Source organism: Eulemur rufifrons, chromosome 16, assembly GCF_041146395.1.
Source record: "Eulemur rufifrons isolate Redbay chromosome 16, OSU_ERuf_1, whole genome shotgun sequence".
Lineage (NCBI taxonomy): Eukaryota > Metazoa > Chordata > Mammalia > Primates > Lemuridae > Eulemur > Eulemur rufifrons.
The window spans coordinates 37,550,009-37,694,187 of NC_090998.1; the positions used below are offsets into that span (position 1 = coordinate 37,550,009).

The window sequence follows — 144,179 nt, forward strand, 5'->3', positions numbered from 1 at the left end:
CAGGGCCCCCAGGCCCAGTGCTTAAACACATGCTTATTAAATGCCCAGCATAAGGGGCTCCCTAGAAGTAAGGGACCCAGAGTCTCAAGCTGTGAGGGATGTAAAGTATCACTGGAAAGAAAAAGGATGCAGGTAACTGTATTTAATAGAAACATGTGTGGTTACATACTTTGACAAGCCCCGTGAGACAGAAACTGACATTCCCCAAAGGGCACGCTGAACTGCTGAGGAAGGTGTTTTTGTTAAGGGCAGGGTGGGGCCTTAGGTTTGGGGCCAGAGGTGAACTGTTTGGGACCACAAAGGAGATTGTAGGCTGCCACAAGCAGTCTTCCTTCCTCCTACCTCTGCATGTTGTCTTTCTAAATAAATGTTTAATAGAGTTCTCACCCCTACCTCATCCTTGGCAGGCCAGAGAGAAACAGCTTGTGCTCCTGGTTTGAAAAAAAGCACTAAATCGTTCACCTGCCTTCAGTGGCTACACGTCTCAGTCCATTCCTGATGTAAGAGGCAGATTACAATACAAATGCCATCTGGAATGGTATTATTTTCTGGCTATAAGGGCTACAGATGTCCAGATAAGAGATTTTAAGATAATGTGATCAGAGAAGGCTTCAAAGACATGGGATTTGGGTGTGCATGCTCAGTAGATATTTGTGAGAGGAACAAAATTACAGTAAACTGAATGAGGAGTACCCAGCAGATTGGACTCTGGACTCCTGGTAAGCCACTCTCCCACACTCTTTCCTTTCCTTGCTAGCACTTGTGTTCTGCGCAGGCTAGGACGATCTCCAGAAGTAACGATGGCTACTCCTCAGTTTGGAATGGAGAAAAGTCTGCAGCAAGGGTGTGTTGCATTTGGACAAGACTCTGACGTAGGCCTTAACTCGAAAACCAAGCCAGTGTTAACACTGGCCTTAAACTTTAATTGTGAATCGCTGCCTTGACTGATTCCTATTCCCAGCAGCATATGGCCTTTGATAACATCCCAGAATCTTAGAGTTTAACAAGACCCTGGACATCCAGTCCAATCATTCACACAATTGGAATTATCCCCACCAACTCCCCAACAGGACAGAGAGACAGCATGCACTAACATTTCCTCAAGGTTTATCTTTCAGCTCAAGTCTCCTAGTTTCTCTTTTCTCTCCCACAAAGGACACGTGTAAGTTCTCCCTTATTTTAATGAGTGACCAGCATGACCGTCTACCCCTATCTCCCTCTCCACCTCCAAAGCTGGGAATTGTAGTTACGTGTTCTTAATAGACAGAGCTCAGGATTCAGCACAGGTGAAATGAGGCCCTAGACTACAAGGAGGGATGCTGGGCTGACCCTCACTTGTCTCCTCCCAGATGTCAGGATGAGTGTGCAGCTGTGGATACGCTGCTCCTGGGCAGGGAAATATGGCACCTTTCTCAGGAGCTCAGCATGTAGCCTGTTTAACAACAGGGTCTAACAGCCTCTTTTTCTGACTCTCTTGGGTATGTGAACTTTCAGGATAAAAGCCTCATATTCTACCTCCTGTTGCCCATCCAGGTGGAACAAAGGAAAAGACAAACCACAAGTGTCAGTCTCTCTTACGATGGCAAGACAAATTTAAGAGCTAGGGGGATGGCACAGAAGGATCAGAGACTAAAACATTAAAAACATTGGGGCCCTTAAATGAACACTCCCCCTCTCTACTCACTAGAGCCTTTTATGGGCCATGTAAAACCTGGCAGCAATGGACAGGCTATAGGATGGGACTGGTGGAAGTGCTTTCCCAAGTTATCTCTGTTTCTACCCCAAAACCACTAACATGTGGGTTAACACTGCTGGCGGCAGTGTGCAGAAGATGCTAGTATGAGTATAGTGGAGAACTTTACACCACATAGAAGTATGAAGCATCCCAAATGGAAAGGAGTCCATTTACAGTCTCCAGGCTGGATGAGGAAAAAGTCCTCGTACATTCAACCCTGAAAAGGACTCCTGGGAACAACAGTGGATCCCAGGGGATAAATGGGATGTAATCAGCCTCTGTGCCTCAGACCACATGTTCTCAAATGGGCAGGAACAATCCATCTGACATTCTCCGTACAGGGTCCAGGAGTGATTGTTGGTACTGTGGTTTCTGTTCTAGTTTCTATATCTGGCATCTGGTGCTTATAATCCCTCAAGTATTCCTTTTTTAGGGGAGGTAGGTTATTATGAGCACTGAACAAAGGGGAAAGGGGAAGATGGGAGAAAAGGAAAGCAATAGACTTATTCAGTTTAAAGCAGGTTAAATAAGATATTGGTAACATGCTCTTGGGCCATGAAATGCAGAAACATCTTTTTTCTTTCCTGGTCATTAAAGCCTACCCCTAAATGAAGATAAAAGTTTCTAGATACTAGTCCTGCTCTTGTCGGCTAGCTCTCTGGAAATAATGGCCCACTAAGTAAGTCTATATGTGGTTCCCATCAAGCCCCACCCTGGGACACAACCTATCTCTCAGCTTGGCCCACTCCTACCAGGTCTGGGGTGGTAGGGTGGTTTCAGGATCACAACTTCTACCTTCTGCACTGGTCAGAAAGGGGGGGCCAAGTTCAGACAGGCTCAACAATTCCTTATATATTTTTCAAAGTGCTTTTGTTGCATGTTTCATTTTCTACTATACATGGCAATAAATATTTGTTGCTTTGGTCTGTACAAAAAGTCTATGAGGAAGGTAAGACAGGTGTTATCTAAATGGAAAAACAATAAATACAGAGAACTGTCTTGTTCTGAGTCCCCCAGACAATGGTGAAAGAACCTGAAAAACTCAGGTCCTCTGATTCATAGTCCAAATATACACCATATTGCCACCTCTCAGTTGTCATTTAAATACAGATAGTACCAAGAATCAGACAATACTCCAGGAGTCCTGCAATGAGTCTGCATGCTATAGCTTTCTAAGAGAGAATGTGAAAGTCCCCAGCAACCCATATATAGAAATCTATTTATTTCCTACAGAAAATATCAAAAAAAATAGAGAAAGAGAGAAAGAGAAAGAAAAAGAAAAAGAAAGAGAAAAAGAAAGAAAGAAGAAAAGAAAGAGAGAGAGAGAGAGAGAGAAAGAAAGGAAGGGAGGGAGGGAGGGAAAGGAAGAAAAAACACACAAAAGGTTGTCTTCCCCCAAAAGGCAGGCAGTTATGAAAAAGGCAGGACATCTAGTTGCTGGAGTGGAAACAGTAACATTCAGTTAACAATGGAATATTTAAAAAAAATAGTTTTCTTTTCAAATTGTAACTGTGGTAAAACATAGAAAAATGTACTAAACAAGCTTGGTATAAAACAGAGTAAAATTTTCAAATAAGCCCAAGGAAAAGCACAATGCTGGAAAGAATGGGGTACAAGGGGAGAGGAGAAAAAGATTTCATACAAAACTACCTATAACAATACAGAAAAAAGTATAAAATGTTCCTATTTTGGAACTTAAGTACAAAATGACACTGGCATTGGATCATTTCACTATCTAAGCCTGAGGAGCTCTCAGAGGGCGGGGGGAGATGCTAGAAAGAACAAAAGGAATAGCAGTTTTTAAATCTCAAGTTGATCAGTCCAAACTCCACCCGTTTTTCAGCTGAAAATCTCACCTCCCTCTGTAACCTCTATCCCTAAGCCAAAGTTCATCCAGGCCTCAAAATATTCCATTAGGAAGTCCACAAACACCCTACACATAGGGGCTGGGATCTGTGTGTGCTGGAATCTGGAAAATGGAAATAAATCTACAGGCTAAATGGTGAACACATTCAGTCTTTTTAAAAAAAAAAGCATATCCCTGTGAAATGTGTGTGTGTGTGTGTGTGTGTGTGTGCGCGCGCGCGCGTATGAAGTTTTCTGTGGTTAGAAACATATTTAAACTAGCCACAGACCAAACTAGACCTGCATTCCTCCAACGCTGGAATTCTATGCTAAAGACTGAGGTCCTTCTTCTTGGTCAGAAGTAGGTGGCAGTAAAAGTGGTGCTCTGTCGCTCGACTGGACCGCTCCACTGGACCGCTCCCTGGGTGGGTCTGCCCCATGACATGTGCTGTTAGCACATGCAAACCCCTGCTATTAAGAAAGGGCTGCTTGGGACTTTGGGGTCCATCCAGGGCTCATGTGCTGTGCCTCAGGATGAGATGAAGCTACAGATGATAAACAGCCTTGTACAGAAGCAGATGGATTTCATAGAGGGACATATAAATAGGAAAAGTCCTGGAGGCAGGACTTAGCATGTGCCCCAAAGTCCAGTTTACAGTCACATTCCTGACTACACATCTTGAAAATCGTGTGTGTATGTAAATGTACACATATATGCTGGTGGTTTTTATCCCTACCTTTTGCCCATGCCCTTTCCTACTTCTTAGTAAGGCCTAACAAGAGTTTACATGAAACCAAGATTCTTTCCAAGCTTTTCTCAGTCCCCTAATTAGGGACTGAGTGAGGCTGGAGCCCTTTGAAAACAAGATGGCAGAACTGAAGAAGTGAAAAGCAGTCTCTCTCTTCAGCTTAGGGATGTCCCTCACCCCTTTCACAGCACCAAAGTTTCTTTGCAAAAATAGTATCTGAGATACAAAAGGAAAGGCAGATGTGCTTGTGAATGCATCTCGCCAGGGCCTGGTCCAGGATCAAGGGCTTTACAACAACAGAGGGTTGGGAGCAGCTGTTTCCAAGGTCTCTGGCTGTAGACAACAAAGAGCTGGTCCCCCACAAGGTCAGGGTCTGCTAACTGAGACAGTCTTCACAAGAGCTTTCGGTGGAGGATCTCCCAGACCATCCGCTTCCGGAAGTATGGCATGTGTTGCTGTAGGGACAGAGACACCCTTAATTTTCATCTCTTTTATCTAGACCTAATACTTCTTTTCCCATATTCCTTTCCCCATACTCCCTTCCTTCTCAAGGTTTTCAACTAACATAGTCTCAGTTGCATTCCCGGTCTTTCAAATTGTTCATTCTTGATTATATGTGGTACTTTTCCTTTCATTGCTTTTTCTACTGCTATTTCTATTGCTATTTTCCATTGCTGTAGCCTTAGAATGTATATTGGCCATCTCCAGGAGTCCCAAGGCTATGCTCAAATGTCTCCAAGAATTTTGAGAATGGTGTCTATCAAGTCCTCTTATGTTGAACTTTTAGGAGGATATGAAACGGAGGCCTAAAAATAAAAACTCACTTTTCAGGGGAATAGTTAAGGGAACTTCAAGAGTCAGCTCAGTCTGGTCTAGAAAAAAGGCTATGGTGGAAAAATCTGGTAAAGTCATTGATTCAAACAGAAGTAAAGAGTTAAATGGAGGCCCAGTATAGTGGCTCATGCCTGTAATTCCAGTGCTTTGGGAGGCAGAGGCAGGAGGATCACTTGAGGCTAGGAGTTTAAGACCAGCCTCGACAACACAGCAAGACTCCATCTCCGCAAAAAATTAGCCAGGCAGGATGGCATATGCTTATGGTCCTAGCTACTCAGGAGGCTGAGATGGGAAGATCACTTGAGCTTGGGAGGTTATAGTGAGCTACAATCACACCACTGCACTCTAGCCTGGGCAACAGAGCGAGACCCTATCTCTTAAAAAAACAAAAAAAAAGGAGTTAAGTAGCAAACATATCAGAATAAGCCATCATCTAGCTATCTACTCGGTCTCAATCCACCTCAGTCCCTGAAGGACCACACTGACAGAAATGTCCAATCATACACTAAGAGAAGACTGACCAGCTGTATCAAGCGACAGGGCAGAGGAGGGGGCAGCATGACAACTACACTAGGAGATCAAGGTATGGCCTGCCCCAAAACCTGACTGCTAACTACACGCAAGGAACCGGAAGAAAACTTGCTCTGATCCCAGTTTTCTGTTTCTTCTAGGATTTGAGGTAGGTGGGGGACATGAGTAGAGAAGGTTCTGCTCTTGACCAGGATTCCTTTGCTACAGTACGTGATGTATTGTACCCCAGGATGGGGCCTATCATTATCTTTCTTTCCTTTGTGATGTGGCTCAGGCAGTAACCATCAGTGTTATAGGCTGATACATACTACAGGTCAGGCCAGAAGCCCCTAAGGAGAGTAAATGGAGAGAAAAACATCTATAGGGCAGCTTGGTGACAAGGTGATCTTAGAGCTCCCTCCTGAAAGCTCAGCTCACCTGTGTGAAGTTGATTGGTCTGTCTTTGGTTATACAGTCAGCATATTTGCAGGCAAACATCCCACAGTCACTTCCATTCATTTGTTGTGGAATTTCCTGAAAGAGCAACAACAGCAACAAAAAGGCAATATCTTTCTAAGCTTCTTTCCTTCTTAGATTAAAAATAAAAACCAAAGGATATAAATTTTCACAGGTTTCCCTGAATTTTGAACAGATGACTCTGGTCCATTCAGGACAACAGAGGCTCAAAGAAAAATAATATAGCATTTCAGTCAGGCCTGTGTACTTCATATTGATCACACAGGAGAATCTCTTAGACTTCCACGGCACCTTAGGGTGTACATACTGGTCCCTTCCCCATGGGCCAAATAATCACTGAATGTTTCCCACAGGAGTAAAAAGCTTAGCAAAATATTTGGGCATTTAGAAAACCTAGTTTTGCATAAGAAACACATTACTGTTTTCTCACAAGTAGCTTAATCTATCTTCCTTGAGGAATCAAACAACCAAGCTGAAGTCAGGCTAGATACTAAGAAGAAGGTCCTTAGGAAACAAGCAAATCCTTTCCTCCCCAAAACCCTACTCTTGGAATTTCCATCTCATCAAGATGAAATGTACCTGGCTTTTCTTGCTGAAGAGCTGCCAGCCACTGATGTCAAACTCTTTCCTTTTCTTGTCAATGCTTTCTTGCTTTAGGTATTGCCTAAAGGTATTGGGAGAGAATGAGATGAGTGGTGGGGAACACTGAAGATAGCTGCCCCCTCTAAGAATGGGGCGGCAATCCTCAGGAAGAGTTTTGTCTGCTCTTCTCTTCTGAGAAAAACACTATATAACACTGGGCGGGGAATCCTTGGACTGCTATGCTTTCTCCGGAGCTGCGCTTGCCTCTCCCAGCTCCCACAATTAATGCCCACTCTGTCAACCCAAGAGTAACATGACCTCTGCCCCTAATATTCAAGCTCCTTCTACCTACTGTTCCTCCTGAGGAACAATTTTTAATTCGTTTCCTTGGTTTACATGGTCCTTTAGAACTCAATCTAATGGATGAAAAAAGTTTCTGTAGCAATATCAAGGTATTTATTTACTATTGTTAGGCTTGGTTCTCCTGTGTGAAAATTCAATCCAAATCAATAATTTGCTATAGAGCAAATTGCTATAGAGCACTCTAAGTGCACACTGTTCACCATTCCAGAACCTACCTCACCCTGGCCATAAGAGTGGTACAGAATAGGTGTTTTGGAAAGAGAAACAGGTGGGATATAAAGAGATTTGCATTCTGGTTCCCAGCTGAGCCACTAAATAGTGGGACCTGGGCAAATCAAAGTCACCTGTGTGGGCCTTGGTTTCTTCATCTGAAAAATCAGGAGGTTGGATTAAATGATTTCTAAGTAGTTTATCTCTATATAGACACTCTATATTTTAGTGCACTAGGACAGTAATTGCCTCCATTAGGACATATTTTGATAATATTATACTAAATATTTTTAAACTTTACTTACTTAGATGTAAAATATCCACTCCTATTTAATATAAAGATTTTCTTTATTAATCACTCCATTGAAGGTATCAAACAACTGAATTCAGTTGCTGGAAAAAAACAGCATATACCCAACACCAAACTCTTCTGTCCTCAACTCCATACTTACAAGAGGATCCTGCAGGCTTCATTGTTTATCCCACCCATAGAGTCATAATAGATAATATTCTTCTTTCTAAAGTCCACAACCTGGGAATAAGAAAAAAGTCTGTGTTTATAAAGTGAAGAAAATTGGTTTCTTAGCTTTCCCCTCCCCTGGCCCTTGGAACCTTTTCCAGACTTCCTGCGAAACTGTCACAAGTTTGATTGATACTTTGCATTACATTATGCTTAATCTGTAGAGGAAAGAAGAATGAGGGGTTATTTACATAAAACTATGATGGGGGCTAATCAATTGGAGGCTCCATTATTGACCTTTTTCTAATGTTTAGGTTCTCCCTCTGCAAGGTGGGCAACGGCGAAGAGACAACATGCTCTTCAGAGAATGTAAGTTGAGTGCCTCGAGGTTATTTCCATACAGTTTCAGAGAGATGGTGAAAAGATCCTAGGTTTTGTTTCTGTACTTTCAGAATTTCCTGTTGGCTTTATGCTTTTCAAATGTAATTCAAAACAGACTGTGAAATAAATTTTAAACTTTTATTAACACATTAAGCTAATGCATCCATGCTCTCAGAGAGCCATAAAAAATATTAAATTACCAAGTATGCAAGGCAAGCCATGATTAGACTGAAAATAACAGTCACAGAATCTGTGTTGGCAGCACCATTAAGCAGTTACTTTTTCTCCCCAGGCCTTGCCTTGGGGCTGCTTAGACACCCTGTAACTCCTTTTAAAATATTTCCAGAAAAGGAAATTCCATAGCTTTCTTCAAAATCTAAGTGTCTCCCACTCTTGATAGGAAGTTCATCGATCTATCTGATTTTTAGTGAACCTATTACTCAAACACTACTCTTTCTCATTAATCAAGTGAAAGTGTAGAACTACTACTCATCACCCTCTGTGTGTTCTATAATACATAGATTTCTTTTAAATTGTGTCAAAAATAAAAGAGATACTCACAGCTAGACACCAGTGCACTCCCAGGTGAATGGGTACCAAAAGAATGTCAACAGAAAATACATCCACTTTCTTTGTCCAACGTTTCACTGCCTGATAACCAGCCGTTTTTAACTTAGTGAAGAAAAAGGTATTAAATGCGTGTACGCTTGGTAATCCCTTCTCCTTACTTCGCTCCATCAGCATATTCATGTAGAAATTGATGATCTGTGGGAAGAAATTATACATATTAGAATAGACACTGAGGCCTTTCAAAACAGTTGTGTTATATAAGGAAAAAGCAGTTGCTGTATTGAATAGCATATGCTACTGTTTCCTAATCAGTTCAATTAAGATTTTAACATCCAGCAGCCTCATATCCCTATATCAAATTCTGACTAGAAGGGTGAGGGTTGAAGTGGTTGTAAACAGTGAAAAGAGAAAGCTGGTGTATATATATCATGGGGTCAGGGATACAAATGGGCAGATGCTGGCCAGGCTCGTAGAAAACTGAGGAGAAAGTAGTGTTAGAAGGTGAGGCTTACAGAAAAGGAAAGGAAGGTGTGCAAGTGGTTTAATAAGGCGCATTAGTTATTTTAGTCTATTGGAGCTGTGTGAGCAATTTAAATAGATCCTGAGCTCAGTAAGGGCCCAATGTTAACCAAGCTAAGATCAAGAGTTCAAACCTTATGTGATGGTCACCTGGTTTTTTCACAAAGATAGAAAACTCTGCTCCATGATTAAAGATTGCCTTTTCAGTCTAATAAGCCATCTTGCAGAGGCAAACTGTTTTGGTCTCAAGTAGAACTAAATGATAGAACAAACTACCACTTGTACTAGAAAAATACCTATAAAGCAATGTCAACTTTACAGAGGCAGACATGAATGTAGTATGAACATCTATCTACTTTGTATGAGACCTAAAATTAAAGTCACAAACATGAAGAGTAAAGTTCTCCCTCACAATCTATATGGTTAGCTTTCTCATCTTTCTTGATTTCATTTATGTCTTCAATATCAAGTGTGAGCAAAAGAAATTAAAATGCCTGGGAGGGGAGATGTGTGATTATTTCTGTTAATGAAACAATGTCTTCTCTAATAGTGACTATGTCGTCTAAGGTTCCATTAGGTCCAGGACTCCTTGGTACTAAAACTTGAAAGTTATTGTGCCGGAAGTTACTGCATACTTAACTTTATGTGGCCAGCTGAGGCCAGGCCAGTGTCTGTCAACTGCAAGGAATGAATGGGCTAACTGATCCACAGCTTGGAAATATGACTAAAAAAACAGGCACATTTTTCAGAATGCTTTTTGGGGAATGGGAAAATGCCCCCATTCTTTGACAAATATTTACACATCAGCATGCCAGAGCAGTGAGCTACTGCCCAAAAGTAGGCAACTACATACTGGATAGGCAGCAGGGAGCACTGCCAGGAACACACCGGAGCATGGTCTAGACCAGAGAAAGGGCCTATAGATGAGGATGCCTAGGCAGTGGCAGGGAAACCACACTCGCCATGAGGCAGAGCTCTGAGGTAGAGGAGGCCAGGACTGAAGAAAGACACTGTTCTGCCTGCAGCTCCTATGACTGAACAGCAGGCCCAGGAGATGTAGGTTTGTGGCTAATTCTCTGCCTAGTGTGCTGCCCAACAGATAACTGGAGCTCAGAGTTCAGTTGTTTTAAATAATGATAAGACAATTAGAATCGTATATTTCTCAAATCTAGGTTTTCAGTCTAACTTTGCACCTGAGGATAATGGTGCTAGAGGATGCCTCTAGGTTTGAAGGGAGCCACAAATGCAGTAGGATCTGCCCAGCAAGCACAGATTTTTAGGCTGTAAACTATGTTCTCTAATGAGATAAAATCAGGAAGAAGGGATTGATTGATTCCTCTGGCCTTCTACCTATCCCATGTTAGCCATGTTATAAGGTTAAACCCTTCAATCCAAGGGGTAAAGTGAATAGGCAGATGACCTGCCAGTTGTTGCAAGCCAAACCTTCCACAAGGGCAGACAGCTTATATATGATAACAGGCAATAAGGACTACAGGGGGAAGCGAAAGCGATCAGGCAGAGAGATAAGGACAGTGAAGCACATGAAAACCATGGAGACATATCTCCCCTAGGGGCCTATCAGAGAGGTATTACCTCTGGAATCATTAGCCTGAAGTAAAAAAAAAAAAAAAAAAAAAAGGATGACATAAACGAGTGTAACGATACACATGACTATTCTATCATTCAGGAGGAAAGAGTTCCAGAAACCAAAGAAGTTTGGCTGGACTTAGCCCGAGTTTTCTTTTGGTTTGTTTTTGTTTTTTTCTGCCTTGAGAGGGTGCACTAGAAAGCTAAACACCAACACAGCTGAACAAGAACAGAGAATTAGATATCAGATACCATAGTATCTGTTTCCTTCGAGAATCGCTCTTCCATTACTGCCTCCAACCAAGGTTTTTCCACTGAGAGAGAAATGGCCTCCTCCAAAGTCAACTAGTTAACTAGCTCTAAGGAGTGATCTGGGTTCTTTTTCATTTCCCCTGTATCCCAGTAGGAAGGGGTCTGGTGGCCTCAATGTTCCCTCCCATTAGCTGAGAATGTGTAATCTGACATCTGAGGCAGAATCTGGACCCAAGTCTCTCCCCTCAGTCTTTTAGCTATTATTCCATCCAAATGAAGAAAATTGCCATAGTTCAGCCAAGACATAATCATATCCCCCAAAAATCTAGGAGTTAGAGAACAAAAAGAATTCTACATGTCATCTCACAGAGGAGGGCTGAAGATGAAGGAAAAAGAAATGAGAGAAGGGATCACAGTGTTCAAGATGAAAGAGAAACAGTGATGGTCACAGCATTTGCTTATATTTTGTGAAGACAAGGGTCTCCCCACCTCCTGGGGAGAGCGTTTTCTACACACAAGACTCTCTTAGCTCTAGCAGATCCTAAATTCCCTTTGAAAGAGGGGGCTAAAAGTAGATCAGCCCCATGCCTACTGTTTGTCTTGTCAGTATACCACCATCTGAGGAATACTGCCAATGTGGTCCACTTGTCACCCTTTCTGCGGCCCACACTTGCCTCTGCTTGCTCGCTGTGGCTCTTGGTGCCTAAGGAGCTGCCCTTCCTGCTGCCTTCACAGCCTTGGCCATGAGCGTCTGCTTGTCTATGCAGTCCTGTTTAGGGATGGGAGGGTTGTTTATAGTGTCTTATTCCTTTGTGATTTTATTTGAAGAGCTGCCAGGCTGAAGCTGAAAAAAGCTTCCCTTTAAAAGAAAAGCCTACAAGGTTTTCAAATTAAGGATTCAATCCTTTTCCTGTATGTTACCACAATGACATAAATGACCATTGCTATTTGTATCTTCCTTCTTACACAGCAAACAAGTCAAACTATTGTTTTCTCATACATTTAGGAATAAAACATTTCACTAACAGTAAAGTCTTGATTTTTAACCTTTCCCATGTTTACACTTTGAACCCTTCTAATTGGCTTGGGAAAAAATGTTCTAAAAGTCCTGGGCATGACAATGCTCCTGACAGAGACCAAGACAACTTTTAGAGGGACAAAAGCCATTTTTCCAATTTTACCTCTCTAGAGTTTCATCTTGGCCTTTCCATTCTGATTTTTAAATTAAATTTACCCTTGTTAACCACAAAGCCTCAAAGACTAACCAAATGGCAGCCCTGAATATTATGGTTCAGAAGGTCATTCACTCATAGCATCTGACCTAATAACATTAGGTCAGAAACCAAGAAGGCAGTCTTCCCTCACTGTGAACATGCACATGGGATTTTTCTCACATGCAAATTCAAGTAACAAGTTATTAGAATTACTGCTAAAGTTTTAGAGAAAGACAAGCAAGCAACACCTATGTTTATGGAGTTATTCACAGAGAATTACTACTACTGTCTGTGTGACCCCACAAAAATCTTTAGTTTATCAGGACTAGTTCCATTAAGAAATACTTCAAAGAGGTAAACTATAACAATGTGGAAGCCAATGAGTCATGTTAGAAACACCAAAACTTTAATTCCAATGATTTCGTTCCACACATAAGAGCATATAGCACATGATAGATCTATCATATTCACTTAACTATTTCATTTTGCCTAGTTTTTTCCCTTCCTATGCAGTCAGCTTTTACTCCCTAAGGAAAATCTACTCCCAGTGCTAGGTTTGTCTAATTGAACTTACTGTTTTGCAAACTGTTTCCTCTCTTACTGAGCATAACTCAGATTTAACTACTCCTTGCAAATAATTATCAAGCTATGACCACTACCAATTCCCCATTTCTGTCAAAAATTTGTGTTAGAAAGTTAGAATGTTAGACAAAAAAGTATGTGCTCCGGTTCTGGATCCTGATTCTGCAATAAAAATCAGGTGACCTTAGTACTTCCTTGTAAAGTCTTACTTCTTATTTTCCCACTACTAATCAAGAATACTTTCTCTATACACCAGGATACTGTGATGCTAAATAGAAAGACATCTCTTTCCTTTCAAAGACCAGGCTTACCAAATAGGTAATTAGTCTGCTTGGTTAACTATGGCTTCAGTGTAGTTACAGTCGGCTACGTAGATTCTATCTTATTCCTCCTTCACCATCCTCCTGTCCCCCATATTTACTATGAGTTTCTTCCTCGTGGCCTTTCACTAGCCGCTGAGGAACTTAGAAATACAAAATACAGTATTCCAACAGTTGTTTTCCAGTTGGAAACAACTGGTAATTAGTATGGGCTTGCAGAGTAGAACCAAAAAAACGAGACATATCTGCTTGCTATTTTTCCAATTCATCCACAGAAATTAGTAGTAAGGAATGACAGGGAGAACAGGGTCCTGCAGGGAAAATAACGAGACAGGAAATGCTACAGCCATCTCACTTCTCCATGTGGGACAGGGCATATAGGGCTGAGTAAAGGAAAAAGTGTTTCTGGCATGCAAACATTTGGGTGCATGGGATCCATCTACCTGTTCCAGTCCTCCACATCCTTACTGATTTTCTGTCTAGTTATTCAATCAATTATTGAGAGGCACTGAAATCTCCAACAGTAATTATAGATTTGTCTATTACTCCTTTCAGTTCTATCAATTTATGCTTCACATATTTTGAAGTTCTGTTATTAGGTGTGTACATATTTAGGTGGTTAAACCTTCTTGATGAACTGACCCCTTTATGAAATATCTCTATCACTGGTAATATTCTTGTTCTAAAATCTACTTTGTGTAATACTGCCAATTGATTTTCTTTTGATTAGTGTTTGCATTGTATATTTTTTCCATTCTTTTACGCTTGTAAACCTGTGTCTTTACATTTAAAATGATTGCTTGTACACATCTTTTTATCCAATCTGACAATCTCTGCCTGTTAATTGGATGTTTAACTTATATTGTCTACTACGGTAGCCACTAGCCAAATGTGACTATTGAGCACTTGAAATATGACTAATCCAAATTGAGATGTGCTGTTAAGTATAAATGGCATGCTGCATTTCAAAGAGAAAGTAAAATATCTCATTAATAAAATTTTAATATTGATTACATGCTGAAATGACATATTTTGGACATACTGGGTTATATAAAAATATTAAAATTAATTTCACCTATTTCTTTTTACTTTTTTAATGTGACTATTAGACGATTTAAAATACATGACTCACATCATATTTCTATTGGATAGTGTTGGTCTAGATCGTTTACAGTTATTATTGACATGGTTGGGTTTAAATCTATCATTTTGTTCTTTTTTTAATTTGTCCCATCTGTTCTTTGTATCTTCTTCTTCTTTTCCTGCCTCTTTGGATTTTTAAAATTCCATTTTATCTTATTGGCTTATTAAATATACCTTTTGTTTTTTTAGTAGTTGTTCTAGGATTTACATTGTGTCTTTAACTTATCAAAGTCTATCCTCATATAACATAATACCACTTCATGCACAGTGTAGGAGTCTTACAATAGTATGTACTTCCATTTTTGTCCCCTTCTTTGTGCCATGATTGTCATATATTTTATTTCTACATGTTGTAAATCCCACAGTATGTTGTTTTAGTTCTACTTTAATCAACTTTTAGAGAGATTAAAAAATGAGAGCATTTTATTGCTCTTCATTCCTTTGTATAGACTGAAATTTCCATCTGTTTTCATCTATTTGATTATTATACATTTTAGGATGGAGTTTCTTCTACTTGGGGTAGGATGAATTTCTTGAATTTGTCAGTTTAGTTTTCAAGTTTGGAAAAATCATCTACCATTATTTCTTCAAATACTTTTTCTGATACCACCTATGCCCCCCACCTTTCCTCTGGGATTCTAATTACATGCTTAGACTGCTTGATATTTTCCCATAGCTCACTGATGGTCTTGCCATCTTTCTTGGCCTCTTTTCTGGATCTCATTTTAGACAGCTTCTATTGCTATATCTTTAAGTTCACAACTTTTTTCTTCTGAAGTTTCTAATCTACTATTAAAACCACCTTATGTGTTTTTTTATTTCAGATACATTTTTTTATCTCTAGAAGTTCAATTTGGGTCTTTTAAAAAATATCTTCCATTTCTCTCCCTATAATGTCCATTTTCCTCTACCTTCCTGAATATATGGAATATATTTATAAATACTTGTTTTAATATCCTTGTCTGCTAATTTTATCATTTTAGTCATTCCTGGATGTTTTTAGTGAATGGTTTTCTACCTCATCATAAATTGCATTGCCTTCCTCTTTGTATGCCTGGTAATTTTTGACTGGATGTTGGACATTGTAAATTTTATGTTGTTGGGTTTTGTTATTGCTGAGGTTTGTTGTACTACTTTACTTTTTTATTTTTTTATTTTTTTTATTTTATTTTTTTTTTTTTGGATTTTTTTTTTTTTTTTTGCAAGTTAAAAACAATAGTTTCATATTTTTTTCCCCACCCCCCCTTTCCCAAGTCAGCACCTTCAAGTGTTACCACTCCCCAAACGGTGCGCAATGCACTCATTGTGTAGGCATACCCCCATCCCCACCCCCACCCTCCACCTCAGTCTGATGTCCAATTGGTGTCGTTTCCAGATTTGTATTTAGGTGATGATCAAGGAAACCAATTTTCTGGTGAGTACATGTGATGCTTGTTTTTCCATTCTTGGGATACTTCACTTAATATAATGGGTTCCAACTCTCTCCAGGAGAACCATAGAGATGTTGTATCTTCATCATTCCTTATAGCTGAGTAGTATTCCATGGTATACATATACCACAGTTTACTAATCCAATCATGTATTGATGGGCATTTGGGTTGTTTCCACATCTTTGCTATTGTGAATTGTGCTGCTATAAACATTTGGGTACACGTGCCTTTGTTACAGAATGACCTTTTTTCCTTTGGGTATATGCCCAGTAATGGGATTGCTGGGTCAAATGGCAGGTCTACTTGAATCTGTTTAAGATACCTCCATAATGCTTTCCACAGAGGTTGCACTAGTTTGCAGTCCCACCAGCAGTGTATTAGTGTTCCTGTCTCTCCACACCCACGCCAACATGTGTTGTTTTGGGTTTTTTTGATAAAGGCCATTCTCACTGGGGTTAAGTGATATCTCATTGTGGTTTTGATTTGCATTTCCCTGATGATTAGAGATGTTGAACACTTTTTCATATGTTTGTTAGCCATTTTTATATCTTCTTTTGAAAAATTTCTATTCATGTCCTTTGCCCACTTTTTGATAGGGTTGCTTGATTTTTTCTTGCTGATTTTCCTGAGTTCTAAATAGATTCTTGTTATCAGTCCTTTATCTGATGTGTAGTATGCAAAAATTTTTTCCCATTCTGTAGGTGGTCTGTTTATTCTCGTGACTGTTTCTTTGGCTGTGCAGAAGCTTTTTAATTTAATCATGTCCCATTCATTTATTTTTGTTGCTGCTGTGATTGCCTTGGGGGTCTTCTTCATAAATTCTTTGCCTAGGCCAATGTCTGTAAGAGTCTTTCCTACATTTTCTTCTAGAATTCTGATTGTATCACGCCTAAGGTTTAGGTCTGTTATCCACCGTGATTTGATTTTTGTGAGAGGTGAAAGCTGTGGGTCCTGTTTCAGTCTTCTACAAGTGGCTAACCAATTCTCCCAGCACCATTTGTTGAATAGGGATTCTTGTCCCCAGAGTATATTCTTTCCCGCTTTGTCGAAAATTAGGTGACTATATGAGGATGGTTCTATATTTGGATTTTCTGTTGTGTTCCACTGGTCTGTGTCCCTGCACTTGTGCCAATACCAGGCTGTTTTAAGAACCACGGCCTTGTAGTATAGTTTGAGGTCTGGCAAATTAATACCTCCCATTTTGTTTTTGTTGCTTAAAATTGCTTTTGCTATACGGGGTCTTCTTTGATTCCATACAAAGTGTATAATTATTTTCTCTATGTCTGTAAAGAATGATGTTGGTAATTTAATAGGGATTGCATTGAATCTGTAGATCACTTTGGGTAGTATAGACATTTTAACAATGTTGATTCTTCCGATCCACGAGCATGGTATATTTTTCCATCTATTTGCAAGTTCTGCTATTTCTTTTCTCAGTGTTTCATAGTTTTCCTTATAGAGGTCCTTTACCTCTTTAGTTAGATATATACCTAGATATTTTATTTTCTTTGTTGCTATTTTGAAGGGCATTGAGTCTTTAATTTGGTTTTCTGATTGACTGTTATTGGCATATATAAATGCCTCTGATTTGTGTATATTAATTTTGTAGCCTGAGACTTTGCTGTATTCGTTAATCAATTCCAGGAGTCTCTTGGTTGAATCCTGGGGGTTTTCCAGATATAACATCATATCATCAGCAAAAAGTGAGAGTTTGATCTCTTCCTTCCCTATTTGGACTCCCTTGATTCTGCTCTCTTGCCTGATAGCTCTCGCAAGGACTTCCAATACTATGTTGAAAAGTAATGGAGACAATGGGCAGCCCTGTCTGGTTCCAGTTCTAAGTGGTAGTGCTTTCAGTTTTTCCCCATTCAATATGATGTTGGCTGTGGTGTTGTACTACTTTAAATATTGTTGGGATTTTTTTCTGTGACATAATTAACTTACTTGGATGAGTTTCAAGTTTTGAGACTTGTTTTTAAGCTTTGTTACAGTGGATCTAAAGCAGCCTTTATGCTAGAGTCAGTTTGGTTCCACTCCTGAGGCAATACCATTCTGATGATTTTACTCCATGCCTTGTGACTTAGGCTTTTCCACTCTAACTGGTTGGAACACAAACTGTTGGCTCCTGTGTTGACTCTAAGATTGTGCTGATGCCTTCTTTCTGGTGGTTCTTTCCCTAGCCTCTGGTAGCTTCTTCTCATACATGCACAGATTAGTACTCAGCCAAAGACTTGAGGGGAGCCCGTCTACACAGGCTCTGCCAGCCCCTCCCCACAACATACATACACCACCCAATAAGTGGAGAAATTAGAGCTTTTATTTTCCTTCTCTGAGGGATCACTGTCCTGTACTATCTGTTATCCAATGTTTAAAAATTATTGTTTCATATGTTTTGTCTAGTTTTCTAGTTAAGTTGAAATGATAAATCTTGTTCCCTTTACTCTATCATGACCAGAAGCAAAAGTCAGTTCTATTTACTCGTATAACTAAATCATTTCCATGTACTTCTATAAAACAATCCTTAGTTCCTTAAAGAAGCAAAACCATTTAGCTATCAAGAGAAACACAAACCCCAAAGCAGTCCTCTTCTCAGGATCATTAACCTAGAATCTTAAAGTTGGAAGGGATTCCAAAAGTCATCCAATTCAATCCTCAGGAATTAATAAATAATTTCTAGCACTGACACTCATTTGAAAATATTTCCTTCTGTTTCTTAATTGTGACTGCCAACTTACTTTTGCAACTAATTTCTCCCCTCTTTAAACCCTATCCTCCTCCCCTATTTCTATTAATAACCAATCTCATCCAGTATAGAAATCCTCATCTACAATGTCTGGGATTTTATCAGTATTCCTGCCTCCTTTTGTATTCTTTACAGGTAGCCAGTTCCCATATTACATTTTTGAGAGGTTTCACTTTTTTATATTGAGGTAAAATGTGAATCCATCAATCATTATCCTTTGAAGCTATACAGAATTTAACCAAATTCACCTATATAAATCCATTCATGAAAAAACTTTTGAAAGCTTACTGCATGTACAGGCACTCTAGTCTTCTTTTAGGAAAGAGACAGGGAAAGGTAGCCTAATGGCTTTCCGTTCATATCCCAAATACAGGATTTCTGGATTTTTATTTTCCTTATAAACTGAATCTGATTCCTTTCACTTCCTGGCTCTTATATTTCTTGTCTATAAAATGGTAAGAATAATGTATCAGTCACTTTATTTTGAAGAAAAGTATTAATACATCCTATGAAACTGATAAGAAATACAAAAAGAAGAAATATGGTTATTAATGAAAATATTTGAGGGAAGGAGAACGGGATTGATGAGAGGGTAAATTACTTCCAAAAGATGACTGATAGTTTATGACTGAGAAACAATTAAGTATTCTTAGGTGAGTGTTAATACTTAAGGATATTTAGTAATACCCCCTCAGAATGTTAGCTTTTCAAGGGCAATAACTTTGAAAGCTCAAGAAGTATGGTACTTTGAAAACAGTGCTTTTAAAAATAGTTCTAATCATTATGGACATGTGAATTGGCACCTACTTTCAAGGTTAACATTACTCTGAACTCAGAAGTACTCCCTACAAAAGTTATGAGTAGGTGTGGTAGGGATCAAGTAGACAAGGAATCATTCCTTCCTTTCATCTCCCCTAAATAATATAATTTCCATTAACTTTGCTTGCTAAAAATCCAGCCTCTGATGGGCCCAGGGAACGGAAAATATGTCCTGATGAATGCTGTCTCTGTAAGGGATCTCACTGAGGTAACTACCACAGTAAACAGCAAGAACTCAGTTCATATCCTACTCACTGCTGCCCCCTAGAAGGTTTTGCATAATTTACAACAGGCTAGAATAACTGAATCCTCTCCTCCAGCAGTGGCAGGCAAAAAATGGCAAAAGACCACATATCTAAAACAACTTATCAGTGGATACTTTTGACTATCCTTGATTTTCATTTCCCTCTTTGATTTGGTGAGCTCTTTTTTTTTCTATTATTTGATCCAATGTTCTAATATCTGAGCCAAAGGCAGCAAAGGGAATTTCCCCGAAAGAAAGACAGTATAAAACCATACCTTTCTTAGTCTTCTGGGTCACAGATAATTTTCAAGGATGAAACTTTTATCTTGTAAACTGACCAGTAGCAAAAAGAATGATGCTAGTCCAGCTGACCCGAAAGAAAATCAACATCCTGGGCATGACATATGCCAGTTCTATATGCCTGATCCTAAGACAGAATCTAATTTAAGATTCTGAGGCAGGATGATATAGTAGTTAAGACCCAATGCTTGGATCTGAATCTTGGCTCTACTATTTATTATCTACACAACCTGAAAATTTCTTAATCTTTCTATGCCTTGTTTCTTAATCTATAAAATAAAGCTATAGTGTCTACCTTCAAGGACATGATGACTATTACACGAGCAGAACACACAATACACTTAGAATAGTGCCTAACATGAGGTGAATGCTCAATAGATGTTAGCCATTATTATTTGGAAAGTCCTAAGCATACAAAACAGGATATGGGTATCTAGAATATTTAGTCCTTACTATACTGAGAATCTAAAAATCCTCCACAGCTGTAAAGCTTGAGTGCACCCTGAGGATGAGGCAGGGATGTTCCTAGTGGGCTAAGAAAAGGAGGTACTTAGGAAAAGTCACCCAACCCAGTTCTCTCCTTTTGCTGTGAAAATATCCTTCTGAGATAAAAAAGGCACCTACAGGCTTAGGAATAGGACAGATCAGTTTAAAGATTGCAGTGTAATTAATATACATAAAATAATTGTAATTGGGAGGTGAAGGCCATAACTTTGTTTTTGCCCAATATATCAAATATTTAATAATAATATAACTTTTCAATGTCATTTTAAAAAATATTGCCGGGCGCGGTGGCTCACGCCTGTAATCCTAGCACTCTGGGAGGCCGAGGTGGGCGGATCGTTTGAGCTTAGGAGTTCGAGACCAGCCCGAGCAAGAGCGAGACCCCATCTCTACTAAAAATAGAAAGAAATGATATGGACAGCTAAAAATATATATAGAAAAAATTAGCTGGGCATGGTGGTGCATGCCTGTAGTCCCAGCTACTCGGGAGGCTGAGACAGGAGGATCGCTTGAGCTCAGGAGTTTGAGGTTGCTGTGAGCTAGGCTGACGCCACGGCACTCACTCTAGCCTGGGCAACAGAGTGAGACTCTGTCTCAAAAAAAAAAAAAAAAAAAAAAAAAAAAAATATCATACATAATTGGAGGCCATTTTAGAAAGCTTATCAATCATAAGTGACCTAAAACAAGTAGAGGTAGAAAGGGAAATAGAACTGGATTCCTGTATAGAAATCTCAAAGTATTCCTTCATGCTGCAACATGGTCAGCTATTAAATACTCGCTCAGAAGATGTGAACTGCAGTGTGGGGTGTGAGAATACCAGTGAGTGAATGTCCTTTTCTCCAGTGTTCAACTCTTCAATACAAAAAAAGGTAAATTCGGCAGTTCTCAGACTTTATTTTAAAATACATAAAAACCACCTGAAATGCTTGTTAAAAATGCATATCTTCACCACGCTCCCTCATACTTAGTCAGGAGAATGTGGAGGCCTGTCTGTGAAAGGTGAATTCTAATGCAGGTCATCCAAGGACCACACTTTGAGAAATAGTGAGATAATGCCTTGATTTAATTTCCATTTAACGTTCACTTACTATTTGTATATAAAAATAGGTGCAAGATTACCTCATCATTGAGCCAATTCAGATGGTTTAGAGTTTGAATATCTTTGCGTGTAATGGTCAAACGGAATGCTTCACTGAGAACTTCATCCTGGTTCCCATTACGAAATACATTCTTTATTTCTTTCTCCATTTCCTAGGGAACCAAAAGGTGTCAGAGATCAAATACACATGACTCAACAAATCAGATTTCTCACCAAGCCCCATTTAAGCTCTAGACTATATTTATCACTAATCAACTATTTATCAATTTACTATTAATCAATTCACTTCTATCTAACATTTTGGTTTCTCTTCCTTCCCGGTAATCTCCCTGATTACTTCTTTCCATTTCATCTAGTTCTCCCTTCTCTCTTTCTGCACAACATTTAGTTAGACCCTTGTTTCATATTAATTTCTAAAGTCTGGAATAACCTTGGGCTAACAAATTTTCTAAGCCCATGAGAAGACCTAACTACATTTTATATCACTGATCCAAATGATTTCCTGACAAACAGAATTTTTCATAAAAGGTAGTAAGGGAGTAAATGTGGTGTCTTTTAGATACTATTTTCCCAGAAAAAATTTTTTTAGATGTAAAATATGAAATCTAGTACAACTATAATAAATGTGTTATGCTCACCAGCAAACTGTGTGGTAGTTTTTCAAAGAGAAGTATGAATAAGGAACAGATTATTTTAAAATGTACATAAACTTCTACGTATTTTCAAAATTTTCTGTAATGGGTTTTGTTAATTAAAAAATAGTAAATCTCAGCTTACAATTTAATGTCAAATTACTGTACATGTGCATTAAATAAAAATTTATTAAATGTTTTCACTCAAGTTGCTATAAGTCACTCAAAATTCTTTTAACAATTTTCAATAATACTTAAAAAATAAAGCCAAGATTGGTATACAATGCAAATGAAAGCAGAAGTATGCAATAAAACTTAAATACCAACTGTCCTATTGCTTTTATGTTCGAAATTTGTCAAAGCATTCTTTCTAAATATAATCCTTATTAGTGCAGAAATTTATAGTATGTAATTTACCTCTGTAATTTCAGGAAATTCATCTTCACTATCAGTTAATTTATGATCTTTTTTTTCTGTTTCTTGGGCAATCGTAACAGGGATCTCCTTTTCAAGAGGTACACGAAGATGCAATTCTACTGAATCACGTACTGAATGTTCCTGTTCCTGCAATCTCTGAAAGACAGAACTTCAGAATAAGTGAATCATGTACTTTGTTCCTGTTCTCGTAATCTTTGAAAGACAGAACTTCAGAGTAAGTAGAATAAATGGAATAAATAGCGTGATTAAAAAAAAAAATCACAAAAATATTACAGATGCTCCTCAACTTATGATGGGGCTACATCCTGATGAACCTATTCTAAGTCAAGGAGTATACTGAAATGCTTATAGTTTTCACACCATTGTAAAGTAGAAAAGTAAAAGTCGAACTATTATAACGTCAGGGACCATCTGTATTTGTCTTCTGTATACTGAGTAGTACTGACTGGATAGACCAAGAGCATATACCACTTACCATAAAATGCTATTCTACTATACAATCTTGCAATTACAACAGCAATTATTCAAATCTGGATAATCTTCCAAAATAATTTCAACTCAGATGTGCTATTTATTTATAGTATTATCCCAATTTTTTTTACCTGGTTTTGAAGCTGTAATGCCAGTGCTTTTTGCTCTTCAATCTGGCGCAATCTTTCCCGTGCTCGAGAATCATAAACACTAGTTCTAAGAAATGAAAAGGAAAGTGACACAACTGTGGACCACCCTCTTAGCATCAAACACATTGTTGATGCACAGCAAGTATTAAATACAGAACCCTCACAAAGAGAGTCTAAAATCCTTACAATAACTTGTTACCACACTTACATTTTAAGACATAGAGCGAAACCACATGGTGTGACTGAAATTATTCTACATTTTTACTGAAATGATTAAAAATATTGGTGTTGTTAAATGTGAACAGATAATTTTTGTGAATTTTTGTAAATATGTAGTTCTCATAACATGCTTCTAAGATTATTGTGGAAATCCAAAAATGGGATTGAACCCCAAAGAAGTAAATCATACAAGATATAACTGAGGTTTAATTCAAATATTGTATGTTTGATGGTTTATTTTTTTAAAAAAATTATCAAGACCAGGGCATTTGGATAACTTAAAGTGAGTTCCTGAAACTGGAGACTAAATGCTTTCAGTGATTTTGCAAGCTCCAGAAATATGAATTAGTCCACAAATTAGTTTTACTAATGTCAAAATAAGGCATTTACTTTCCTTTCTATATAATAACTAACCTTGAAATATTTTTCCAATTCAATTTGGCTTCAATAATTGTTATAGAGTTAATAAACACGAGTACAGAAATGTTCCAACTCCAACAAAATTTCAAAAGCCCAACAACTTAGAAGAGTATAAATAGGTAATTCTTACTGACTAAACATAAGCAAGGTGATCAGCTAATTGTTTGATTTCTTCTAACTGAAAATAAAGTGATTGAGAAGGAAAAATGGTACCAAAAATAAATAACTTACAATTCTTTGATCCATAGCTCTGCCTGGAAGAAAGTAGGACTGTATGTAGGAAAAGAAAAATATGACAAATGAGCAAGAAGGCTTATAAGAAAATTCAAATATTTTCACCAAGAAAAGCAATCATTTAAATAGTTTATAAGAGCACTCTGTAAGTATGGAATAAGTAAAAGCTACCTAAATGACATAAAATAATTGTAACTGGGAATTAAAGGAACACAAATATGAGTCAATTGCATATCTATAACTTTAAAAGACCCAAAGTTCAGAAGAAAAATTTAGTATGGCTCCTTACTTGCATGAAACCAACATTATGTGAAAGAGTACATCATTTCTCAAGATAGTATATTAACCTGGAACATTACTCCTCCCAAATGGTTCAGACTGACAGATTTACTAGAAATCCCTACCCACAAAATAATACACATCAAATGGCTAACAAGTCAATAAGCCAAAGCAAAAAATTAGCAACACAACTCGACTCCAAAGATGAGAGGCCAATTCTAATCCATGTGGCTCTTGCTGACACAATCCCAGTGAATAATGCTTAGCAGAGTCACAGGTCATTAATTGTTCTAGGGCCTCTCATTTTTCTCAAACTTCCTCATGTCCTTGTAAACCCCTAACTAAGGGATCTATCACAGAAACAAATGGAATAAGAATCACTTTTCCAAAGAAAACTTTTAAATATACAGAACAGGTACACAGAGCATCAAATTGGAATTTAAGAGACCTGAATCTCCTGGAGGTGTCCCTGATTAGCTTTACGACTTTGAGCAAGTCACTTCATTTCTATGGGCCCTGGCTTCTGGATTTGTAAAATATAGTGGGTAGAGTCCTTTTTAGTTCTTAAATCTCTACAATATGTCCTAGTGAGGGCATGAACAAAGGCTCAGAAGGTATCCCTTGCTCCTTAGCCTAACTTTTGAGATTAGTATTCCCAATCATCCTTAGTTTGGGATTTAGCAATGAAAATGCTGTTCTATTGCCTCCTCATTGTCATTGAGGTTAATGAGGGCCTATCTCCTTGGTACAGTGAACAATGGATATAACAATCAAGATAGAAAGCCACAGAAATAGTGGTAGCACTGTGAAAGGCTATTTAGTTTGTGATACTAAAAACAAACATGAGACCATACTTATTACACAATATAAAGATGTGACAAGAATCATCCAGAATTTCATAGTAATGGATCATGCTATTCAAATCTATTTCCCTCATTAAAATATAAATTTAATGAGGACAGGAATATTTGGGGTTTTTTGTATACTACTCTATCCTCTGCAACTAGAATAATGCCTGGCACATGGTGGGCACTCAGTATTTGTTGAATAAACACATAATGTAGGGGCAAGCACTTTTCTTCAATGGACTAAGGTATCCACTGGCTCAGGAAAGCAAAACAGGGGAAGTGTGCTTTTCCAAAGAGATTATGTATTATTTCTCATATAATTGAGGCATACAGTAATAATCACTACAACTATTTTTAGAGCACCCAGTGTTCTACATGTAAAACTCTACTCAGTGTTTTACATTAGTTAAGCCTCATGATAATCCCCATATTATTTAAACCTCAATATAGTATCTAACAAGGAATTACCACTCATACTGTACAGAAAAGGAAAATGAGTTTCAGAAGGATAATTTCTCTTAGAAGAGCCAGCATTAGAAATCTTATCTGTCCAATTCCAAAGACTATATTCTTTCTGCTAGTGTTAAAATGCCTTTCAACACACAAAAGCATTAAACAAAAAGGGAAAAAATGAGTATTTGGGCTACTCAAAAGAGAATTTCTGTAGGAAATTCATTTATTTAGTACAGATTCATTTACTAAGCACTCATCGCATGCCAGGCACTTTGATCAGCACTGGGTAATAAGTGCAAAGGTATTAGTAACAAAAAAGGTAGAGGTATACAGGGAAAAGCTAATATTATCTGGAGAAGTCAGAGAAACCTTCTGAGAAAAAAATAACACCTCATTAAATTTTGAAAAGCAAAACAAAGAGTTTACCAAGTGGACAAGGAGGGAAAGGGAATTCTAGGCAGAGGGATCAGAATACATGAAGGCACAGAGGTATGAAACAGCATGGCATATTCTGGGAAATAAGGGCAGATCTTCATTACTGGAACTTAACCGAGAGGCAGTGGTGGAAAATTAAGAATAGAGAGTCAATCAGTCGAGCCTTGGCAGAGTAGGTGCCAACATCAACAAACAGCATCACTCAAACAGCCTAACCCAACACACCATTTCTCCTTCCATCTCATTCTTCAGTCATCACTTAGGAGAAATCCTCTGTAAAGGAAAGGCAGACTTAGTAAAGAACCATTAAGAGAATGAGACCCCTCTTAACCTGAAATAAACTTCTTCCCAAAAAAGAATACCCACTTTAAGTGCTTCAGGTCAAACACTTATAAAAATAAGTGCTTAATCTGCAAGTTAATCTTCACAATTCAAAAGTAACATATTAATACCGGCATTTTATTGATAAGGAAACTTGAGATTCAGAAGAGTAACTAGTCCAAAGTTACATGATTCCTGGAAAAGCCAAGATCAGAAGCCAGGTTTGACTCCAAGAAAACAGAAGAAATAAAGAATCCAAACTATGACATCTCCCTGACAGACTTAACAAATAGAGAATTTTAAGAAATATCTAAAGCTTGGAACATATAGGAGAGCTGCAAAGAAGTAGGGGAACTGAGATAAGAAAGCACATTTCATTATCCCTAATCTTCTCAAAGGAAACTGATATTATCATCATCCTAGCAACTGAATTACCAAGGCCATATAAGGCATCATAGTAACCTTTAGTAACCTATTGGATTCCAGAGGAAGAACTATTTGATGCCTCACAGAGAAGTTTCACATAGAAGATCACATTTGACCAAGTGCGGTGGCTCACACCTGTAGTCCTAGCACTCTGGGAGGCCGAGGTGGGAGGATCACTGGAAGCCAGGAGTTCAAGACCAGAAGATCATGTTTGAATTGAGACTTAAAAGATAAGAAAGAGACTAATGACAGACAAGTTGAGGTAGGGAGGACATTCTAGGCAGAAGGAACAATGAACTTGAAGGCAAGAAAATGCATACCACATTTACAAACTGAAAATAGTCCAGCATACAAAAAACACACAGAAGAGTCCCATATTTCCATATGGCTCCCTCTCTCACCTCCACCATGTCTATACTTAAATGTCACTTTATCAGAGACTTGCACTGAACACCCTAGATAAATAGTGTCCCCTCAACCCTAGTCTATATATTATCCTACTTCAGTTTTCTTCACAGTATTTATCACCACCAGGCATATGTTTATTTGCTTATTGTTCACTATCTGTCCTCCACCTTTCCCCTCAACTACAATGCAAGCTCCTTGAGAACAGGGACTTCATCCTGTTCACTGCTGTTATCCCCAATGTATATACTTAGTACCTGGCACACAGTAGCCTCTCAATAAATGATTGCTAAAGGAGAAAGAATATACAATAGAAAAGTGAGGCTTATGAAGGAACTGCTTTGTATACCATACTAAGGAGCCTGAGCTTAATTCTATGTCTGATAAGCCACCCTTGAAGGAATTTAATAAATGATCATAAAACTCCTTTAAAGAGTGATCAGATAGGAATTTTAGAAAGATCACTCTGATTGCAGCATGGAAGAGAGACTAAAGAACAAAGCAGAAGAATGGATTAGAGAACACGGTATGGTAGAAGATGGAATGAAGAACAAAATGGAGGCTGAAGGAAAGAAGAGCAACTAGAAAGTCATTGAAATAATTCAAATAATACATTAGAGATGTTTGAATTGAGGCACTTTTACTTTTATAATATGTAACTTTTAGTGAAGAAATTGTGATTAAAGAAAGGGAAAATAATATGTTAAGAATGACCTTTCTCCAAAGTTTACCTGGGAGTTGGAGTCTGGGAATCTTTCACTTTCAGTAAAATCACAGAATCTGATCCTAAATGAAGAAACACAGAGCATTTCATTATTAATAAAATGCCACACAGTTATACTTTCTAGATGTCTTAGCTTATGTTTCTATACTTTGTTATATTCTATTTCCATAAAAATAACATAGCATAAAGACAAAGGTACGAAAGAGAAAGAGAGGCAAGTCCATTTTCATCAAGACCAGAAATAGGTCTTAGGGAATTGCTTGCTTCACAGAGTTGCTCGGAAACACAAGCATATTTGCCCTTCAGCATCTACTTCTGTGCTGCTTCTTTCTGCTTCAGGGAAACAAGACATACCAGGATTTCTTAAAAGTCTTTACAGCAGTCCCCCGTTATCCGCGGGGTTTTGCTTTGTGCAGTTTCAGTTACTCATGGTCAACTATGGTCCAAAAATATTACATGGAAAATTCCAGAAAGAAACAATTAGTTTTAAACTGTGCACCATTCTGAGTAGTATGATAAAATCTCACACTGTCCAGCTTTATCCCAGGTATGAATCATCTCTTTGTACAGCGTATCCACACTGTATGTAACACCTGCCCATTAGTCACTTAGTAGCCATCTCGGTTACCAGATCAACTGTCTCAGTACAGGAATACTTGTGTTCAAGTAAACCTTATTTTACTTAATAATATCCTTGAAGTGCAAAAGTAGATGCTAGCAACTGAGATATGCCAAAGAGAAGCTGTAAAACATACTTCCTTTAAGTGCAAAGGAGAAAGTTCTCCACTTAATAAGGGAAAAAAACCTTTATTACAGTATACTGTTATAATTGTTCTATTTTCTTATTAGTTATTATTGTTGTTAATCTCTTACTGTGCCTAATTTATAAATTAAACTTTATCATAGGTATGCATGTGTAGGAAAAAACATAGTGTATATAGTGTACTATCCATGGTTTCAGGCACCCGCTGGGAGTCTCAGAACACATCCACCATGGATACGGGGGAGACTATGGTAGTTCATGATCTACAATGAGACTGAATTAAGTGAGAGAAGGAAAGGGAAGGGGCAGGAAAAAGAAGGGTAGAAAGGGGAAGAGGAGAAAGGAACAGTTAAGGTGGAGAGGAGGGGGACAGAGAGAGAAATAGAACTATAGGAGTCTAAAAATAAATTTTTTCAATTTTTCCTAAATTCTTTCATTCTATCATTTATTTTCTCTATTGAATACTCCTGAATGGCAGGAATCATGTCCTTCTGAAGTGCTATGATTAGAGTATTTATTAAATGACACAAGTAATTAAATAATGCAATGTAGCATATTTTCTTGTTTAGTTGTATCTAATATCTACCACACAATGTATTTTTTTGAGGTTAAAGGGCTCTTTTTACTTTTTTAAAAAAATGACAGTTCTCAATAAATCACCTCAAAAAATGTAATACACTAATATGTGTTCATGAATATATATAGCTATATAATGATGCCACCAAAACTTTTAATCCCCAAGTGAGAATTTTCAGAAAGTGATGAGTAGATTAAAAAAAAAAAATCAAATGACTTGAGGAAGGAGGGGAGAGCCGTAAAGGCTGATGCTCCACCTATCAAATGTTTCCTAACGTCTAACCACTGAACCTAAAACTTGCTTTAAGTTACATACCTAAGTACATAGCATAAATACATATATAATATACACCTAAAGAAGGGATAAACTAAGAAACAAAGAATTCTATCATAGCAAAATCTTAATTAACTGGAATGCTGAGACTGAATATTTTAGCTGAAAGTTAGGTGGAAAATTCCTTTTGTTTCCAAAACCTGCTGACAACCATTCTGAAGTGCATAAACCTACTATCTAGGTTTAGTAAGTATTACATGGTAATTAAGTTTATATACTTTAATACTTGTTGGATATTTCAAAACACCTATAACTTCAGAGTTCTTAATTATCACTGTAAAGTAACAAAAATGAGAAAGAGATGAAGCAATTAGGTTGAATAATAGACTCTACTCAGGAAGTTAATCATTTAAATAAAATACTATATCAAATCATTTGCATCTTGGTAGATGAAAACAGAGTACCTTATTTGTAGGTTTAGCTTACTCATGGCATGGTTAACTGATTACTTGTATTTAAAGTATCTAACAATTGGGTATGCCTCATCTGAAGTGGCTGGGACCAGAAGTGTTTAAAATTTCAAAATTTTTCAGATTTTAGAATATTCGCATTATAGCAGTTGAGCATCCCAAATGTGAAAATTCAAAATCCGAAATGCTCCAATGAGCATTTCCACAGAACATCATATTGGCACTCAAAAAGTTTCAGATTCTGGAACATTTTGGATTTTGGATTTGGATGTTCAACTCATATATGTTAACTTACATGTATATTATAATGTTACCTGTAATGGAGCCAATAAACAACTGGCTTTTAGGATTAAAAATATAGTTATACGATACCATTTTTACCTTCAGATTGTGTATTTGAAGCTGATAAGTTATCTGGCTGATGTGGAAGAGAGTGGTGATGGTGGGGTTGATGGAGAAGATCAGACTCTTTGGATCCAAATGCAACAACATCTGGGACATAAGATGATAGGGAGTATACACTGTGGGAGAGCTGTTCCTGGGTAGTTAAAATGCTGGCAGATCCAGAGGACGAAGTATCAGAGCCAATGATTTGAGATGCACAAGAATTTCCATTTTTAAACAATGAGTCGTTCAAAGTATTCTTACTGGAACTAAGACATCGAGACCTAGCAAGAGAAGAATATAATTTCAATATCAAATAACAAATTGTAGCATTAAATTCATCTGAAATACGTGTCTATGACTTACAGGTGTAAAGGAAAATGTGTGGTAGGTTTGGCTACAGAAAACTGTTTCCCTGTGACCATCTGTAGCAGTTGTCTGTAAATCTCTCTCTCCTCTTCTTGAACTGTCTATAAGAGGAAAAAAAAATTTAAACATAACCAATAAGGCATGTATTCTCAAAGTAGCATCTAGACGGGATTCCAGAAGCTCTGCCCAAAGCTCATGCAGAGTCCTGAAGATAATTAAGAATTCCAGTACATTAAGGATATTCTAGAAAATTATCAAGTGTGCGTAAGAGGAGCTGAGTAAATACCAGATAGTACATTTTGGAAAATATATGTGTATAATAGTGCAGAGAAGCTATAGGATATGAAACCAGAAGGCCAGTAAGCAATCACCTTACAGTGAAATGATAAAGAGTCCCAGAAATAAAACATCTGAGGACCTCTAAATTAGGATTCCAACAAATCCCCTGATTCTTGATACCTATTAGAAAAATCACAAGGGAGTAACCAGAACAGTCAAGATCAGTTAGAGAGAAATATCTTGCCAACAGTTTCCTATTCTGGCTAAGTGAGAGTATTTTCCAGAGATGGTTTTCATCTCCAACTTTTTCCCCTGTAAGCCCCAATACTAAATTTAGGGAAAACCACATACTTCCTAACATTAATTCCTTGCCTTCAACACCTGCTATGCTCCAATCACTAAAGATACTGCACTGAATAAAATAAAGTTCCTGTACTTGTGGAGTTTACAGTACAGTTAAAGGAACAGACAGACAAAAAATCTGGAAGTCCGAACAAAATTAAAGAGTAAGGGAATAGAAAGTGATGGAGGAGGAACAGCGGGAACAGGTAAGAGTTCTCTAAAAAGGTACTATTTCAGCAGAAACTTAAACCAAAGGAGGAAGTAAGTGATAGAAATATATAAAAGAGTATTCCAGATAGAGGAACAACAAATGCAAAGCCCTGAGACAAGAATATGCTTAATGTGTTCAAAAAATAGTAAGGTCTACATGAATGAGAATAGGAAGAAATGAGGTCACTTAGCAGAGAACCAGATAACATAAGAACTTGAAACTCTGGCAAAACATCTACCCTATATAGATCCCCTGATGCAATGGGCTGTGTTCACTAAGTAATATGCCCCAGTAATTTTTTTTAAATCTTATATATTGTTTAAACCACCAATCTTCACAAAATAATTTTAAACACTGTATCAGGGATAGCAGCATCTTGTTACATTTCAATATGTGCATAAGCATTTTATTCAACTACAAATATTTGTTAAAAGCAGAATGAATTAAGCAATTAACTATACAAAGGTAAACAGACACTAAGTTTTTTCTTCTTGAACCTTTTTTTTTTTTTTTTTTTGCTACATAGTAAACTATAATTATATTGTCAGTATAATGTTACTGATCTACTGGAATACACCTGAACTGTGAGGAATGACAATTCTCCATGAGAAAGAGCAATCCTTAAACTTAAATAAATTGAGTGATAAGACAAGGAAGAACTAGTTGAGCATTTGGTAGAAGAATGCACTCAAAAGAAAAACAAACTTGCAATGGACTGTGTGAAAAAAAAAAAATAACCCCCATTATTTTCTCCCTCAGACATTAATATTGTACTCAAGATTATGGTGGGCTCCTTTTCTAGTACTTGTGAAAGAGACTATTCACAGTATTGGAAAGGCACCTCAGTGACAGCACAAAAATAATGGTTAGAAAAACACAATTACCAAGTATAAATTACTATCAATAACCAAATCAGTATTTATTGGCTATCCTACTGGAGAGGATATGAGTACTTGAGAAATAAATTTAAAAACCAAAATTAAAATAAATGCCTCTTTATTAAAATCTAAAATTGTCATTACAAAGATTAAGTAGACAGCAGAATGAAGTATCATTACAGATTATTGGACTGTAAGAGATTTGTCAACCAACTTCATAGTGATCTACACACAAAAAAGCCATGTGTTATCTGGCACTTTACTGACCAGAATTTTTGCATACCCTCTAATGCAAATCTTGACTCCATTTTTCTACTACACCAAATAACCTAATCACAATACAATAGAATTAATAGGTGATTTTCAGGAAGGAAAGATGACAGAAGGAAAGAGAAATCAGACCGCCTGGGTCATGGAAATTAACTCTTAATTAACAAGCATTTTACTTCATTTTTATTGTCCCACCAAACTGGATTTAAAAAAAAGCTTTGACTATATTTTTACATCATAGAGAGCAAAGTAAAGCAGATAAACTGGTATGAGAGGTTACTTTGCATGGTACCTCTTTGTACTAAAGGGAATGTTGGAAAAAAAAAAAAAAAAAGCAAGCATTCCCATCACATAAAGACCTCAAGAGAACACTGAGAAAAGTGAGATAGTAAGAGTCCTTGTGCTTTACTAACGATATCTACCACAACACATTAAAAACACTTCTCTCCTCCCTCACATCACACAGCAAAATGTTTTCTTAGAATAAACTTTTGTACTTACAAATAAGACAAGAACCAAGAAGCCATAAAATGACTTCGCTAATGCAAATTATGAAAAATCTAGATTAATGCAATGCAAAGAACTGAAAAGCTAATTTAACACACAAAAGTCTCCCATGAATGATTTTCCCCAATAAATATGTTTTCAAAGAAAAGCTTCTGAGCCCAAACAACCTCCCATGGTCATTAGACAACATAAAACAAACAGGAATAAGTTATCCACATTCCAAATAATTTTCTGAGGTCTTTTTAAGCCTCATATTTTCAGTTTAAACTAATTTATGGTTTTAAAAGGTACAGTTAAGAACTTTTCACTGATATACAGGCTAAGCTGGAGATAACAAGGCTTTTTTTTTTAATAATGGAAAGTATTTTTCTTTTCTGTGTTTCATTAAAAACAAAAAAACATTGGGTATGTTATATTCCATTTAAAACCGTTTCAGACAAAAAATGGTTTAACTTTTTGAAAATTATAAATTCACAATTTATAATTATACAAATTTATGGGATATAAAGCAATGTTATAATTTATGAATACAATGTGGAATAATGAAATCAAGCTAGTTAATACATCCCTTATGTCAAATATTTAACATTTTATACGATAACATTTGAAATTTGTCTTAGCAACTTAAAACTGTACAATACACTACTAACTATATTTACCACCCTGTGAGAGAGAACTAAAAAACCACATACTCTAGCTGTTTGAGATTTTGTACTTTTTAATCATCATCTTACTATTACCGCACTCCAGACTTTGTAACCACCATTCTACTCTCTGCTTCTTGAGTTCAATTATTTTAGATTCCATATATAAGTGACAACATGCAATATTTGTCTGTGCCTGACTTATTTCACTTAGCATAATGCTCTTCAATTCCATCCATGTGTTGCAAATGACAGAATTTCCTTCTTTTTAAAGGCTGAATAGAATCCCATTGTGTAGCTATTCCACATTTCCTTTATACATTCATCTGTTGACGGACACTTAAGTTGATGTCATAACTTGGCTATTGTGAATAGTGCTTCAATGAACATGGGGGTACGGACATCTCTTTGACAAACTGATTACAAATCTTTTAGGTAAATATCCAGAAGTGGGATTGCTGAATTGTGTGGTAATTCTATTTTTAATTTTTTGAGGAACTTCCATACTGTTTTCCATAATGGCTGTACTAATTTACATTCCCACCAGCAGACTCAATAGTTCCCTTTTCTCCACATCCTCACCAACACTAGTTATCTTTCATCTTTTTGATAAAAGCCATTCTAACAGGTATGAGACGATATCTCATGGTGGTTTAATTTGCATTTCTCTAATGATTAGTAATGAGTATTTTTTCATATATGTGTTAGCCATTTGTATGTCTTCTTTTGAGAAATGTCTATTCAGGTCCCTTGCCCATTTTCAACTGGGTTTTTGTTTTCTTGCTATTGAGTTGTTTGAGCTCCTTACAATATTGGATCTTAATCCCTCATAGAATGTATGGCTTGTGAATATTTTCTCTCAAACCATAGGTTGTCTCTGTACCCTGTTTCCTTTGCTGTACAGAAGTTTTTAGTAATCCCATTTGTCTATTTTTTTTTAACAGGGTCTTGCTGTTTTTTTTTGTTTTTTTTTTTAACAGGGTCTCCAGGCCAGGCTGGAGAGCAGTGGCATCATCATAGCTCGAACTCCTGGGCTCAAGCAATCCTCTTGCTTCAGCCTCCCAAGTGGCTGGGACTATAGGTACACGCCACCACACTCTGCTTATTTTTGGGTTTTTTGCCTGTGCCTTTAGGTTCAAATCCAAAAAAATCAATGTCCAGACCAATGTTGTATAATTTTTCCTGTTTTCTTCTAGTAGTTTTAGAGTTTCTAGTCTTACATTTAAGTCTTTTTAATCCATTGAGTTGATTTTTGTATATGGTATGAGATAAGGATCCAATGTCCCCCTGCATACAGAAATCCAATTTTCCTAACACCATTTATTAAAGAGATTGTCCTTTTCCCTTTGAGTATTCATAGCACCTTTGTCAAAAATCAGTTGACTGGCCGGGCATGGTAGTCCACACCTATAATCCTAGCACTCTGGGAGGCCAAGGCAGATGGATTGTTTGAGCTCAGGAGTTCAAGACCAGCCTGAGCAAGAGCGAGACCCCGTCTCTACTAAAAATAGAAAGAAATTATGTGGACAACTAAAAATATATATATACAACTTCTGTATCCCCCATAATAAGCTGAAATAAAGAAAAAAAAATCTGGAGATAGATGATGGTGATGGTTGTACAGCAATGTATATATACTTAATGTCATGGAACTATATACTTAAAATGGTAAATTTTATGTTATATATATTTTACCACAATAAAAAAAGAATGATGAAAAAAATAATAATTTTCTGTTAAGTCCAAAAAGCTTGGTTTATCACAAAATTGTAAAGCATTTAAAAAATAAATGCTTTATTTAAAAAATAAAACCATTGCTGTCATCTATTACAAAGTGCAACACCTTTAAATGTTGCTCAGTAAACTGCAGACGAGTATATCTGGAAACAACATATAACTGAAAAGAAACTACCTGTGCTGTTACAGTTTACATTTTTATTGTCAGTATTTTCTCTTTTCCAAGCAGAAATAATAGCACTATTTAACAGAAACTCTGTAATAATGTAAATGTTCTATATCTGTGCTGTCCAATATGGTAGCCATAGCCACATGTGGCTAATGAGTACTTTAATTGTGGCTAGTGTGATTGAGAAACTAAACTTTCAATTTAATTTTATTTGAATTAATTTAAACAGTGCTTGTGGCTAATGGTTACCCTACTGGATAGCACAGCTCTTTAATACTGCCCTTTGAATCAGCCATTCAGCACAGACACCACTTGTATATTTCCAAATTCTTCTACATGCGTTGTCATCAAATGTCTATTGTAAGACTGAAACGTGCAGTGGTGGCATCATCTTGTTAATTTTGTAGATGGCTTCCTATTCCTGAAGTTGATGTATAAATTCACCATTAAGATTAATACATAATCTTCTTTCTTTAACATAATCTTGAGGATCCCAACATTTCCAGGGAAAATAACTTTTCCTCCAGTTTGTAAGTTCTCATCAATAAATTTAGTCCCAGAGTAAAAAAAGTATTATATATGGATTACCTGAAATATCCAAAATTAAATATCTAAATACTTTGTTGAAAGTTTGGTCCAATATTTTGTCTTATATTAAATGGGTATTCTGTAGTACAGGTGGCTTGCTTTTCATACCAGGAGAATACAGAACTAAAAACTGGGGCAAAATTTCCTGTATCTCTTGCTTCATAGAATAGATGCAATCCTCGACATCTTCTTTGCAATAAAGTAGGAAGGGGAACTCCCACTTCATGTTCTCCACTGACCCAGCCTGCGGCCTGAGGGGATGTTTAGAAGGGTAAAATTGCCTAAGCAACCCAAGTGGAGGTGTCAGTGGAGGTGAAAAGAAGTGGGGGTGAGTGATCCAAAGGACTTGTGGGTGAATGGCTAGCTTACAATGAACACAGATCAAAGGATCCTGGTGATCCTAGCAGTAGCCACATGGAGCAGGGAAGGGTTAGGAGCCCTGTACCCAGCTGTCAGGCTGCTGCTGTTGGTTTCACCACAAAGTCTTTCTGTACCCTTTAGGCTATCTAGACTCCAACGTAATCACAAGCCCCACAACTCCAATAATAAAAGAAAGCATTTATGTATGTAATAGCTCATATATACATCATACAAAATTTAATAGTACAAAAAGTATAACGAAAAATAAATCTCCCTTTCATCCCTGTTGTCCAGCTCTTATTACCAAGGGCAAATGTTGCCAGTTTCTTATCTACCTTTTGCCTTGCTAAATGATATACTAGTTCTGCCACCCTCCCACTGAAAATTTTAAATTCAATACAAACTTAAAACCAAAAATATGCACAGCATTTTTACTAACTACATCACAAATATTAAGTTTTGCCACCTAAGAGAACTTTATCAAATTATGAAATTATTTAGCATATAATGCCATATTCTTGACTCCATGTTCAGTAAGCTCCTTTGGGCAGGAACCACATTGCTGTGTTGTATAACTGAAAGCATACCAGACTAAACTTCCTTAGAAGATCTGGGTTCTGGGCCTGCCATTTATTAGTTGTGACCTATGACCTTTACTTATATGGATATCACCTCATCTCTACCCATTTAACTGGATTAGAAGGATTAAACACAATGCATGTAGAAAGTACACTGGAAACTCTAATGCTATATAAATGTAAAGTCATAATTATTATTAATTTGTATCTCCACAGCAACCAATCCAAAGCTGATTAGATGCATAATAAATATGTAATTTAACAGATGTAAGCACACTTCCTATTGCACAAATTATATGCTATATTATATTCACGGAATTGACTTTTTCCTTTAGGTTTACTGAATAAATATAACAACACAAGTGCCAATAGAGCTTCTTTATTTTCAGGAAAGTCTATGACCTCAAAGACGATCTTACTTATAATGCAAGGACGTAAACTGTTTAACTAGCTTCTTTATTTTTCTTTTATATTGAGCAAAAATTGTTCCTAGTGAGAAGAGCAGGTATTTTATCAAATCAAATTTTATCAAAACAAAAACTGTTTAGTAAGGCTAACAGTTTTCCCACAGGAAACAAGACTTTAAGAAAGGTCTAAAAAAGAGAAGAGACATAGTTTGATGTATGAGAATCTATTCAGGCAGTACTGAGAAGATTAAGCAAAGTCAGCCATCCAACAGGAATAGAAGACAGTAAAAAAAATATTGAAGTCCTGCTAAAGTACTTCTTTAATCCCTTTAGAACAGATGATAGCATTCGAAAAGAGTAATTCAGAAAGAAAAGGCACAGAAAGTATTAAATAGAATGGTTAATAAACATCTAAATCAGAGGGAGCAAATGGCTCAATGCAGAAAAAGATGCTAACTTTTAGTAGCTTTTTTTGCAGGTTTTCCTTACCTCTTCTGCTGTACTAACATGTCGCCTCTGAGTCTTCTTGGGGCTCAAGAGGCTTCGACGACATGAACCACTCCAAGATGGACTTGGAATAGGCTTAATAGGAAAAGATTTTTCATATGCAGATGCATGGCAGTGATGGTTTGACTTTCCCGTGAAAGTGTTTGATAATCCACTAAAAAAAAGAGTTTGTAAGAAAGAACAGTTAAGATAAATCTAATCTAGTGATTATTTTTGCTTTCCAGAAATAACAAAAACAAACAAAAATTTAACTGGTATAATGATAGATAGATGTACCATTTGAGAGAAATATACAAGAAATGATATATGGGGTTACTGCATCAGGTTCTGCCACTTAAAAGGTCTTACATTGTCAAACTACATAATTATCAAACACTTAAAATTGTATTTCTTGGATCCACAATCTAGAATTTCCTTTGGTTAGGAACCATACAGCTGTGCAGTATTATAGACAGCATATCAGACTAGACTTCTTCAGAAAACCTGGGTTCCAGGTATGCTACCAAACACATACATTTTCTATTACTCCCTGCAGCCCCTTACCCCAAGCCCACGGGAGGAAATTACCTTAAGATTAAATATGTAAAGATGAATAAAGTTGAAGCCTCTCAACTAAGCTTTTAAACTGAATTTTAAAATTTCCTGAAAGACCAATAGAGGGCCCTCAACCATTATATAAAGAAGAGCTACAAGGCTTTCTATTAGCTGAATCACTGTGAATTCTGCTTCTAGCTTATTTCCTCCCTCTGAAAAATTTTTTGTTTCTTTATATTATTTGTACCCTATCTAATGGGAAAAGTTGGCATGAAGAATATTGTGGATTCAAAACTCATTCTTCTCTCTAAGGCTTAATAATTTCAAGTTTTTTCTATGTGTTTTTCATCTGTCATTACTCCCAGCAAGTTTGAGGTACTTAATCTTAGCATAATAAATTTTCCTCTTTTTTTTTTTTTTGGTCCAGACTAGAAGTAAGCTGAATTCAATGAAATGAATGAAATCAACTCTAAATCATTACATGTGGTCTGGATCCAAATAAAATCAGAATATATCTAAAGAATATCAAAAAGCACATACTTTTCAACTCTTCAAATTCTAATGGTTTCTACACGTGTTAAAATGGGGAAAGGAGTAAGGACTCAGAATTTCAGGAATAGGCTTATTTTCTTGGGATGAGTGCATGCAGCTAGGAAAAGATGACAAGGGCAGTATAACTGTTAAAGATATAATGGATTCTCCACAATGTCTTTTGTACTTGTGCTTCCCAGAGTGTGTGTGTGCATGTTTTTAATATAAACAAATCTTCTTCTAAAGAAATAGTACAAAGGTATCTTGCAATGCCAGAAAGCAAGGGTGTTACCAAAAACTAATCGAGGTTGGGTCAGATAGACACAGAAGCAAGTATAAAGGGGCTCCCACTGGCCAAAGTTCTAAGAATCTGAGCATAAAAAGAATGAATGTAGTGGACTGAAACACACTGAATCCATAATGACACTCAAAAAAGAACAGAAAAAAAAAATTATTTGAACCACATGAAGTGAAGTAGCTATTTTTTAAAAAAGCTTTACTTTGAAAACTGGCAACAAAAAAGAAAAATCTAATAACTTATCCTGCCTTTCCTATAGGAAATGTATTTCAGGGTAATTAAATGGCCCCAGCTAATGAAAAAGGCAATCAAGTACCAATTAATAAGTGTAGGAGAAACAATAAAATTAGAAAAATATTATTTCATTAACACTAATAAAATTGTCAGGTAAATATTATCAATTGATATTAATAATGGTTAGGTGAAAGGCTGACGTGAAATTAGTCATTCATATAATGCCAAACTAACATCATCTGGATTACATTCTAGTTATAGGGGAAAAACCTAACTATACAATTAACGATCAGACTGTCACCTCCTCAATCCAGAGGTCTAGCTAGCACCACTAATAATAGGAGAACCAAACCACGATATTGTTTTCTAATGTGATATAATACAGCATCATCTTTTATTTAGTACATGTAATTTTGACAAAATAATGATACCATGAGGAAGTAACCTGTCAATTACAAAGGTGGAACTTTATGCAGAAAGAAGTCATGTCATTAAAATTAAAAACAAAAAAAAAAAATGTTAGGGGACCGGGCACAGTGGCTCACGCCTGTAATCCTAGCACTCTGAGAGGCAGAGGCGGGAGGATCCTCTGAGCTCAGAAGTTCGAAACCAGCCTCAGCAAGAGCAAGACCCCGTCTCTACTAAAAAAATAGAAAGCAATTAGCTGGACAACTAAAAACATATAGAAAAAATTAGCCGGGCATGGTGGTGCAGGCCTGCAGTCCCAGCTACAAGGGAGGCTGAGGCAGGAGGATCCCTTGAGCCCAGGAGTTTGAGGTTGCTGTGAACTAGGCTGATGCCATGGCACTCTAGCCCAGGCAACAGAGTGAGACTCTGTCTCAAAAAAAAAAAAAAAAAGGTTAAGGGAAAAAAAAAAAAGTCAGGTGTGGTAGTGTACCTGTAGTCCCAATTACTTGGGAGGCTGAGTAGGAAGATCGTTTCAGCCTAGGAGTTCAAGGCTGCAGTAAACTATGATTGCACCACTGCACTCCAGCTGAGGCAACAGAGTGAGACCCTGTCTCTAAAAAAAATTAAATTAAATTAAAAAATAAAGTGTGGCTATAATAGATTACAAGACACTTAAGGACAGTAACTCCCAATGCAATTCTAGATTGGATACTGATTTGGACAAACTAGCTATAAAAGATACTTTGGGTCAACTGAGAAAATTTAAATATACTTTAGTTTATGAGATAAAATTTACTGATTGGAAAAGAAGAAGTGATTGACTAAAACACAGATTACAAAAGAGTATGTACACTATGAACTCAGTTTGGGAAAAAATATATACGTGTAAAGGCAAGAAAAATATTTGTAAGGATATGTACTAAGATATTACAGAATTGATCTCAAGCTGGTGGGAATGGGATGTTTTTATTTTTGCTGATTTGTATTTTCTGATTTTTTTATAAAGCACATGTACTGTTCCTGTAACGAGGTTATTTTTAAAAATAACAAATGGCATTGAGTAAACACAGCAACTTGCTAAATGATGCACATAGAAAATCTTTAATGAAGACAAAATAATATCATACATTTCATTTTATACATAGCATACATATCATGCCATATATTAGTGAAAAAGGGTGAGAGAAACAATCATAGGAAAAGGTCTGGAAGGAAACACACCAAGGAGAGGGAATTGAGATTATGGGTAGTGGTCAAGGGATCTTTAGCTTTACTGATAATGTTTTGATTTTTACAATGTGAGTATATTAATGAATTCTCGTATAGTTTTTAAAACGTTAAAAATGGGGAAGATGATCACTGGGAGCACTGACATATGTACGTTCCCAGAGTCTATGTGCTAATAATGATAGTAAGGTAAAATAAAAGCCATCAACACCAGAAAGCTTAGCTAAATAGAAAAATGATCCCACATTCCTAAATTACCAGAGCAGAATTTAAGTCATAAATACTATTTTAAAAAAGAAATAAAGCACCTGAGGGAAAAGTTTCTAAGCCAAATTTCATCTGCATTTAATAACCATTATAAATTTAGTGAGGGAATTTGGTAGGGCTGATGAAGCTGGAATAACTACGATAAAGTTCTCTGTGACTCTCTATTTCCTAATAAACAGAAGTAGCTTAATAGTTTAGGTCTAGCTGACTAATGCCATGAGGTAGAGAGAGCTGCTCTGGTTTAAGTCAGGTCTCATGTGAGAATCTGCAAAATGTGCTTTGTTACCCAAATTGCAAAGATTGACTGCTTTTTCACTTTAAGATTCATAATAAACCATACTGATCCTGAAGGAGCCCAATATTCTTCATAGTCACCTAGATTCTCCTCAAAACTCTCTTCCAATAAGATTTGGCTATCACCAAAATTCAGTACAAAGTAAATTAAAAGTTGAAAACTTAAAATAGATTTGTTCATATCTCTATGAGTTAAAGTCCAAAAATGGTGTTACCCTTTTAAAATGCCAATGTAATAACTATCTTATAGCTACTTTCTCTTATATCTGAGGAAGGGCCTAAGAACTAAGCAGTCAAAATACCAACCTTGAGGTCTTTCGGGTTTCGAGGTAAAGACTTCGGCTGTTTCTTGATTTTTGTAAAGTTGAGCTTGATGCTGGAGTGGAATTTCTCCACTGGCCATTTGCACTATCGCCAAAGGTTCTTAAGTCGCCTGAGCCGAGAAAACTGTCTGAGGAAGGGTTGTCTAAAAAAATAAAAAGGTTGAATAAATTAAAAAAATAACTACAGCTGGTTCTCCTTATGACTGCAACCATGACCAACATTGTATTCCAAAGTAATGTGGCATATCACCATGTCTCTCATGGAAGAAAGATCCCAGTCTCAACTGCCAATAAAGTCTGCAGTAAGGGAACTTCTACAAACTATAATTGATTCAGCCATACTAACCTGAAAATTGATGAAGGAGCTGAATCCTGCCACAGCCATGTGCCTTATCTGCATCAATGTGACTCCGTGGTGTCCACCAAAAGTCAACATTTTACCCCAACTATATCTTGCAAGCACTCCCAGGCCTGGGCCTGAAAGAAGGTAGGCCAGACCAGTAAGAAAGCAGGTGGAGGGCCAAGGAGAATTGTAATTCAAATGAACAACAGTTATTGCTTAATAAGCAGCTGGTGTCACTTTCTTCTTTTTAGTTACCATGTCAAGACTCAGGGCCTCCCTCCAAGAGCAGAGATAACCTAATTGCTGCTTATTCTGGCCAGCTTATGGCACGAATGACCCATTATATACATCTGGTTCTGGTATGATAATCTTCGGTGACTTAATGCCATAATCATCAGACATATTAATACTCTAATGTTTGCTATTATAATCAGATTGAGAATTACTTATTAATCACATTTTCTACCTTGTAGATTTCAAGCTGGGGCGACAAAAACCTCTTGAAGTTTTAGCTAGGAGTAGGAGAATAATTTCTATACCCTTCTCTCCCTATCAGCAGGATTGGACATAAAACAGCTCCTTCAAAATAACTTCAGACATTAGGCTATAGAACTTCAAAGAGCTCCTGAAAAAAGAGTGACAATAATTCTCTATTTCCTGAATTTTTTTCTAATGTTGATGTCATTTTGAAGATCCTCTTTAAAAGCATAATACCATAGAACTTTTTACAATATTGTACATTTATGCTATTAAAAATATTTAACGTATCTTTTGATACTCTATCCAAAAGGCAAGGCAGCCTTCAAAAATATAATTTTATGTTTTCCTAAGATAATCATGGTATCAGGATTTCGGGTAAATAAGATAGGAAAAAAGAAGCAGTCAGGGTAGTGTTAGTACTAATTAATTCACCAGTGGATGAACTTAGTCTAATAATTAAAATAAGTTAAATTTATTTTCAACGTGTATAACTTTTTTCCTTTTTAATCAGTAGTTATGCTTAGCATCTACTACTATTACTTTAAGGACAGAGACATGAGGCTAATAGAAATGAGTCCCAGTAAAAAACTGAAAATTATTATCTCTAAATGCAAAGTAATATAGTAGAAATCTTTGTCACTCACACTTTTTTGCTAAAATTTGATTAGGGAATGATCTAACTGGAGATATCTATTTGAGGAATAAGTCTGTCAAAAAATGTAAATTATTGTGACAGGTGTGAAATTTGAGACCAAGGATAAGCCAGAGTAGCCTTCTCAATGGCATAGCATCTGACACAGACTACATCTTTGAAATACAAGGGAAAAGCACAAAATCAGTCTGTTTGACCAGAACAAAGTGGTTCCATCCCCACTCAATAAAATCACTGAATAGTCTTCTGTTGCTGAGAAGATTATGCAAAGCTAGAGGGATAGGGTGCTAGAGATGCTCTTTTTATAGTAAGGGTTTAACCCAATAGTCTGTCTTCACTAAGAAATCAAAGTTGCAAATGCCACAAATAAGATTACTTATTACATCCACAACCATACAAAACTAGAAGAAAATACACCTAAACTTTAATTGTGGTTATGTTCTAATGATAGAATGATGGGTATTTTTCTACTTTTCCCTACAAATTTTTTGCAGGGACAGGCAATACTTCTATGAATGTAATAAACTTTATGTTAAAAAAGAAGAATGTGTCAGGTAACCACTTACTATGAAAGTAACCATCAAGTTGCTCCTGCTGACTTTAGGATTTATTTAGTTAGTATGATAGCAGAATGCTTTAAATCATCTTACTTACTAAATGCTAGTTTGGCAACCTAATTTAACATATTTTCCAAAGACTCCAAGCATGAGCAAAATCATTTCTTTTCATCTTAATCTATTTTTCTTTGTTTAGGGTTAAAAATGTTTTGATTTTCTTTTCATTGTTCTGTTAATAAAACTGCAAGGCCTTAAAGCCTGATCATCACTAAGTTATTAAAGTGAAATAGCACTGCATTTTGTTTTCTAAAGATTTTTTTTCAAAATCTATATTTTTAATCATCTGATCTTGAGTAGACTGAGAAGCAGATTTTTTTAAAAAAAACTTGATCTAAAGAGGTAAATCCAATAAAGCAATAAATGAGAAGCTCCAGACTCTAAAGTTTGGGCTTTCCTGCTCATTGCCATCCTGGTTGGAGGAGAAGATAGCAAGCTCAGAGAGAAGACAAATACCAATACAGCCAGGATCAGAAGACTAAGGCAGGTAAACTGGGGATCCATGTCTAGCCCAATCAAGAGATAAGGCTCAAGGTGACTGACCAGAGAAATCAATGTGGGGATTATTACAAAGGAATATATCCAAAGCAGATAGCAGAGACAAAATTCTGCAGGATTTACAATGAACTAGGATGGGTACAGCAAAAGAAAGAAGTTTTAAAAAGTACATAGTTTAAAAATAGCTTTTAATTAAAGACTTTATTATAAGAAAAAAGTATATAGACCCTTGGCATTCAGAGATCTTAAAACTCTGGTTGATAGAGAGCAATCTTGAAGATCATTGTTTTTCCTTTCCTAAAAAATGGTATTCTAGTGAGAGATAAAACTTTAGAGTAAGATTTTTGATATGGGAACCAACTTGCGGTATGAGGATAAACATAGGAAAAATGTAACTCTCAACAATCACATAACTGAGTAGAAAGCTGGGAACCTGGTCAATATTACATGAGAATTTGAGATGATCTCAGATATATCCTTTGTGAATATCACGGGTCTACTGGAATTTAAAAGAAAAAAAGCTATGCATACAAACGCTTTTAAGTCATGTTATTAATAATAGCTGAAAATGGTAAGGGTGAAAGTGCACCTAAACCATAGCGAAAATAATGAAGCAAATGAAGGCACAGGCCCACTTTTCCAAATCATAAACCCTTGGGTCCAGTTATATGTCTGAATTCAAAATTTTTGGAATTTTAGAAAGATATTCTGGTATACTAGGTAATACTTTCAAGTATAAGTTGGAGCAGCACTCTGTAACCAAACATATTGATACATCTGCAGCAAAATGTGTACTTCTATTTACATGGGTAAATAAAGACAAAATATAAATAGTTTCATGTCAGTTCATGTAGGTTTTGCCAAGGAATGAATTCAGGTCAGGTTTTGATACCAAATGATTTATAAAATTTTTTTTGGTTTTTAGAGCTTTATGGATTTTGAAATTGCACATAAGGGACTGTGGATGTGGCTTGAAGCTCTGACTCGGGTGGGGCAAGGGCAATATAAGTAACCTAAACATTTGTACCCCCATAATATGCTGAAATTAAAAAATAATTTAAAAAAAAGGGACTGTGGACGTACGTATCAATTTCACAGATTACAAATTAAGAGAAAATGATAAATATGAAGAACATATAAACAGATAAAAAAGTAAAATTCAAAATATTAAGTTAAAAAAAGGTTACATGTGTCAAATCATACAATGTGTACCATGTACACACAGATAATCAGAAGAGGCCAGAAAGGTGAGTTAAATAAGAGTTGAGTTATGATCACGGGACTTTGAGTATAATCTTCTATATAATTGTTTATTATTAAGCAATTATTTTAAACTTAAAGCAAAGATCCTATCCAATGGTAAATCATCACATGAAATTACAAGCCTCAGTTCTGATGGAAATACTGATGATTTGATTTCATTAATCACTCAGCTGTTCTTCCTACAGGATTAATAATGAGCTATCAAACCAGATTTTAGGCTCTCTGTTCATCAAAAAGGCCTTTTCAATAATAATGATAGTAGAGTTACTTTCTGAGAAAATTAATTCATTTTTCTATACAAATTATGCACATACTATGTGGAAACCACTGCTAACCCCAAGACAGGAAATCCAGTGCCCAGGGTAAAGTACCACCCACCTAAATCACATTTAAATATAATATAAATCTAAAAGAGCATCATACTAACGTCTTTTTAGGGGAGGAGATCTCATCTTGCTGACAAAGAATCCTGAGGAAGCCAAATAACAATAATTATTATTTGCATTTCATATTTATCATCCCAATTTATCCTTATAAAAATCCCATTGAGGCAGGTTCAATGGTATTACAGGTTTTCCCATATTTGTGGTAGGTGAGGAGATTGAAGCATGAGGAGTGAAAAGACTTGGGAAGACCACTATAATTTTCCTGACTCCTACTGCCAAAAGGCTAACCAACAAAACTCTGAGTTTCCCAATGCAGAAGGAGAAGACGGTTGGAAGTCCAAACCTTAGGAAGGGGCCAGATGATAAGTCAGGAAGGGCATGGGACAGGAATAGCCTAGACTAGAGAATGCTGACTTCTGTCATGGATCACAAACTGAATAGGTAAGCCCTTGAATGTGCAAGCATATGGCTGTGGCAGGTGCTAAACAGAAACATGTAGTTAACATTTCCTGCCCTGAGAGAGGGACAAGCTTGGGTAGAAATAAATTTTCAGGTTTCATGGTTTCAAGCAGAATAGAAATAAACTTGCTCTGTGGTTTAAATTAATGCAAATATCCTTTACATCACATACACATATTCCCAAAAAAGTCAAAGACAAAAACAAAACAAAAAAAAGCATATTGCTATTTACAATGGCAAAGAGATAAGTAGAATTGATTCCAAATACACTTTTCTACTAAAAAACTAATATTTGCTTGAGACTAGATCAGTAAAGTATTGTAGCAACCACATACATACACACAAAAAGCTATCAAAATGATAGAAATGACAAAAATGGAGAAAATACCATTTTGTTTTTACTTTTAAAGATGATAAAAGCAAAGTATTTGCTAAGAAGAAATCTGAAAGGTTTAAGTGCCTTGACTCCATGTAATATATCATACCTGAGTAGTAATTTGGATTATAAGCTGCACTTCTTGTGGAACATGTAAAAGATCGGTCCACATTTCCTTGCCTGGAAGGTAAAATCTAAACAAAGCAAAAGATTTTTCTTAAATCACATTTTTGACAATACAATAGAGTAAAAATTTATACTAGGAAAAATGTATCATTAAACAAAACTATAGCATATTTAGAACTCATAAGTAATTAATTTATATACTATAAATATTAGTATTGCATACTAATAAGGAAAAAACACATAGACAATCTGATGAAATGATTCAGGCTTCAAGGGCAAAATATCTGTTATACAACTTAAAGAATGCTCATTAGAAAGTAAATATGTATTTAGTATATCCTGTATAACATATATTAAAAAGGCTGAGAACAGGCATGTGGCTCATGCCTGTAATCCCAGCATTTTGGGAGACCAAGGCAGGAGGATTGCTTGAGCTCAGTTCGAGACCAGCCTGAGCAAAAGCGAGACCCCATCTCTACTAAAAATAGAAAAAATTAACTGGGTGTGGTGATGCACACCTGTAGTACCAGCTACTCAGGAGGCTGAGGCACGAGGATCACTTGAGCCCAGGAGTTGAGGTTGCAGTGAGCTATGGCAACACCACTGCACTCTAGCCCAGGCAACAGAGCGAGACCCTGTCTCTGGGGTAGGGGGAAAAGGCTGAGAAAAATCAACCTGGTTTTGATTCTTCTGATAACTTTTCAGAGACAGTTCTTAGTCAGGGGTAGTGCTGTACCCCTAGTATAAATCTGGAAATGTGTGGAGATGCAGTCACTATCAAAATGATTATGAGGGGGTAGATGGTACAGGTATTTAGTCCCTAAGAGCAAAGGATGCTAAACATCCTATTATGCTTAGTATACACAGCAAAGAACTCTCTCTTTCAAATTACCAACGGCTTTCCTACTGAGAAAGACTGCTTTATTAATAGTGCTCCGCAGACTATAATTTGCATATAAATCAGCTGGGGATGTTTTTAAAATATAGATTCTTATTCCATAGTATGTGGTGAAGCCTGAGATTCCGCATTCCTAACAAGCTCACCAGTGATGCTGATGCTGCTGGTTCTGGACCAGCCCTTGAGAAACTAAGTTTTATAGCACAGTCAAATCTCAGAGCTGCTGTATATTTTCACATTCCCACTCACCATTCAATGCTGAATAATTTTAAAACGCTAGTTTAAAAGAACACTGATCTATGTATTGGTAATTATAATATTCAGAAGAACAATGAAGACTTTTCTAAAAGGTACTGTTCTCAAGGAACTAATACATAGCCTGGTTGGTCTTAACCTTCTCATCTTTAATATATCAAACAGAATTCTAAATGCTAAAATTATTGATTCTAAGAAATTTATATATATACTTGTATTTTTGAGTGTGGCATTTAAACTACATCAGATAAAAACTTATGATGATCCAAAATAATTAATTAAGGGAAGAAAATTATTCCTAACCTGCTGGTCAGAAAGTGATAGCTGGTCCTCTGGAAAACCTGTTTGTGGCAGGAGGTGAGTTTTGAATATGGAGTTGTGGTTCACTAAAGTTACTTCTCCAGCATCCATCCTCATCCTATCAGCAATATCATCTGGAAAAAGAATGTGGATTAGTTCAAGTCACATACTTCTTCAATAACTTTTTTCTTACGAACCAATCTTCTCACCTAATAAAAATGATTCCCAAAGAACAACTCTATTGTCAAATGAAATTCCTTCTTCATAGCTATCCATTGGCAAGAAATCTCAAAACATCATTGTCAGAAGAGGCCCATGTGCAGAAATTGGCTCATTTGGAATTGACTGAGATCATCTATCAAATAGTTCAAAACTTGTACATGTATAAAAACAATGTAATTTAAAGTTTTAAACATAATAAAATGTTCCCAAAAGAAATTTTTCAAACATTATAACTGTAAAAAAAAATTTAAATATTAAAAAATGGGGGAAAATTTCACCATTCAGAAACAAACACTGTTAACATTGGTTTCCTGTTTTAACTTAAAAAGGTGATTTAAAAATTAATCCACCAGAAAATTTTTTTCTTGAAAAAGCATACCTTATTCATATGGCTCGTAACAGATATCAGCTCAATTACTGTAATATTGTGACATAATCTTACTCTAGAACCATTTTTGAGACCTTTGTTACTATAAAAGAGATAGAATAGGAACAAATGAGAATAAGGGAACTCAATGACTTACTTTTGCAATGAGAGAAAATGGAAACAAATGACCAGGGGAGGGAGAAGGTAGACTAAGCAAGAGGAAAAAACAGAAAGTAGAGAGAAGGCTAATGTAAATTTAAAAGGAGCATATGGGATATTATAAGGCCTAACTGTATGGATTTTTCACCTTGTTCCTAAATTGGCTACTAGTCCTGATTTTATATTGATCCCCTTTACAGACATAAAGTACTATGAATGAAATAGTGAAAGTGTTCCAATTAATCACAATTAATTCTCAATTCACTAGCTAAATGAAATATTTACCTTAATCAAATTATTTATCATATAATATCAATATAACACAGTACTAAAGAACAAGAACCCTGTCACCATCAAATTGGTTTCACTGATCATCACCTAAGAGCACATTTAGGAATAACATTAATTGGGTGTTGGGCAGATGTGTAGGTGGGAAGGGGATAGGTGAATACAAACATAATGAGTGCGATGCACATCGTCTAGGGGATGGTTATGCTTGAAGCTCTGATTGGGGGGGTGAGGGGGCAAGGGCAATATATGTAACCTAAACTTTTGTACCCTCATAATATGCTGAAATAAAAATAAATAAATAAAAAATATATACTTACAAAAAAAAAAAAAAGAACAAGAACCCTGGAACCAGAGTGCCTAGGTTTAAATCCTGGCTCTGCCAGTTACAGTATATGACCCTAGGCAAGTTTCTTAACTTCTGTGTCTCAGAAATTATTATATTAACTGTGTTAATAGTAGGGATAATGACAGTACCTACTTTGTAGGTACTATTAGGTACCCTTGTAAGGTGACTGTAAGGATTAAATAGATTAATACATTTTAGATACTAAGAACAGGGGCTGACACATAGTAAATGTTTGCTAGTGTATACTTGGCTTTTTCAATACAATGAATGAGAAAATGTTCCTAAATGACTTTGTAAACAATGTTCTAACCAAAAGAACATTATGTTTCATATATAGTAGTACACAATTAGGATTAAAATCTCTTAAAATTATTAAGCACAAAGATACAATTATTAAAAATGTTAGGAAAATATATTCTTTTACTCTAGCTTTCACTCCAACCAGAGAGCTAAAAAAATTAAACTGGTTAGTCTTACCCATGTCAAGTCTTTTCACATCACTGACTTTAGCAAAGATACAAAGTCCTATAAAAGAAAACACAAAACAGAAACATTACATAATGAAAAAGCTACTTCATATAATTATAGAACAGGCAGCCACTCAGAAGTGACATTTGTTTGTGTTCTTAGTGGAGAAAAATCTAACGTGGTAAGGAGTTGACCTGATAGGAAGAGTAGAAACTAAAACTAGCTCGAGGTACTTCCAAACTTTTCTGCAATCTGTGCTACAGCAATTAGAGACTATCCCCAGAATCACAGAATATTAAAGCAAGAAGCAAATTGGGAGAGCCAACCCTTAGGAGACTGAATGATTTGCATAAGGTAATAAAGTTAGTGACCATACCAAAATGACAATCTGGAAATTCTTCCCAATCCATTGCTCCATTTCCTCAAGCTAAATTATTTTATAAAAAAATAACAGACCTTGTGATGGTCATATTAAGACTTCTCTTCCATATGTCTTACTCAGTGACCAAATATAAAGCTACTAATATTCTGAGGACAATCAAGGACTACTTCACAGTTGTACAAAGTACTCCCCCCATCTTCAACTAAACTGCTACAAATCAAACCAGCTTTGCCTATATAAAAATTACTTTCCTTGGCCGGGCGCGGTGGCTCACGCCTGTAATCCTAGCACTCTGGGAGGCCGAGGTGGGTGGATCGTTTGAGCTCAGGAGTTCGAGACCAGCCTGAGCAAGAGCGAGACCCCATCTCTACTAAAAATAGAAAGAAATTATATGGACAGCTAAAAATATATATAGAAAAAATTAGCCGGGCATGGTGGTGCATGCCTGTAGTCCCAGCTACTCGGGAGGCTGAGACAGGAGGATCGCTTGAGCTCAGGAGTTTGAGGTTGCTGTGAGCTAGGCTGACGCCACGGCACTCACTTTAGCCTGGGCAACAGAGTGAGACTCTGTCTCAAAAAAAAAAAAAAAAAAAAAACAAATAAAAATTACTTTCTTTAATGTATCCACTTTTCCCAGAAAAAAAGGAAGTCAAAAGCCTAACTGCTTAGAACAAGGCTAATAAACATACCCTTGTCACATACACTCTTGGCAGATTTCCAAGAGGAGACTAGAAATGGTAATAGTCAAACCTATATATATTTACAATTTTATCACCATTTTTTAAAAGATTGAGCACTTCATCAACTACACAGCAATAACTAGGGTTTAAATATATTCAGGAGACTGGATGATAATGAGCATTTTTTATGGTCACAATAACGAGGTGCACACAAATGAAGGCTGCTTGAGTTTTTCTTGGCACAGCTATAGACTAAGCAGAGTAATTATCTGATTACATAATCTTACCATTAGATTTAGGCTTCAAATATATTTCCAAATGTTCAACTTAACAAAATCTGGAAATTCTCCAGGCTTCCCTTCTCTCTTCTTTAATAGAGCAGAATTCTCTAGGCTCCAGATTAAGGGGAAAAAATCCTATCAACCAATAAATTAGAAGTGCTTTTTTCACATTTCACTCTTTCAGGTGATTTCATAACTGTCGTCCTAGCCTCTTTTTAAAAGCCTGGTGCCCAGTGGAACAATCCCATGTCAATTTCCTTTGCATTTTGCTAAGACAGATGTGAAGAGGAAAGCAAGCTAAAAATTCAAAGAATATTCCAGATTAAGTCCAGAGAGTTTAAGTGATTTGCCTGAAATCACACAGATGGGGCAAAGGGAATATAAGAATCCAGATATCCTGACTTCAGGACAAATGCTCATTTCCAACATCATACTTCAAATCTTTTAACATAACCTCATTCAAAGATTCATTCACACTGGCAATGTAAAAGTAATCTCTAGCTAACCCTGGAGAATCCACACTGACTTGTAATGTCAAAAAAAGCCCTACATTTACATTTTAATACAAATATATCTGGTTTCTTTGCTGTGTTTATGATATTTTCTTTTAGCCACTTTCCAATCATATTGGGAGAAGGGATATTTTACCCCGAGGTTCTCCATGAAACGCTGGAACTGGAAACTTTGATGCCACCAAATTCTTGCAAGTGTAAGAATTTTTTTCTTTTAAGAAAATCATTCTAATAATTCATTTCCCAGTACACACTGGTCATTTAATTTAGTGAAAAAACAAGCAGTTACAGTTATTCAAGTGAAGTCAGCTTAATAACTGAAAACAAGGTAATAGGAAATTTGAAAGAAAAAAAAGACAGTCTTGACTGTAACAGAATGTACAAAGTCTGGTAAAACATAAGCTTACATACAGGCAAAAAGGTGATGATAAAAGACAATGTTTAGGGCTATGATGAAACATATATTGAGCTGGCTTTATCCAGGACCAGTATGTGATTAGAAGAATTTATGATATGAGAAGGGTGTGGAAGTGATCATGTGAATCACCCTGCCCTGAACTCTACTCATTATGTATATGATACAGTTTGTACTGCCATCATCATGTGTTTGGGGTTTTTTCCCCTTCTATTTTTACATGTAATGTCTCTCAATTAGACGCTAACACCTTAACACTCCAATGCCTTAAACAGTTAAGTATTCAACTTCTTTCATACATCTACATTTACCGTGCAACAACTACTTGTGCAGGGTACTGGGGATACAAAAATGAGTAAGAACTGGTCCCTGCCATTGAGAAGCTCAAGGTCTAATGGGGAAAGCCAGATTCATAAACAGATACAGCAAGAGAGTAAAGCTGGTGCAAATGGAAGGAGAGGGGGAAGAAAAGGAAGGACTTCCAAAGCAGTAGTTAAGAGTTACATCACCATAGCCAGAAGTAGCAGAACCTGTTTTTGTATCCATCCACTCCTTCTAGAATTAACTCATCAGATGGGTGATATGAAAATCATCTTTGTAATTGGGATAGTATTGAAATCAGGTAAAAGTGAATGAGCCTTCTAAGACAAAAATAAATGAGGCATCCTAAAAGGGACTACAGAGGAAAAAAAAGAAGGGAATCTCTAAATTGGAAGGTGGTTAAGGGATAGGCTTAAAGAGATGCTTAACGTTTCACTGTAACTGTAATTTCAAAGTCAGTGTAATCTAAATTTCAACACAAGTCCTTAACACAAATTATCTTTAAGAAGAATAAAGATTTAGGAGATGATGTGACCTACTCCATCCAGAATAATCAATTACAACAAAGACCCTAAATCAAATAGTTGGTAGCCTATAATAGGCTTTCTGTAAATTTTATAAGAATCACCACCACCCCAAATATAAGTGTACCAAACATGAAGTGAAATGACTTTAACAAGGCTGACTTGAAAGTGATAAAGGTGCAAGTTACTGCCAACAAGATAGTGGAAATACTGCAGAGGCACCGATAAACAGAAATCACCAAGCTCAAGAAAAGAGAAACTGGCCATAGATCCAGAAAGATCGCGTTAGGGTACACCAAGAAAGAGACGGTTCAAAGGAATTACCAGGAGGTGATGAGCCAGGTAAGCAAATTGCGGCAGTTAAGGGGATTTTCATAACCTGGGCAGGAGGGTCCAGACGTTTCTTTCTGGTGGTGGCACTAGCGATATCGCATCTCAGGGAGATACCACAGAGTAAAAGAGTTGGAGAAATGTTTACGTGAGACGCAGAAGTAGTCGAGAAATGTCATTCAGGTCTCAAAGAAGACGGGAGGTGAAGCAGGTGGTGACAGAAAGCTGAGCTTCCAGGTCAAAACAGCTCTCCCTAGAGAGGACACTGCTGTGGCGGGAAAGCCCCGGAATCCCAACCGGCCTTTTCCCCACAAGTAGGGCTAGGCGCTGAGATGGGGCCTGCAGTAACGACAGAAAGGCGGCCTTGCCGCGGCCAGGATAAAAGAGGGCCTGAAAGAACGGCCTCAGGTAGCCTTACTAACGGCCACTGGCCAGACCGCGGCCGCCGGACAGCAGGGGGGAGGGGAGGTGGTCCCAGGGGGCGGGGCAGAGGAAAAGGCACCGGCCCCACAGCAGTCCCCGCTTCCGCTCAGCCCAGTCCAGGCCAGTTGGCCCAGTCCGACACAGCCTCCCGGCACAGGCTCCCTCCATCCTCACCCCTCCCCCAGCTTCCCGCCGCCACTCACCGAACCGGAACCGGCTGCCAAGCGAAGGGGTTTCCGGCCGGGCGCGGAACGCAAAACCCGGGAACCGCCGCGAACCGGAACCGCCTTTACAACACCGGAAGAGCCGCTCGGTGGCTGCGGAGGAGGAGGGGTGGGGCAGGAGGTCAAAGAGCAAAGTAAAGGACCAGTGGAACGCCTGCGCGGTGTGGCGAGGCCTGAGAAGCCAAGGGAGCAGACTGTAGTCACAATTTGCCAGTTAACCTTTCAGTCTCGGTTTTTTCTCTTTCTCGTACTTGGAATACTGTTAGTGTGCCCTTCGTCCTTTGCTTTTCTCTGTTCCCTCGCCTCCTTTACCCACCGCCTTCTGGTTCCGCACGGCGATTTTTGCTTATGCTTCGGTTTCCATGGCAGCTTTTCGCTGTGGCCCTAGATCTGCGGGAACCTGTGGCTTCCCCAACAGATGGAGACCTGAGATCTAAATCGATCTCAGGCTATATCGTGTTTTATTGAGGATCACAGAACGTTAGTGCTTGTAGAGATTATTTTAGTCGAACAAGTTCAAAAAAGCGAAGTGATTTTCTATTTTAAAGTGCATGGCAGATCTAGGACTAGGAAACAAGTTTCTTAACTTGCATTTCTATCCTTTTTGCACTACAGCATGCTTGATCATTCTGCAGCTAAAAAAAAAAAAAACGAAAACAAAAAGGAAAAAAGACAACTTGGGGACGGCTTAAGTTAGACTCTGGTAACGTAGAATCTTCCAGCACTCTGGAGAAGTTTGAAACACGGGCAGAGATGTGAGGAAAGCTATTGTGGGCCCATCAGAGATCTATTTTTGGGGGGTAGAGATAGGAAAGGACCCAGGAGTCTTGATCTCTGAAGGGCCTTGATCTTGATCCTGGGACCACATTGATTAACTTGTAATCTGTGCCATGTGTTCTAAGAGAAAATAATGGGAAGAAATATTTTGTTCATTCAGACTGTTTACCATGCCCCTCAACGTGGCAGACCTCTGGACCCAGACCCTGTCTGTAAGTCTTGGAGAAATGCTCTGAATAGACCCTCTCGATCCAGATGTCAGCCACAGTCTGAGCTCAAGACTTAAAGAAATGAAGCTTCTGAAGACACCCCCCCCCCCCGCCTTTTTGATACTCTCAGCATCTTGCTGAGTTGAGGGGATCCTGCCCTGTCAAATGTTTAAAAATAGATTATTTGTATCACCTCATATACTGATATTTTTATATTTTCAAGTGCCAAGGCCTAGTAGTATTGGATATACCTGGTCCATGTCAGTCATTGACATCTTAATCATTCCATAGACCTGTTCATTTGAATTAAATTCTGTCTCTATTTCTAGGAGACAACCATGCATAAAGAGGAATTTCGTCTGAAATTTTTCATGTGCGTGATTCAATCTCGCCAGTTAGTCAGGACTCCTCAGAGAACAGGTACCATTGTCTCCTAATCATACTCTAGTGACAGAGAATGGGTTCTCTCACAGGGAGTCTCAATATAGAATGTGAGACTTTCTAGTGTAAAATACATACTTTAGGGGTTAACTTACCTTGTTTATTCCATTCTCACTATGGTAAAATATTTGTCATTGAATAGTGTTTTTTCTTGTATAGGTAAGATTTTGGCCTAGTTTGTGGGGATAGGCCCCAGGCAGACAAGGAGAACTTGGGAGTTGAGGGGGAATAAGATCTGTAGCTCATGAGGTGATCTTTGATTTCTATGTCCTTTGTGAATTATTTCAACCTATCTGGGCTCATCTGTGGGAGTCCTTGTTGCCATTGTAATTGACACTCCAGAACCCATAAAATACATCAAGCCCCAAAGAAAAATGACCTTCTCTTCCACCCCAGCCTCAAAATATCTAGTTATATATTCTGCTTTTCCCCCATTTATGTCAAAGGAATAGAATCTTTTTGAGGTAAGATAGTTGTCGAGAAGTTACCTCTTCTGTAATTTTTCACCAGATTTTTGGAAAGAAAGCCCTGGACAGCTAAGAGTCATATGGAAAATGAAAGGGAATAAGGAGCACTCCCCTGAATCCCACCTTGAGGGTAACCTAGAGCTATTGCTTTTCAGCTGGGGAAGCTTCAACTTCTAGCATGCTCATACCAAAGCCACCAAGAAAGACAGATGACCTGAAGAGTCTAGATACTATGGATAATCCAGACACCGTGGGAGACATACCTATTATGAAAACTGGTGAGGCATGTGGGTAAACAAGGGGGAGGAATGTGGAAAGGAATGTAGCAAAATGAAAAGTGTATGCATGGTATTATAAATCAGGGTAGACTTACCAAAGCTGAAATATGAGTTTAAGACACAAGGGAAAAAGAGTGTGTGTGTGTGTGTGTGTGTGTGAGAGAGAGAGAGAGCAAGCATCTGGAAAACTAGAGAGAGGGACACTTCTCTCTATGAACAATAACATAATTTAGTCAATATTAAATCAATTGGTACCCTCATAACTGTAAGCTACTAATCTGGCTTATCCTGTTGTCAGCATCCTTGGTATATAAAAATGTGGAACTTAAAAAAATGAACTAAATTAAGGAGTTACTATATTACAAAATGATTCTAAATGTTGTCAAAAATTCACCTTAGGAATCCATTTAATAAGATTTTAATAATCCATTTAATAAGAAATTTCTCTTGTATATTTTAAATAATGTTCAATTCACAATTTATATGAAGCTTCAGAAACACATCTATGCATTTCTTCTCAACTCAATACATCTATATTGGAGTCAGTTCACTGCAAACATTTATTGAGTTCCCACTATGTGCCCAATAATATACTACAAATGATATAGATGTTGTAAAACATATGTATAGGACATAGTTTTGTCATTGTCCCTATAGTTTACAGTTTGGAAATGCCTTAGAGATTCCTTATGTTTTCAGCAGGAATTCAAGACCAAAAAGATTTACTCAAGAAGTTAACAATTTCATTTAAATAATCACTCCTACCACCTGTGAAATATATTGCAGTATTTATTCCTAATTTTTTGAGCACTTACTATTTGAAGTGAATGTGCTGGACTCAGTAGAAAATGAGAACCTAGACACCTACCTTCCCTGTTCCCCAGGAGCTGATGATCAAGGAGGGGAAATAAGAGATAATGTGTAAGTTAAGAGCTTGATAACTTTAGTTCAAAATGTTGAATTTTAAAAAATGATGCCATCGAGATGTAGGGAAGGGAGGAGCCAAACAAGTGTTTAGGCAGAGCTTCACTGAGCTCCAGCATGGAGGCAGGTACCATGGTTCTGCATAAATTCTAACTTAATGCACTCTTGTTAATATTCCCAGAGTTAAACACACTCACAAGAAAAATGGCTTATATACAAGAATACCAATTTATTCATATATTGGGGCAATATCTATCTATCTATCTATCTATATATGGCAACTATGTGTGGTCTATGTCCCTTTAATCAGACTTGTTTTATTTATGCATAGAAAGCATCTAGGAACAAGAAATAAACCCAGTTGGTGGCTTTGCCCTACTGTGTCTTGAATTTGTACAGATTATTTTTTATTTTCCCTCATCTTTCCTCCTTTTCCCATTCTCATTTTGCTCCATACCTAAACTCACCTCAGACCCCCTTTGCTTTGATGACCCATTCGGACCTGCTTCTGTGGTTTGAACTCAGCATTATCCCTGGACAAAATTCTGATGTTCAACTTCTCCCTTTAAACATTGGGACCTCAGGTAAGAGCCACTCTTAACTCTTCCAGCTTTCTAACTAGAGAAGGGGAATCAAGTATCTTCCCAGCTCCAGTGGGGCCTCCATTCCTCCTTTCCTGGCTGCTTCCTTCCTTCCTTCCCCCCTTTTTTCCTTCATCCCTCCTTCTGTCCCTCCTTCCTTTTCCACCTTCTTCTCCTTCCAAGAAAAATTGTTGAGCACATACTATGTCAGGCACTGTACTTGGCACTAGGAATAAAGTAGTAAACAAAACAGGTACATTACCTGCCCTCATGAAGTTTATAGTCTTGTGGGAGTAAGATAGTAATCACAGAATCACACACATGGTTACATAATTAGAAAATAACACCATGTAATAAGAGTCTAAAACAAGGGACCTAATCTAGCCTGAGAAGTCAGATAAATCTTTCTCAGGAAGGCCTGAGGGATAGGTATACATTAGCCAGGCCAAGGGAGAAGACCTTCCAGGAAAAGGGGACAGTAGGCTCTGAAACAGGAAGGAATTTGGCTCATTGGAAGAGAAGAGTGGGCCAGTATGACTTGAGTGATGGGAAACCTAGCTGGCAAGTGAACTATAAAGGCAGTATGAGAGCTGGGTCATGCAGTGCCTTCAAGGTTCTTGTTAATACTTTTGAGCTGTGGGAAATCACTGAAAAATGACAGGATCATATTTGTATTTTAAAAATATCTTTCTGGCTCCTGGGTGGAGGATGGATTGGAGGGGGACAGCAGTGGTTACCTGGTCTGGTAAGGTGGATGCCACTGTCTTGCTCCATTCCTTGCATCTAGGTAACATATCACTATAGGGCACCAGTGAGGAACTCATGTCGTCAAATAGCAGAGGTGGGCACAGCACTACTGATGCCAAAACATGCAAACCCCCTAGCCTGATGTTCCTCTACTGCTTCTGCCAGCCTGGAAAATTCCTCATGCTTCCCTCCTTCCCTCCAGGGTGTTCTGCTCCTTTCTCTAAGTGCAGTTCTGTAGAGAGATGCTGGGCTCTAGTCCTTCAGAAAAATGGAATACATTTGTTTCTTGTTTCACACCTGGTAGGGAAGCCGCTGAAGCTGTTGTTTTCTCCAATTCCTTGCCCATCGGTATAAACAGCTCTGTCTTTACAATGATGAGGCAGGCTGTCTATGTATGTGTGTTTCTGGCCCACAGAGGATCAACTCCTAACATAAGGAAGCCATTTGGTCTTGCACTAGGGCACAGCAAGAGAGTGAGTCACCTAGGTCTCACCCTTTACCCCTATGTTCCTGGGCCCCTAGGCTTTATAAAGAAAGGTAGCTAGCATGCCAAGATAGGTGAGAGTGTGAGACAACTACCCATAGTCTTCATTTCACCTAGGCCATCTGTTACCAGCATTGCCCATGCCCCCTTGCTGCCCTTCCGTTTCTCTGCACCTGAGTGTTCTGTACACTCAACCCCAGGTGGGCCATGAAGACCAGGATGCAAAGTTTCTCCAAATAGCATTGTGAGTGCTACTGATAGGTAGAGATTATGACTGCTGTCTGTGGCCTAAGTTCCTCCCAAGCAGTTATACTTGCTTTCTGCATCAGAGATAAGATTTTCCATATATATGCTATGTTGTAGCAATCTAAGAACCTGTACTATTGCTGAAGAAAATTCAGTGGGAGTTCTGCCTCTATCAAGATTGCTTAATCTCAACATAGTCATCATTCAACATTGACCTCCCCATCCCAGACTTCCAGGATCAGTTCCACAGAACTTGAGTCTTCATGGAGCTAAAACTCTCAGGGGGTCTTATAACATCAACTGAATTGGGAAGGTCTTTGAGTGGGAAAAATAGCCTTACAAATACTCTTCTTTCAGTCAAATATTCAAGGATACTAGTAGACCTGTGTAATACTTCTTTAACCTTCCATTGATTAACAGAGATTATAGATAGATAGACAGATAGATATTTTCTTGGGCCACCCTATTCTGGGTGTTCCCATATCAAACTACCTCTAAGTTACCCAGGGAAATGTATTTAAGAGCCTAGGAGGTATATGCCTTCAACTGTGTACTTACTAAATAGCTAAGGCTTCCACATTACATTTGATGAGAGGTTGGCAAATCTGAAGAGGAAGGCTCCCAGGATTGTCTTGTACCATAATTGTTTGTCTTGTCTGCTCTGCTATCCCGAAAAGCTTACTTCTTTAAGGAAAGAAAAAGTTTATCTGGCCCAAGGTTGAGACTACATACCTCAGCTGAAGAGTTTGTTCACCTCTGCCATGATCAAGACTTGAAAGTAGTGCCTTCAACCTACAATGGGAGTCATCTTGTCACCTGTGACCTCTTCCCTGAGCTATCTTTCTCAGGAGGTCGATCCTAGTTGGTGTAAGTGACCTCCTAGGAGTCGTCCAGGCCTTTGAGGCTTATAGATTCATTCTTGAAGTGATGATCTTCGTGGATCTCCACAGCTTAGAACTTCAGCTTGTGTGAGAATCACCTGGATAGCTTGTTACAACACATTGCCATGCTCCACCCCCACAGTTTCTGATTCATTTGGTCCCAGGCGGGACCCAAGAGTTTGCATTTCTAACCAGCTTCTAGATGATGCTTATTCCATTAGACTGGAACCCAGAACCATTGTCTTAAACCAACTAGGGTACATGGAGAAACTGAGCCTGTCTATGCCAGGTGGGGTGGAATAGCAAGACAGGTACCCTGTGTCATAAACCTTAATATTAGTGACTGCTGGAAGCTACTCTGTCTCCAGGGGTCACCCTAACCCAGCTAGAGCTAAAAATGACTCTCCAGTGCAGACAGTGGCTTCATGCCTGTGCCTAGGTCTGTCCTCATGGAGTTTACATTCTAGTGGGGGAAAGCAAAGCAGATAATGACCAGTATATTAGTCAGGTAATGACTAGATAAGATCCAGAGTTTGTGTAGAAGTGAGAGGCCAGATAGATATTTGTTTCAACCCAGAGAGAGGCCCATAGCTAATGGCTGCAAGTGTTTCACAACATCAACCCACCGAGTCACTGTAGTCCATTTACAGTTCTGATTCCAGTCCAGAGGAAGTCTTGGTGGTCCTCTGATATGACAATCCTAACTTGTCCCTGTCTCACTCAGACCTTGCCTTTTTTTCTTAAGAGACAGGGTCTCTCTCTGTCGCCCAGGCTAGAGTACAATGCTATCATAGCTTACTGCAGTCTTGAAGTCTTAGGCTCAAGCAACCCTCCTGCCTCAGCCTCCTGAGCAGCTAGGACTACAGGCATGTGCCATCATGCCTGGCTAAATTTTTAAAATTTTTTTGTAGAGACAGGGGTCTCACTATATTGCCCAGGCTGGTCTCAAACTCCTGGCCTCAAGCAATCCTCCCACCTTTGCCTCCCAAAGCACTGGGATTACAGGCGTGAGCCACCACACCTGCACAGACCTTTTCTTAAATGTCATCTCAGTCAGGTTTTTCTGGTCTATCCTACTCAAGATGGTACCCTTGTCACCCTGCTTCTCTGCCCTGCTTTATTTTTCTTCATAGCACTTATTGCTACTTGACTAATTTATTATGTGCTTTGCTCACTAGCATATAAGCTCCATGAAGACAGACACTGGTTTTTGTTTTGTTTTGTTTTACCAATCTGGAATCCCCTTGAGCCTAGAACAGTGCCTAACATGTACTAGGTGCTCAGTATTTGTTGAATGGATACATTAAACCTGTTATATGCTGTTTGCTTTTCTCCTGGCTTAGAGTCACACCTGGGTGACTGCCATACTTACTTTGCATTCTAAATGTCCTGGTACACCACTAGCATCATCATCTTCATCTTCTCATCAGAGTGGCCTTAATATCTGTACCCATTACATAGTCATGATACCATCCTAATGGTGGTAAATGGACTCATTGGTATGGCATACAACATCATCTTTATTGCCTCCTCATCTGTGTCAGCCTCCGATAATTATTGTCAAAGAGATCTTCTATCTACATGAACTACTCAGCTACTTGGCAGTAATATTTAGGTTTATCCTAGTTTGCAGGATAGTCCTCTTGTCCAAAGCTCTCCATATATTCATTTACCTATCCACAACATAGTTAATGGTCAGAGCATATGAATCAGCTGTTTTAGAATATCTCAGCTGCTCAGGGGCTTTACCTATCTAGCTGTTGGAGAATTCTCTTTAAACATCGTCTACGTCTCTCCCTCATAATGCCTTCTTTCATAATAATTATATATTTTTCCCTTACTGTTTGCCTGGACTTCACGCCAGTATCCCAATTAGCTGGCTGATCCTTGGAGAGCTCTGGGTAGCCTAAGACAATCTTCTAAGTATTTTCCTGTACACTGAGGATAGGTATAAAGAATATGCCTTTCATTGCTGGATACCAGGGTATGACATGTAAGCTGAGATTACCATTTGGCTCTCCTCTAAGCACATTAGCTTTCCCTAGTATGCTGAGAATAGGAAGACCACCACCAGGTAATTGAAGGTAGAGGGAATGTGGACTTTAATCTCACAGTATTCTGGCTCCAACTGACCTTCTCCTTATGCATTCAATCCTACTCCCCTACTCTCCCATTGCTACCATGTCCAGCTACCACAAAGATTGAATTCTAGCTGCCGGCCTCAACAACTGAAGAAAGGTGGGTATATTTTGGACAACATTCTCGATTTCCAGTAGTATCATGGCTAATTCCTATACTTCAATCATTGGAATAGACATAAGCCCTCTTGAGAGGCCTATAAGAGGGCCCCAAGTTCTTCTCTAGCACAAACCCAGGATGTTTCATCTTTCTACTCTGGAAGAAGGGTCCAGGGTGTCCTTTTCCAGCCCCTTTAAACCATAACAGCAATGAAAATCTTGGAATGAGTACAAATCCAGCTACTGGCTTAGTTTAGTTGCAAGAACTTGTTGGCATCATCTCTTGTTTGACTATGTAACTTGTTGCTTTGTTCTTGTGATCTGTGGTCCTATAACTCTGCTGAGCTCTGCATTTTACTCCTGACACTTTCCTTAGGCACCCTGGCTTCTATGACAACGTTTAGACCATTTCTTAAGCCCACTCTTCCTTAGTCACCACAGTGTATTCACCTGTAGGCTTCATGCACCAACACTCTGCCCTGAGGAATGTTTCTCAGCCTCTCCAGTAGAGGAATGGGGATTGGACAAATGCTGCATTTTCTAGAACTGCCCAGATCTCAGACATTCTCTCCCATCATCAGTCTACCATCATTAAATTATGGATCCAAATTTTGATTCATAAGTCAACATTAGCTAGCTAAAGTGCCCCTTCCAAATTGTTAAGCTTCCTGGTAAACTATATTTAAAATTTAAAAGTTGTTTGATGAACAGAAAATTCAGAAAAGGGGAAATGTATGATCCTGGAGTTTAGGATTAAAAGGAAAGAAAACCCATTTTCAAGGAGCTATCCTTGTTTCATCATATCTTCCATCACTGATGCTAGAATATTTGTGTCCACTGGTATCTTTCCCTTAAACAGTACTGAGTAAACACTGCCAAATCCTTACTATCCAGGTCCCATTTTTTTTTTACTCCATTTACGCTCAACTGATACATTAATACATTATGCTACAGATGTTAATGGGGTTATTGATTTTTTCAATTATATTTTAGGTCCAGTGAAATGTAAACTTCCTATGAACTCTTCATAGTCCCTCTAGATTATAAACTCTATGGGAGTTTATTGTATAGCTCATTAGCTGGCACAGTGGCTGGCACATAATGAGTCCTCAATAAGTATTTGTTGAATGTATGAGTATGAATGAATTAATAATGAATAGGGGCTTCTCAACATTCTTATCAGGAAGACATTTACAACCATTTCTTAATTTGAAGTAGTTCTTCTGTTGGCTACTGTATTTTGTGTTGGTTTTTACCAGTTTAACTCTCAGGAAGTAATGTCTTAAGGTTTAGGGATTGTACAGAGATGACCATAGGGAAGGCCTCAGTACTTCTGAGCAAATTCTCCTTTTCTAGGACCCCAACGCCAACTGACCTGAATGTTCCCTGAGTGTCCTATATGATGATGTTTCCTTAATTTGCACTCATTGAGTTTTCCAAGAACCCCAGAGGATAATTGACCCCTTGACAAAGATTCTTTGCTTGGCCAAACTTTAGTCAGGCTTCTGAACCTTCTTCTAGGCCCATCTGTCCACTTCCTTGTAAAATCTAGTTTTAGCAAAGAACCCTGCTAAGTCAGTTTAGCAAGAACTACCCATCCTTGGTATATGATCATTCTCGATATCTGATCAAGTTTTTCTTCCTCCACTGTCCCCCAGGTGATGTCTGACCACCCTCGTCTGTCTTCAGCAAGAATCCTATTAGATTGGTTTAGCCAGAATCTGCCTTATCCCTGAGGTTTCCTCTTAGAATTTCCATCCACTGACCCCCGCTCTTGGCTATAAATTTCCACTTGTCCATGCTGCATTCGGAGTTGAGCCCAGTCCTTCTCCCTGACTGTAGAATCCCATTGCCATGGTCCCTTTGCCCACCACAATGGTCCTGAATAAAGTCTGCCTCACCGATTTAACAAGTATCATTGAATACTTTCTTCTTTAACATTCTGGACAGAAAAAGTTACCTAAGGGATCACATGTCTTGGGGTAAGGGTATTAGTAACTGAGTGACATTTCCTTGCCTTCATCTAATTAAGGTAGACTTATTAGTGCAATAATTCATTAAGAGCACTTTTAATGGAGACATAGGAGTTGGTAGTGGATAGAGGGAGGAAGGGCTGGGTTGCCTCTCAAATTTCAGCCTTCAGCGTTAGTTGGAATTAGAAACCTCAGAATGTGCAGGAAATGTAGGGGTGAAGGGAATTTTCCCTCTACCCTTCTGAAGGTTTGATAATTTGAGTCTATAAAACAAACCAACAGTAGATTAATAGGAGAAAAGGTATACATATTTATCATGTGCACATGTGTGTATGGCAACCACACAAAATATGAGATTCCAAAAGAGCCAGATGACTGAAGTTTTTAACCATCCTGAGTCTACAGAAAAGAATAGGTGTTTGTGGCTTCTCAAGGGGAGGTGGCAACATAGGTCATGGGAGAGTGAGGGGAGGAAAGGCATGATGAGCAAAGGCTGTCTTCTTAGGCAGATAAAAACTCCAGGTAATCTTAGAACTGCCCTTGGAAAGAATAGACAGGAGCCTACAGTAAAAGTTTCTCTGATCTTTAAAAGTATCAGACTTTAGTTTCTTTTTCTTCTGACTTAATCTTTCCTAGATCTGGATGGGACAGATAACGGAGCCTCAGAGAAAGCCTTTTTTACTTCACTAATGTAGATTTCCTCTACAGATGGAAATCTCCCCAACAAAAGATGGCTTTTCAGAGCTATTCCCGTGTCTGCAGCCCCTCTGAATAGCCATTTCAAAATATGCCAAAGAATATAATTTGGGGTGGTGTATTTTGGTTTCCCACAGGAGCTTTCAGGCTTTTCCCACCAATATTTTTAATGTCTTTATTGAGATATAATTCATTATCATAAAATTCACCCATTTAAAGTGTACAGTTGAGTGGTTTTTAGTATATTCATAGAGTTTTGCAACCACTCCAAGTTTACTACATTTTCATCATCCCCCAAAGAAGTCCTGTACCCATTAGCAGTCATTCCCCATTTCACCCCACTCCTAGACAGCTGCTAATCTGCTTTCTGTCTCTATAGATTTGCCTGTTCTGGACATTTCATATACATGGAATCACATGACGTGGTCTTTTGTAAATGGCTTCTTCTAATTAGCGTAATGTTTTCAAGTTTCATCCATGTTGCAGCATGTATCAGTACTTCCTTTTTAATGCTGAATAATATTTTATTGTATGAATATGCCACATTTTATTCATCCATTCATCAGTTAATGGATGTTTGGGCTGTTTCCATGTTTTGCCTATTATGAATAATGCTGCTATGAACAATTGTAGTATAAGTTTTTGTGTGTACATATATTTTCATTTGTCTTGGTTATATACCTAGAAGTAGAATTGCTGGCTCATATGATAACTCTATGTTTAACTTTTTGAGGAAATGCCAAATTTCCACAGCAGCTACACCATTTTACATTCCTACCAGCAATGCACAAAGATTCTAATTTATTCACTTCGTCACTAACACTTTTCTCTCTTTCTTTCTTTCTTTTTTTTTTTTTTAAGACAGAGTCTCACTCTGTTGCCCCGGCTAGAATGCTGTGGTATCAGCCTAGCTCACAGCAACCTCAAACTCCTGGGCTCAAGCGATCCTCCTGCCTCAGCCTCCCGAGTAGCTGGGACTATAGGCATGTGCCACCATGCCCGGCTAATTTTTTCTATATATATTTTTAGTTGTCCAGCTAATTTCTTTCTATTTTTAGTAGAGACAGGGTCTTGCTCTTGCTCAGGCTGGTCTCTAACTCCTGAGCTCAAACAATCCACCTGCCTCGGCCTCCCACAGTGCTAGGATTACAGGCGTGAGCCACCGCGCCCAGCCCTTCCATCTTTCCTTCCCTCCCATCCTTCCTTCCTTCTTTCCTTTTCTTCTTCTCTCCTTCTCCTTTCTTTCTCTCTCTTTCTTTTTTCCTTTTGATAGTAGCCATTCTAATACGTATGACATTATATTGTCACTTTCAATGAAGTGAAGTGTTTTTGGTCTGCATTTCCCTGATGGCTGTTGATGTTGAGCATCTTTTCTTGTGCTTATTGGTCATTGTATATCTTCTTCAGAGAAATGTCTATTCAGACCTTTTTAAATTTTTTAATAGCACAATTTTATTTGATATTTCATTGAACAGAATATATATTTTTAAATTAATAAACTTTATTTTTGAGAGCAGTTTAGATTTGCAGAAAATTGAGCACATAGAGCAGAAAGTTTTCACATGCCCTATCCCTCTCCTGCTCAATTTCCTGTATTTATTAACATCTTGCATTGGTATGGTACATTTGTTACAACTGATGAACAAATATTGATACATTATTATTAACTAAATGCCATAGTTTACATTAGGGTTCATTCTTTGTGTTTTATGGTTCTGAGTTTTGACAAATGCATAATGTCACGTGTCTACCACTACAGCATCATATAGAATAATTTCACTGCCCCCCAAATCCACCTATTCATTTTTCCCTATCTGTCCCAAGCCCCAGTTAACCACTGATCTTTTTACTGTCTCTACAGTTTTGCCTCCTCCAGAATGTCATATAGTTAGAATCATACAGTATGTAGACTTTTCAGACTGGCTTGTTTCACTAAGCAATATGTCTTTTCATGGCTTGATAGATTTCTTTTTATTGTTGAATATTATTCAATTGTTTAGATGTACCATGGTTTATCAATTCACCTTTTGAGGGACATCTTGGTTGCTGCCAGTTTTTGGCAATTGTGAATAAAGCTGCTATAAACATTCATGTGCAGGTTTTTCTGTGGATGTGATTTCCAACTCATATTGCTGGATTATATGGTAAGACTATGTTTAGCTTTGTAAGAAACTATCAAACTGCCTTTTAAAGTGACTGTACCATTGTGCATTCCTACCAACAATGAGTGAGAGTTTCTGTGGCTCCACATTCTCAGCATTTGGTATCGTCAGTTTTTTTTAAATTTTAGTCATTCTAATAAGTGTGTGATGGTATCTCATTTTTTAAATTTTCAGTTCCCTAATGACATATGATGTTGATGTCTTTTCATACATTTATTTGCCACCTGTATATCTTCTTTGGTGAGATGTATGTTCGTTCGTATCTTTTGCCCACTTTTAATTGAGTTATTGTCTTTTTATTACTGACTTGCAATATCATTTGGAGTACAAGATTTTTTTTTTTTTTTTTTTTGTATATTCAAATGGTTTTATCTCTTAGTCACTTAGAAATAAAACCTAAACACTTCTTAATTGTTTGTGGCCAGAATGTGCTGGGGCAGAAACAAAAGTAAGCAGGAGAAAGGGCAGTAGGAAAAGCCACAAGAAGAGACATGACTATGGAGCAAAGGCGTAGGTGAAGCAAGGGAAGGAGAAAAGAAGATTTGTGTAAGGAATGCACCTCTTGCTCTGGGGGCTGCTAACCCATGTTCCCAGGTGGATCCTGTTTGCTGTGAAGCCCAGCTGATACTCTTGCTTCACTACCAGAATCCTGCACCTGCCTCCCACTGCAGGCTTGAGAAGGGGCTTTCACAGCTGCGATCTTGCCTCAGGGTTCTTCCTTTCCAAATAGGTAGCTTTTCTGTATTTTCTGAGAAAGGTAACGTAAAAGGTGTTCTTTGAAGTTATTCTATAGAAATGTTCATTGTTTAAACATCAGTGTTCCTCGAAGTCCGGGACTCTATTTTATTTATCTTTTCATCTCTCAGCATCGAATACAAAACCTGGCACACAGACTCCCAATAAATGTTTGTTAAGAGTGATAGGGGTCAGACAGGGCCAGAAGGGTACGTTTTATTATCAGTTGCTGAAGATGTTGGAATGCAGGGTGTCTAGGCTCAAACTAGGAAAAAGTTGCTGTTGAAAGCAAGAGAAGCAACTAAATAATTTCTGATTCCCACTACATTCAGGAGCTGACGGCTCCCGAGATAGTTATGAGGGCCCAGGACCCCCCGGGGACTGAAAACTAAGCCGCAGTCGTATCTGAGCTGAGTTCTTCGGGGGAGGAGGAAGAGGGGGAGAAAGGCGAGCAGGAGGAGGCGGAGCCTTTTTGTCAGCATCTGTTAGTGGAGGCTGGGAACCCCTCCCTCCTTCCCCCTCCCTGGTTGCCTCCACCTGGCTCCTCCCCGTGTTCGCCAAGCTCCCCTCCCCCTTCCCCAAGGACAATCTGCAAGAAAGCTGAGGCCGAGGAGAGCTAAGACTAAAAGGCAAGAGGGGCTATGGGCGAAGAGCAAGGGGAAAGCTGGGAGGGAGGCGGGAGTGTGCGGGCTGGGAGGAGGTTGGGGGAGAACTGAAGGGAGCAGAAGGGAAAAGAAGAGGCTATGCGGCATCAGAATCCGGAGCCGAGGGGGGATGGGCAGGGCAGTGGTGAAGAATCTAGCCCCTCGGCCCACCTCCCTCCGCTGCGCGCTCGCTCCGTTCCCTAGGAGTCAGGGATGGGCGGCGGTGGCGGACAGTGTTGCCCTTGGCGGGATGACCCTACCCCTGGCGCTTATCCAGTTCAAATCTGTGTGCCTCTGATGCTGCCTCTCCGAATCTCTCCCTCCCGCGTGCTTATATACACACACGTGATTTTACAGATATGTTTTAGTATCTGTGTCTGCTTATCTCTGCGTGCGTGTCGCTGTGGGTCTGTAAAGGATGCCTATATATGAGTCTGCATTTATTTCTGTGTCCTGTGCCTCTGTAACTGCCTTAGAGACTCAGGAGAAGAATATGAGCTGTTTTTTTTTTTTTCTTTTTCCCACAGGTCAGCACTCCTAACCTTCCCCTGGTTAGGGTGAATTTTCTTCCTCACCGAAGCCTCCAGGGGTAGATAATCCCTGTATGGGCTTCTTTCTACACAGTGATGAGTTGCAAGAATGAATGAAAAGAAAAAATTCAGGGAAAAAGGGATCAGCATACTCTGATGTCTTGTTCTTTCCTTTACAATTTTTTGCTTTCCTATTTGTTCCAGCTACTTAGTCTTTCTTTTTCGAAAACAGCAGAAATTTGTACATTACATTCTAGTTAACTAAGAGAGTGCCTCTATTCAGGTGTTTATGTCCCTTTCACTGTTTGTCACTATATGATTTTTTAAGTCTTAAATGTGTTGTTAGAAGTAGAGAGAATATAGAGGTACATCTGTATCCAAGCCTATTTTGAAATTCTCATATATTTGTATTTCGTGTTGTTCAATTGTTCATTAATACTTTCACCAAGTATTTATTGAGTTCCTGTTACATGCATGGACTCATCAAGCTTTGGCAGGCTGTGTGAGAGTTTTTAAAACAGGAACATGACCCCTGCTCTGGAGGAGTTTTCAGTCTAGTTAGGAAAAGTGACTCTAGCAATCATCTGGTCCAGTGGCCTGCAAACTTTTTCTATAAAAGACCAGATAGTAAATATTTTAGACTTTGCAGGCTAGTGGGTCTCTGTCACAATATCTACTTCACTGTTGGAGCACAAAAACAGCCATAGGTAATAGGTGAATGAATGAGGATAGTATAGACACTGTAATTGGAATTTCAAATAATATTTTCCACATGTCATGAAATACTTTTTGCAACCATTTAAAAATGTAAAAACCTTCCATAGCTTGCTGCCAGTCATGAAATACTTTTTGCAACCATTTAAAAATGTAAAAACCTTCCATAGCTTGCTGCCATTCAAAACCATGAGAAGGGCTAGATTTGGCCTGTGGGCTGTAGTTTGCTGACCCCTGATCTAGCCCAACCCTCTTTTCAGTGCATAAGAAGCAATTAAAATGCCACATAAAGTAGTATTTAAGTGCTAAATGAATGATCCAGTTCCAGACAATATATGATTAGAGGAGGTCCAAAAAGAAGCCTTCCTTGACCTGTGGTAATCAGTGAAAGTTTAATAGGTTTAATAATGGTATGACACGGACTGTCCTTAAATAATGGAGTAGGGTACGGATCTGTGGAAAGGGCCAGGGTAGCCATCTGGACAAGGGATGTTATGTGCCTGGTCACAAAAGTGCCTGGGGACAGCAAAATAAAGTTCAGGGGACAATGGAACAGAGAATCCATGGAAGCAAAGGTTGAAGCCATAGGCAAGGGTTAGATTGTGGAAGCTTTGAATGCCAAGAAGTTTGGACTTTATCTGTCAGTACTGATTATATGTAGTATGTTTATTAATCTGTGTCTCTTAATAACACTATATGTTCGTGTGGATGTCTTCATATGTGTTTCATTGCATGTATTTTATTGGCATGGGTGATTTGTGTGTTTGCCTGACCTATGTCTCTATAGGCAGATACCCTGATTTCCCCAGATGTAGGGCACAAACACGAGCTGCCCTTAAAACTCCTGTTCATGTGAATGAATCCTTTCTCTACTGAAGCCTCAGGGACCTCTGACCCTCCCATGAAGGTTTATTTTGTGTGTTTAATAGAGTGAAGAAGGGAACACAAGTGGAGAGAGACCAGCTATTGTAGTAAGCAATTCGGGCAGAAAGAGGCAATGAGGATAGAAAGGAGGGGATGAATGAAGGAAGATAATAAGGAGGGAGAATAATAGAATTTGGTTACTGTTTTGATTCTGAGATGGAGGAGATAAATTTTAAAATAACAGGTTTTAGCCTGGAAAGTTAGGAGAATGATGATTCCATTGACATTTTATGGATACAAAAGTATGTCTTATGTGTTCCTTTGAGAGAGATAATCTCTAAAGACAAAAATATGAAGGGGTTCCCATGTCATGTGTACATATCTGTGTATACATGGTAGTGATTTTGTGTTACCCTTCCCATTTGATAGTATGTAGTGTGAGGGACATGGCCGAAAGACAAAGGATCAAGAGATATGCAGGAGGCTGACAGCCTGAGAGGGATGGGAAGAGCCAAAGAAAGTCCCTAACCGTCTCTGAGATGGACACCATTAACTTGCCCAAGCTCTCATGTGCTTTATAACCTCAAATCTGAAACCTCCAGTTTCAACTCTGTGTCACCTAACCCTACTCAATTCCCTAACACCCAACCCTAAATCTTAACCATAACCCAAGCTACCCTTGCTTTTCTGCTTCTGTTAATACTTTGCTAGTTCTCAGTCAGTGCCTTAAACCTCATCTGATTCCTACCCTCTGCAACAACCCTTCCCTTCATTAAAAAGGAGGCATCCTCAAGGCTAACTTAACTTTCTTCTTGCTTTCTCACCGCTGTTCAGTCAACTGCTCTTCTCCCTGACCTTAGCTTATTCCCCAGATAGGTTCCACTTGGGGTGGGAGGGAACAAGGAGGGATTAACCAGGACTTTTGCAGTCTTGGGCTTGATTACAGTGACATTTCAGTTTGTCAGTCTGCGAGGGTGTGGCTCTCCTCTGGAAGAAGTCCAAAGCTCCCAGGCTGCGAAGTCCAGACTTAGTGTAGTGGGAGAGCCTGACTGAAGTGGCTCTAGCCAGTCTAACAGAGCCATTTCTTGAGCTAGTAGCACATTGATCCAGCTGCATTTTAACTGACTGTTGTCTTAAATTCTAGAGTGGATCATGACCCATGAAGAGCACCATGCAGCCAAAACTCTGGGGATCGGCAAAGCCATCGCCGTGTTAACCTCCGGTGGAGATGCCCAAGGTAAGGAGAAGGGGACAAAAAACATGGTTGGTATATCCCTTGGAGTTTCCTGACTCCTTTAGCTTATAGAATAGAACTCTCCTTCTGTAGGTTCACTGGAATCCTGGACTTTCCTAAAAAATCTTTGTCAGGTCTGAGTCCCCAGGTTCACTTGGATTCTATTTGCTCTACTTTTATTTACCCCTATCTTCATAAAACTTCTTTCCAAGTTTCTCTGAAGATTTGGGGCCATTTTGGTCCTCTGGTATCTAAAAGAATGGTGTTTTCTCAAGCAACATTAGAAGGAGACTAAAAAGATAAAATTGTTGAGAAGACGGTAGGTAGATTCGCTTCACATACTTTGGAAATGGTGGGAAAGGGAGGAGACCCAGAATTGGTATTTAGCAGGCCCTAACTAGATCTTCAGTTATTACCTCTGATGTCTGGAGAGTTCCTGCACTGACCAGGGTCAGGGAGGCACTCTCTGTTTTCTCTGGCCTTTCCTCCCCTTCCATTCTTATAACCCCTGGACAAATGGGAACAGCGGCAGTTAATCAGTGCAGATCCATTGAGGGTGGAGGGGCAGAAAACAGAGCCAGAGAGAACCCTCCCTCTGGGTCGAGTCTAAGAAATCTGGGAGTCATGAAAATTGGGTATATAGGAAAAATGAAGTGGGAGAGAGGGGATGTGTGATTTTGGTTTTTTTTTAATTTTTTTCTGTTTTAATCTTCTTGTACATTCTAGTTTATAATACATTGAAGAGGGACAGAATCTCTGAAAGGGAGGCTAGGACATGGAGACTATGATGGAAAAAAGAGAGAAGGAAAGCGGTCCCAGCCAGCCTACCTACCTCTGCACCACTGTCCCTAGGCTTCCCTAGACTTTGTGCCAAGGACTCACTTTGTGTAGAGCCCTGTCTTGTGTGCTGTGAAGAAGTTGATTTTCTTTGGGAACTTACAGTTTAATGTGGAAAGTATCATATATCACTAGAATTTTTATGTGAGGCGCATAAATAAAAATAACCAAGTGTGCATTAACCAAGTAGAATCCACTTATATAATGAAATGGTAGGCCCTGGTTGGATTAATCAGAAAAGACTTCATGGAGAATATAGATTTCAAGAAACTGAACTCTTTATTCAAGTAAGGTTCTTAGAAGAGTAGCTGGCACATAGTAAATAATGGCCATATTATTAATTAATTAAAACTTAATGAGCATCTACTGTGTGTCAAGTAGGACAATAGTCGCTAAGGATTCATCAGTGAAGAAGTCAGACACAATCTTTGCCCTTATGATACTTCTTATTAGTATATTAGTAAAGCTAGACTTTATATTTTTAAACAATGTTATTTAATTATAATTGTGATATATGTTATGAATCAGAAAGTGCTAGAATGAAAAAACTCAGGAAGGAGGGCACAGAGGTCAGAATTTGGGCAAAGTGACTAGGTTAGGAGTGCAGCGTCCTAGTTGAGGTTGTAGAGACTGCGGACCTGGCTTTTGTGACTTCTGTCATCTCTCCTGGCGGAATCCCTTGCCAGCACTGAGTTCTTCAACATACACTCTTGAGTGTTGATCCTGAAGCCTTGGTAGAATGGCCTGTGGACTTAGATTGTCAGGCTAGGGGAAGAGAGAGCCTACTAAAATATCCAAGTGAGACACAGAGTTATGAAATGATGGAGAAGGGCCCTTTGGAGAGGGACAGAGGGCGAAAAATGCCTAGAATTTAACTTGGTTCTGAAAGGAGCAGAGCCCTTCCAGCTTCTGATCCTGAGCAGTGAGACCCTCTTGCTATAGGGATGACCGGAACCCACCTACTATAAGAGAAGGACCATCTTTCATGGAGGCAGGAGCTATAGATAAGCTAATTTCTGAAGGGCCCAGCTGAGCCAAGGTCTGTGGGATGCTGTGATGGGCACAGTGTATCCAGGGAAATATCCCACCTGTGAATCCATGTAACCTCACAGGCACATGTCGGTAGGGACTGAGAGTGGTAGAAAATGAAATTCTCGGGAGGCAAAACAGAAAACTCAAAATAGAGCTGAGAGGTCCCAGCTGAAGGAGTAGCTCAAATTCAGAAGTGGGCTTTCCAGAGATAAGTTTGATGGGCCCTGGTTCTCCCAGGAAGAAAACTCAGAAATGCTTTTCCCTAGGGGATATGGGCCATGTGGGAAAGTGAGGTCGAGCTCTGTAAACTCCACGGGAGCTACAGCTCTGTCCTTCCTGATTATCATCAAAGCGATAATCTCTTGAGGTAGAAAAATGGCCAGGAATCAAACATCCTGAGCTCAAAAGTCAAGGACTCTGGGATGCTGAGCTGATTAAATACCAAATCTTAATTCCCTTTCCAGCCCAGGAATGGCCTCAGCCTGCCGAAACCGTGCTGCAGTTAACCTTATGAAATTGTTGTCTTCTACCTCTGGAAAGGACCTCGGTCATCTGCTCTAGCCCTCTGTCTCCAAACAGGCAGTCATTGCAAATGCACGTTTAGCCTATTTTATTTTATTTTTTTAGAGATGGGGTCTTGCTACATTGCCCAGGCTGGACTTAAACTCCTGGGCTCAAGTGAGCCTCCTGAGTAGCTGGGAGTACAGGTTTATGTCACTGTGCCTGGCTTATTCTATTTTTAAAGGTTGATAGGAACAGGGATTCTTTTACCACTCTGGATAGCTATTCTCAGGTTTATAATCTTTAGTTATATATCCACTAGAAAGTATAATTCACACCTAACAAACGTTTAGTCCTCATAAATCTTTGTATCTTATTCCAAGATAAAGTGGAAAGAAACTTTTTAGTATCAGCTTTCAAAAAAGTTGTGATCGAGTCCTTTATTAGTTTTTTTCTGTTTAGTCTCATGGAGACCCATCAGCCATATTTTTCTTCCCAAAGCCTCTTCCCAATAGCCCAATAGGCTATAATTGGAGACTCTAAACTATGTGCTTATGATGTTCTGCAGAACACCCCCTACCCCCGACAGCACCCAGAATACAGGTGGTGCCTGTAATCTTATCCTTCGTCTTGCTTCTAATAAGTCAGGCGGCTGCTCATCGAGTGTTATTTAGGGCAACATGGAACAGCCAAGGAGACTCTGGCCAGGACTGGCTTGGGGCCAGTGTAGGCCAGCGAGTTTGGATAGGAGAGCCCAAAGGATTACTGAGACTCCGTAGTATAAACCAAACACCCCAGTCTGGGTGTACACCTGAGGTCCTTTCCAGAGGGAGAAGAGAAAGAATCTTCCTTATTGTAGAATTTTTCTTTTGCCCAACAGATTTGAATATTCCCTGCCTACCGCCTGTTGTTTGCTTTGCTTTTAAGTCATTTGTTTATCTTAAATCTCCCCACCCAACTTATTCAGCTTGGAAGCAGGAAACAATGTTCCAACCTATACATTTCAGAATAATTTTTTTCCATTATTTTCTAAGATTACAAATTCATACTCCAGAACTCGAGGTATCCAGGAGAGAATCTTCTAGGCCTTGTGACAGGCTGGAAAACAAACTCCAGTTTCCTGTCTGTTCTGATCTTATTGAGCTGACTTTATTCATCTTTCCTAAGGCATTGATGGCTTTGTGTTGACTATGATCTTGTTCCTTTCACACACACAGGCTTTTCCTGAAGCTTCTAAGAAGCCCCTTCCCTTCACAGACTTTTTGGTTTTGATCCCTTCAGCTTAAGGGTGTGAACTTCTAGACTTCATGGGGCTTTGTCTTAATGACATCCTACATAAGCTTTGTCTCCGTGCTCAGCAGTGCCCTCTTACTGACAAGCCCAACCTTCCAGTCCTTATCTTAGATCAATTGTCAGAAGCTTTTGGCAGTGAGTGTTCCCACTTCTTGAAACTGTCCCCTTTTGGCTACCAAGACATTGCTAAGCCCCGGTTCTTCTTGTCTTTCTTGCTGCTCCTTAGTGGTTTCCTTCATGGAGCCCCTTCCCCTGCCCATTCTTTCATCGTTGTTTTTCCTCAGGGTTCCATTCCTCGCCCTTTTCCCCTTATGATTCTCTGTGTTCTCTTGAAACAGTCTCTTCCAAGTCCACATAGATGCCCCACAAGAACTGCAAACTCCACATGTCCAAATATGAATGTAGCATCCTCACCCCAACCTTCCCAAACCAAAACTTGCCCTGCTCAGTTAATGGCACCACAGTTTTGTCCTTTGCCTAAGTCAATCTTAGGGTATTTCCTTCTTCTTCAAAACCTTGAAATGTAGTCACACTGCTGATTAGATATAAGTCTTGTTGCTTCTTTTTCCTAGATGTCTTCCGTCCAGTATTTGTTTTGTCCCAAATGCTACTCTTTGAGTCCAAGCCCTCCACATCTCTTGTCTAGGATGCCAAGTAGCCTCCTAATCCTAGTGTCCCCTCTCTCAAGCTATCTCCCATGCTGCTGCCAGAATTACCTTTCTAATATGTAGATCTCATCGTGTCCCTCTGCTCTTTAGGGAGTCGTCATTTTCTATAACTTTTTTTGTTGGAGGGGTAGGGGGCAGGAATCACAGACCCTTTTAAAAATCAAATGAAAGCTTTGGACCTTCTCCCAGAAGAAATGTCCTTGCCCACAAAACTGTTCACACAGTTTTATGGGGTACCCAGATTCCCTGAAACCTGTCATCTGTGGATCCCCAGTTAAACCCTGGCCTACAGGATAAAAGCCAGACTTGTTCACATGGTATATAGGTGGCCAAAATGGTGCGTGAGAAGTTGATGTCTCATGGCTGCTATTCCTTGAGCATTACCGCCTGTCACCCATAAAGCCATGCTTAGCGCAGTATTAGTAGCATTGTTCCTAATATGAAACACACTTGTGGAACACCTGCTGTGTTCCGTAAGTGCCCCTGCAAGAGTATTTGTCATTGAGCAGCCACTGGGAGAGGGATAATACTCATCTGTGAAAAAGGGGCAGGCTCCCTTCTCGGTTTTAGTCCTAATTTTTTTCTCCCAGTGGAAGCAGAGGAAGAATAATTTATAGCATAATTTGTAAGTTCCCCATACACATCTTATATACAGGGCCACAGGAGGAGGTCAGTAAGTGTTGTGTTGACTAATTGAGTGAATTCCAGGAGAAGGCAGTGAGAGAATAGAGTCCCCATGAATTCTTCCTGCACGCTTGGTCACAACCTCCCCTGGCAGTGTGGGAGCTAGCAAATCACAACTGTGCGGCACACATTGAAACATATACCAACACAAATGACATGAAAAAGTTGTGTGCTTGCGTGTGCATAGACTGGGAGAATCAGCCACCCAGCAACAGGCATGCTTGTGAACAGACTGTGTGACTCATCAGGTCACTGAACCACAGAGATCATGTCTTTGTCCCGAAAAGCCTACCGAAGCTAATGTCTAGATTCAGTACAGAAAGCAAGGAAAAACCTAGTACAGCCATCGAGATTAGCAGGGCAAGGCATAGAGGTCAACAGTGTTGAGTTAGGTATTTTAGAACTTGAATTCAAATCTGAACTTCCTAAGAGTATTAGCTCTGCGACCTTGACCTTTTTGAGCTGCAGTTCCCACATCTGTAAAATGGAGGCAACTCCGGGGTTGTGGATAGGATTAAATGAGATGCTGTCTGAGAGGCTCTTGGCAGCGTCTGACCCACAGTACACATTCAGGAAAGTGCTTGCTTGTTCCTATCGTCGTTATTTACAGGATGATCCTGTCAAGGAAAGGTTGTGGGAAAGGCAGGATATTTTTGGGTGGGGGGGAATGAATGGGGGCTCCATTAACATTGAATGTAGTGATTGGGATTGGGGAGCCCAGAATACTTTGATGAGAGAATTATTCTCGATTCAGAGAAAAGCGTAGGAAAAGGACTGACCCATGTCTTTAGCCAGGTATAACTTCTTTTGTTAGGAGTAACCTCTCCCTGACTCTTTCTCCCTCCTTGCAGGAATGAATGCAGCTGTCCGGGCTGTGGTTCGAGTCGGTATCTTTACTGGTGCCCGCGTCTTCTTTGTCCATGAGGTTGGTTCTTTACTTTGTTCTTCCTCATTCTTTCTCTGTTCTCTGCTTCGTGTGCCTCCCACTCCCTTCCCACTTTCTGTTTCCTCACCTCCCAGTTCCATTGCTGTGTTTGCCTTTCCCTGGCTCTCCTGTCTCCATGAGTCACTCCTTCCCACTCTTGGCTCCAGTGGCGATGCTGGGACCCAGGGATCTGCAAACTGGGTTTTCATCTTGCCTGTTCAGTTTAAAGGCAGAAGTAACTCTTGATCTGCCTTCACTTCCACCGAAGTGGGTAGCATTTACAGCAAATTGAGTATATCTAGTGGTAGAGTCCCAGGAGGGAAGAGTCTTGCTGTATTTCTATAGTTTGCTTAACTTTCTGAGGTTCTGACCCCTCTTTGGCCCCCTTCTCTCAGTTCCCTGTCATGCTTCACCCACTCTTTTTTCTGTAAGGTCTGTCTGCCTTTCTTCTCTCAGATTTTATAGTCTCTTGTTAAGTCACCTTTCCTTCCCTCCCTCCAACATCCCCTTCTCCATTTCCCCATTGTTGTCAAAACCATCTGTTGTTATGTGGTCCCCGGGGAAGCAGGTTAGAGGAGATAGGATGAGTCCAAAATAAGAGGAATTAAGATTAAATATTAGGAAGAACATCCTGATATTTCAAAAATGGGAGAAATTGGAAGAGCATATTGAAAAAGTTACTGTCTCCTTCATTGGACTGTGTTAAATATGACAGTCTCATGAGCATCCAAGAATCACTAATGGGATGAGGTGACTTGATTCTCAGAGAACCTCTTCCTAGGGGTCCTGTCTTAATCCTGGGATTTAGGGGAAGCCCAGCAGAGGCTGAAGGGCATACTGTGTCCCACAGGGTTATCAAGGCCTGGTGGATGGTGGAGATCACATCAGGGAAGCCACCTGGGAGAGCGTTTCGATGATGCTTCAGCTGGTATGTTCCAGAGAACTCCTGTCCCATATTTATCCTGTCCTTGTGTCATCCCACTCTGGTTTGGGCTTACGGTCTCCCAAAATGCCTGCCACGTGGTTTGATGTGAAGGAATTAAGTGACAAGAGAGGGGCTGTATTTGCCCTTTACTCTTTGCATTTGAAAATATCACCCTGGTTTCCTGGGGGGTGGGGCAAGGGTGAGGGAGTGATCACAGGATGGTTTGCTTTTTATGGAAAGGTCACAGGGAAGACTTTGGGAACTGGCATGTAAGCAGGTCCCACTCTGGGGTCACGGGGAAGGTCTGGCCCTGAAAATAACCTTACCAGAAGACTGGAGCCAGAGCCAGAAGCAGAGCTGAAATCTGCCAGTCCTCATGTGATGGAGATGAAGTGACTTGCAACCAGGCTATTTAAGGGAAGAAGAAACTGAGACAGTTCTTAAGAATATCCTGATCATATCCACAGCCCTTGATGCTACTTATGTCATTCTAGGCTCCTTCTAAGATGTACCCACTGTGGGCTAGCCCAGTAAAAATATAATCCTTTGCTGATTTACTGAAAAGTTTGCAAATGACATTTCTGTCCACGTTCTTTACTTCCGTCTCCTAAAAATTCATGGGAGGAAATTTAATGTGCAGTGCCCAGTGAAGGCTTTACATAGGCAATGGTGCTTGCCATAAAGTGGCCTTAGAATGAGCCAGAATTCTCCACCAGTATCCCGAAGTCATGGATGCCTAGGAGCTTATATGATGTGTGAAAACCAAGTGTACTTACCTCTCTTGGTATCTGTAAATCCCTGGGAATTTAAGGCTTTCTGTACCCAGAGCTGTTTCTCCTGTGAATAGCTGGGTATTGTGGCTCCTGCCACCAGCACCATAGATTCCCCAAGGAGCCAAGGGGAGAGGATTGCCAGTGCCTAGGTACGGTTAGAAGTCTCAGTGTGTTAGAGAAGAAAAATACTACAAAGCACATTGGGATCAACTCCAAAAACTAGTTTGGACACTGTCCAATAATGCCAGGCCACTAAGGAGAATTGCCAAAGACTGAAGTCACTGCTACTTGTTATGCTTCTAAGAAGATGTGAAAGATGATTATTCCAGAAGTTAACAGACACAAATGTATTCACTTGTTCTCTTTGAGGATAGTCACTTTGATAATAAAACCTTCAATGAAATGGGTTCTTAGCAGTCTTCTGTTAAGGACGGGGCTGCAGAGCTCCCTCCCACCCCTTCCATCCATCCATGGAAAAATTGTCTTCCACGAAACTGGTCCCTGGTGCCAAAAAGGTTGGGGACCACTGTTCTAAGATATGCAGCAGATCATGGGAATGACCCTATGGTGTCTCAGCTAGCATAATTTCCGTTTCCTTTAGAAGGGCCAAATGACTCTCAAGGGTGTCAGGGAACTTCCTAGGGAGTCACATGGTTAGGTTGGCCCATCACAGTGTTGGAACAGGGGAAATCATAGCATATTGGGCCCAAATATGGCTGTGTCATCTGGGGAGCTAACGCCTACCTCTTCCCCAAGGGAGGCACAGTGATTGGAAGTGCCCGGTGTAAGGACTTTCGGGACCGAGAAGGACGACTCCGAGCTGCCTACAACCTGGTGAAGCGTGGGATCACCAATCTGTGTGTCATTGGGGGTGATGGCAGCCTCACTGGGGCTGACACCTTCCGTTCTGAGTGGAGTGACTTGCTGAGTGACCTCCAGAAAGCGGGTAAGACATTGTTTTTTTGCTGATTTGTTTTGTGGTGGGCTATCCTGATGAAGACTTTGTTCACATCAGTATTGCTTGTCTGTGCAAGTGCACACACACACTTCCCTTACCTCCCAGTGGAGAAAAATGTTACCCAGACACAAATAGGCAGTCTTTGGTCTCCTTTTTCTGCCATTGCTAACAATTCCCTTTGGCTGTAGATTCTTCTCCCTGGAAATCTCTTCTTCAGGCATGCCAGGTACCTCACCCAGTGGCTCCTGGTTTGCTTCTCGTTGTCAGGTAAGATCACAGGAGAGGAGGCTACAAAGTCCAGCTTCCTGAACATCGTGGGTCTGGTCGGCTCAATTGACAATGACTTCTGCGGCACTGATATGACCATTGGCACCGACTCTGCACTACACCGGATCATAGAAATTGTAGATGCCATCACCACCACTGCCCAGAGGTAAGGGGGCTTGGGAGGTAGCAGTATAGGAGGGTGGCAGCTGGGACACACTAAAGGGCTAGAGGCTAGTGAAAATGACAGTGTTCTGACTATGGTGCCTATAATGACCAGTCTTCTGAGGCTGGAACACTATTTTTAACTAAAAATGATCCCTAGAGCACTGGAATGGTGCTGCTCCCTAAATGCTCTAAGATTTGCCTTTTGCTGCCGTGCAGCATGCTGTCCACACCTACAGCTCTGAGGTCTTTCACACCTGTGGGGTCTCCTAAATGGTTAGTCTCCGGACTGAGACAAATCCGGGAGCCTAAACTTGAGCTCCCCCTTCCAGCTGTATCCTAGAGAGTGCAGCTGCCATGACCACCACTGCTCAGAGAGTGGGGGGCTTGGGGAGGCCATGGCGGGGATGGGAGGAGAGAACGGGAACACTTTACCCAGGGTAATCCTAAGGACTCCAGTCTAGTCCTCTCTTCACTTCTTTTCCCTTTCTCTCCTTCCTTCCCCTAAACCTGTCCCTCCCTGGAACAGCGCCTGGGCACTGACACTTTTCCTGCTGTGTTCTCTCAGGCCTAGGAAGGACACCTTGTGGCCACAGCATTTCCCGTAGGTCTTCCTGGTCTCTCAGGAAACCTGCGGGAAGGCCTGACCGCATAAATGCATCTCCCAGAGAGGTTAATTGGCCTCAGTGTGGGTGGTGGCTTGATCCTGGCCTTAGGGACACTTAGACTGTGTAAGTCCTATGTCTCTCTCTTGCAGTCACCAGAGGACATTTGTGCTGGAAGTGATGGGCCGCCACTGTGGGTAAGATCCCCATCCTGACCCATTTATTCCGTGGACCCAGCAGTAGCTCTTTCCTCTTCCAGATCTGGAGGGGTGCGGGCTCCCTGTGGCGTGGTCCCCTGTCCTGCCTCCACCCACCTCCCTCACGTCCCTGCATATGCGTGTGTGTACATGGTCAGGCACACACTTGGGATAAAAGCCTGGGCAGTGCTCTGAGATTGGAAGCTGCCGTGGCAGGAGCACATGAACAAGTGTTCTCTATAGACAGAATCTCACTGAGGGGCCCTGGTGCTCCTACCCTTGCCTCAAGAATGAGACGGAGGATCCCAGACCTTCCACCCGCCGAGGGGGCTGGGAGCACTTGCTGGGTGTGGTGAGGCTGTTGTGGAGTGCAGCTCCCGGCATGGTGCTTTTGACTCTCATCTCAGGTACCTGGCCCTTGTCACCTCTCTCTCCTGTGGGGCCGACTGGGTTTTTATTCCCGAATGTCCACCAGATGATGACTGGGAGGAACACCTTTGTCGCCGACTCAGCGAGGTACTGGCACTGTATTTTGCCCTGAAAATATCCCTCACCCTATACCACTTATGATCCATTTTCTATCCATTAGTTTTATTCCACTGACCATTGTTCCCTTTGTTCTTGACCAGACAAGGACCCGTGGTTCTCGTCTCAACATCATCATTGTGGCTGAGGGTGCGATTGACAAACATGGGAAACCAATCACCTCAGAAAACATCAAAAATGTACGTGTGGGTGAAACCACAGAGGCCTTGGACACCCTCGCCCATCCCCTGGTGGTTTCTCCCTCTCCCCTGGTCCTCCCGCACATCTCTCCCCAGGTGCCGGCCCCTGCTCTGCTGCCTCCAGCAACCACTGCAGGACAGGAGGCCAAGCCGTCCATGGCTCACCCCAGTCCCTGCTTGTTTTCTCTCCTTGCCTTTGTAACCCTCTCTCTGTCCCTCTCTTGGTCCTTTCAGCTGGTGGTAAAGCGTCTGGGATATGACACCCGGGTCACTGTCTTAGGGCATGTGCAGCGGGGTGGGACACCGTCAGCCTTTGACCGAATCCTGGTAAGTCATGGGCTCTGCGGCCCTCATGCCTTAGAACCCTCAGCGTTGCAGTCCTGCGCCTGCAGGGCCACGCTCCACCAGGCAGGGGCTTACATCACTGGTCATGCGCCCCCCGCCAGTCTCTAGACTACAGTGGCCTTTGACCCACTCCCCTACACACCACAGTTCTCTTCTTTACAAAAATGATGGGAGATGATATGCTTCCCTGATGGTGAGGACCAATGTCTTAGAGCTCCAAGCATCAGTGAAGTTACTGAGGCCTAACCTTTGAACACTCTTCATTAGAAGACAGTGGCAGTCTCTTTCCTTATTTTATCAATAAGAAGGGACTAGATTAAGCCCCAATAATCCTGTTGATAACTGGAGTGGACATGTTTCTCTGGGACCAAGTAGAATCCTTGGGGTTCTGATGGCAAAGAGTCATCAAGCTTTCGCGGAACTCTGGATAGGGAGGCAAAGCCCAGTAAGTTCTTGGCTGCTGTTCCTAGATGTGGGACTCAACCCTGTGATTTGGAGAGGCCTCGAGTGCCCTGGTTCTCTAGACGGAGCCAAGATGGGGAGGCCTGAGCCACACTATCTTCACTCCCTGTGCTCCTGCAGGGCAGCAGGATGGGTGTGGAAGCAGTGATGGCGCTTCTGGAGGGGACCCCGGATACCCCAGCCTGTGTGGTGAGCCTCTCTGGTAACCAGGCTGTGCGCCTGCCCCTCATGGAGTGTGTCCAGGTGGTAAGTACTGATCCAAAGCCCCCCTTAACAATCCCAAGCCCCTGCCTTGGAGCTCATGGGGCATGAGACCAACTTCTAAGGCCACTGGTGCAGGAGCAGATGGAAAGGCAGGATGGAGTAGTAAGAGACAAGGGGAAAGAGCACAGTGGGCTTTGCATAGGAGCTGGAACCTCTCTAACTAAGCCTCAGTTTCCCCGTCTATAAAATGTTCCTACGAAAGTTGGGAGATTCTACATCCTCAATAGTAATGAGACCCAGTATCTCATAATATCCAACCTCAAGCCTTCTTTTCATGTCTTTATTGGAGGAGAAATGCAATATCCCACCTAACTTTATTAAAAGTGGTAGAATATTAAGTTATGGCTGGGTAGCTTTTGTCTCTCTATGATTTCACCCTTGAACGTATTTCTCTGAACCAACGTGATGTTACTAATACTCACGTTGAGTTATTGTAAGGGCCGGAGGGAAAGTATGTAAGCCATCTGATGCAATACCTTGAAAATGTTGAGTGCTCAAAACACGATGGCTTTTATTATAGAGAAATCACTCCTTTGACACCACAAAGTGAACACTGGCTGGGAGCTAGGGTGTCTGGTCTGGTGTTAGGGCTGGTCTGAATGCTCCCCATCTGGCCTGCTTTTCTCTGAGACTTGAGAGTCCTGAACACTTGCAGCCTTGCTTGGAACTAGAAAAGCTCAAAAGCTAGAGCACTGACTCTCAGAGTGGAAATCAGTGGTTGAGAAGCCCATGGCAGGGATCAGTCTTTCTTCCTACCTGGGTTACATGTAAGATCTTCATTTACTCATTAGTGTAGAGGCTACCTCGAGGCTGGGGACCTAGGTGTGGAAGGGAGGCAGATGCCATTTATGTGTGAGCACTCTTCCATTCTGCCCATACTTCTAATAAATAGAGCATTAAGCCAGCCCTTTTCTTTTGCTGCTCATTACTCAGAAAATTAAGGAAAAGCAAAAATATTTCTCCTTTTGCAAAAGTGTGGGGGGCATTGAGAAGGTGTGGGGCTGGGCGGGCAGGACCTGTCACGAGCCAGAGAAGGGCAGTGTGACGGTGGGATGGGATCCCAGCTGTGCAGGGTCCTGCCCTGGGTAACTGTTGCTGTGCTCCTCCCTCAGACCAAAGACGTGACCAAGGCCATGGAGGAGAAGAAATTTGATGAAGCCATGAAGCTGAGAGGCCGGTGAGGACATGACTGACCGGAGGCTCACTAGCTGCAGAAATCAGATGCCAGAATCTGTATGGGTCCAGACCCAAAATATGAGCATCTGCTTCTCCTTCTTCATCTTGTCTCCACAACAGTTTCCTCCCCAAGGAAATTAGTTGTGAGGTGACCAGGAGGCTCAGTTCCCCTCAGGGATGCTCTCCCTGAGATCAGCCTTTTATAACCTGTTATTTCTGTATGTGGACCTCAGCTGGATTAGCAGTTTCTCTTAGCAAGAACCGTTTCTTGTGGTGCTTATCAGTGTCTGGGAGGAGAGTGCTCTGGGAGTTTTGATGAGGTGGTAGCCCTTGTGCAGCCCCTGTGCAACCCCTGCTCTGCCCTGGTGATGTCCCCAGAGGTTTGCCCTATGGAACTTCCCTCTGGGAGCAAAACTTCAGAGCTGGATCCCCATGGCTGCTGGCCAGGGGCAGTGGCCTGAAGACACTGCTGTCTGTACTCTTTACAGGAGCTTCATGAACAACTGGGAGGTGTACAAGCTTCTGGCTCATGTCAGACCCCCAGTATCTAAGGTACTGGCAACTTACCCTCTCCCCTTGTCTCTTGGTGGCGTGCTATCCCCAGTGTGTGCAACCTAAGTCTTGCCAACTTCTCTGCCCACCGCTAATGTTCAGTGCTGGGTGCCTGGCCCTACTATGATGATTTCCTCTTAACCACCCCAGACACCAGCTGCTCGTTCTTAGTGTGTTCTGGGTATCTCTAACCTGAGACCCGTGCCCAATCCAGGATTAGCAAGATAGCATGCAAAGAATGGGAAAGAGGGCTTATGTATTTTTCCTCTGGGAATGACTCCATCTAAGTGTATCTAAGCCACCTCTTCCATTGGAATAGTGGTTCCCAATATTGAGTGTATATCAGAATTATCTGGGTTGCTTATTAAGCATGTGGATGCTTGAGCCCTTCAAAGGGGATTCACGTCTGGGGTAGAGGCCAGGAATATGCGGGTTTAACAAGCTCCACTGGTGGATGCTAATGCGGGTGGTCCAAGGATCACTGAGAAAAGCTGCTCTGGGAGGTCTCTTATTCAGTATATCATAATAGTATCTTGGACCAAAGATAGCAGCTTTATTTATTGATTTGTGGTAAAGGATTTTGCATCCATAGTATAAGGTGACAAGCTGTCCTGGCATTCCCTGGGAGAGGGGTATGTGTTGTCACAGTCAGACTTCCCGATCCCAGGGCAAAAAGGGCTCCACATTCTGCCTCCCTTACTGATCTTGTGCCCCCTCTGCCTGCTGGGGTTTCTGACTCCTCCTCCCTGCTTCCTCCTGCACAGACTGTTTCCCACACAGTGGCTGTGATGAACGTGGGGGCCCCGGCTGCAGGCATGAATGCCGCCGTTCGCTCCACTGTGAGGATCGGCCTCATCCAGGGCAACCGAGTGCTGGTTGTACATGACGGCTTCGAGGGCCTGGCCAAGGGTCAGGTATGGGGACTAAAAGGAAGGAGGGTGCACGTTCTGGGGCCCAGGAATAGTCACAGGGAAGATAAGTGCATCCCTCACATCCTCTTTCTCCCCTCTCAGGGTTCAGGCAGAAGTAGACATTTAATTTGAGGGCAGTAGGAACAGGTAGGAGCCACTGGAATGAACCTTTGCAAACAACACGTCTTATTTAATTCTCTGTCCCAAAGCTCAGCACCGTGCTTAGCTTTGTGAATGAGCAGTCGGGGTGGAAGAAGTACAGCGTGTGGGGAAAAGCCAATACCTGGTGTTTCTCTTCCGGCCAAGGGAGAGCCGAGGGGTGGGGTTGGGACTCAAGAAGTGGCATCAGTCCCACACAGGCCTCCCGGTGCTCTAGCTGCCGAGCAGCACTGTGTGGCCTTTCCCTGCAGATTGAGGAAGCTGGCTGGAGCTATGTTGGGGGCTGGACCGGCCAAGGTGGTTCCAAACTTGGGACTAAAAGGTAAGTGGCACTGTAGGAGCACTTCTTCCCAGTCACCCCTTAATGGCGTCCCTTGGATGTTGGCATCAGTTCATTAGACTGGGTCTGCTTTGACCACCCTGTTGTCTGGGCCCTCTACCCCAAGCTCACAGTCACTGCGGTGAGGGCAGACATGTCCATCCAAGCATCTTTTAGCAGCTCTGGCCATTTAGAACCCCAGCGTGCGTCCTTGGATAGGGGTGAGAGGGTGGAGTAGGGAGGGCAGCACAACTCAAGAAATTTTCAATAAAGTGCCTTCTAATTCTAGCTTTTCTCTTCTTCAATTTTGCTGTCTCTTCCCCAAATTCCAATTCCTCTTGTCCTCCATCACTGGTCCAAACTAGAACTCTACCCAAGAAGAGCTTCGAACAGATCAGTGCCAACATAACTAAGTTTAACATCCAGGGCCTTGTCATCATCGGGGGCTTTGAAGTGAGTGCCCCACCATTCCTTCCTCCCTCCCTCCCTGTCCCTCCTTCTCCACTCTCCCCATTCCTGCCCCTGCTGCTGTCTCCTCCTCAGGCTTACACAGGGGGCCTGGAACTGATGGAGGGCAGGAAGCAGTTTGATGAGCTCTGCATCCCATTTGTGGTCATTCCTGCCACAGTCTCCAACAACGTCCCTGGCTCAGACTTCAGCGTCGGGGCGGACACAGCACTGAATACCATCTGCACGGTGAGGGCCCACCTCCACGTCCCATCCCTTTGGGCCAGGATTACAATCTCTGGACAGAGTGTGGGCCTGCAAAGTGAGCGACGGTTTTTGTACCAAACAAGGGGCAGTGTTTGAAAAATGCTTCCCCAAGCCCAGGCATTTACATACTTTGATGGTGTTCATCCTCCTCACCTAGAAGCACATCAATACTCTGCATACCCAATGCTGTTTTCCTTTCTGAGGTCATCTAATTTTCCTATTCTGACAAAGGAAGGACAGATACAGCTTCCTTCCCAGAATAGAAGTTCCGCAGTGTGGTTGGTGAATGTGCTTGTCGTCCCTAAACAGGGGAACTTGATGAGGTCTAGGAGGGGCCCTGCCAGCCCTGGGAGGATACAGTTCCAGAGTTGAGTTAATGGCAAAGGCCAGAGAGTGACAGGAATCGGACCCTGACCACATCTTTCTAACTGTGGCCCATTGTCTTTGCAGACCTGCGACCGAATCAAGCAGTCAGCGGCGGGCACCAAGCGTCGGGTGTTTATCATCGAGACCATGGGTGGCTACTGTGGCTACCTGGCCACCATGGCAGGACTGGCAGCTGGGGCCGATGCTGCCTACATTTTTGAGGAGCCGTTCACCATTCGAGACCTGCAGGTACACAGCCGTCCAGTGCTAGGTAGCTCTGCCCTGCCCCAGTCTGTGCTGACTGTCCCCACAGTGACCTGAGCTGTGAGAGCTCAGGTTGACGACGGGGCGGATTGCTCTGGGAATCCTGTGAGGACTGGAAGGAGCACCGTGCAGGCGCCCTCCAGTGCAGCCTCACACACAGGCCCGTAGCTGCCGTGTTGGGACACTCATTTTGAGTCAGGTGGCATGTTGCCAAACCCTTTATGTGCATTTTTGCATTTCATCTTCACAACACACATGCAAGGAAGATATTTTCTTTGCATTACAGATGAGAAAGGTTTAGAGAGGTTAAAACAAAGTTTCTAAACTCATAAGTGAGTAGGTGGTTTAACTGATTGAGAAAGTCAGTGATCTTCACAACAGCACGCCCCCCTTCCGCATCTCCCTTGCCAGCTTTCTGTTTTTGGGGGAGATACTCTTTCACCTCCGGGGTAGGGCTCTGACTCCTATTTACAGAGGGACCATATGATCCTTATTTTCCTAGAGCCTAGTTCAGTGGAGAAGAAAAGAGCCGCAAAGTGGACATTTAGCAGCAGGAGGAGGAAACTCCCTAATCCGAGATCCCAGCCAACCCCCACCAGGAGTGGAGGGTAGTAGTCTGCTCCTTCACACCCAACTCAAACCTCAAAAGAAAAGAAAGAACATTTTCCTTCCAGATGAATCGCTGATTCCATACAAGCAACCCCTCTAAAGACCGACACGGAGCAGAGCCAGCCCTCTCTGAGGAAACCCCTGGAAAGGGAGAGTGGAGAGGGCGAGGGGCTGAAAACGGACAGTTGCTGCAGCTGTCTCTAACGCTCCCTCTTCCAGTCCTGCCAGTCGCACTGGAGTCTTTGTTTAAATTTCAGTCCACACTAGGCTGTTTAAAGGCATTAGGCACAGTTCAGGCCCAGGATTGTAAACAACTCTCTTCCGTGTCCCTCTTCCTTCTTGGAGAGGCCTGGTGTGGAGGAAGAGAGATTTATACACTGCCCAACCGTCTCCACTCCCAACTAGGCTTAGGATTTACTGTTTCATTTTCAGGCAAATGTTGAACATCTGGTGCAAAAGATGAAAACAACTGTGAAAAGGGGCTTGGTGTTAAGGTATGTCATCCATGGTTTGTTCCTAAGTGAAGAAAAAAACTAGGCTTTGGCCCTAACCCACAGAAATAGATCTGTGTTTGGGATACCCTGAGGAACCTGTAGATACAAAGGGAGGGGGGCAGCCTATCCCCTGAACCCTGGGAGGAGACAGAAAAGGCAAGAACAAAGCCTATGAAGGCAGAAAGAAGGAATGGGGAGACAACCGGAGTCACAGGCTTTTGGTCTCTGCCTGGCAGGAATGAAAAGTGCAATGAGAACTATACCACTGACTTCATTTTCAACCTGTACTCTGAAGAGGGGAAGGGCATCTTCGACAGCAGGAAGAATGTGCTCGGTCACATGCAGCAGGTAGGGGAGACACCCCAGTCATGCCCTTTGCCAGACAGCCATGACCCCCAGCAGTCATGGAGGCTCCCACCGGCCCTCTCTAGTCTGCAGAGGTTGTCGGTGCCACTATAGAGGATAGGCCTGCGATCTCTTACAGTCATAAAATCAAAACATCTTTGTCCTAGAAATGACCTTAGAGATTATGTGGTCCATCCTCTTCATGTTGGGCAGGGTTCTTCAACCTCAGCACCTTTACCATTAGTTGTGGGTGGCTGTTCTATGCATTGTAGGGCAGTGTAGCAGCATCCCTGGTCTCTACCCACTGGACGCCAGTAGCACCTCCCTCTCATGCCCAATTGTAACAGAAGTCTCCAAACATGCCCACTTTCCCACCTACTTTCTTTTAGTTCAAAGAAAATCCATATGATGTTTTCTGTTATTCTGAGGCGCCACCAACGGCAGCCAGATTGGGTCACAAAGAACACTTCCATGTCATTGGTGACGGTGACTGACACAAGCTGCTAGGCTGAGGAGCGGTAGAGAATTGACCCAGTGGCCAATAAGAAACTGGATCTGGCAGCTACATAGCTAAAAAAGGGAATTGTGAGACCAATCATCTCTTTTAATTAGTTACTCTTATGTCTGATAAATGGCTGAATCCTTTCCTAGTTAGACTTCTGGATTCCTGTTTCTGGCTGTAAGCCCGGGGCCTGTCTTTCCTCTTTCTCTGTGTATCTGGATATCTCTGCCACTTCATTACAGTCCTTCCCTCGTAATTTTTATGATTCTTTTTCCAGGGTGGGAGCCCAACTCCATTTGACAGGAATTTTGCCACCAAGATGGGTGCCAAAGCTATGAACTGGATGTCTGGGAAAATCAAAGAGAGTTACCGTAATGGTAGGTGGGGTGAGAGAGTGAGCCCCCGCTCTAGAGGCTGGTTCCCCAGTACAGAAGCTGATTGACAACCCTTATGTTGCAGGGCGGATCTTCGCCAATAGTCCAGACTCGGGCTGTGTTCTGGGGATGCGTAAGAGGGCCCTGGTCTTCCAGCCAGTGACTGAGCTGAAGGACCAGACCGATTTTGAGTGAGTACATCTCCTTTCTGGGGTGGTTTGCTCCCTTGTAGTTTCAAGGTCTTCTCTCTTTAACCTATTCATGTCTTCAGTCCTTTTCTTTTAGGAGTAACACCTGTAGTCTTACCCATTTCAGATCTGTTGCCTGTGTTCCAAAGCCAGCCTCTTCTGCCCAGCTTCTTCCAATAAGCCTTTAGTAGGAGTTGATTGGGGTGCTAAAAGATTATATCATCATCTACCTCATTCCTCTGTAGGCATCGAATCCCCAAGGAACAGTGGTGGCTGAAGCTGAGGCCCATCCTCAAAATCCTGGCCAAGTACGAGATTGACTTGGACACCTCAGAACATGCCCACCTGGAGCACATCACTCGGAAGCGGTCTGGGGAAGCTGGTGTCTAAACCTCTGTGGAGTGAAGGGAACAGATTATCTGATCATGGTCAGCTCACCCCCTGATAGATCTAAGTCCATGTTTTCTCAGTGTTTTAGTTCTCTTTTCATTAGGTTTCCTTTTATTCTGTACCATGATCAGCTCTGGCCAGGAGCTGGAGGAGAGGGTGGTCAATGCAAGCTCCATTTAGGTAGAATTTATCACGACTTCTACCCAGCTTCATCTGTCATACAAGGCTGGGTTCCTCTAGTGCTACTGCTAGATTTCACTTACTCAGTAGAATTTTCCTAAAAATAAGCTTTATTTATTTCTTTGTGGTAACAAAGAGTGTAGGTTCCTCTACTACTTTTCCTACAGTGACAAATTGTAACTACACTAATAAATGCCAACTGGTCACTGCACTTTCGGTTCTCCTGTTATCATCTTCACAAGTGGAATGTAATACTATCAGCCCCATGTACCAGACCTGCCCAGGCAGACCACCTGGGAAAACAGCCCATGTCATCATCCTGTGAACTTCTCTTTAGTCCTGGGATTATTTTTCTGCAGGATTCTTGACTCTGTACACAGGGCCCCAGACACAGTACGCTGACTACACTGACCCTGGTCCTAGTCCCTCCTGCATCGTCTGCAGCCACAGACACACTCCTGTCTCGCTTAGGCGTGGAGTTGTGTTTCACCTCTTGAGGATATGCCCATTACCCAGAGTTGCTTTTCTATAGCCACCCCACAATCTTTGCTCCACTAACAATCCAGTGTTCTTCCTTCTCAACTTTTCCCCTGTACTCCTTCCTGGATGAAAACTAGACTCCATTGTACAGAACCGTATGGGGAAGACGTACATTTTGGAAGCTTGGAAGATGGAAACATCTAATCCTGGACCTGGTTTGGTGGGTTTGTTGGAATACTGCTTTGGAAAGATGTCAGTTCTTATTCAGATGCAATTTGTCTTGTTTCATAAAAGCTGGTTCTTCTTCCTCATTACCTAAGCGCCCATGTAATATAGTTGGTCCTCGGGATTAGAACTATCAACTGTGCCCCAAAATGACAGGATAGTGCCCTGTTTTTTAATGCCAGGTTTAAGATTAGCCTCCAATAACCAGATCCTGGCTCCCAGCACAGGCACACACATTCCTCCCAACCCACAAAGTTTTCTCACTTGCCTGATGAAGCAGAAAAGACATTCAAGGTGTCAAAAAGGGTGGAGGAGAGGATTATCTCTAGCACACCACTTTTGCTGGCTGTCCAAAGCATTACTGCCAAACTGTTTAAATTAGTTCTAAATAGTGACTGAAAAAGCATGTTGTCAGAGTCAGGAATTAAGGCAGCCAAATGCTCTCTGCATGGCTCTTTAAGTAGAAGAGAAATTAACAATAAATACCAAGTGCTGTGGTAGGCATTTTACATGTTATAATTGAATTTTCAAAATAGTTTTTTGAAGGGGATGGTGACAGCCCCACTTCAGAGATGAGGACACTGGGGCTCAGGGTGATTAAATAATGTCTCCTTCAACATTATTCAACCAGAACTCAAACTCAGTTCTGACTTCAAAGGCCATCCTCATTCCCTGTGCCTTATCTTCCTTACCAGGCTATATCAAATCCCCCAAATCATAAGGGCTATGAAAATGAAGTGAAAGGGAAAGTCCAAGCATTCATTCAGAACATTTTAAGTGCTAACTGCTATTAATTTATAGGTTCTCTTTCCTATCGTTAATCCTAGAGCTGTTTCTTTGAGGAAATGATGAAGAGGAAAGGGATGGCTGGGTGGGAAGCTAATCACAGAGGAAAACTATCACTTTGTAAAGAGTAAAACATTTAGGATCATAGTATGACCAGGGGGAAAAAAGCATAGTGAAGACCACTTAAAAACAAAAACAAAACCTGTGAAGGTACATGCCATTTCCCCAGAGCTAAAACTGTAAGTGAAATTGTGTTTAAACTCTAAATGGAGGGGAAGCAGAATTTATTAAGCACCAACTTCATGAATGATTATGAAGTAACTGGGAAAAGAGTAACATCTTTTTCTACATGGACAAAATATATTTTCCCTTTCCAGAATATTAACTTTGTCTATGATGAGAAATGAAGTAACATCTAAAGCAGTGGTTCATAAATCTAGCCTGAATATTATAATCACCTGGGGATGGGGAAGGGGGTTGCTTTTAAAAATACTGATGCCCAGGCCCACTTTGGACCAATTAAATCAGACTGTGGGGGTGGAGCCTGGGCCTTAGCATTTTTAAAAATTCCCCTAGGGAAAGCAGTGGATCTTCATTCCTGGCTATACATTAGAAGCATTTGAAGAGTCTTAAAAACCTACTGGTGCCCCAAGCGCCACCCCTGGAAATTCTAAACATTTGGCATGGGGTGAAATCTTGGCATCAGTGTTTTTAAAAAGCTTCCTTGTTGATTTAATGTGCAGCTGGGCTTGAGAACATAAAAGCAGTAATTCCAATTTTGGGGTTAGGGAAGCAATGAAGGAAGGGGAAGATCTTCAAATACTCTGCCCAAGCCCTCCCTCCCATTCATTCCACCAGTGTCCAGAATCACTGTTGCTAACGGGAGAAAGGCTGAGATGGAAAGATACATTGAAGAGCCAGGCAGTAAAGGAAGAATTTTTTCCAAATGGCAGTGGGGGGGAGGAGCAGAGAAAAGTAGGAACAGTAGAAATTGCCAAACTTGCTTTTAGAACTATTTATTTCTTCTTCTTTTTTTAAATGGGCAAAAAACACCAACAGCAAAAGGACAAAGCAGACATTCTTTTTCAAATGAGCGGTGTCAGCAGATCCCATTCATTCTGTTTCTAGTTCCCAATCAGCTTTTTAAAAAAGGGTTTTTTAAATTTGCATCCAGGTCATCTAAGATCAATAACAACTTGATCTAGTTTAGAAATATGAAAAGAGAATTGTTGACTAAGAATTGTTCATTAAAACAGATCTTTTTTGGGTAGGTGGGCCATCTCAAAAGAAGCTCTTATATGCTCTTTTCCCACGCCCTTCCCAACTCCACACCCCCACCCCACCACCAATGTCTTGTACAGATCAATGAAAAGCAAAGGTTCCAAAACAACTGAAAGAAAAATAACTCCTCCCTGCTACGCTGAACACCTTAGCCAAAGGTGCAGGAACTGCCTACTAAGCCCATTAGAGTAAATGGGCTTCCAGTAAGAGCAAGAGCTTTCAGGAAGAAAAGTTCTCAGGACTTTGAGGAGTTCTTAGGACTGCTTAGAACCTGCTATGTCTTCTATGTGGAAAGCAGCAAGTTAATCTTTCTAAAATAACACTGCTGAACTACTGTAACCCTTGGGCACACCCATGGACAAGAGGCAGACTTTTTTTTCCTGTTTCCTTTGATGAGGGGAAAGGGGGCCAGTCCCTTCTGAATGCCCCACGACCTGGCACTCTAGGGATGTCATCCAGCCCAATTCTGAATCTGCATACCATTTGAAGTTGCAGTATCTTCATTTTTGAGATGTAATTGTTATTAGCTGAAATTGTGATTTTTCTTAAACTTCTTCACAGATCAATTAAAATGCTTTCTATAAGGGACTCTTCTGAAACATTAACCATGTTCCCAAAGGAAAACCACACACACATTCTTTAAATACTTTCCATCTTCCTAGAGAAATTTAGCAGGCACTGTTGACTGCGTCTCTAAACAAAGCATGGGGGGAGACCTCTTTTGCAGGGTGCAATGTAAAAAGCCAAGTAAACAATAAACAGAAAACAAAAGTGAGGGATTTTTTTTTTTCTTGTTTGGTTGCTTGGTTTGGGGTGGGGAGGTGGTGTGGAGGTTACTGTTGTGACACGTTGCCTCGAAATCTACAAACCATACAACAGGAACAACTGCTTTTCTGTTTTCCATGACAAAGAGACAGTACTGCAGAGAAAAACCTCACCCATAGTTGCCTGCATGATGGTGCATGATGGTCTCCTCCAGGCTATTCTACAAGTAACAGGTATTCCTTCAAAGAAGCTGGCAATGGAAGGCCCTTCACTGCATCTGGCAGATACTGGAGTCCCAGGCTACGGCGCACAGCATAGCGAGACAGTGTTTTTAGAGTTCCCGGGGCTGAGCACAGAACAGTCAGTTTTTCACATAGCTGCTGGTCTCTGGCCACCTCTCGTGGCATGGTACCATTTTTTCTCAATTCAAAGTGTCCGACAGCTCTGTGGAGGAGCTCAAAGCAAGAGTCCTCTTTCTCTGTTCCAAGTCCCCTAACTAATAGAGCCACCAGGCGGGAGATGGGTGTCTGGCCTTTTAGGTTGATGACCCTGACCTCTGCACCATAATCAAGAAGGATGCTGACACTCTCAAGATTTCCCTTCATGGCTGCCCAGCTGAGTGGTGTATCGTTGTTGTAATCCAGGGCATTGACAGAGGCCCCACTCTCTAGGAGAGCCCGCACACACTCAGCATTGTTCTTGAAGGCTGCCCAGTGAAGTGGGGTATCTCTGTTGCCATCCAGGGCATTGGGGTTTGCACCATACTCCAATAGGACCTCCACACAAGCCTCATCTTTCTCTGCTGCATAGTGGAGGGCTGTCCGGTTGTAACCATCCAGGGCATTCACCTGTAAGAAAGGGAGGAACTATATTACAGTAGACAGACTACCAGGAGGAAGACAGGACAATGAAGAAGCTTGCATGTATTTACTCACAACCTTTGCTACGCAGTGCTCTGAACAAGAGTGTCAACAAGCAATTCTCAGGGAGTCTTGGCGATACAGATGAAGATATGATGGGAGCTTAGGTGCAAAAAGGAAAAGAACTGTCCCAAAACAATCAGCACTCTATTATGTGCACTGACTGGCTGGCCTGCATCATTGAGGTTTTTGCTGCCATGTTCACTATTTACTAGAATCTCTACCATAGCATAAGGGGTAAAGCAGAAAAAGATGAAGTCTAAGTGCCTGTAACTGCTCTGAAAGACATTTAGTGGAGAGCTACTTGAATATACAGTTAGAGTAAGAGTTTGGGATTATTTTACTTACCCTGACTCTTTCTGTATCCTGTGGCTAATGACAACCAGACTGAAAAATGATGAGGTCAAAGCTCTGCCCATACAGCTTTGCTATGTTCTTTAACCATATAGAGAAGCTCAAAATGTTAATCCTAGCATGTCCTTTGCAAAAATATGCTGTGGGCTGACAAGCCCTGGATGAAAGCATGTGCAGGGAAGAGCACAACTCTTCCAGTGCTAAAAAAGCAACTAGCTGAAAGTCAGTACCACCTATAATTTTTTATTTTAAATTCCCAAATTTATAAATAGCATATTCCCCCATTAAGAACCATTAAAGCGAGTTCAACCTTTTATTTGGCTAAAACCCATCTTTTTCTTCTGGCTATTTTCACTTTCATCATTGACATCAATCACTTCAGGGTCACTCACAAAGAAATAGGTTTAATCACAAAAGTTAAGGGCTAGGAGGCTGGGGCACAGTGGCTCACACCTGCAATCACAGCACTCTGGGAGGCTGAGGCGGTAGGATTGCTTGAGGTCAGGTGTTTGAGACCAGCCTGAGCAAGAGTGACACCCATCTCTACAAAAATAGAAAAATTAGCTGGGCGTGGTGGTGTGCACCTGTAGTCCCAGCTACTCAGGAGGCTGAGGCAGAAGGATTGCTTGAGCCCAGGAGTTTAAGGTTGCAGTGAGCTATGATGATGCCACTGCACTCTACCAGGGGTGACAGAGTGAGACTCTGTCTCAAAAAAAAAAAAAAAGTAGCAAGTAGAGAACCACTAGGTATAGGGAGATGAGAATGCTGAGACCAGCCCCTTGGGCCCAGTGATCATGTGTTTGAGGCTGTATCCAGCTGCACGGCTTGTCTGTTTCAAACTGGTACCTCAGCATATGCATCTTCAAGACTGCTCACAGTGGAAACTGCTAGTTTATTTATTTAACAAGCACTTACTTAGCTATGACTACATGCCAGCATTCCAAACACTTTACAACCTTATGGAGAAGATACCATTATCCCAATTTTACTGAGGGGGAAACTGAAGCAAAGAAAAAATTTTTTTCGTTTTAAATATCTTGTTTAACGCCACAGCTGGAAGTGGCTGAGCTGGAATTTGAATCCATGAAATCTGGCTCCAGAACATATTCTTTTAGTCATTCATTATACTATGCTGCTTCATGCCAATTTATCTACTTTGAAAAATTAATCTTTGTTTTTTGTAATCTTAAGATACATTAGAAAGAAGACAGGAAAAAGACACACTAAACAGAAAATAATTAGTGGGCAAAAATAGCACAAGTAGGGATTGCCTAATGATATTTATCTCCTAGTGACAGTGGTATTAGAATTGTATGCCTGATAGTAGGTCTCAAGTGGTTTAGATTTAATCAGAGTTGAGGAATCTCTGCACTTACAGCTCCTGGATGGTCAATAGGCAATGGGAAGGGTAAACAAATATAAACAATCCCTACAAGGTAAGCTGGGAGGGAAAAGGGAGATAAAACTCCTTTCTGGAGTGATGGACAGTTTAAGGAGAAGAAAGAAAGGCAAAGGAATGAAATCCTTAGGATCATTTTATATATGTATCATTACATTTTTCTTTAACATTGGCTACACCAGTGTTACTACGAGTTAGGAAGACCAGACTGGAGGTGGGAAGAGATGGAGGAGAGACAGGGAGAAATTCTAAGAAAATGTAAAGCTCAAGTTTTAGTGAATGATTAATGTGAAAGTGTTAACAACATTACCTCAGCTCCTTTTTCCAGGAGTAGCTCCACACAGTCGGCATCTGACACCATACAGGCACAGTGCAAGGGCTTCAGCGTGCCATGGGTGCAGTTCACATCTGCTCCCTGCGGGGAGAAGCAAACTTTAGTCAGTGTGTTCAGCTCTGACCTGCCTAGCAGGACAAGAACTGAGTCCAGGGGTAGAGAGTTTAACCCTAACTATACTGTAAATATACTACTGGTTCCTAGTTTCCACTTCTGTTAATTAAATCTATAATATTATGATGCCAATGTCCAAACCAAGGGAATACACTGAAGATGAAGGAAAGGAACTGTTAATTCCTTAGATCAAGTTATTAAGTTTCTGCACAAGGTAGCCTGCCAGAGGGTCATCTGGACATCATTGAGGACATAACCTTATATGCAAAAGCAGTGGGAACCTTATCCTCAGGTAGGAAAGCTGGACCAGCAGTCCACTTTCTATGGTTCCCACACTCTGAAAAAGTAGGAAAGTAAGTCTATCAAACTGAGGCCAGAATTGGCATGCTCTTTTTGCCATTCAACAAATGACCATCACTAATAATAGGGTCATCTTAACATTATTTTTGTTTTTTTATAACATCTTCAAAGTAGCCTGTTAGTATCAGTATTCTCTGATGCCCAGCCCCTGCTGGTGCTCCTATTCAAAATCTGGTAAAGGAGATGGAGATACCAGTCACACTAAAGTCACTGAATGACTCAGCAGCAGAGCTAGAATTAGAACGTGACAAAGTTTCTACTGCTGAGTCTTCTGACACCACTTTTGCTGAGAACAAACTAACACTGTATGGCTTTTCCTTCTCCAGTTGTGCCACATAATTCTGAAGCAGCTCCAGGCTGCAAATGGGAATCCAAAAGTCTTAAAAAAGAATGTACAGAAGTAACCATATGGATGCACTTCTAGTGATCAAAAAATTATTCTGTAATTTCTCTTCAACAGGAATAATACACACAATAGGGTAGCAAAGACCTTCTGGGATACTAATCATATAACACAATTACTGAAGAGCAGTGGTTGGATATCAGATAGTTAGGGTGTTTGCCTAAACTATAATTACCATACAGTTTAGAGGTTGACATCCTCTACAGAACTGGAATTGGTAGCTGTTGTTAAGATAGAAAGCAAGCAAAATCTCTCCATGTAATTATTATAACCCAGGTATGAAGAAAGGCTCACAAGGATTTGAAAACCACCTCTGCTTTGCTCAACTCCTTCCCCCTTAGCAAAACATGCATAGAAGACTGAGCTCGATGGATTCCATATGCACCATGTCCAGACAGAAATTTTACAAAGAACATGAAACTAGGGTTATCTAGAACATATTTCGTGAAGAAAACTCTCAGGTATACAAAGTGAAAAGGAGAAGGGAAACAAAGAAAAACATAGGGGAAAATATATTTTAAGGATCAAGTTAACATATTTAACGAGATTGTAAAAACTCCTTGTGATCCTGTGCTAAGTTAAAGCTGCAAATCTGTAGTCCATTAGGATGTCCCCCCATTCCCCTCCCAAAGGACTTTCGTGTCAACAACACACTCACCCCTCTGATGAGGTCCTCTACGTTATCATGTGGGAAGGAACGGATGGCAGCAATCGTTCGGATTAAGCGCTCTGAGAGAGAGTACTTGCTCTGAATGCTCTGCATAATATACCACATACTGGAACTCATCAAGGCTCACAGTGTGTTCACATGCTCCAAACTGCCTGAAACAAAAAAGTGTTCGGCATTACACAATATCACTTAAGCACACCTGTCCTTAGGGTTAAGCTTTCTCTGGGGCCTTCCCGATACTAAAAAGCAGATTTCAAGGAGATCAGTGATTAATGAACACCACCTTTTATAATCATAAGGAACTAGATTATAATAGTACCTTACAGAACTGGTAAACCTGTACGCAAATGTTCTGACCGTAAGGACCTCTGTTCTACTCCCTGACCTAGTCTAGCAGAAGATTTCCCTAAAAGGTAGTAAGAAGCCCATGGAGCTCTGTGTGGTTTACAAACAAGACTGGGCAAGGAATGGGATTTTTTAAAGGCTGAAGATGCCACAAAACACCCTTTTCCTCCTTTCAATTTTTGTGGGTTTTATTATCAGCACCACCTTTAGGCTATTTACTATTAATACATTTGGCTTACAGTATAGTTATGTACATATTGTTTCTCCACCTAAATTGTAATCAATTGGAAGGCAAAGACCTGTCTTCTACTTTTTCACCCATGGAAGGCAGCCACTAAATCTCACAAAAAGAGGTATTTAACAAATATTCGTTGGTTGATTGACTAAAGGGTATGGAAATGATTGTTCTAAGATGGAAGAAGAAAATAATGCAATATACTTAAATTCAACTATGACAAAAGTTTTGTCTGTATAAGAGATATTAACACTAGTTAGGGAATATTTAAAATTATGCCAATAAGGTAGGGTGTTTCTATGAAAAAGCACGTCTCAAAAACTGTAGGGAATTGCACAACATGTAATTCAGGAGTAAAAAAAAAACTGTAGGGAAAATACAGTACGTAGTATTAGCTAAGTGTAATTGCTTGGAAATCTGTATTCTTATTAAAATGTAGACTGCTTGGGAGTAAAGATAGTGTTTTTTCCAATAGTTCCTGACATATGATGGGTCCTTAGAAAATATCTGTTGAATCAATGTAAAGCTTATTACTTTGAATCCTAATAAATCAAGACTTGCAATAATTAAGCATATTATGCATATGAAAATATTTTTGTAATTTCATAATATATAATTTTTGCTTTTTGTGATGGAGTATCCCTTTATATGTTATATAATATACTGTAAACTCTGACGGTTTCTATTTTGCTAGTCAGTAGCCATTTATATCAGATAGAAATTCTATTAATCAATGATGCAATTTAAAAATGTTCCATTCATAGGTATCAATGATTTAAATTGGGTATGCTTCTCCCCTACTTTATTATGAATGAATAAGCTGACACAATTTTTTATATGTCTCTCTGAAATTCTCCAGACAGTTTAGATTTGGCATATGTTTTAATCTCCCCAATAGTCACTAAACTCAGTGACAAGGGTCTACATCTTATATTTTGTTGAAAAGAAAAAGAAAAAAAGAAAGGCAGAGGTGCACTTGAGTATGCGATTCCAGGAATGGGGACAGAAGACAGAGCAGCTAGCTAAAGCAGGAGGCTTGGACTGAAGTGGTTCTGTTAACCGTTTCTGGACCATGGTAATCTGATGAAACGAAACCCTCATTTTCAGAGCACTCATGGACTCCAGGCTAAAAACTCCTAACTGAGAGTATGACCAGTGGTCTGCTGCTGCCTTGAAGCTCCTGGTGAAAGAGTGAAACTTCAGGGCAGACTGGCAACATTTACTGTCAGGAAGGGTCAAGGAAATCTAAATCCGACCTATCTCTGGATAGCAGTCCGTGCACGGTTTGAGCCCTGATGGGCCCTTTCTCCTCCGTTTTCTTTCGCTACGGGATCCACAGAAAACACCAAAGTTGTTTTTTTGTTTTGTTTTGTTTTGTTTTTTATTGCGAAGCTAAAAGCATAAAGGAAGAGAGACAACACTCAACAGCTCTAATGCTAGCGAGGCCTCGGCCGAGCCGAGGCGCCCCCAATTCCACTGCACCTGCTGCAGGAGGGCTCGCGGCAGCGTCTCGCTGAGGCTAGGGGACGGGGGACAAGGGCACGAAATGCAAGGACATGTGGTGTCACTTTCCGCATGGGCTCCCAACAGATCGCAGCCATCCCGGCAGGTGTGGTACTGAAAGGGGGTCGCGCAATGTGCGTCGGGGGAACCTACAGGTGGACAAACTCTCTCCCCAATCTTTCCCGCAAGGCCTGGAACGATGTCTCAGCCTCGAGGGCTGGCGGACCTCGAGCGGGGAGTGGAGGAAACGTTACTGGGCTTGGTGTCCCGGGTTAGGGAACCTGGCTGCAGACCTTCCCGCACCGAGGACCGCACTCACCGAACCGCGAGGGCTGAGCTGGGTCTTGAACGCCGCTGTCAAGGCGTGAACCGGAAGCAGAAGTTGTTGGTAGCCGACCCCTCTGTTTACAGGACGAGAAGACCGACAAGGATGGGCGCCTGCGCACTGACAACGGTCCGTAAGCGGACGCGCCTGCGCAGACTTGTGAAGCAGCCTTGCTCCTACGGAGGCCTTATTAACGGGTTGGTTTCTCCCTTTGCCCTCAGGTTTTAAGCGCAGGCGCAATGTGGCGCTCTCTGCCAAAGCTCGGGGTCTAGGGTCCTAGTCCGGCGGTGCAAAAAAAGCTTGTGAACCCTGGCTGTGGGCCGATGTTGTGTCGCCGCGCCAGCCTGGACCAGGTCTGCAGTGGGTCCATCCCACTCGCCTCTCCAGCTCTACCTTCCACTATCTCCATCTGAGATCGGGCCTGGGCACCTCCTTCCCAGATTATTTCCAAACTCGCCAAACCAAACACTGCCTTTATCCAGTTAATCCAGAGTGGTTCAGTTTCTTAGGAAATTAAACTGTTACTAAGAAGTGTCTTTGGCAAACAAAAGAACTTTCAGTGTTATTCATAATGTTGGAACAAATCTATGCTCCCTAGAACCCTCCTGGATGTTGGCCACCCTCCTTAAAAGTGAACTATACCAAAGACAAACTCAACCATCCAAGAAGCATAGTATCCCAAAAGTTGAAGTATAAAAGAGATGTATGTGCTGGTAATAACCCTTTCCACACAGAGAGATGATGACACCTCTGAGTGACGTACTTCCTGTTCAAAGCATGACCTTTCCAAGTCAGCGGCACATGGTGGTGCATGCAAGGAACACACAGGTAGACTAAGTGCTGCGATCTACCCGGCAGCCTGTTTCACCAAGAGTGCCCAGCACCTACTCGCCAAAGCTTGTTCTAAGCAACCAGATTTAACCAATTAGAGATTAAATCAGGACCCAAACAGTTCGCGTACATCAGTGAGAGGATGGTGAACTGAAAGCTCATGATCTGGTCTGAGGAGTGAGCCTCCTCTGAATTCCAAATTCAAATGAATTTTGCCTTGTTGAAATGTGCCCCCCACTTCCCATCACAGAGCCATGGAGAGATTGTCCAATTTTTCAAAAGAAGCTGAAATACAGATTTTTTTTTTAAAGTGAATTCTTCCAAATTGCAAATGTTGGCAATTTTTATTTTTAAAGAATCATTTTTTAAAGCAGGCAGCATTCAGGTTGCAAGCCACCTCTTCCAGATTTTGAATTAAAAGATGTTTTTGGTCATTGGCAGCTCTGTGTACTGACCAATGCCAGTAAGCAGCCGTCTGACTGAGAAGGGGATATTAACATATAACACAGGCGCATTCCTGTGATTGAGATGGGGAGAGACAGATTCAGTTTGCCTTACAGTGTCTTACAATTGTTTGGGAAACTGAGTCTCCTATCAAAGAGTAAAGGTCTTCCTTTTTAAAATCTTTGAATTATGACTTTGTCTAAATGAATGACTATTATTTTACAGCGACCTGTGATTCTATTTTGAACGAGTGTTTTAAGCCTTTGATATCTGACAAATTTTCAAAATCAAAATTTCAAAGTACCTCAACTAACTTTTTGATATTAGGGCCCTTGAAAGTCCAAGAGAAACATAGTAGGCTTATTTGGAATGTTAGAATCATACAGAAAACAATATCAAATATGAAATGGTACTCAACATTCTTTGGGTTATATTTGTATAAATGTGTTCTGAAGTTGTATGAGAGTCCTAAAGTTCTGATATGTATTAGTATATGTGATCAGTGGTAATTATGGTTATTACGTTAAATTTTTGTATGCCACAGAAATAACCAAATTTTTCTGTGAATTTTGTCTTTAACTGTGGCTATTCTAAGATTTTCATCATCCACTGACTATTATTTTACTTTGATTCTACTAAAAAAAAAGTGGTTTATAATTTCTACAGTCCAAATTTGCTTATTCTTTAAGGAAATTCATGGAAAGGACTCTGACAAGTATTGGAGATTATACCATTTTACAAACAAAGCAAAACAAAACAAAAAACAAAAACCTTCTAGGAATCCAATTAAAAAGCTGATGTGTTCACAAAAATTGCTAACCCAACATCAAGTGGAACAAGAATTAATTACATGGAACTGAACTGATAGAAGACTGAAATAATTTTTTATGACTTTTTGTTTAAAACGTTGCTGATTCTTTGTTTTATTTTCCAGAATCAGGAAACCCTTTTTCTTTTGAGCTATTTATAGCCTACAATAATTGAGTAAAGTAGTAAAATTTATCTTTCTCTACCTGAAGTCCAGAATTCAAAAACTATTAGTGAGCATTTTTATTTTCTGGAAATATAGTTATTTGCATTAGTTCAATAAGAATATGTTTTCTTTTGTAACAGGACACATTGGGGACACTGATTATTTTACCAAGGCTTTGACTAGAGTAACATTTTTTTTTTTTTTTTTTTTTTTTTTTTTGAGACAGAGTCTCACTCTGTTGCCCAGGCTAGAGTGAGTGCCGTGGCGTCAGCCTAGCTCACAGCAACCTCAAACTCCTGAGCTCAAGCGATCCTCCTGTCTCAGCCTCCCGAGTAGCTGGGACTACAGGCATGCGCCACCATGCCCGGCTAATTTTTTCTATATATATTTTTAGCTGTCCATATAATTTCTTTCTATTTTTAGTAGAGGTGGGGTCTCGCTCTTGCTCAGGCTGGTCTCGAACTCCTGAGCTCAAACGATCCGCCCACCTCGGCCTCCCAGAGTGCTAGGATTACAGGCGTGAGCCACCACGCCCGGCCTAGAGTAACATATTTTTCAGATAATGTTTCAGCAGAGCCAACTTAAAAAAAGTTAATCTCTATTCTCATTGTACTTTTATGCAAATGATCAGGCCAAGTATAGTAAGACTAAAACTTATTTTGCACACAAACTATGATTTGGTAGAATCTCTTTGGTAGAAAAGGGGGACTGGAGGCCAGGCACAGTGCTCACGCCTGTAATCTTAGCACTCTGGGAGGCCAAGGCAGGAGGATTGCTTGAGCTCAGGAGTTCGAGACCAGCCTGAGCAAGAATGAGACCCTGTCTCTACTAAGAATAGAAAGAAATTAGCTAAACAACTAAAATAGAAAAAATTAGCCGGGCATGGTGGCGTGTGCCTACAGTCCCACCTACTCAGGAGGCTGAGGCAGGAGGATTGCTTGAGCCCAGGACTTTGAGGTTGCTGTGAGCTAGGCTGATGCCACAGCACTCTAGCCTAGGCAACAGAGTGAGACTCTGTCTCAAAAAAAAAAAAAAAAAAAGAAAAAAGAAAAAAAAAGAAAGAAAGAAAAGAGGGACTGGAGAGAGAAAAATTATATTTCAAAAAATAAAAAACTAGCTTTGTGCAGTGGCAGTATTATAGCCAATGAAGTTTATCCGAGGTCCGATTACTGCTACTTAAAAAAAATAAAAGAAAAAGAAAAAACCAAAAAGAAAAAAACCTATAACACACGTGTTACTAGATTCCAGCCCTACCCTTTGTTTTTGAGTTATTATTACCTGCAGTTCAGACTGAGTCCTGGGTTATTTCTCAGCTACAACAAGTCTCTAAAGAAGAACTGGGCTGTAATTTTCTTCATGATGTTTTTAGTTGGCTCCCTAATGGAATAGGTTCCTTTTTCTGTTTTGACACACAAATTCTCTTTTAATTGTCAAGTTAATATTGTTTCTCTCTCATTGTTTTATTTCTCCCAGGAAAACCAGAATCATGATATTCTGATGACTAGAGATGATTCAACAAAGCCCGAAAATCTCCCTCATTTAGAATTCCACTGGGCCTGACCTGTTTTCCATTGCCAACGCCTCGCTGCTAAAACTATACAAACCCTCCCTGTAAGCCCAGGGACTATCTTGGAAGGGGTGAGCTTGTAAGATTATAAGGGCCAGTTTCAAGGGATGGAATTAATTCAGGCCCTCCAAATCAGAGAAGGGCACACAGATTAGTAAACAGCTGGGAAATTGGGGGACTTTGCTTCTTGGGCCATCATGTGACCCCTTTCAATCCATCCCAACCATAAGATTTTTCTGCTTCCTATAGGACTAAAAGAAAATTACTGAGAAGATATTGAGATACCTGGTGGCAAAGCCTCCTAGGTATAGTTGTTTCCGTTTATGGGGCTTATACAAATAGAGATATAATAAAAATTTACCAGCTACCTTATGACAAATTACTAAAGAAAACACAAAACACATTGTAGTACAAGAAGCCTCTAAATTCCTTAGTTTAAATGGTTTTAACAAAATGTTTTATGTTTTGTATAGCAAATTGCTATATATCTACAACTAAACCAAGATCACAGTAGCTCAACACTTACAGATAAGTTGATTTTGTAACCTTGCTTTTGCCTTTTGGTTTTTGGCTCTTATGTTGCTTAAAATGTTTAAAGCATTAATGAGTGCCTGCCCACTTCCATTCCCATCTGGCCTAGAACATTTAATTGACTGTAAGTGTTTTGGCTCTAAGTTCCTTGGCCATAGGGGTCCCACTGAGGGACAGAATGGACCCAGGGCAGGTAGCCACACCACCCCAGCAACAATGGCATAAAATAAATTTTGGCAATTGATGCTGCCTCTGGCAAATCTTGGCCAAGGAGGGAAATGTAAACTAAAAATAAAATCCTACCTCCCCCACTGACTGAACAGACCCTCTCTTGGCCAAGAGAACCCCAGAAAAACCTCAAATCTGAGTTCCTAGCCATGAAGGGAGATCAGACATACCTCATTATGCCCCCTCCCTTTTGGAGTTTAGACTAATTGCAAACAGGACCTAACACCATACAAAGCAAAGGCTAGGTCGCTGGCTTAGCACATCACTTTGAATCAGTGTATTGTGGCTTGCTCTATGATTAACAGACTTCCTTATCTTAAAACATTCCTTTCTACTGATTCCAAGCCTTTAGACAAAGCTTTATTTCTTTAACCAATTACAAATCAAAGAATCTCTGAACCCACCTTTAACCTGTAAGCCACTAGTTCAAGATGTCCTGCCTTTTTGGGCCAAATCAATGTATACCTTTCATGTATTGATTTATGATTTTACCTGCAATTCCTGTCTCCCTAAAAAGTATAAAAACAAACTGTAACCTGGCTGCTTTGGGTGCATTCCCTCAGGACCTTTTGAGATATGTTCTGTGGGCTGCAGTCACTCATATTTGGCTCAGAATAAACCTCTTATTTTACAGATTTTGGGGTTTTTTCCATTAACACATTCATTCATCCCTTCATCAAACCTTTACTGAGCACCTACTTTGTTCCAAGCTTTGTGCTCAATTGTTCAGGGAAGACAGAAATGGAGAGATATAGTCCCTTATTATCAAGGGTTGGGAGACAGATATGAACATTGTCCATTGCAATTAGAGATGATTAATTCAATGACTTTTTATGTACAAATTAAATGTGGAAGAACAGTTATGCTTTATGGTGAGATCAAGAGAGTGTGAGAAGAGTGAGTCTATGAAATAGTTTCTTAGGGAGAAATTTGTATATGCTCTAAGTCCCGGCTCTCCACCCACCCAGATGGAGAGGAAGGGCTGGTGCTGCTTTCTTCTGTTCAAGTCTAAAGAGGGGCTTCTGTGGGACCAGAGAGCTTGGAAATGGTTCCCCATAGTTGTAAAACAGATAGGCAAGAGCACCAACTCTTGCCATAAATTAAAGAGGGCTACAAAGTAGAGGTGGCTGCATTGGGATCTGCCTAGACACTCAGATACAACAGGGATGACAAATGTGTAAATGTTTCCGTGACCAGATGTGGTTTACACAGAATACAGCCAACATAGGGTTGCCTTTTCTCTATTCAAAAGGGATGCCTAGAAGTATGGAGGGACCCAGTGGCCAGAAGCTAGAGATGAATACAGGAATCCTGCAATCCACAGAGTCTGTCACAGGCAACCACTTGTGTTGGTCTAGGCCAAAGGAACTCAAGTGAGAGATCTCTGATGATGAAAATCTCCGAAGAAACTTTAAAGCTCACTTCAAGAAAAACAGTCAGCTTTAACCACTGCCAGACTCAGGTGGTACAGGCCTACATCACCAAAAAAGAATTGCCCTATGTCCTTAGCTATCCCGCCTCCTCCCACTTTTACACAAGCACACACAAAGCAGTTAGCTAGTGAGAGAGGTCAGTTGAGGAGACAGCTGAAGGCAGCCACCAGCCACGTGCCTTCCATGGAGGACAAGGAAGAATCGTCTTAGACTAGTACCTTAGAATGAAGACTGAAGTATTTCATTATCATTTTGTAGTGGAAATATTCTAATTACTGAGTCGAGACTGTATATCAGATTTGAAGTGACTGATACTTAAGGGACTGTCAATTACCAAAGAGCAAACCAAAGAATTAGATAATCAGCCCAGTTTTCCATTCAGGAGCAGGAGAAGATTACTTCCCCCTCCAATGAAAACTTGTTTAAAATGGTAAAAGACAAAAAATACAGTTAGATTTTGATCACAGCCTATGAATCTTGCATTCAATATTCAGATTCCATCTCTATATATTTTGGTTGGTTATTTCTGTTCTTCATGTTTTAGTTACAAGTGATTCCATGAGTTTTGTGTTTTTAGCATGCTGTGTCTCCCATAAAACTTTTACATCATTATCTTTCTTCTTCTGCTAATTCTGGTTCTGCACTCAAGAAGAGTTCATTAGATGATGTTGATTGACAGTAAGACTAGTGTTCCTATTTTCAGACCTTGGCATAAACTTGAACTGGCAACTTGATAATGATGTTTTGCTTGTAATGACGGCTGCTATCGCTGTTGAATGTGTATTAGTATCCAGACTCCAAAGTTAGATGCCACGGAGGTGTCCTGGGTTACAGACCTGGGTGTCTTACTCTTTGAGCCTTGCCAGTAGCAAATGGCCACAGGCTTTTGTGCAACTCTTCTTTATTGGAGTGAAAAACTCCTTTCTTTGCCTACTGGCTCCAAACCCGCTCCTGAATTTGAGTGGATCCTCTAGAGTGACAGTGTGCTGAAGGAGAGGAATTCTGCTTTGCAATCTTCTAAGTGGTAACATGAAGCCTTTCACAACAGTTTTCTGGCCTCTGGCCAGAACTCATCAAATACTCTCCTGTCTCAGAGGACATATCCTTCTCCTTCAGGGGCTGCTTGGCTAATGTTGATGGTAAGGTTTCCTTGACATAGTGTTCCTAGAGAAAGGTGACTTAAATAAGAAGGGACTCCTTCCAGATAAGTCTTCCCATCACCAAAGAAAAAGAAAAGAACCAAAAGGGAATTTGAGATACCTTAAGAGTGAAGGAGAGAGAGGGAATCAGTCAACATTAACGGTGTAGAGTGAAAAAAAAAATAAGATCAAGTGTCAAAGTAGTTAGGAAAAATAGTTTTCCCTCACTAATAGAATAGTGTATTTTCCTTTACTTTGAATTTTTTCAGTTTTTAGTTTTATCACTTATAGCATATTCCTCGTATTTAGAAACAATGTAATATGATGCAAACACTAAAGGGACCAAGGTCCCAGTTCTGATAGTAGCTCTAGTTACTTTACTTGCTTAAGCAAGTCACACTACCTAAGACTCAGTTTACTGATCTGTACAACAGGATGAGAGTAACAATACCTAGCTGAAGGGTTAATTTCACAAAACCTAGACCACATTTGTGAAAAGTGGTTTGGTGAACTAGATAAATGTTGATAAGTCATCTTTGTATTATTTTATATTTGTTCAAGGAGGTTACCAAATGTCTCGTCCTCTCAGTTGCATTGTAAACACCTTGAGAACAGAGACTTAGATTTCCTACACTCATCTCCTCCACCATAGCACAGTTCCAAACACACAATAGGTATTTGATAAATGCGAACAGAATTGAGCTAAAGTGAACCGATCTCCCAAAGACAGGAATAGTGGAATGCCTCTAGTTCTGGTCTCTTGGTCTGAGAAAGACATCATTCTCAGACTCAGGACCAGGACATAGAAAAATTGAAAAGGAAGATTTGGAACTAGAGCAAAGACAAAGAAAATTCAGAAGAAATATAGTGTAAACCTCATGCGACTTTTCATGTGCTTAAGGCTTGTACTGCAGAGAGTAATTCAGCAAAGAAAAGAACGGTATTAATGTGCAGCAGGGACAGTTCCCAAGACTTGCCACCAGGATTAAACAAGGACAGCTTTCAGAAGCTGCTCAGAGGCAGGCATGCTCTCAATAGTCAAACTACTCTTTTTCTTTTTCCATTCAACTTTTCCTAAGGCTTGGGGAAATTTAAAAATTACTGATTATAAAAAAAATCAGCTTTTCATCAATATTTTATTATATTTTGGCCCTACAGGCTACGAATATTTTCCACTATCAGAATAATTTTAAATCATTTGAATCTCCATAGAGAAAGATTGCCTGAGGGATTTTGAAAAAAATTAGAGTAAAAATACAAACAATAATGTTAATGACAATATTGAAATATGCATGATACTATTTTACAAAGAATGTAGGCATTTACAGCTAAATTGCCTGACAAACCAAGAATGAAGTGGACAAATTCTAGCAGGAGAGTTTTTAAGATTATCCATGGGAAGGAAATTGACAGAAGAAATACCCACTTGCTTGGTACCACTGGGTAGTCCAAACTGATCTGGAGAGTCTCACTAGCCAAAAAGAAGCAAAACAAAACAAAACAAACAAGAAAAACACAAGGATCCTGTGAATAATTTTCCAGGGCTTGAGAAGCAAGTTACAGTAGGTCTCAAAATTTTCTGCTCTGCTGCGCCTATGCTATTTCTAGTAGGAGTATGTCGCCCTCTGGAGGGGAAGTAGAGCATTCGCTCCTTCAGGCTTCTGCCCAAAGTTCAACAGATTTTTTTCATTCATTGATTCTTTGATTGATGCATGGATTCATCCATTCATTTAACAAATACTTATTAAATCTTGTTACTGTGATGTTTGTTATGATAGATGCTGAAGATCCAGCTAAAAATAAGATAAACAAAGTTCTTTCCACTAGGAAAATTATAATTTACTGTGAGAAACAAGCATTAGTCACCCGAAACGCCTAAATAATCACAATAGTGATGAGTTCTATAAAGGAAAAGTACAATGAACTGAATGTTTGTATCCTCCCAAAATTCATACGTTGAAATCCTAACCCCCAAGCAGATGGTATTGGGAGGTGGTGTTTTGGGGAGGTGATTAGGTCATGGAGTCAGAGCCCTTGTGAATGAGATTATGCTCTTATAAAAGAGATACCCTTGCCCCTTCCGCCATGTGAGGACACAGTAAGAAGGCACTGTCTATGAGGAAGAGGGCCCTCACCAAACACCAACACCTTGATCTTGGACTTCCCAACCTCCAGGACTGTGAGAAGTAAATTTCTGTTCTTTATGAGCCACCCAGTCTATGGTATTTTTGTTATAGCAGCCCTAGTGAACTGAGATAAAAAGTGTGGAGGGTATGACTATTCAATAGAGGATGTCATTCTGGCTGAGAGGTCAAGACAAGCTTTCCTGAGCACAGACCTAGAAGATGGGTAGAAGTAACCAGATCAAAGTTATGAAACATGTGTAGGAAGTGGGCCTTCCAACAAATGGAGGAGGGTCCAGGTATTCAAAGGCCCTGAGAGGGAAGAGCTTAGGAAAGTGGAAGAAGAAAAAGGGGCCAAAATTATAAGGAGGTAAAGGGCACAAGTTGAGGCTGGAAATGTAGGCAGGCTCCAGATCAGGCAAGGTCTTGAGGGCCATGTTAAGGATTCTGAACTGTATCCCAAAAGAATAGAAAAGTACTGATACAGATTTCATGCAAGCGACATGACCATATCTGTGTTCTATAGGATCATTTTAACTTTCCGAGGAAGAATGGACTACAGAGGGGCCAAGACAAAGATTAAAATAGAGAAAACAGCAGTCTAAGTAATATAGGCAAGAAACCATGGGTGCTTGGGTTTGGGTGGTGGCCACAGAAAGGGAGAGAAGTGGGTGAATTTGAAATATTTTAATGTCAGAATTGATAGGCCTTGGTGATTGGTTATAAGCTGGAGATATGGGGTACAGGGGTCAAAAAGGACTCCTAGATTTTTGCTGTGAGCTCCTGGATGAATTGAGGAGCCATTTACAAAGATAGGAACTGGAGGAGAACCAGGTGTGTGTGTGTGTGTGTGTGTGTGTGTGTGTGTGTAGTCTGATCAAAGATCAGTTTATCAAATGTTTATTGAGGCTCCTACTGCATGTCAGGCACTGTGTTTGTGGACACTGGAAGTTAAAAAGTGGAAGCAATACAGGATCTCCAACCTTAAGAAACTTTTGGTTAATGGGGGATAATGATACTATTAATGTATTATTTCAATATTATATAGCTTTGTAAGAATGAACAATGTCCAGTAGGAGCCCAAAAAAGAAGCACTTAGCAAAATCTGTGGAGTTTGGACAAGACTTTTTGGAGGAAAGGATAACTAAACAAAGTTTTGAAGAATTAGAAGGAGTAAATCAAATAAAGAAAAGTGGAATAACACCAATTGGGTGTCAGGCAGATGTGGGGGGTGGTGGGAGGGGATGGGTGTATACCTACATAATGAGTGCGATGTGCACTATCTAGGGAATGGACACGCTTGAAGCTCTGACTCGGGGGCGGGGCATGGGCAATATGCATAACCTAAACTTTTGTACCCCCATAATAAGCTGAACTAAGAAAAAGAAAAGTGGGAGTTTTTTTTCCCCAGGAAAATGAAAGAATTGCTTGTTTAGATCAACCATCCTGATGAAAACAACTAAAATACTGGATAGGATATTTTTTTAAAAACCTTCTTAAAAGTATCCAAGATGATTTAAAATGGGATTCTTTAAAAGACCTCTAATCCCAATTCCATTGCAAAGCACAGAAAAAGGACAACTTCAAATATTTTTAATGAAATAGATGGAAACTAAAATCTGGTAAAGATTATACAAAGGAGAAAACTACAGACTAATCTCATTTGTTAATATAAAGGCAAAAATACTAAATGAAATATTAGCAAATGGAATAAAACAGCACAATATGCATGACTAAGTGGAAATTGTTTTGGGAATGCAAAGATGGTTCAGTGTTAGGAATTCATTAATGTAGTTAATATTATTATATCTAAGAAGAAAAGTCTTGTGGTTATCTTCATAGATGCTGGAAAAACATTTGAAAAAATTCAAGATACATACCTGACAAAAATAGTTTTCATGTGGTATATATATGTATCATGGAGTACTACTCAGCAAAAAAAGAATGAAACAATGTCTTCTGCAGGAACTTGAATGGAAAGGGAAGCCATTATCCTAAGTGAAGTAATTCAGGAACAGAAGAAAAAACGCTGCATATTCTCACTTACAAGTGGGAACTAAACCATGGATACACGAGGATGCACCGAGTGGTATAATGGACATTACAGACTCAGAAGGAGGGAGAGTGGGAGGGGATGAGGACTGAAAGATGGGGTACAATGTACACTATTTCGGTGATGTGTACATTAAAAGCCCAGACTTCACCACTATACAAAGTATATATGTAATGGAATTCAACTTGTACCCCCTAAATCTATTTTAAAAAGGGAAAAAACAATTTTCAAAGGAGGAATAGAAGAATGTTTTTTTGACATCATAAAGCATCTTGTTTATCAGCATCTTACTATTTTGGTGGGAAAGTACTGGAGGTATTTCTGCTAATGTCTGAGACAAGACAAGGATGCTCACAATTACTGTAACATTCAACATGGTGTGGAAGATCTTTGCCAATGCATTTTTACAAGCAAAAGCAATTAGATATAAGAGAATTATAAATGATATAATGGAATATCCAGAAAATTGAAGCAAATCAATGGAAAAACTATCACAACCAAAAAGATGATTCCATATGATAGCAGGATAAAAAAGCAATATATAGAAACAATAGGTTTTATAGATACAAAGAACCAGTTAAAAAATAATATGGAAGAGAACATCAAGATTAAATTTGTAATGCTAACCATAATTACAAAACACCTAGGTATAAAGTTAAAAAGAAATATGTAAAAGCTATCAAAAAAAACATAATACGCCCTGAAGACACAAAATAGACATGAACAAATAAAAGATATACTCAATGAATTTGTAAATATAACTTAATTCCAATAAAAATGCCAACAAGTTGTTTTTTCAGCTTGGTTTGGTTTTTTAGTTAGAAAATTTGATTAAGTTCATATGGAAAAAAATAAACAAGAACATCCAGGAAAGCCCTGAAAAAAAGAGCAATGAAGATGGGCCAGTCTTGCCAGACATTTATTTATTTATTTATTTAGAGACAGAGTCTGGCTCTGTTGCCTGGGCTAGAGTGCTGTGGTGTCAGCCTAGCTCACAGCAACCTCAAACTCCTGGACTACAGGCATGTGCCACCATACCTGGCTAATTTTTTCTATTTTTAGTAGAGACAGGGTCTCACTCTTGCTCAGGCTGGTCTTGAACTCCTGAACTCAAGTGATCCTCCCACCTCAGCTGCCCAGAGTGCTAGGATTACAGGCTTACCAGACATTTAAATTACAACAAAGCCTTCATAATCAAAACAGTATAGAATTGGTGCAAGTAGACAGACACACTAATGGAACATGAGAGAAAGTCTGGGCATCAATCTAAGTACATGTAAAAATTTAATATAGGCCAAGCATGGTGGCTCACACCTACTTTGGGAGGCCAAGGTAGGAGGACTGCTTGAACCCAGGAGTTTGAGACTAGCCTGAGCAACACAGCGAGATCCTGTCTGTACAAAAAAATACAAAAATTAGCTGGCGGTGTGGCGTGTACCTGTAGTTCCAGCTACTCAGGAGGCTGAGGCGGGAGCATCACTTGAGCCCAGGAGTTTGAGGTTGCAGTGAGCTATCAACACCACTGCATGCTAGCTGGGGTGACAGAGTGAGACCCTGTCTTAAAAAAAATTCTATTACATGATTTAAAAAAAATTTTTATGGCCCAAATACCATAAGCAAGCACAAAGACAAATGATTCACTAGACAAAATATTTGCAATTTACATCCCAGGAAAAAGGTAATCTCATCTAATGAATGCTCCTAGAAATAAAAAGCCACAATACAGTAGAAAATTGAGCCCAAGACATGAATAGATAGTTAAAACAAATTCATGCAAATGGCCCTAAAAATAGTAAAACATGCTCAGCTCACTCAGAAAAGAAAGGCGAATTACATTACATTGAAACAGCATTTCTTACTGTGTTGGCAAAAATCCAAAAGTTTGAGAGCAAACTTTGTTGCCAAAGCTCTGGGGAAAGAGACACACTGAATGATAGAGTCCCTAAGGAGGGAAATTTGTTACTATCTATCAAAATTACAAATGGATTAATTTGTCCTTTAACCTAGCAATTACATTTTTGGGGAATCTATTCTTAAAGTACATCTGTACAAATATGAAATAATACTTGCACAGGGTTATTCATTGTGGCAAAAGACTATAAACATTCCAAATATCCATCAACAGGGGAGGAGTTGAGTAAACTCTGGTGTAAGTGGAGTACTGGGAAGCTATAAACATAATGAACTATAAACATATTTGTATGCATTCTATAGAATGATCATCACAATATATTAGGTGAAGCTACTTTTTGTGCAAAATCAAGCTTGGAAGGATACTCCAAAAATTAATAAAAATGGTTATTTATAGAAGGTGGGAGGGGATCTGGGATCAGGGGATAGGTATACAAGGGAGATGCCTCTGTGGATACCTTTTTATGTAGTTTTGATTTTAGAATCATGTAATCACTTTATACATTGAGAAAGCAAATTAAACCAAAAAGAGAAAAAAGAACAATCTCTAAAATTGAAAAACAAATGAAATAAATGAACTTAAGTGTCTATGAGGTTGGTAAAACCAAAAAGAAAGATTTGTTTCAAATGATTTTTGAATCCAAGTCTTTGTCCTTCCTTAGTGGAATATATTCTAAGAACAAAACAAACTGCAAAGAACTCTTAAACTTCATTCTGTAATTTTACTGTTAGTGCTAACATTGGTATTGTGTGTATTTTATAGGATAAAGCAAATATGGTCAGTGTAAGAAGTAATAAAAATATAAAAGCAAATAAATTAAAAATCTAGAGTGTGAGTAAAATCTGCAAGCTATCAAGTGTTCTAAAGATGTCAGCAATCTCACTGAGGAATATAAACAAGCTGAACAACTGGAAGCTGTGGATGAATCTGAGTGGGGAAACACAGGAGGCTGTTCTTCAGTGTGCCAAGCGTGATGGTTCCTCAGATGACTTCTGGGAAGCTGATGACATATAGCACACTCTGATGCTGAATATGTAGATTGCTCTTTAATCCTTATAAGGTACCAGATGCTTGGAAGATATGGAATATCACCATCTATGAAGAAAACTTTTAAGTCACAGATGATTAAAAGACCTTTAAATATTTGGCCTCAGTCAAGGGAAATGTGAACAGAACATTCTTCCCAGGTGGCCAGAAGTTCTCTGCAGGTACCAAGAGCATTCTACAGAAATATCTGGACTACACGCAAGCATGAATGTGCATTGAGCACAAGAGCATCTACAAGATACCCATTTGGAAAATAAATGGGGACACACATTATAGAATTTCATCAGCAGTTTGATGCAATTTTGACTGAAGGGGAAGGTCCAAGAAAGCTCAAGAACTTGTATTTTCTCTACTTAATAGAATTAAGGCTTTAGTCTACAATGCAATCATTCTCTGAGCACCCAGATTTTCAACTATTCGTTGGAAACGAAGTTCAAGATTCAGAAAACAAAAAATTACTTCTGGAAATATTTCAGGAGGCATTTTCTTTTCCATTTTGATGTAACTTATTTATTTATTTATTTGCTTGGGATACGAAAAGAAGCAAACTAGCTACAGGTAGACTTTAGGCTGCATTATAGAAATTTTAAAAAATTATGGATTGCATTGGTTGTTGTAAATGTCAGCTGTGGGGAAAGCTTCAGACTCCTGGCATAAACACTGCTCTGAAGAACTTGCTTTCAGAGAAAATGATAGCAAATATGGCAGAAAGTGGGCCCAGTTATGAATTCTATCTAATCAGAAAAGAAATAGTTTCATTGTTTAATGTGTTTGGAAGAATTTCCACAAATGTGAAAGAATTAGAAAACATCAGGAACTTGTTACAAATTGTCATTAAAAAATGAGTTGAAATGTGCCTATTTCTGAACAATGGAGACCAAAGAGAGGAATTTTGTCCAATAATAAATAGCAACAACAGTCTGAAGGCAACCCCTTTATTAAAAGCTACTTTTAATAGAGAAGAATTAAATTGTTTTAAATAAACAGCTTTATTTTGTAATTATGTTGAGTTTAAATATGCATAGTATTACTGTGGGTCAAAGTAATACTTTGGTAATGTGGCACAATTTTTTTTTTTTTTTTTTTTTTTTTTTTGAGACAGAGTCTCGCTCTGTTGCCTGGGCTAGAGTGCCATGGTGTCAACCTAGCTCACAGCAACCTCAAACTTCTGGGCTTGAGCAATCCTCCTGCCTCAGCCTCTCGAGTAGCTGGGACTATAAGCATCCACCACTGCACTGGCTAATTTTTCTATTTTTGATAGAGACGGGGTCTCGCTCTTGCTCAGGCTGGTCTGGAACTCCTGACCTCGAGCAATCCTCCTGCCGCAGCCTCCCTGAGTTCTGGGATTACAGGCGTGAACCACGACATCTGGCCAATTTTCTGACTTTTTAATCTTTTAAAAAGATAAATGACTATTTAACGTAAAAGTAATAAAAATGCACTTGGGGTTTTAGCACATACGGAAGCAATATGTATGACCAAAAAAACACAAAGAACATAAGGAAGGAACTGAAAGTATATTGTTATAAGGTTTTACACTATTTGAAAGTAGGCTATGATAAGTCAAAGGTATATGTTGTAAATTCTAGGGCTGCCCTGTCAATACACTAGCTACTAGCCACGTGTGGCTATTTGTTTCTTTATTTTAAGGTTTGGATGGTTTTAATTTAAGGTACATTTGCTAACAATTTGTACACATTTAACATTCAAATGAAAGAGCAAACCGTGGTAATGACTGTTTACTGTTTGTAAAATTAATGGAAACAGACCAGAATAATCGGTTCCCTCTGTTCCTCTTGCTGAAGCTTAGTTGCCCTTCATGTCCTCCTTATGGTTGGTTATCAATTATTTGGGTCATGCACCTTTTCCATATACATGGCTCACTTGTGGCTATTTAAATTTAAATTAATTAAAATATGGGAAAATTAAATATTCATTTCATTAGTCAGAGTTGTCACGTTTCAAGTATTCACTAGCCACATGTGGCTATGGCTACTACACTGGACAATGCAGATATAAAACAACTCTGTCTTCACAGAAAATTCTGTTGGAAAGGACTGCTGTAGAGCAATAACAACAACAACAACAAAAAGAACTAATGAGCCAGTAGTAGAGGTAAAAAGAAATCCTTTTAAAATTCCATTAATCTAAACATTGGAATGAAAATGAAAAAAAGAAACAGAACAGATGGGGCAAATAGAATAGCAAGATGATAGATTGAAGCTCAATCTTATCAATAATTGAAATAAATGTAAATGGTCTATACATCCCAATTAAAGGGTAAGATAGGTTGGATAAATAGAGCCAAGTATATACCATGAAAAGGAAACCCCCTTTAAATATAAAGGCACAGATATGACAAAAGGGGAAAAAATGGAAACACTAATAAAAATGCTGAAATGGCTTTATTAATATCAAACTAATAATCTTTAGAGCCATAAATATTACCAGGGCCATTTTATAATGATAAAGGGGTCAAGTCAGCAAAATTGTTAATCACCTAATAAAAGAGCTTCAAAATGTAGGAAACAAAACCTAATAGAAATGAGAAATAGATACACAAATCCACAAGTATATTTTAAATCATGTACCCTATTCAAAAGAAAGTTGGTGAGCTACATTAATATAAGACATATGCAAAACACATATTCTTTTGTGATGCATATACATAAGAATTATAAACAAAAACTTGCCTTTTAAGCAAGCCTCTCCAAAGTTCAAAAGGTTGAAATTGAACTAGATGTATTCTTGAAATACAACAGAATTAAGCTATTTATCAATAACAAAAAGACAACTATAAAAGTTCCATGTTTGGAAATTAAGAAACATTCATTTATTCAACAAATATTTAATGTGTCTATTATGAATTAAGCACTGATCTTGGCACTTGGGATTATATCAGAGCAAATCAATAATTAAAAGTCTGACAATATCAAGTGTTGGAGAGAATGCGAAGTAATGAGAACTTTTAGTCTGCTGGCAGATTGTAAGTTATTACAACCATTTTTGAAAACAATTTGATATTCTCTAGTAGAGCTGAAGATAAGCAAATCCACCCCTGTATATAACCTTTAGAGAAACTTGTGCTGTGTGCACCATGAGACATGTACTGGAATATTCATAGCAGTATCACTAGCAATAGTCTAAATTTGGAAACAAGTGAAATGTCCATCAACACTAATATGCAACAGTAGAATGCAGATAAATACAATGAAGGATATTCATACAATGGAATAGAGTAGAATAGTGAAAATGAACAAAACACAGGTATTCCAACAACACTGAAGTTCTTTTGCAAATATAATGTGCAAAAGAAGCAAGACACACATGAAAATAAATTGTGTATTCCATTCATATAAAGTTTAAAAGGATAAATTGTGATTCCATCCATATAATGTTCCCCAAACAGGCAAAATTAAACTATGTTGTTTAGGAATGTATAAACATGATAAATTACAAAGGAAAGGAAGGAAACTATTATCATGAAAATCAAGACAGTAGTCCTCCCATAGGCAGGTTTTAACTCTAGGGTAGGAGCCGGGACTTCTGGTGGGGCCACGGAGGGGGGGCGGGTGGGGAGATGTTTGCAATATTCTGTTTCTCGATCTGGGTAGTGATTATACAGGTACTGCCTTTATTCATTCAAGTGTACACACATGTTTATTCACTATTTGTGTTATATTTCACAATTAATAAAGATTCAAAAGAAAAGGAAAGGAAAAAAAGGTGAGAAAGGCTTTTAAACACAGAGACCAGCATGAATAAAGGAATAGAGGCATGGAAGAGTGTGCTGAGTGTATGGGAACTACAGGCAGATTTATGGAACTAGAGGGGGAACAGTGAGGCAGAAAGTGGTAGAAAGAAAATGAGGCTGGAGCCTATGGCCTTTGGAACATTTTCACCTGGGGTGTGAAAAAGCTCAGCTCTGAGTTTTAGGTTAATTCTCCTGACTGCTGTGAAGAGATGGATGCACAGGGAGGAGAAAGAGGGGAAGGGCACAGGAAAGAATGAAAGAATAGTCTTTCAGGCACAAGATGCAAAGGGCCTGACTTATGGCTTCGCTGGAAGAAATGGGGAAAAGGAAATGATTAGAGAGGTATCTGTGGGTATGAGAGACTGTGGTAATCTTCCTATTGTGAAAGACACACAATCACTTCAGGACTCTTTCAATTTTTGGTTTGTGGTTAAAATGTGGATGGTAGGGTTGCTGAAATATCACAGAGCTGGTTTCAGGGGTAAATAAACCTATTTCTTCCCAAGCTAAATTCAGACAACTAAGACTCTCTCCTGGTTTTCAAGGCCTCCTAGAAAGGAAATTCAGGCTCCTTCCTCTCCCAGATCCATCACTTTCATGAAGTTCTGTAAGAAATCTTACCTAAATGCCCCATCCTGCATCTTGCCCGTACCGTGGAAGTGCGGAATAATGCTAATTTGTCTCAGAATTGAAAATCCATTGAGGAGTTCTTTCTAACTTTTCCTCTTTTCACATATCTTGATTATTTCTCTTTTTCCATTAGACCTCAGCTCTCAAATGACAGTCATAGGTTTCAAATGACATTATCTCCATCTCCATCCCTTAGAACCTTTCTCCACACTCTTTTCTAAGAAGAGAATGTCCCCCAGCACACTAATAAAAGTCCACAAGTATGAAGAAGAGAGGCCTGTGTCCCACAGAACTCATTGCAATTTAAACATCAGTGATTTCAATGTGAATAATGTGAAATTGAGGGCAATTTATTATCTAGTACACCTGCAGGTGTCTTGGATAATACTCATTGTTCCGCTGAGCAGCAAAAGCCACTAATGCCACGGGTAAGAGGGAGTTGGTTTTTAATAATATAAGAAGCAGCTGGAAGCCAGTGTGTAATTTGGTGATGGATGAGCTAGGATGAACAGGAGATTGGATATGTGACTCAGGATCACCTTCTGAGGAGCATCTAGTCCCAGTTTAATTCATTAGATCCAGGCAATCACCTGTGAACTTCACATAAAATTTCCTTCTGCTTCTTAGAGACTCACACAACACTGTGGAGAATAACAAGGTCTTATTGCAACTGTCTCATTTAGGTCATTTAGAGACTAACCTCAATTCCTGGAATATTGTTTTTCTGATTCATGTTTGATGTCTGATTTTAATTTAGCTTTACTATCCTGGAAAGAAAGATCTTTATATATCCTTTGTTATATATTTGATCAATGTGGAGAGTTTTTGTCTGGTTTGGTTTTAGAACAGAAGCAGGAAGGGTGCAAGCAAGGGACAAAAGGGATTCAACTTTGGTACAGTAAAAAGTACCCTGCTCTAATATTACCCTAAATCATTACAGTCTACCCATTCCCCAATGCAAGGGGAAGAGAAACACTAGGTTTAAAGTACAATAACCTTTATATTCATTATATCCTTTTCTCAGATACTAATCTTATAACCAGTAACAGGGTACTTTTTTTTAGGTTGTCTCCAGCAGAATAAGAGAATAAATCAGGAGTTCTTCTCCTTCACACACAGTATATAGGCTTGACATCATCCCACTCTCAAATAACACTGAGAGGAGTGGAGAACATGCTGTCCTTTGACCCTGAGTTCTAACAAAAGGCGGCCCCTGTATCTTTGAGACTTTGATGGAGATAATGGTGAAATACTCAAAGGGGGATTGGAATAGAGGGTAGGTGACAATTCTCATTTCAAAGCTGAAAGCACTTTTCTGTCTTCTAAGAGGTGGAGACTTTCATGTGTCTCTGAAGGAAGTATTCCTTTGTTCAAGAAAGATCACTAGATGGGCCACTTAATTGTGTGAACATAAGCCACAGATTACCAAAGTAGACGGTTAAAACTAAACAAGCTAAACTGCTCTCAAAGATAAGGCAGAGTTGGAGCTCTGCAGACTACATATCCTTAAGGCAGATAGTTCTTCTTTTAGGTTTGGATTAGGAATTCATTCATTCATCTGTTCCACAAATACTTGTTGAGCATCTTCCATGTGCCAGGCACTCTGCCAGGGGCTGGAGATACGGCAGTAAACAAAATAAAACCCCTGCCCCGATGGATCCTACACCCTAGTTGGGGGTGAAAGACAACAAACAAACAAACAAACAAACAGATAAATAAGCAAAATATAGTATAACAGATGTTGATACCTGACATGGAAAAGAATAAAACAAAGTAAAGGGATTAGAGAGCTCCAGAGTGAAGGGGATCCTTGTGCCTTAAAACAAACAAAAAAGTAGGCATTGTGCCTAAGAACTTGACAAGAGAAGATGGAGCTATTTTCACGCAAGATTTCTTAAAACAGGGGCTTCGGGGTCTGGGTGGAAAAGTTGGGAAAGGGCCCTTCTCCTCACTTCTGCCTAAGACCCAGCACTGCTGCAGTACTTTGAAGACATGGATTTCATCTCGAGGACCTTGTCCGTGTATCATCACAAACACTAGTGCAGTCCCCATTTGTGTCTGTGCGATGGAAATAGAGTGCACCTCACGGAAGCTGCTGAACTGCAGCTGACAGTGCCTTGATGGTCCTTGGGAGCAAGAGGGAAGTGGTAGAAACCACTTTTGATACTACTTCTGGGGCCTCTGAGAGAGATGGACAGAGCATAACTAGATGTACTAGTAAGAGTGAGACCTACAAAATTTTATGTGAGTTGCCTAGGATAGAACACCATAGACTTCCTAAAGATATGACAGATGAGAAGGGGCCTGGAAGTTTGCATAAGTCAGCTTTGAGGGACATTACATTTCTAAAGATTCTTTAATGGAAGGGAAGTTTGTGGTACACTTACTACAGTCCCCACTCACCCTAGATATTTGGGCATAATTGCTCCAAATTGGACTAATACTCTGAAAGAGGCAATTTTTCAAGCAAAATTGCCCCCATTGAGCCAGAAATTATGTTTCCAGGTGGTACAGCACTATCAGATTCTGACTTGGGGCCAATTCAGGCTCTGAGCTATTTTAAGAATGGCAAATTTCCAGAGGAAGAAAATATATGGAGGGGATGAAAGCTACATGAGGCCTTGCACCAGAGACCCTTGGTGGCTCCAGAGCTCTGAAAGCTTCTGTGTCCACTGCCAACCACCCAGCAACTTGGATTAGAACTGGTCACATCACAGTGGCACAGACTACATGTTCTCATATGCACTGAGGGGAAAAGCCTCTGCAAGTGTTGATGTAAGAGACGCTGCTGTAGTGGGCAGTGCAGAAAGGGGAGGAGATAGAGTGTCACCAGCAAAACAGGCTTAATTGGAATAAGGGGCTATTTTCAGTGGAGATTCAGATTGCACGAAAAATTGGAAGGTCTCCTGGAATTCTTTCTCTGAGTAAAGTCAATACAGAATAGAAAGAAGGGGGTGAGGGTGGCCTTAAAGACTCCTAAAAATAGTTTGAGGCCATGTCCAGCTCAGATCTTACATGGGGGGGGTGTGGCTCACCTCATGGCCATGCCTGTGACAGTAAAAGACTCTTGAGGGTGTGGATAGTTGGACCACCCCAGTTAGAAGCTCACAGGAGTCCAGGGGCCTTGCAAACCACCAGGCCCATTTGTCTGTACAAACGTCAGGGAGATGAGCAAAGCAGGCTGGTCATAACACCAGGCAAACCACTCTCTTGTGTTGATAAAATCTAGTCTATGTAACAGACAGAACCCACAATAATAGGAGTATTTTCAGCCTCTCCATCTTTTTTATCCTCTGAGACACCCCCATAATTGACAACTGGGGCTCCTTGTACTGGTGCAGACGGAGGAAATGAGGGACAGAATCCAAGGAACTGAAACAAGCTTGACTGATTTACATTAGAAAGACAGCAAGTTTCTTCTTGAGAGAGAGAAAAAGAATACATTCAAAATGAAGGGGGGGGGGGGAGTGAGAAAACAGGGCCAGGCTTGAGAGAAATTTTGAGGGTGTTTGGGGAGAAAGGAGAGAGACCAGCAGGGACAGCTATGCCATAATGTGTGAGACAAATAGAGAGGGGAGGGAGAGAAGTTGAAGATGTTTTGCTCTGTGCTAAGAATGTAAACCCCTTTAGAGTTTTCCCAGAGACTGTAATAAAAATCTAAATTGTTTTTTAATTCTTTTTGGCTATTGGATGTGTTTCTTTTGAATGTGATATCATGCTGAGATGGGCCACAAGGAAGCTCAGTCTCATAAAAGTTACATTTGGGGGCCATTGTCTGGGATTTGGGGCCTAAGGTACAGCACTCAGTACTTTGTTTTAGATTATTATTCTAGACCTGAGTCAAGCAAGCATCTTCATCAGATTTATAGTGCAAAAACGACACCAGTTGTATAAAATAGAAACTGGAGATAAACTAGACATCAGATAGAGGAAAATGGCAGAGACTACTCAGAATCACAGTTTTAGTGAGTTTGGAGCTAGGTGTACTTGATGGAGAGCTATATCTCAGCAGCATGAGGTCTGTTCCCCAAATGGGCTGTGAGACTGGGATGAAGGAATAGAACAGCTAAGGTGATTCCCAGAGGGTAAGAGAAATGCAAGAAGCAGAAGAATATGTAGGAGTTACGTTCTCTGGCTATGTGGAAGTTCCTTTGAATACTCTAGTAGGATGGCTGGGATATCCATCCATCCCCCTTTTGCTTGGGAATTGACCCATGCAACAAACTCTAGAGCACTGGCAGCCAGAGGGCCAAGTCCTATAACCCAGCTAACTGACCGAGGCTCTGCTCTGCTCTCTGCATCTCTCCGCCTTATTTTCCTAAGACTAGAACCTTCTCCTATTTTTCCTGGTCTCATTCCACACAGAATTTCTAGAATAACCTTGTTCTGTATCTGATGCACCAATGTCTCCTGTTTTTATTTTCAAGTACTGCTATTGGTCCACTCCCCCAGTTCCCATCCACCTTTGACTTTCAAATGTCTGACCTGGAACTTGACTGGATCAGCCACATCCCTTGATCTCTGCATATGTTTCCCATGGTCTTTTGTGCTTCTCCAATAATTTCCCCTCCCTCTGGGCTCAGACCCCCTGTACTCTCAGTGGACTTCATGACCAGTACCTCTGGCCAGCATGATGTAATCTTATGCTGAAAGCCTTGACATACATGGCATCCTCAACAATAGTGGCAAAGGGCCTTGTATGATGGCATAACCCAGCTCCTACTATATGGGGGCCATGCTTAATGTCAGCTTATGGGATGTCAAAGATGGGAGGTCCTATACTGGGGAAAGGGCCACTCTTTGAAGGTAGAAGGCAGAAACCCACCTGAAGGGGAGAGAGCACTGGCAAGATGAAATTGTCCGTGTGAAGTGCCAGTCAAGAGATGTGTAGTAACGGACCCAGGCAGCAAGACTGAAAGCCATGCCAGTCTTTTCTGGCTATAGTAGAGCTCTCCTGGAAAGGATGAACAACAGGGCTGAACCCATAAACCTTGAGAACATCCTTACTATAGTATAATCAGAAACCTATGCTGCGTAAGCTCAGCTGTTGATATGCGTCCTGTTGTCCTGTCTCTGTTTCCAGTTTCTCTATAATTTTTTTTTTTTTACAAACTCTGTAAATACCAGCCACTTTAGCTGTGCTTAGGAAAACCAACAGAAAGCACTTCTGTCCTCTCCTGAGCCAGAGCTTCAGGAATAAAGTAAGGTGTTATCAACCATGTGTGGAGCATATGTTAGATGTAGGAATGATGACCAGAAGTGAGAGTGCTACAAATCTGTAGAAGGAAGGGAGGATGAGCAAGCAAGGAGGATTGAGTCATTAGCTTTAGAAAATACAATAGTGTGGGGTTTTAAAATTTGTTCATATATTTGTTTTGGGAAATTAGATTCCTAATGGCTGCATCATACTTTATTACGTCGGCAATACCTTAGATTATTTAAATATTCTGCTATTAGACATTTAGGATATTCTCAACTTGTTCCTACTTTAATAGCAGTGACACAGGCATAGGCCAAAGAGTTCTCTAGTGTCACAAGTTTCCCTGGGCCAGCCTCACTCTTCATCACTAGAGCACATAACCAGGGAAATCCCAAGGTAATGTACTTGCTATCACTGAACCATCAGTATACACAACACTCACCCATACCTAGCTTTCTCTGTCTTGAAGTGACACAGTTTTGTTTCTCCCCTCCAGATTTATTTGTTCTTGTTAACTTTTGGTTTCTGGTCACTTGGATTCTCCAATTTACTAGGGTTGTTATTACTATGTTATTGCCCAGGTGCTGACTACTTTGCAAATTGGTATCATTTGTAAATATATTAAATCCAATTTTTCTTCCAACTCCTCCCTTCCCATTCCACCCCTAAAATAGGGAAAGTGGTTGTCACAAAGATTGGGGACACTCAGTGTATGTCTGAACATGGGCACTGGAGAGGAGGAGGAATTCCCTCATACAAGTCCCCCCTGCCCCCATCCATCCCCGAGCTGATGCAGAATGTTATTTAGACTTAGAAATAGTGTTATTATAGATTACCCAGTCCAATCCCCTAACAGATCAGGAAAATGATTTGGCCAAGGTTTCTGAAGTAATAAGAGGCAGAAACAAAATTGAATTCAGGTCTACCAAAATCCACTACATTTGGCTGGAGAGTTCTGGATGACAGAATAGAACTTGGTGGTTCTTGTTAAAGTATTCATTCAACAAATATATTAAGCACTACCAGGTGTCAAGCAGTATTTAGGTGCTGGGGACTCCGTGATGGAGGGTGCAGGGGAGATAAAAAATCTCTGCCCTTATGGAGCTGTCATTCGCAAAACTTAAGTACTTGGCCTCACCATTCTAGATAGGAGCAATTGGGTCCCTTATGGGAAGGAATCCCATCCTTTCCCAGCTCCTATGCTTTCTATAGCGAGAGGGCTGATTACTGCAGAAGCCGAAGGGAAAGGGAGACCCTTTCGTAGTGCCCTCCCCCTGCCTCTGCACCGCCAGGCCTGGCGGGGCCGGCCGCGGGCCGCCACCGCTCCCCAACTCAAATCTGGCATTATTAGCGTCGACCTCTCTATCCTCTCGGCTATCCTGCGGACCGCTGGAGGACAGGGAAGTAGGACCCGGCTCTAGCGCCATCCTCTGAGAAAGGAATGCGGGCTGGTGAAAACCCTTTAAAGGCAGTCGCGCTCCGTGTCTCATACCCAGACGGGGAAGGGATGGTCTCTCCCGGGATTGGAGGGTTATGCAGCAAAGTGCTCTCTCATGCTTCCCTATTAAACATTTCAGCCACACGCTCCTTCCAGCCTCGGCTAAGGCCACTGCAGCGTCCCCTCCCCTCCCGCCCCACCCGCTAATCCAGACTCCAGAGCCCCACTGCAGCTTCCCAACTATCCTCTCCTATTTCTTCTCCACTTCCTGGTTACCATGGAGACATACGTCATTTACGTGCCGTGCGTCGCCTTGGAAACAGAGGAGCATCCGCGGCGCAGCTGGGAGACCCGCCCCTGCTGCCCCAGCCACACTTTCGGGCGCTGCCGGTGAATGGCTGGGGGGAGTCCCGAGCCAGACGCGCTGCTGGTCTGGGCCTCGACCCGGGCCCCTCCGCGAGCGCCTCTGTGACCCGGGAGCCGGCGGGCACTCGCTGCTCGTGGCGCCCGGAGGGCGGCGCTGACACGGGCGCAATCTAGGAGGTGAGGCAGGGCAGGTCACTTTTGCCTCTGGGCGAGCCCAAGAGACGCCGGCTCTGGGACCCTCCCCGGGTCCTCGTCCCGCCGCCTCTTCCCCGCCTGCCCCATTTTACCCGCTCCCTCGGCCCGGGACTCATCTCCACACGTCGGCTTCCCGCCCCTCTCGGGAGCCTCCTCTTCCCTCGGCTCCTCCTCACCCCTCCCGGGACACCTTCCCCCTAACACTCCCTTTCCAACCCCGGAGGCCGGGCTGGACTCGACCCAGAGCCGCCGCCACCCGCTTCTGCCATTCAATGGAGGACGGTCTGCTGGAGATCATGACCAAGGACGGCGGCGACATGCCGGCGCCTCTGGAGGTGTCCACCGTGCCGGCCGTGGGGGACGTGATCTCCGGGGAGTACAACGGCGGCATGAAGGAACTGATGGAGCACCTGAAGGCCCAGCTGCAGGCCCTATTTGAGGACGTGAGGGCCATGCGGGGGGCCCTGGACGAGCAGGCCTCGCACATCCAGGTGCTGTCGGACGACGTGTGCGCCAACCAGCGAGCCATCGTCTCCATGTGCCAGATTATGACCACGGCGCCCCGCCAGGGCGGCTTGGGCGTGGTCGGCGGCAAGGGGAGCTTCCCAGGTGTCCCCCAAAAGCCGGAGACCCCTACGCCTGGAATCGGGGATAGCGGCTTGCTGGGTCGCGATCCTGAGGACGAGGAGGACGAGGGAGAAGAGAAGGAGACGCCCAGCCCCACCACACCCACCAGTCACTGTGAGCGCCCCGAGAGCCCCTGCGCTGGTCTCCTTGTGGGGGACGGGCCACTTGTGGAGTCCCTCGACCTGCCCGACATTACTCTGCTGCAGCTGGAGGGCGAGGCCTCCCTGTGAGGGGACTCCGCGAGGACACTACCTTCCCGGGCTGGCTTTGGGTTTCCGAGTGCATGACGCGAGGGGACTGAACGGCGCGGTGCAGCATGCTTCAGTTCGACAGCTGCTCTTGTGGGTCAGGCACAAAGACTCCCCCGAGGAAGGATTTGCAGGGTGAAGGACTTAGGGAGCACCAAGAATTCTTTCTGCCCAACCAAGCGAATCATAGCAAACTGCGGAAAGGTGAGGTTCCGGGAGAGGAAGCGCTCATCTCTGGACTCCCATACATCCCCTGCCCTGCCCCTTCCCCGTCCCCAGGCAACAGGAGAACCCCTTAATTGTGTAAATAAAATTCTGCTTTTTCTATTCTGAAAAAGGACTTATCTAGGACTATGGCAAATAATCTCTAACGATTTACTAGAAATTAAGGAATTGGGGGTATTCTGTTCTGGCAACAGGAAATTTACCCTTCTGCTGAAATCCAAGATATTCAGTGCTCTGCAGAAGCCTCTCCCCCTCATAGACCTCTGCGGCTGCTGATTGGTAAAGGAAGCTTGAGGAGGGAACTGCAGCCCTAGGAATCTGAGTGAATGGAGTTCCAAGGGCCCCCGGGCTGGGAGGAGCTGGCTATGAATGTGCATGAAGACATAATAGCTCAGCCTCTAGGATTTTGCATGCAGAGCGGATCCTGCCTTGTCACTGACTTCATCTGGGATTGCTGTTCCACTCACTGAGGCTTAGAGAACAAAGAGCCCAGTTCACAGGCAGAGACTCGGGGGTGCTCAGCAGCAGCCCAGATTTAGGGGACATTTGAGGGACTCTTGGGGACTGCAGCCAAAACTGTCTCTCCTGGCTGCACCTGCTTAACTTCAGTTCCTTTTTCTGTCAATATATCCCTGCCTGCTGCCTCTTGGTGTTGCCTCCATAATGTCTTGTGTGTGTTATGTGTGTCTACTTGTGTAGTAGTGTGTGAGCCCTGAGGGGCAGGGCTTGTGGCTCTGGTGTTAGGTTCAGGGGGCTTCAGACCCTTCTGTGAGCCCCAAGCTATCACGGCGCTTCTCCCCACCCCTCCCACCCCCAACCAGGGCATGAAGCATGTGGCTGTCCTGAGGTTCCTTTACTGATGTGCCTCCCTCCCACCTCCTCAAGTGGTGACTTTGTGTGCCCTTCCCCCTGCTTTGTGTATTCTTTCTCAATGCTTTCCTTGGTGTTAACCTTAATAAAACGGCGTCATCTCCCCTCCTTGCTGACTGGTACTAGAAGGATGTCAGGGTGGGACTTCTGGGCCCACTGCATGGACCAGGGCTTAGTGGGAACTGCAAGGACCATGCCTTCCCTCCTCTCTCCTTGCCTCCAGGTCCAAGAAGTTGACTGTCCCTGCCCTGCTTGGGGCAGGCATTGCCAACTCTGCCTACTTTCCCTCTCTTTTGAACCTTGACCTCAAGCTGGACTGGGGAAGGAGGGGGTAAGTGTTGAGACTGCCAAGCTAACAATGTGTTTTTAGCAGTCAGAATCCCAAATGTGCAAAAGACTTCTTTTCAGTGAAGCATCTGGCCCCTGGGAGATGATTTCCAAATCTTGTCCTGGAATGGCAAGCACGACACCTGTTCCATGGAAGGAGTAGAGTGGGGGGTTTTGTTCTAGAGGGATTGCCCCAGATCTCTGGCAATAGAGTGACACATCAGAAAGGAAACCACAATAACTGCCTTAGGCCTCTAGTGGAGAATGCCGGTAAGGTGTTCCCCCCAAGAGCTTATTCTGACACAGCTCTAGTCTACTCCCTTGGGTAATGGAGATTTCCTGAGGTTGCCCCTGAGCAAAATTTGAAAGCAGAATGAGCTGGGGTGCTGTGTGTGTCTCTGTGTGTGTGTGTGTGTGTGTTCTTGCTGCTCGTTGCTGCAGAGTGGCAGAAAGAGCACTAAAGGCACAGATCTGGGCTTGAATCTCAGTCACATCACTGAATCACTGCTTGAGACTCAGATGTGTAAAATGGGGATAAAAAGTTGTTGAGGAGAAAAATATTTAAGACTGTAGGAAGTCATGTGCAAGTGTTAATTTCCTTATAGTTTTACTGGGGTAGTGGATGGTAGAGACTGGCTCCTCTGGGAAAACAAAACTACCTGGGGAACGTTCTAGAAATTCTCTTTTAAAAATAATCTTTACCTAGCTAAAGAGCCTTATTCTTTAGAATTAGATAGTAGATATTCTATCTAGATATTCTGTCTAATTCAAATCATTTAATTTATTTAAATCTAATTTTATCTAAAGAATTCTGTTTAGAATTAGCTAGAATTAAGGAAAGGGGAATAGTGAGATTCCCAAGGTAGCACAGGACTTTCATCATAAATGTCATGTAGCTATGGGTCAAAAAACTCTTGGGGGCTGGCCAGTTCTGTACACCTAGGCTGACCAGAGGAAGCCTTGAGTTATACGGTGGTTGGAGAATGTGTGCTGGGGAACCTACAGAGGATAGCTAAAGTATGTAAGTGGGGAAGTGTCCCTGAGGACTGGGAGATAGGTTCCTATTATAGTTCTAGCATTCAGTACTAATAACAATGATAGCTATCATTTATTGAGCACTTACTACATGCCAGACACTGTGCCTAATTTTATCTCCCAACAACCTTATGATGTAGGTAATATTATTATTTCATGTAACAGTTCAGAAACAGACCCCAAAACTTGCTCAAGGTCACAGGCTAGTACTTGGCAGAGCCAGGACTTGAATCTAGGTCTGTCTGACCTACAAGAGCCCTAGATGGGAACCACTCTGCTAAATGCTCTTTTATTGGGATCTTCAGAGAAGAAGGCCCTTTATTTCCCCAATCAAGAGCCTAAAAGATTCCTGAAAAGGTAATAACCTTAGTTTTAGTCACTTTTCAACTTCTCAGTTGGAATAAGAAATTGCAGGTCAGATTTTGGTTAGTGGCCCTTCCCAGAGTCCAGTGGGTCATAATACAATGATGGCACTAAGACGATGGCTTTGTGCCTGCTCCTTACAAGAAAGAAGCCAATGCTTCCAGGTATTCCCTGACACAGCCGCATTCTTGTGCCTCTTTCCCTTTCCCTGTAGCTCAGATTCTTCCAGGTCTGACATGAATTCCAAGCACAGCTTAGCCCTTCAGCCCCTGTAGAAAGTTCTGGTTGAGTCTTTTGACTCCATTTCAGTTCCCTTTCCTATGTCCACTATCCTAAATGTGTCTTCAGTCCCTCAGCCCAGCACTTCTAGAAGTTCTCTATTCTCCCCAAGTCCAAATAGATAAAAATTTCCCCAGAAAAAGCAATTCTTCAGCCTTCTTCAGTGACCTGCACAGCATCTCACAGGGATCCAGCACAGGTTGGTCTACCAGGTCCTCCATCTTCCCTATTCCCCACTTTCCTCTTGCATTTCTCCTTTGTAATGCCCCTGATGGATGCGTTTCAGCTGGATTCCTAACCAGGGACTCAGAGGCAGGGGTCACTATTGAACTTCAGGGGGCCATGACCCCTGGAAATTGAATGCAAGATCGTGTAAGTCTGTATATTCTCTAGAAAGAAGGTCCATTGTTTCAATTCTTAAAAAGCAAGAATTAAGTAAAAAAAAAAAAAAAAAAAGTAAGAATCACTGAGACAAAAGGTAAGGAGACTTTTAAACTTGGAAAATATCAAAGAAGAAATGACCCTGTCTCAACCTGGTATTCCTAGCACCCTTGCCTCCACAGTATTTTCCACATTGAATTAAAATTATCACATAAATCTTATTATTCATCACCTATTCAATAAATTTAAATTATAATGACACCCATTATGTGCTAAAAATCCTGTCTTTCATTACTTCCAAGTCTGCTCATACTTGAAGTTTGCCTGAGCACTGCTGATGTAGTAGAGGTGAGGAAACAGCCCCTCCATGGCTTTGTGCTGTGCTTTACATTTGGGCCCAACACAGCGCTACATGTAACTCATCACAACTCTTTTGGTTTCTGGCACTCCCATCTCTCACTGGTCTAACGGGCCTCTCTCAGCATTAGCTCTTAATCTAAAAAGAAAACACATACAACTTCATAGAACTAAGATACAAATTTATCCTGGTACAACTAAAATCTGCTCTTAGAGAAATAGTTATTTCCCTAAGGGATGCAAACTGGCCTCCAATATGAACATACAGTTTTATAGAACCTCAGTATCACCACAGATTATGGTCTCTGCTTGATATGTATAAAGAAATAGCTCATCTAGAAGTTTTCCCAGAACTAGAGAATAGTTCTTTCCCAAATATATGTAAATCTATACTTCTTGCAAGACATAAAATTGCTTGTATCTTTGAAAAGGCAGGTTTTCATAAGCATCTTTCTTTATCTGCATGCTTAGAAATTCAGCCAGGATCCCCTGCTACAGGAAGAAATGATATACAAGTACAAAAAGCATATCCTTGAATATTTTATGGCAGCCACAATTCCCCCCCACCCCTTCTAGATTGTCCCCAGAAAGTTAATTCCCTCAGAAAAACAGCCTTTCTGCTTGGAAACACTGTGCTTATAGAAGGAACCCTGCTCTGTAAATAATGCTCTCATGGTGCCACCTGTCGAGGAATAGGGACATTACAAGGGGAGCCTCAAAGTGGATTTATGGCTTTCACTTCAAGCAAGCACTAACAAATGCTTACTAAAGGCCTGGTTCACTGCCAAATGGTGGGTGGCAGGGAGAGACAGGAAATTGAATAAATAGAATGTATTTGAAGAATGTAAAAACCAACTGCAATAAACTCCTAACTGGTCTTCCGTGGCCTCTCTCACATACCTCTAATCCAAAGGTTAATCTTCCTAAACAAGAGTTCTGAACATTCATTCTCCTCAGAAATCTACACAGTGTCCCCAGTACTTCCTAAATGAAGTATACTATACGGTAGGGGGTGGGGGAAGTCAAAGTCCTCCCTAATAAGGCCCTGGCATACGTCTTTACCCATATATTTCATTTCCCGTCTACATTTTCTAGAGACCATCCCACCAGGTCAGAAACCCGTATCACCCAAATCAGAACTGGAAATGATTCCCAAGGGTATCCCAGCTTCTTTAATCTCTGGATGAACATTCTGGATGAGTCCCTTCTGGACTCGATTCCATTTCTCTTCCCAAGTGCAGTCAGATGCAAATCTCTACTCCAGAAAAGAGAGTTCTGCAGCCTTGGTCACCTGCACCACTTTTTTCTCAGGAGTGTCCAGCAAGGCTACTTTTTTCACCACTATCCCTTGCCCCTTTTCTCTCTCTTACGCTACCTGTAAATGGGAAATCCCTAGAAATAGTATGTAAAACTTTTAAAATTATGAATTTGTGCTTTTATTTCTAAGGATAGGGTACATAATTTTTACCAAATTTTTAAAGGGGTCTGTAAAGTCAAAAAGGCTAACAAACCCTATAATCAAAATATGCTACTCACCATTCCCCAGAAAAGCCCCTCATTTTCCTGCATCTGATTCTCTGGTCATTCTCTTTACTTCCTGATTCCATCCTGTCTCTGCCAGTTGGAACACTACGGGTTCCGCAAGGCCCTTCTCTCATACTACCTCCTGCATGGAGCCTTTCCCGATGTGATCTCTTCCTTCTTCAAAAAGTCCAAATCTTTTTGTCTGCATCTATTTTTGAGACAATAACTATATTTTGCCTTAGTTCCATTACTCTTTATGTGCTTTTGTTATTCCACCTTCTGCTTTCTCATTTTTATAGTCTCTGAGGTATCTACCTTATTTTATTGATTTTAAGGCACCACTGATTGTATGGCACGTCACTATTTCATGTGCCATTAAGAAAGGAAAAAATACTGCCAATTAAGGTATCATTATGCTTTCTTATCACTTATATTTTAAAGTTTCATTCTTATTTAAAGAACCCTTTTAGATTTATTTAGAAATAGAACACTTTTGACATTACTACTGTGCACACAAATACAACTGAAAGTCATTATGGTATTATAATTTATTTACATTGAGTCTGACACTTCTGAATCACTTTTTTGACTCAGAGTTGTTAATGTCTGTATTTTTCTATGCATTTCTATTCTCTGGGCCATTTTAAGTACTAGCAAAGAAGCATTTCTTATAAAGAAAAAAAAAAAAAAAAGAGTCCTCCATGATTGTCTCTGGGAATTTCTTCCAGGCCACAAGACCTATTCTGCAAAATTTAATCCTGCCACTTTCTTTGATCTTGCCAGAAGGTATTCAGGGAAGGTGTTCAGATAACAACCAGGACTAATATTCCTTCAAATGGTCATTAAATGGTTGATTAACTGAAACATCAAGGGATTACAGATTTCCAGTCATGCCACGTAGAATAACAACTAGGTTCAGGCATGTGTAGGCAGTGACAGCTAAGTCATGACTGCTGCTTGGCCAGCAATAATTGTGAGCTGCCACCAGTTATAAGATGCATTCTATTTCAGAGATGTTAAAATGTGGGAGGAAAAAGTGTGTCTGGAATCAATGAAATTGGTAGTAAGGAAACTTTCTCACAATAGGCAATGTGTGTAATTGAATCTCAAGTATGTAAATGAACAATTACAAGATTTTAGAGCTAGGAATAAACAAAACACATGCCATCATCTCTTAGAATCTTTGAAAATGTTATTGCTGAAAGAAACCTCAGTGATGATCACATAGACATTTTATATGTAACTCAGATGTCTGAAGGGACTTCCCATGTCTGTTAGGGATCTGATTAAATTTGACCCAAATTCCACTTCCAAACCTGGAAAGTCCAGAGAATTCCATACAATTTCGGCAGTGTCCATGGTGTATTTTCCTCTTGATTCCCTTTCTGCATTCACACCCCTGAGTCAATGCAGGCTGCCCCAGTTTGACTCTTTATTAACTCTAAGACACATAAAACAGCCCTTTCACTGATTTCAACAAGAAATATAATCCCAGTAGGCATTTAAATCTTTTTTACTGTGGACTTGAATAGAAAAATGGGGGTGGGGTGGGGCAAGTGATCACGGGGAAACTCCCATGGAGGAGGCTCCTCCACCCTATCCTTCCTTACTCTCTTCCTCCTCCTGCCTGCCTGCTCCAGAATAACCTGCAAATTCTTTCTCACATTTTGAGAAAAATAGTTTCTCTCATATTTAGCCCCCTGTCTAGGGGGGATTTATCTTATTTCTACCCTACATACTTTATTAAAAAGTCTCCTTTTAGGAGAATTGCCAGTGAATAAATATTAATTGTGTCATTGCACATAACCAAGGGTGACAGCCCAAGGTTGCATAATGACAGTGTTAGGAACAGAACCCTACTCACCTGAACTATAGACCAGTGTTTTTTCCCCATTAAACAGTACCACATCTTACTTTGCTAAAGATGATTAAAATATGCTAAGGGAAGCTTCTTATGGCCTGAATTCATCTTTAAGAATAAAAAGAAAGAGTCAAAATTCCTTTCATAGCAGGCAAATAATTCTTATCAGCATGACAGAAAAAGACATCCAAGAAGAGGATCGTGACTGAGTGAATCTGTCAACAAGTGTTTGCCACTGCCTGCTGTGTCTCGTGGAAGGTGGCAGGCACTGAAGAAGACTCCAAGAAGTCATGGTCCCTGCCTTTAAAGAGCTCACAGGCTAATGATGAGGGAATGATATGTTCTTGGATTGGAACAGAGTGCTTCTCTGAAGATTGAAGGGAAAATCTGTTTTCTGTGAGCATTGCCAACTGAATTGAGAGCACTTCAATTTTAAAATAGGAATGGTGTGTCTGTAGGGGAGCAGGTAAGTAGGACAGGGTGAAATGGAGATGAAAGTAAAAGAAATGCTTGGGAAAGCTATAAAATTTCATAGCAGAGGATATCAAGTATGACACTGGAAGAAAATCAGGAGCAGAGGCAGCATCCTATAATTCTCTGGACAAAGTAAGTAGAAAGGGTTGGCAAAACAAACAAACAACAACAACAACAAACCCCCTCTGTATGGCCTCTACCCAGTGCAAAAATACAGGTAATATAAAAATAGAATTTGAGATTTTATACAACGAGGAAAATAAAATCTCACAGATATAAAGAAACACAGTAGGATGAGATTCATACCCGAAAAATGGCAGTGAAAAGAGGTACAGTACTTTGTTCCAAAGAAACAGAACTAAATTCTGATGTGCAGCTGGAAAAGCGTTGCTGGTCATAGGACACCACGTGTTTGTGGGGAAACTGCTTCTGTCCCAGCGTTTGTAAAATTCGGGAAGGAAAGGAGGAAGGACAGGAGCAGGGAGAGGAGGAAGGAAAGAAGTTAAGAAGAGGCAAAAGAAAAATAAGTGGGAGGAATAAAATAAAAAAAAGAAAATGATAGAATGAAAGTCAGAGTAGCACTTTATATTCCAAAGATAGAGTCTTGTGTGGAATTTTAATATCCTTGAGAGGGGAAACAAGAAAGGAATTATTTAGGTAAAGATAAAGGAGAGGAGCAGAAGTGATATCATTGTAAAAATGTGCCAGAGGCTAACAAAACAGATAAACAAGCTGGATTATAGATCCCAGGAACAAATAATGAAACTGACACAAAGCCAAGTTCCAGAAGGGAGGAGAAAGTTGGTTTAATGTAAATGTCATCCCTCAAAAAGAAAAGGAAGGCATAAAGAGATTACTCTTCTGGATCTAATTCTGATCATAAAGATGAAATTTATTTGTGAAATGGAAATGAGGAAAATCTTGAGAGAAAGTAAGCATTCCATTGAGTTCCTTATAGCCGAAGAGATAAAGTGAAGTATGTGTCCAGGGCTATGAAAAGTCTGACTTCAAATATTTAAAAGATACGATTTTCATAGCTTGAGACTCTATGGGAGAAAAGGCTTAAAGAAGGTGAAATTCAGTCAGAATTACTTTGGAGCCCAGTGAAGAGAAGTGGTGGAATGGCTAAAGGGACCTCTCCAATGACCTCAGATTTAGACATATCAGGCAAAGAGTAGGCATAACTAAGAGAGTGGCATTTATATTTCAACACTTTCAAGTAAGCATAACTAAGAGAGTGGCATTTATATTTCAACACTTTCAAAAGCACAAGCCATAAGTCAAAAACTTCAGTTTGACTATAAAAAAATTAAGGATTTCTGTTCCACAAAGGGCATTATTAACAAAGTTAACAGGCAGATGGCAGAATGGAGAAAATATTTGCTTTGTCTAACACTGACAAGGGTGTAATATCATCCTAGAATATACAAGGAACTCCTGCAAATGACCAGGAAAAAGACAGCAACCCAAGGGGAAAAAAAAATGACCAAAGTTTATGAACAGGCAATTTACTGAAGAGGAGATATCACTTTATTCCTACTAAACCAGCAAAAACTAGAAATCCAGAAAATTATGAGTATTGTCACACACGTGCAAATACAGAATCTTGCACTGCTTTAAGAATGGTTCCACCACTTTTGGAAAGCAAGCTGGCATTACTTGAACACATTAAATAGATTCATAGTAGCCTAGCAATTCTTCTCCTAAGTAATATAAAACAAAGTCTTTGCAAGTCTAAAAGGGGACCAATACAAGGATGTTCCTGCAGGGTTGTTTATAGTACAAGGAATTGGAGGCAACAGGGGAGTTTGTCATCGGAAGAGTGGACAGGTATAACATGGGAGATTCACACCATGGACTACTAGGTATCAGTGTGAAGTAACAGACTAAATGTTAACATCTGGCAATGTGGATGGAGTCAAAAACAGTGCTTAGGTTAAAAAAAAAAAAGATGTAGACTTTGGATTATATTTAAAAATACATGCCCACGAAATAACTATGTTTAGAAAACACATAAACAAAAATATGCACATTAAGCAAATTAGAAAATTGCCTACTGTAGGGAGAAAAAATGGGGTGGAGATGAAAGATATAAACAAATAAAACAACAGGGCCTTTACTTGCAGGGACCAATGATGGTGTGCCACAAAGTGAGAAGTATGATTAACTCAATCCTTTGAGGAACAAAAAACTTTAAAACAAAACATAGCTAAACACAAATATAAGCACCTGGACGCTGGAATGAGGAAAAACTTGCAAAAAACCTGACAGCAAAACGGACTCATTATACATTAAACTGAATGGTCGAGAGGAGGTCACTAACTAGTAACAGGTGTCTCAGGGGCTTTCTTGGGGGTTCGGGGCTCTAGATATTCCCCCTTCACTCCTATCCTGCTTTTATTTGGTTAGTACATCAGGATCCCGTTGAAAATTTCATGGAGGAAACAGCACTGCAGCACCTCCTATGGCCCGATAACTGTGTGAAGGATAACAAAATGAATCGCAGACCAGTGGGGAAGACAGAAAAGTAAATAAATTGTAAAACAGTAAGAGTACAGTGATAGGAGAAAGCACAAGTTACTACGGGAACTCAAAGTCCAGTAAACCCAGGAAGGGGTAGGAGTCAAGGCAGGATTTCCGGAGTGGGTAACTGGAAAGGAGAGGTAAGGCAGCTCAGAGGACACTGCTGTTGTTCAATGGCGGGAAGAGGAGCTAACAATTACATAATTCGCTAAAAGTGGGTCTATCACTTCGAAAGAGGCTGTGGATCCGTCAAGACAGGGAGCTGTGAGGGTCCGATGTGATTGGCAGAGACCTCTGCTCAGGCCCGCCTCCAGCCTTGCTCCGCCCCTATCCCACCCTCTGCCTAATGGGCGCACATCTCAACTATTCCACTCGACTGGGAAGGTATCCCATGCCCCAAGGTAGGCATCTCCGGCTAGTGGGTAGGGCCGCCGCATTAGTCTCCCAGAAATAGATCGTGTTCCGCCCAGGAGGTCGGATGAGCGCAATCCGGCTGGAGCCGGACAGCCAAGGAGAAGGCGCTCATTGGTTGCCAAGGCGGCGATCGGCGCACTGAGGAAGGCTGATTGGCTGCAGGCTCTCAGCGGGGCCACACCCATCTCCTCTCCTGGTCCAACCCGGTCGGGGGCGCCCCAGTCTCACGGGTGGTTTGTAAGTGCGGCCTCGCTGCACCCGGCCTGGATACGTGGCGTTAGTGTCGGCTTTTGGTGCGAGGGAGCCAACGGCCCGGCCATAGCCTGCGCCAGGCAATTCCTGGGTACCCTTTCCACATTTTCGGCCCTCGTTAACCGCAGAACCTGGTTTCACACCCTCCGGCGACAAGTGGTTTTGCATCTGGAAATGAAAGGCGACTGGGAAGTGACGTGCACTTTCAGGGTGGCTTCTGGTTAATGCATTTTCACGGGTTTTCGCGGACCCTGGGGGCGCTTTGTGTATCCGGGGACGAGGGCCGAAGCCACAGCAGGGGAGATGCAGCCGGGGCGGTGGTTTTCGTGCGGACCCTCCTCGCGTCCGTTCTCGCCTGACGCCGGGCCTCTCGGAGCCCAGCGCCTTGAGTAAGAAAGTACTTGTCCTTGAGAGGACACTTCTAGGTCACTCGCCCTGCCTTTCTAGCATTCCCGGCCCCAAGTCCCGCCATCCGTGTTGAAAGCACCATTTCTACGACAATAGGCGATGCCTCTTGCCTGGAATTTTACTCGTCCCGGGCATCCAGCCCTCCTCCAGTTTTCTGCCTTGCAACTGCTGCTTACTTTTAATGGCTCAGCTAGTATAATCTCGGTGTAAAGCCGGCCCCATTCTTCTGGACTTCCTTAGGAGTGCAGGCTCAGCGCGCCTGAGTTAGAATCGCGGCTATGCCATTTCAAATGCTGTGTGATTTTGAGCAAGTTACTTAATGTCTACGAGCTTCATTTTTTTCATCTCAAAATGGAGGTAATATTAGTACTAGTACCCCCTCACCTTTTGTGAGGATTAAATGTAAAGCTCTTAGAACGTAAGTGCTTAGTAAATGTGAGCTGCTATTATCATCTGTGCTCCCAAAGTTTTTTGTATAGGCCTTTTATGCAATGCTTGCCCTTCTGTTACCATTATTAGTTCTTGTCTGCCTCCTTAAAAGCTAGAACTGTGCGTTGTTTATAATCTCAGTGTCTAGTAGTTCTGGGCAAATGTAAAGAAATTATTCCTCAAAAAACTTTCTCAGAAACACCCTTTCTTCTCCTTTCCCTTTCCTTCACTTTTTTCTCTTTGAGACAGGAATTTTCAAACCTACAGAAGAAGCTGAGATCCCAGGGGGAAATAGAGGCACTTTTTTGTTCTCCGTGGTGATCAAGAGGGCCCTAACATTCCTCTCAGCTTGACAACTTTAGACAGGTTTCTTCTTAACTATAGACCCTTGACTTCCCTTTTCTTAGAGCATGTACTTTAGAAAACTTGTAATTGCAAATTCTTTCTCTGCCCCTTTGAAATGTATATAAATCTCCTTAGAAGCTTATTGCCAGTTTTATGACCCAGGGAATGTCTTACTCAAAGACCTGGGAGCCATCCCTTTGAAATGTAATCATCAAGGAAGATAGGGCCCGTATCTCCCAGTGTCTGTGGGATGGTAGGAGCCTAATGTAGTAGCTGGGCACCTTGTTCCAAATTGTAAAACTACTGCTTGTCTTGAAGATATGAGAAAGTTTCCTTTCCCTTTCCCTTTGCAATTAACAAACATGGGTGTCATGTGATTCACGCATACTGAAGCTCTTAAAAACTCCCCAGCCCCTTTTTTCAGCGGAATTCAATTTACTCTCCTATTCCATAGATTTAAAGTCTTTTTTGTCTAACCTTGATGCAGTTTTTGTTTGGCAATGGAAATCTTTAGGTTCTGCATTTATTGTTTCTTCCTGATTACAGTGGTGTATCATTTCTTCCTCCTTGCCAAGAAGAGCTTCTCACATTCTCTGATTTCTAGAGAAATCAATTTGGACTCAAAAGATAAGAGTTTTGTAAAGTGAAGCAACTGTTTTAAGTCATTATTGCCCAGGGCAGTATGTGATTTGCAGGATGTGGAAAGGGTAGTATGTCTACTTGAGAGCGTCTCAAATGAGGTCCATTAATATTATGAAAGTGCACTGGAAAATAAAGAACGGGCCTACCCCTTTCCTTATTTATTAATATTATGAAAGGGGCATGAGAAAAGTGCAATTTTCAAGAAAAGAACTGCTGAGAATGTAGTGCCCTCTCAAAGAAAGCTAGGCTTGGTTAAGGAGAGAAACGAGAGGAAGCCAGAGAGGACAAGGTTGTAAATAGACCTCTGCAATGGTGGAGGAAGTGTGGAGAGCTGTTCCTTATAGTACAGGGAATGAAATGGATTCATTTAAGATGAAGAGGTAAGGTGGAATAGGATTGAGTTGGAATGAAATGAATGATGTAAGAGAAAAAGGAAGGCAGTGGGGTGGGGGAGGAGGAGTTAATTTGGGGTATGGTGATAGGGAAGGAAACTGGTAGCCTTAGCAGCTTGGTAGAGCCACTTACTACTTGCATGGGAAGAGAAATATCAGGCAGACAGTCTTGTTACTAAAGGAAACTAGAGGATTTTAGGAAAAGGGGTTTGACACACTGGCTTCTCCTGCCCTGCCCCCAACAACACAAAGCACAAATTGAATGCAGTATTGGCATTTAGTGCCACCACAAATACTCCCTTATTGGCTGGTGGGGGCTAGGAAGACAGAGTTCAGGCTGCTGATCTTCATTTTTCTAAGTGACTTTTCCTAATGTCAACACTGCTCCCTAATTCCCTTTTTCTCACTTTTTCACTTGCTTTTTCTCATAGGAGTGGGGTGGATGAGGGCAGATCCAGGAAATGAGAAAGGAAAACAGACTAAAACAGTAAGTTGAAAGAGAAAAAGTTTAATCCTAGATGTATATGCAAAGCTCATGCTGGGGAATAGCATGTAAAACTATTATACAAATAGAATTAAATGGAGTTAAGTGCACTTATTTATTAAATCCTGTTGTGAGAACTTAGAGGAAAAAAAAAAAAAAAAACTAAGGAAAGTCTCAAATTCTCCTGAGGAAGGTCCAAGAGAACACAAGCTGGAAGTGAAGTCAGAGAGATGAGCACGGGACATCAGGAGGAACTTCCAGGTCTGAATCTAGTGCCAAGGAAGCCATGAATGCTCTTTCCTAGAGCCTTTTAGCGTTGGAGAGTTACACATCTGTCAGGGCTGGGGAAGGGGTAACTCACCCAGCCCAGGGGAGGGAGCTTCCCCTCTACGGGCCTTCCTGCTAGACAGACCCTACTTGGTCAGGCTGCTTCTCCCAAGGGCCCTTGCCATGGCCCCCTTCATTTCCTTGTTGCGGAAACTGTAGATGATGGGGTTGCACATAGGGATGATGATGGTGTAGAGGAGGGAGAAAGGCTTGTCTTTGTCAGGCCCATGTGTGCTGCGGGGATTCATGTAAGAGAACATAGCTGAGCTGTACAAAAAGATGACCACAGTCAAGTGGGAGGCACAAGTAGAGAAGGTCTTCCCCCGACCTGTGGAGGAAACTCTGCCATGGATCGAGGCCAGGATGCGGGCATAGGAGGTGACAATGAGCACCATGGGGCTGAGCAGCACCACAATAGCATCAGCAAAGATCATCCTCACACTAAACTGAGGGTCCCCACAAGAGAGGGCGATCACTATGGGGGCCTCACAGAAGAAGTTTTCTATGTGGTTATCCCTGCAGAAAGGATTCCGGAATGACATATACTCAAGAAAGATGCCATTGATGAGCCCAAAGAACCAGGCAGTACCCACCAGCCTGACACAGATCTTCTGGCTCATGATCTGGGCATAACTAAGCGGGTGGCAGATAGCAACATAACGGTCATAGGCCATAAAAGCCAAGAGGATGCACTCAGCCACACCCACGCAGAAGACCAAGTACATCTGGGCCATGCAAGAGACAAAGGAGACAGTGTGGTTCTTGACCACCAGGTGGATCAGCATCTGCGGGATGGTGGTGGTGATGAAGCAGACATCTAGGAGAGACAGGTGGCCAAGGAAGAAGTACATGGGGCTGCTGAGCCTCGGGTCTGTCCAGGTGATAAAGATGATGAGGCCATTCATGGCCATAGCAAGGCTGTAGAGGACCAGGAAAGAAAGGGCAAAGAGCAATGCCCGAGTGGAAGGGGAGCTGTGTTCAAAACCCACGAGGATAAACTCTGTCACTGTGCTGCTGTTCCTCAGGCTCACCATCTGGGACCTGCTTGAGGAGGGAGGACAGGAAAAGCACAATGGAGATAGCTATAGG

The 144,179-nt window shown here is 40.7% G+C and overlaps 5 protein-coding genes and 2 pseudogenes across 9 annotated transcripts; 4 read left to right on the top strand and 3 right to left on the bottom strand.

The window, feature by feature from the left end:
* Window positions 1-3,563: 3,563 nt before the first annotated feature.
* SENP1 (SUMO specific peptidase 1) lies at window positions 3,564-54,371 on the bottom strand. Its single transcript, XM_069490167.1, has 18 exons — window positions 54,353-54,371; window positions 50,868-50,915; window positions 49,009-49,139; window positions 47,536-47,620; window positions 42,339-42,498; window positions 38,222-38,393; window positions 30,760-30,863; window positions 30,391-30,677; window positions 27,934-27,988; window positions 24,033-24,071; window positions 23,145-23,229; window positions 22,522-22,677; window positions 21,493-21,624; window positions 8,708-8,911; window positions 7,758-7,837; window positions 6,730-6,814; window positions 6,112-6,207; window positions 3,564-4,784 (listed from the first exon to the last, which is right to left on the bottom strand). Exons 2-18 carry the CDS (start codon window positions 50,869-50,871, stop codon window positions 4,722-4,724), a joined length of 1,938 nt encoding a protein of 645 aa, XP_069346268.1. The 5' UTR covers window positions 50,872-50,915; window positions 54,353-54,371; the 3' UTR covers window positions 3,564-4,721.
* Window positions 54,372-55,190: 819 nt separating this feature from the next.
* On the top strand, window positions 55,191-92,128 carry PFKM (phosphofructokinase, muscle). 4 transcript variants are annotated; one of them, XM_069491089.1, is made up of 25 exons: window positions 55,191-55,211; window positions 56,266-56,356; window positions 57,000-57,122; window positions 72,685-72,777; window positions 78,641-78,714; window positions 79,565-79,642; window positions 81,169-81,358; window positions 81,638-81,803; window positions 82,557-82,601; window positions 83,009-83,117; window positions 83,231-83,326; window positions 83,561-83,653; window positions 84,254-84,379; window positions 85,510-85,574; window positions 86,062-86,125; window positions 86,890-87,039; window positions 87,447-87,517; window positions 87,880-87,967; window positions 88,058-88,210; window positions 88,679-88,843; window positions 89,900-89,961; window positions 90,198-90,309; window positions 91,086-91,185; window positions 91,268-91,373; window positions 91,616-92,128. In XM_069491089.1, exons 2-25 carry the CDS (start codon window positions 56,275-56,277, stop codon window positions 91,758-91,760), a joined length of 2,556 nt encoding a protein of 851 aa, XP_069347190.1. In that variant the 5' UTR covers window positions 55,191-55,211; window positions 56,266-56,274; the 3' UTR covers window positions 91,761-92,128. The 4 variants fall into 4 exon arrangements, with proteins under 4 accessions (XP_069347190.1, XP_069347189.1, XP_069347192.1 ...); XM_069491088.1 differs by lacking the exon at window positions 55,191-55,211 and adding an exon at window positions 55,566-55,653; XM_069491091.1 differs by lacking the exons at window positions 55,191-55,211; window positions 56,266-56,356; window positions 57,000-57,122 and adding an exon at window positions 58,571-58,630.
* Window positions 92,129-94,452: 2,324 nt separating this feature from the next.
* Window positions 94,453-102,490, bottom strand: ASB8 (ankyrin repeat and SOCS box containing 8). 2 transcript variants are annotated; one of them, XM_069489857.1, is made up of 4 exons: window positions 102,434-102,490; window positions 100,020-100,179; window positions 98,461-98,565; window positions 94,453-96,325 (listed from the first exon to the last, which is right to left on the bottom strand). In XM_069489857.1, the coding sequence occupies exons 2-4, from the start codon at window positions 100,146-100,148 to the stop codon at window positions 95,693-95,695; spliced, it is 867 nt and encodes a 288-aa protein (XP_069345958.1). In that variant the 5' UTR covers window positions 100,149-100,179; window positions 102,434-102,490; the 3' UTR covers window positions 94,453-95,692. The 2 variants fall into 2 exon arrangements, with proteins under 2 accessions (XP_069345958.1, XP_069345957.1); XM_069489856.1 differs by having other exon boundaries at window positions 100,020-100,183.
* Window positions 102,491-102,762: 272 nt separating this feature from the next.
* On the top strand, window positions 102,763-117,565 carry LOC138397265 (ERO1-like protein alpha; annotated as a pseudogene).
* On the top strand, window positions 105,803-105,980 carry LOC138397650 (U4 spliceosomal RNA; annotated as a pseudogene).
* A 10,531-nt stretch (window positions 117,566-128,096) lies between the features above and the next one.
* CCDC184 (coiled-coil domain containing 184) lies at window positions 128,097-130,381 on the top strand. The gene has a single exon (XM_069491505.1). It carries the CDS (start codon window positions 128,576-128,578, stop codon window positions 129,158-129,160), a length of 585 nt encoding a protein of 194 aa, XP_069347606.1. The 5' UTR covers window positions 128,097-128,575; the 3' UTR covers window positions 129,161-130,381.
* Window positions 130,382-143,171: 12,790 nt separating this feature from the next.
* OR10AD1 (olfactory receptor family 10 subfamily AD member 1) lies at window positions 143,172-144,124 on the bottom strand. The gene has a single exon (XM_069491216.1). The coding sequence runs from the start codon at window positions 144,122-144,124 to the stop codon at window positions 143,177-143,179; it is 948 nt and encodes a 315-aa protein (XP_069347317.1). The 3' UTR covers window positions 143,172-143,176.
* Window positions 144,125-144,179: the final 55 nt, after the last annotated feature.

What these genes read in the sequence shown, in the direction of transcription:
- SENP1 (XM_069490167.1), bottom strand. An exon ending in AATTTCCTGAAATTACAGAG is followed by an intron (nt 21,625 to 22,521) that starts GTAAATTACATA and finishes TTGGTTCCCTAG; the next exon opens with GAAATGGAGAAAGAAATAAA. An exon ending in TGAATTGGCTCAATGATGAG is followed by an intron (nt 8,912 to 21,492) that starts GTAATCTTGCAC and finishes TTCTTCCCACAG; the next exon opens with ATCATCAATTTCTACATGAA.
- PFKM (XM_069491089.1), top strand. Translation starts at nt 56,275, where the DNA reads ATGCATAAAGAGGAATTTCGTCTGAAATTTTTCATGTGCGTGATTCAA. An exon ending in CAGCCTTTGACCGAATCCTG is followed by an intron (nt 83,654 to 84,253) that starts GTAAGTCATGGG and finishes GTGCTCCTGCAG; the next exon opens with GGCAGCAGGATGGGTGTGGA. An exon ending in AAAAGGGGCTTGGTGTTAAG is followed by an intron (nt 89,962 to 90,197) that starts GTATGTCATCCA and finishes TCTGCCTGGCAG; the next exon opens with GAATGAAAAGTGCAATGAGA.
- ASB8 (XM_069489857.1), bottom strand. Translation starts at nt 100,148, where the DNA reads ATGAGTTCCAGTATGTGGTATATTATGCAGAGCATTCAGAGCAAGTAC. An exon ending in TAGAGGACCTCATCAGAGGG is followed by an intron (nt 98,566 to 100,019) that starts GTGAGTGTGTTG and finishes TTCTCCCCGCAG; the next exon opens with GGAGCAGATGTGAACTGCAC. An exon ending in TCCTGGAAAAAGGAGCTGAG is followed by an intron (nt 96,326 to 98,460) that starts GTAATGTTGTTA and finishes CCTTTCTTACAG; the next exon opens with GTGAATGCCCTGGATGGTTA.
- CCDC184 (XM_069491505.1), top strand. Translation starts at nt 128,576, where the DNA reads ATGGAGGACGGTCTGCTGGAGATCATGACCAAGGACGGCGGCGACATG.
- OR10AD1 (XM_069491216.1), bottom strand. Translation starts at nt 144,124, where the DNA reads ATGGTGAGCCTGAGGAACAGCAGCACAGTGACAGAGTTTATCCTCGTG.